The sequence below is a fragment of the Sphaerodactylus townsendi genome, linkage group LG12 (assembly GCF_021028975.2).
Source record: "Sphaerodactylus townsendi isolate TG3544 linkage group LG12, MPM_Stown_v2.3, whole genome shotgun sequence".
NCBI lineage: Eukaryota > Metazoa > Chordata > Lepidosauria > Squamata > Sphaerodactylidae > Sphaerodactylus > Sphaerodactylus townsendi.
Window position 1 is genome coordinate 13,164,631 of NC_059436.1, and position 121,896 is coordinate 13,286,526.

General features: G+C 44.8%; 1 protein-coding gene across 3 annotated transcripts; it reads right to left on the bottom strand.

The window, feature by feature from the left end:
* Nucleotides 1–17,061: 17,061 nt before the first annotated feature.
* ETS1 (ETS proto-oncogene 1, transcription factor) lies at nt 17,062–120,965 on the bottom strand. Of its 3 annotated transcripts, none has more exons than XM_048512726.1 (10): nt 120,841–120,965; nt 111,701–111,780; nt 103,272–103,416; nt 42,700–42,819; nt 41,245–41,445; nt 37,586–37,663; nt 35,849–36,058; nt 33,503–33,763; nt 22,293–22,411; nt 17,062–21,401 (listed from the first exon to the last, which is right to left on the bottom strand). In XM_048512726.1, the coding sequence occupies exons 2-10, from the start codon at nt 111,767–111,769 to the stop codon at nt 21,186–21,188; spliced, it is 1,419 nt and encodes a 472-aa protein (XP_048368683.1). In that variant the 5' UTR covers nt 111,770–111,780; nt 120,841–120,965; the 3' UTR covers nt 17,062–21,185. The 3 variants fall into 3 exon arrangements, with proteins under 3 accessions (XP_048368683.1, XP_048368682.1, XP_048368685.1); XM_048512725.1 differs by having other exon boundaries at nt 35,849–36,097; XM_048512728.1 differs by lacking the exons at nt 103,272–103,416; nt 111,701–111,780; nt 120,841–120,965 and adding an exon at nt 73,673–74,047 and having other exon boundaries at nt 35,849–36,097.
* Nucleotides 120,966–121,896: the final 931 nt, after the last annotated feature.

The window sequence follows — 121,896 nt, forward strand, 5'->3', positions numbered from 1 at the left end:
TTTGCTTCGCAGTGGGGTTTTCCAACAGTTTGTTGTTTACACAGGGATTCTCCTCCTGTGAAGTGCCTCTAGCTAAGCTGGGCTGAATGGAGCAGTCGCTATCCTCCGCCATTTTGCCCACCTGTCATTTCATTGTTGGGAAGCTTGCCTGCCACCTCCCCCCCCCCCACACACACACATACAAACACTCCCTCTTTGGTTTAGCATTACTTGGCTCGACCATGTCAGTTTCTCAAAAGTGAAAGACCTTCAGTGTTAATTTTTCTTAAAAAATTAAAAGCTTTGCTGATTGTTCTGAAATGGTGGCCCAAAGAGAGGGAGGAATTGTCATTGGATGGGTGAGGAAAGGCAGAGACCATTGAAGCAGACCATTGTTCCATGGAGGTCAGTGTTGTTTGTACAGACCAGCAGCATTGCAGGGTCTTGGATAATGTCTTTCACGTCGCCTTCTTCAACTGGATATGCCAGGAATTGAACCTGGGATGTTCTGCATACCAAGCAGTTTCTCTACCACTGAGCTGCAGCCCCGCCCCATTATGGATCACATTAAATTGCCATTTTATTTCTGTCTTTCCTGTTGAAATGTTGAACTGTGGATCACACCACACCTGGATTTCAACCCTGCTCCTTGGCCTTCCTCTCCCTGTGTGCCTTCCAGTTTATTTCACACACCTGTTAAACCACGATTCCATCCCACACATTCTCCTGAACTGCGTATTATACCAAAAACTCCGATCCAGCCTGTTATCCCAAGCTATAGACCCTATGATTGATTATGCTGAATCAGATAAAGTAGTTATGCTTTTAAATTGTCAGGATTTTCATTGTTGCCTTATAGTGGCAAAGTTTTTGTCAGAAGTTTGTAAACTGAATGTATGACAAACGCGAAGTTTTTTACTATTCACTTTTTAACTGGAACTGTATTTTTATACTATCGTGTATATGCCAATAAAGGCTTATTGAATTGAATTGCACCTGTTAAACCTGATCTCAATGTAAGCAAATGGTGGTTGTAGTTACCTGCCATCACATGTATAGGCGATGGTCAATAATGGAGCTCTGTTTATATCAGAAGTATTATTATTATTATTATTGAATTTATATACCGCCCACCCCCGGAGGGCTGTGGGCAGTGTACAATATAAAATAACATAACATAACAAGAAAAGCACAAACATAATCCCAAATATAAATATATTCCAACAGGTGTATTTAGGTTTACCTTTTACAGTGTATTCACGGTGTGTTTTATTAGGGTGACAATTTATTTAGACCAATGCACTCAAAAGAGGGACAAAGGGGATGAGCATTCGACCTAATCTGCATATGCTAATTTGTATTCACATATGTAAATGTTCACATAATTCTTATAATTTAAAAAATGCAACTCACCATAGTGCTAGCTGTGGCATTCATAAGCCAACTGTGGATAGGGAAATTTTAAGGCCCCTGCTCTGCCTTCTGGTGGCTCATCACCTTGAATTCCCCCCCCCCCCCCCCAAGCCATTAGCAGCCCCTCATCCAGCTTCAAGTCCCAACAGGTACTTTGTAGCTATGTTTGTCAGCTCAAGGTTTGGAAATATCTTGGAAAATCAAGGTTTAAATCAGTTTGACCTACTCTTTAGCTGAGCCAGTAAATGGACACCAGGCAACCCATTCAGTACAGTTGAGAAGATAATCCAACTTCCTCTTGTTTCTCCTAAATAACCTGCATTAAGTTTGCCTGAAGATGGGGCTACCTGTTAGGAGATGAGTTCCCAAATCTGTGCTTACTAGAGGAAGGCAGAGGAGAATATTCCTATAGAACCATTAACAGAACAAGTTGCATAATCATTCTCCCTTTCTGAGCCCCCCACCCCCAAATCTCTTCTTGGCCTTTCCCACAGTGGCTGAGGGTTTTTGTTTCTGGCTTATAACTCAGCTTTAAATGAACCAGTGAAAAATAGTCTAAGTTAGAGTTGAGAGAGACTTTCTAGAGAGAAGGTGAGGCATCTCCGCTCATCCACAGAATCCTCTTCTGTAAATCCAAGAGTCCTAGAGTTGGAAGGGACCTTACAGGCAGTGTAGTCCAAACCTCTTCTCGATGCAACAAATCTAGAGCTAGAGTATTCCTTACCACATAGGGTTGCTAACTTCCAGGTGGAGCCTAAAACTCTCCTGGAATTACAACTGATCTTCAGCTCTGTTCACCTAGAGGACACGGCAGCCATATGGAAAAGCAGCATCTGAAATGGTGTCCCCAGGCACCTGGATGCTCTGACCTGGATGGCCCAGCTAGGCCAGTCTTGTAAGTTCTTGGAAGCAGTGCAAGCTTTACTTACAGGCTTGGTGGGCTGAAGCCCAGGGCCTCAAAATCTAGGGGACTCTGGCTGTATAATATTTTGACCTGGATATTTTGGAGCTGGAGCCTGGGGAGGGTGGAGCTTGGGGAAGGAAGGAACTTCAGTTGGATGTAATACCATAGAGTCCACTTCCAAAGCTGCCAATTTCTCCAAGTGAACTGATCTCTGTTGCCTGAAGATGAGTTGCAAGAGTGGGAGATTTCTAGCTACCCCCTGAAGGCAGGCAACTCTGGTTGCCACACAGACTCAAACAATGGCAAACCCCCTCTGTTTGTCCCTTGCCTTGAAACTGTACGGAGTGGCTGTAAGTTGGCCATGACTTGACTGCCTTTTTCCACCACCAAACTACACATGAAAGACCTCTCACCTCTCTTGCACTTTCTCCTGCATAGGGATGCCAGCCTCTCGGTGAGACCTGGGGATCCAATTACAGCCCATCTCCAGACTACAGAGATCAATTTCCCTGGAGAAAATGGCTGCTCTGGAGGGTGGACTCCGTGGCTCCCTAGGCTCCACCCTCAAATCTTTAGCAGTTTCCCAACCCTACACCCCCTATCCCCTACCAGTGGTAAGGGGGGACCTGGCAACCCTACTCCCATCTCAAATTAGAGAAACAGTTGTTAGTGATTCCCATTTCCTTCCCTTTCTGTCCCCATTTCCTCCTATATTCACAAGTGAGCCTGCATTGCCCAGTATTTATTTTTGTCAGCAAGGATTGAATTTGAGATCAAAACAGGCATAACAAAGCCCCCGCCCCCACTCCTCAAGGGAAGCGATGGTGAGCTTGCAATGCCAACAGTATTTACTATGGCAAAAGAAAGCTTTGACCTCAGCAGAAACGGGCCATGCCAGGCTAGCTGACCTGGGCGCTTTCCCAGGGAGTGGGGGCAGCTGTGCTTATTGCTGAGAGCAGCAGTTTCTCCTCCTGCCCTCTGTTTGCTTTCGAAACCTTTGGATGAAAAATGAGCCTCAAGTGATGCAGGGCGCTGCAGCGTTCCCAGTGATTTACCAAGAACTTTGCTCTGACAAAGTCTTTCCACTTATCCAGACCAGGAGGAGGGGGAGGCGCGAGAACTGTAAACTGGCAGGAGGATTGGAACCATATGTTCCCAACGTTCGCTCAGAGGGCCAAGCTGAGCTATTCTGCCAACGTCTGCACAACGGTTGTGCAGGGGAGGGCTCGCTTTGGCCAGCTTCAGATTGGCTACCTGCGAGACACGGAGGTTTTCCACTTGCATGATCCACTCTCTCATGCAGGAGCAGACTGGCCTTTAAATGTCCAGGGACAGCTCCTAGAGAGGCTCTGCCCTTCGGAACTGCCGGTCACCAGGAACAAGCACAACCAAGCTCCGGTATCTCTGCCAGTTCCACGTGGGCCACTTGGCATGGGTCCTTCCCCAGGGTTGACGATTGGGGAGGAGCTGTGGCTTCACTGGTTAAATTTCTGCCTGTCATACAGGTCTTAAAGGCAGAGGAAGAAGGAAGGGAAGAGGTACCACTGGATTCAGGGGGAAGGCACTTCCTGGTCTGGACGCCGAGCATCTTTAATAGAAGGAAGTGACATCAGCACACCCAGGCTATGAACATTTTCCAATAGTTTCCTATCATAGCATGCTATAAAGTCACATATTGTAGGGGGTCCATGTTGTGCTAAGCTGCCTTAACTGTCAGCTAAATTTCTCCTCAAAAGCCTGTTCTTTGTAGCTGCCATGCTTGTCCTAGAAAGGCACTGATAAGGACAATCTGTTCTTGACAAAGGCTGCTTCTCAGTCCCTTCATTAGATCGCTGTGCTCTGGAACCAAAAGCTTGAGTTCCCCTCCCAAACGCCTGCTTGTTATCCTTTTTTAAAATAATAATATTTGCACTTCTGTCCTCAAGCTCCTGTTTTTGCCCAGCAGTTCAAAAACTTTTGTGTGTGAAAAGACAAGCCTGCTTCCACTAATTTCTCATTACCAGGAGAGATTGGAGCCAACTGGAAGAGCTTGAGAGATACATAAATAATTAGTTGGCTTGAAAGCTGCATAAATAATTAGTTGATTTAAATGGAGCTGTTGGTCCAGAGTTCAGAGATGATTAAAGAAGGGCCTGGGAAGGCCTCGTGCATATTCTCTAGAGCAAAAATACTCTGGAAATTCAGGGTAAGGGAGCAATTTAACGTGATGGGTGGCTTTATAAGGTTCCTTCATCCAAGTTAGGAAGGTTTTAGTAGACTAGTTGGTGGGGGATGGGTCTGCCAACAGCTGTTAGCCCTGACAAGGAACCTCCATATGCAAAGGCAGTGTACCTTTAAATGACCAGCAGCTGGAATCTACCACAGAGATGGATTGCCAAGCTTGATGCATTTAGAAGCTTCCCAGAGACAGGCTGTTAGGGGAAAGTCTGCATATTAACATTGCAAAGATTCGCTGGGAGATCTGACCCAGCTGGGATTGGAAAGGGGCATAGCCCTGCAAACCCCCAGCATACTCTGCATCTGCTCAGCGAGGATCCTGTGTGCTTTCCAGAGGCCTTTCTTGGGCTCTAGTTGACAATTTCTCTCATTTTCACTTGCTGTTTATTAGCTGTGTTCTCATGGTGAATGCTGTCACATTTGAATAGGATTCCCTTCTGGTGTGCTTACAAGGAGATCTCTGTGCATTCAAATAAACTGCTTAACCATCCTCAAGGGCATAACTGAAATAATGTTAAATTAGCTGCATTTACTCATATCCTGAAAGTGGGCAGATCAAAGCAAAGGGCAAAGGACAGGAGGAATAGCATGAGCTTTAAGAATTGTGAGACTGGAATGCATAACAAAGGGTAGGAAGGTGGGAATTGTTTTATACATGTCTATTGTCAACCAGCAAGGATACAGATGGTGGGCTTATACAACCAACACCTTTGATTGTTGGGAGATACAGGTTGCGTATGTTTTTACTTTTCAAGGCAAGGCTGGCTAACACATGGTTGATCATTCATACAGAACAGGGGTTCCAAACTATGGCTTTCCAGATGTTGGTGGGCTACAATTCCCATCAGCCCCTGCCAGTATGGCCAATTGGCAGAGCTGATGGGAATTGTAGTCCATGAACATCTGGAGGACTATAGTGAATGGCCCAGGCTAGCTTGATCTCGTCAGATCTTGGAAGCTAAATAGGGTTTGCCCTGGTTAGTATTTAGATGGGAGACCACCAAGGAGGTCCGGGGCTTCTATACAGAGGTTGGCAATGTTGAACCACCTCTAAAAACCCAAAGTGGTCACCATAAGTCAGCTGTGACTTACCAGCATTTCCACCACCTCCAATAGGGACAACCATTCCTTAGCACACCAGTACAACGGTCCATGCATAGTTGCCTGTGCCACCAGCACACCCTTTCCCAAACTGCAGTGACCACTGGAATGCTGCTGTCATTGCCCCCAGGATGGCCAACATGGTTCAAAACTCATATGCCTTTCTTTAATTTTCCTTGGCCAGCTGGGAGCATAGGTACAGACAGGTAGCAGGGAGATATGAGGGTGAGTGTCAGTGGAAGTGGATCCTACACGAAGTCTTAGGCCCTGTAAACTGCTCCACCTCAAGGTATACTCACTCCAGCCATGCCTTATGTATCTAGCCATGGCACCATCCACTCTGTAGAAGAGACATGAAACCTTCTTCCTCACACTCTTCCCACATCTGTTATCTTTCGGTTTGTCGTGTCATTTTTTCCTTTACAACATTGTGCAAGCAGACCTTTCTTTCCCACACTTTCAGGAAAACTCTGGTGTCCGGTCATCACCCTGGACTGACTGCCAGAACATCTTCATCTCTGGTTTTCCATTGTCACGCCTTGACCACCCATCTTTATCCAGCTCTATCCAGAACTTTATCCATCTTTATCCAGAACTATTCACCTCTGTTTGTCAGTTTGGCTCAGTAATTCTCCTTGTTAATTCCCTACACTGACTTCTTGCCTATTCCCAGTACCTAATCAAACTCATCATCCTTGGCCTGACACCCCTTTGTTTTCTGTACAAATACCTGTCTGCGACCTTTCCTTCACCAACCCCATCACTCTTACTCATCCAAAGGTTTCATGAAAGGAATCTATCCTGTCTTCCTACTTCCCCCTTATCCTTAGAACTGTCTCCCAGATGTGACCTCTTCCAGGCCTGAATTCAGGTCTGAATAATCCCAGGCCTAATTATATTGGTATCATAGTATTAATCTGTGTGGCAGATTCTATGCATTGTAGAATAAAAGAGGTCCCCACCTTGAGCATCTTACAATCTAAAATCTGAAGGTTAGCAAGAAAAAAAGGTGGGATAATGGAAGATCAAGTCAATGGCTTCCTGGAAATGGTGGGTTTTGAGGAGAGAATTGAAGGAAGCAGGGTAGCCAACTCCCATGTGGAAATTCCTGGACATTTGGGGGTGGTGCCTGGGGAGGGCTGAGTTTCAGGAAGAAAAGGGCACTTATTGGGGTTGTACCACTTTAAGTCTTCAATTTATCTTACAAATTTGTAAGATTGCCAGCTCCATGTTGGGAAAATGCTGGAAATTTGGGGTTAAAGCCAGGGTTTGGGGAGCAGGCAGGCATCAATGGGGAATAATGCTGCAGAGTTCACTTTCCAATACAGTTGTTTCCTTCAATGGAACTAATCTCTGAGGTCTGGAATGTTGGCCTAGTGCACAGCGGAAGGACTAGGTGCCAACTCACCCTTGCTAGAACAGGAGGTAACTGCTTGCAGTATAAGAAAAAGAAACACTCAGACAGTAGATTTAGTTCCAACAGGAATACTTTATCTCTTGTTTCTCAAAGGAACAAAAATAACAATAACTATCCACTCTCTACTCTGACAACAATCTGAGCCCGAACCTGAAGATGAAGGAGAGGTACTGAATTGGGTATGCAGTCTTCTTATATAGTTTTGTCCAGCAAATCATTAGCTAGATGATCTAATCATCCTGGCCTGTGACCTTTTCACTTCTGCTGACTGTTACATGCCAATCACTGCAGACCCAGACAGAGAGGCTCCGACCTTTACAATTCTGCTGACTGTTACATGCCAATCACTGCAGACCCAGACAGAGAGGCTCCGACCTTTACAATTCTGCTGACTGTTACATTCCAGTCATTCTAGACCAGCATATGACCACCTTGCAATTTTCAATATCCTGACATGGAAATCAACTGCAATGCTGCAAGATCTCCAGGCCCTACCTGGAAGGTGGGTGGACTATGGTATACCACTGAATTTTCTGTCTGAAGCTGCCATTTCCTCCAAGGAAAGTGATCTCTGTGGTCTAGCAAACAATTGTAATTGCTGGTGAAGGCCAGGCCTTACTCTGAGGATGAGAATCCTACAGACTCTAGATTCTAGAAGGAAATGACAGGTCAGCATGGTATAATACTTAAGAGCAGGTGGATTCTAATCTAAAGAAGTGGGTTTAATTCCCTGCTCCTCAACATTAGCAGCAGACTCTTATCTGGTGAACTGGATTTGTTTCTCCATTCCTCCACATGAAGCCTGATGGGTGACCTTGGGCCAGTCGCAGTCCTCTCAGAACTCTCTCAGTTCCATCTACCTCACATGGTGCCTGTTGTGGGGAGAGGAAGGGAAGGAGTTTGGAAGCTGCTTTGAGACTCCTTACAGGAGAAGAAGGCAGGGTATGAATCCAAACTGTTTTCCCATTCTTCTTCTTCCAGTTAAGCATGTCACCGAATTAAATTCTGCAATTTTCTTTTGCTCCACACATGATTCCTTCCTTCCAGCCTTTTCAGTATCCACCGCAGAGATTCCTCAAGAAGGTAATACTTTAATACTTCAAGGTCTTTTACACCTTGAAATAATGGGCACTGGTTTCCTCCCGGCTCTTGAATCCACTCATTTCCATTTTTCCTTACTCATTTTACACAGTTCTTCCGTGAGACGCACCAACTTTTAAATAAGTGGTTCATTCTCCAAGCGTGCTTTTTTTCTGCATTCCAGTTTATGAATGAAAATATTCCCTGGCCTGCGCCTTAGCAATGGGAGGAGTGGAGAGTAAATCTGAAAACACCACAATCCAAGCCATGTGGCTCTATTTGTCAGCCAGGGAAAGAGAAGGTCTGGAAGACTGTGGAGAGGATGAGCAAAATCAGATGCCAATCCCACATGTATCAGCATCCCATCATCTCCCGTGCATCCTGGGAATCAAGGCCTGAATCCAGCAGGTCTTACTCATGAGTAAGTGCATTTAGGGTCACTGCCTTGACCATGTGGTTCGGTAGTTCCCGGTGGCCAATACAACTACAAGAGATGGGGGCTCAGCCACATGGTCACATGAATCATGGTTTCCGTGACGTTTTTCAATTTGTGTACTCAAGTTTGTTCCGCTCAGCTGCCCTCGGGGGCATGAAGCAGCTGTCCCGGGATGCCCTTGTGTGTGACTCTTTCTCATCACCTGCCCGGGATTTATCAGGAAAATATTTGTGGCTGAAAAATTGGGAGGGATGGCCCCATTCCAAGTCCTGCGGTCTGGTCCAGAGGATGACAAGAGCTTGTATTAAGAATTTAAACACACTGGAATTGGCTTGGTGCCTGAAGAAAAACTTTTCAGCCAGAATATTTTGCGCCTCTCTGGCCAATTGTACAACTTATCACAAACTTGTCACTGTGTGAAAATGCAAGAAGATCAATGACTGAATAGCCTTGATCCTCTAACTGTGCAACTCTGTTATTTGAAGTTTTTTAAAAATAGACTCTCTCAACCCCACCTACCTCACAAGGCGTATGTTGTGGGGAGAAGAATGGAAAGGAGTTTGTAAGCCGCCTCAATTCTTCTTACAGGAGAGAATAGGGGGTGGGGTATAAAACCAAACCCCTCTTCTTCTTTTCTTGCCTCCCAGCACTGGTATTTAAAGGAGGCGCCCTTTTGTCATCTGAGCTAGTAGAATGAAACCTGTCTAATCCCCTCGTAAAGCTATCAATGCTACCGGCCCTACAGCTTATGCAAGGGATGGATAACTAGTAGACTATTTTTGTGCCATTATCTAGACTCCCTTAGTTTTTATTTCACAAGTTCCCAGGCTTAGCCCTGGCACTGAAAACTGCTTCCAGGGACAGGTTGAGTTATTGGGGACATGGACCCTGTGACCTCCGGTTCAAACGAAGCCTTGACCAAATGCCTGGGAGACACCGTAGTACCCAATTAAAGCACCCAATTAAAGCCCTGACTTGCATGAGCCCAGAACAGCCTTTGCAAACGTACTGTTTAGAGGGCTCCTAGTATGAAGTCATTTCTTATCTTTCAATAGTGGTACAAAATAATGATTGTTTAACATTGGGGCAGTAACTATATCAGAGGTTAGAACTTTGTTGGGTTAGACTGTCTTTCCAGCAATTTGAAGGAACATTCAGCTTTCTTAAGGGAGGAATGAGCGGGTTGGGGAGAAGGAGGGGGACTTTGGGTAGCAACAGTGACATTACCAATTAATTTAAGTTACAATTAAAGTTGCCATCAAAGTTTGCCAAGAAATGTGGAGGTTCTTGTTGTAGCAAAACATCTAAAAAATGTTGAGAGAACATAGAAGAGTTTTCATAAAGACGAAAAGTGATTTGGCTTGTTGAACTAAACTAAATAATGCAGAATTCTATTCTCAACAGTAGCCTTAAGATGGTGGCACTATTGTATATTCCCAGCATCCAGTATTCAGAGCCACTGACTGTACAGGTTCTCTTTAGCTATCATGGATAATAGCTACCCTGTTTCCCCTAATATAAGACATCCCCGAAAAATAAGACATAGTAGAGGTTTTGCTGAAGTGCGAAATATAAGGCATCCCCCGAAAGTAAGACATAGCAAAGTTTTTGTTTGGAAGCATGCCCGACAAACAGAACACAGGAAAAATAAGACAACCCCTGAAAATAAGACATAGCACATCTTTGGGAGCAAAAATTAATATAAGACACTGTCTTATATTCCGGGAAACACGGTATTGATAGACTTGTCTGCCATAAATTTATATAAACCACCCTCTATTCCAGACCTGGGCATTATACGGCCCGCGGGCCACATCCGGCCCGCCGGATGACCTTGACGGGCCCCCCCTGCCGTGCTGGGGAGCAAGGCGTCTTTGAAAGCCCCGCAGAAGCCCGTTGCCTTGGCTGCCGGCTTCTGTGGGGCTTTCAAAAGCGCCTCGCCCCCCTGCCTTTTGGCCCGGCCCTCCACAATATTTTCTGTTTCTTATGCGGCCCCATGGAAAAAATAATTGCCCACCCCTGCTCTATTCTCTCCTGTAAGAAGAATCGAGGTGGCTTACAAACTCCTTTCCATTCCTGTCCCTACAACTTACACCTTGTGAGGTAGGTGGGGCTGAGAGAGTTCTGAAGAACTTAGACTAGCCCAAGGTTCCCCAGCAAACTCCTTGTGATTTTTGTTACTCTTACCAAGCTTTGTGCATGTGGTAGGCTATCAGTCTGGCTTTCAGAGGCACAGGCTTAGCATGTTCCCTGGACTTCACCCACTACCTCGTGAAAAGCATTCTGTGGGCTTCCAAGCAATACATGGTCCCTCTCTCGAGTCACATCCTCACAAGTAGTTGCCCTGTCTCTTCCCTCAGTCTTCTGCGAGAAACTGCTCTTCTTTGTGGCTATCCATTGGAGTACAGTCCTGAAGAAGAGCTTGGCTTGAAGGCTTCTGTCAGTCCCAGGACAGAAATCCTCATTGAACTAAGCAGCTAAAAAAACCCCTTCTTTGTTCATTCCAAAAGATGCTTGGCACAATAACCCATTGTGCGGGAGGCTTTAATGGAGGGCCAGCTTCTTTGCAAAGTGTAGGCCGGAGCGAAGAAGATGAAGGCGAAAAGGGGGCTGGAAAGTTTCTGTTGGATGCTGTTCAGAAGGCTTCGCCCAGCAGGAGAAAACCCAGCATGGAAAGAAAACAGTGCGAGGACTGGAAAGTGCTGACTCCGAAAGCCAACATTGGCATGAGCAGGGAGGCAGTCACTGGAGCCACCTTGCAGCTGTAACAGCAAGTGGGTTCCTCTCCACGGGCCCGGCCCTGGGCAGGCCGCTCCCTCCTCACAGCTGACGCACGAAGCACAGCACAATTTTGGCCTTGGTGAGAAAGTTTCCATAGTGACAGGGATCAGGGAAGGCTCTGCATTATTTCCCCCGGGATTATTCCAAGAACATTGTGGAGACCTGAGGAGGACACCCTTTCCACTAATTGCCGAATGTATTGAGTGAAGCAAAATGAGTACTTGTGATTCTCTTTATTTTATTTAGATATTTATATCCCGTTTTTTTATCCATGGTGGAGACCTGGAGCAGCTTAAAATCTCAGCACTGGTAAACAGCAGGGGGGAGCAGGGACATGTAAATTGGCATTGCTCTGGTGTTATGACATCACTAGCACAAACCCAGAAGTGTCAATGGTTCAGGATTACACTCTAGGATTCTCTGAAACACTGTGGTTCTACCATAGGGTACCATAGCTCCTAGAGCGTCATCTGAATGCAGTGATGTCACCTTTAGGTTTGCACTGAAAGTGATGGTGTAGCATCAGAGCAAGACTGATTTCCCCCTCCCCATTTTTTTACCCTGTTGCCCTGCTCAGCGGCAGTGGGGAACAGAGACTGCTGTGTGAGGAGGTCTCTGGTGAAAGAAGGAGGCTTGGTGGCACTACTTACAACATTGTTCTCTCCATCCTCCATTAAATTCTCACATCAACTAAATAAAGTAAGCACATAAAAAATGTAAGAGCCTGCTTGTTCAAACCAATAGTCTATCTAGCCCAGCATTCTCTTTCACACAGCTGCCAACCAGTTGCCTAGAGGCCCTGACAGAAAAGTTGGATTTCTAGAAGTACCAGCAGGAGTTTCATAGAGGTAGGGTTGGGAGCGGTGACCTGCATGCCTTGTGCGATGATGTCACTTCTGGATTAATGCTGGTGGGCCAGGGCAGCCGTGGCATTGCAGCCAGGCACCCAGCCATTTGGATGGGGCTGATAGTCTTTATACACCTGAAGGTGCTGTGCTCTTGTTGAAGTGATGACGTGTAGGCAGCGCATTGGATCGCAGACAGGACTTATTCCCACACACCTGCATGCAAATACATCATGTATGAAGTACAACTACATGACTGATTTAGGCTGTGGATTTCTCAGGATAGTGACCCCCTGCCCTTGTATCACAGCCCCAATCAAAACCAAGGTCCTACTGTGTTCTTATGGGATGAGAGTAGGCTATAAATAAAGGGAATTAGTGCCAACCAGATTTTCTGAACTTGAATATCAAGCGGGAAACTTTAAAGAGAAGTATTTGTGCCTCATCAGGATATCTGTGGGATGCACTTCATTCACTCTTGACTGGGCATATTCAATGGAGCTAAGCTTAGCTCCAATTGCCAGAGAGCCATGGAATGAAACCTCCTGCTGTTGATCTTCAAATAAGTCTAACTCACATTTGGCCCCACTCCCTCCCTGTCACTGAGTAGGAGCCGGGTATCACTACAGTGCCTCATGGCAAGAAGCAAACATAAGCCAGATCTTGATGTCTCTCCTTTGACTGAGGTCATTGAGTAGCCGCTGAAAGACCTCTGACCCCTAACTATCTTATCAGATGAAGTTTCCCTGTTTGAACTCCTTCAGGAGAACTCTGGCTGTGTTAGAAATTTGTTAACATGCTCAAAGGAGAGATAAAGACATGACTGACATCACGATAATGATTCAAGATAGGAACTCTGGAATGGTAAACCTTCTTTATTGTTGTTGTTGTTGTGCCACTAAGTCACAGCTGAGTTATGGCGGCCCAGTGGGGTTTTCAACAGAAAAGACATTCAGAGGTGGTTTGCCATTGCCTGTCTCTGTGTCATGACCCAGGTGTTCCTTGGTGGTCTTCCATCAAAGTATTCAATGGGGCTAACCATGCTTAGCTTCAGAGATTTGGTGTGATCAGGATGGAGTTGTGTGTGCGTGTGTGTTTATCTGGAGCTCCACGAAGGAGCTTTTAGTGCTCAAATCCAATTCCATTATGCTGGGAACAGAATTCTGGAGTAAGAGAGCAATCTTAAACAGGTCTACTCAGAGATTATTCAATGGGGCTTACTACCAGGAAAGTATCTTTAAGAGTGTAGCCAAAATGGGTCTTAGCCTGTGATTTATCAAGTCAATTTTTTAAAAAAATCATGTCAATTATCATTCAAACAATGTGTCACTCTTTGAAACAATAGAAGTGGAGGAGACAACACACATGAACTCATGGAGCTGCCTTAAGTTAAATTAGATTCTTGGCCCATCAAAGTCAGTACAGTTATACCTTCCATGTTGCTGGCACCCCCCGCGATCTGGAAAACCACATAAATTGTTTTGGCCTTCCCTTCATACCAGAGAAAAAGTCTGATTTTTTTTCTTTTTCTTCTATTTTAAAGTTTAAAAAGAAATTATGTATGGTATTAAAAGATACAATATGATGATGTTATATTATTATTATTTATTAAATTTAATAGACTGCCCACCCTCGAAGGGCTCTGTATACAGTATACATATACAATATACATATTGTATACGTATACAATAGCATACATATACTTTATGCCTTTCTGAGTTTCTAAACTGGCCTTCCTGTGTCATCTGCAGCTTCTGCAAACTCCCCCCCCCCCCCAAATCCCACATAGTGGGTTGAATCAAAATGACTTTTCTGTTGGTCAAAAAGAAAGGAAAGGTTCTCTGTTGATCACCAAAAAGGGTCCCTTGAGGATCATCTGATCAACATAAACAAGAGCCATATGAGACAGCTGAAGTAAGAAAGAAAAGTGTGTGTGATTGGATGAAACAGTTGGCTGGATTCAACCCATAATACCTGTAAAAATGTCTGCATGCTCTTCAGGGCACAAAGAAATGAAATAAGTTCATTAGGTTCAAGAATCCATAGCTTTCTGCTAAGCAACTCAGCTATTCCAAGAAGACACATCACCATGGAGTGTGATATATTTCCAATGTAGTCTTTAGGCAATGTGTTAAGTACCAATAATGAAGATGGTGTGGTTGTTTAGCTGGGCACCGGTAACTCAACCTAATGATTTCCATGGCTGAGTAAACATGAAAGAGCTGAGCTTGAGAAGCTGAAATCTCTGATTTGAGTCAGGGAGGTATGCCAGGGTTTTACAGGAGCTGGCCTATAAAATTTCGCAACCGATTTTGTTTACAAGGCCCCGTTCCCATTTTTGGAGAAGCCGGTCCTTTTGCAAACTCCTCCGCACTGACAACAAACAAAACAACGCTTGTAAAAGGATGAGAGGAGAAGGCTGCCTAGTTCCCACAATCGGATCATGGAACTTAGCAAGTGATTTAAAAATATATATATTAATGAACATAATAAAGGCAGAAGAAACGTATATTTAAAAAGGCAAAGATGGGGTTCCTAACTACATAGCTGCCATATAAAGCTAATAAGGGTTGTCAGCTCCAGGTTGGGGAATTCTTGGAGAATTAGAGCAGAGTCCGGGGAACAGAATTTGGATAGCAGAGGAAGCTCGTCAAGGATGTGGTGCCACTGAATCCATCCTTCGAAGGTGCCGTTTCCGTCACTGGAATCGATCTCTCTAGTTTGTAGATTAGGTTGGCAACCCTAAATGCTAAAACGGGTAGGGATAGTTGCAAAGGAAGAAGAAGAGTTTGGATTTATATTCCATCTTTCTCTCCTGTAAGGAGACTCAAGGTTGCTTACAAGCTCCTTTCCCTTCCTCTCCCCACAACATATACCTTGTGAAGTAGGTGGGGTTGAGAGAGTTCCGAAGAATTGTGACTAGCTCAAGGTCACCCAGCAGGAATGTAGGAATGCAGAAACACATCTGGTTCACCAGATAAGCCTCCGCCACTCAGGTGGAGGAGTGGGGAATCAAGCCCAGTTCTCCAGATTAGAATCCACCTGCTCTTAATGACTACACCGCACTGGCAAAGGAGAAGCAATGAATGAAAGCTGTGTTTAACCCTCTCCCCATTTGCAATTATTCTTTCTTGAATCTTCTTCTCCAGGCCAGTTATTTCCCTGAGCCCAAACTGGACATTACAGCAAGTATGTGGCCTTTACCAGCACGTGTTCCTTCCTCTCCTCTCTCCCTACAATACAAAACATGCAACAGTACGTCTTCATCCTCTGTGGTGCTTACTCTGTTTCACTGGCTTATGGAATCCGATAGTACGATGACATCATGTGACATGTTTTCTATTATGTTACTGAAAAGAGGGCTGGACTGACACACTTAGTAGTCAGTTTCTTGGGCAGACTGACTTGTGTCCAGACATCTGGTTCTTGCTTAATATGGTCTAGTTCCTGTCTTCCATACAACCGAGGGCCAAGAAAAACAGACATGACATGTCTTTGTGAATTTTTTTTAATTTCAAATGGTTTAAAATACAATATGAATAAGGCTACAGTATATAAAAAACTCTCCAGAAGAATGATGTGCCAGCATCAGCAATTAAGAGGAACCCAAATCCACTCCCTAATAAGTCTTCAGTGTGGGAGGGACTGTTTTGAAGGTTTCTCTCTTTTTAAAAACACACAGACAAAGGCATCGCTACATCTCTAAGCTACCTCAGTTGAGTTTGGTTTTTCTCTTTTTTTTCCTAAAAAGCACCTGCTTTTTTCATCTTTTTTAAAAAAAATCTTGCTTTTTAAGTTTTTTTTCAACTTCTATAAAATATAAATTATATGAAAATACAAGTTGGAAAATATTTCAACAGCATAATATAACAATCTTTTTCTTCTAAAATTATCAGCTTAAAAAAACAGGTAAAAAAACAAAGTTAAAAAAAAGAAATGGCAACATTTTTGTTTTTTAAAGGAAAAAAAACTTGTTTCACTGAGGCAGTTAATTCCTGGAGATATTTCGGTAGTAACATATATGTATACATCAGTTTATCTATTCAAACGTCTTTGGAATGTAGACAAGTCTAATGGATCTGTGTAGACCCCATCAGAAACAACCCGGAGGGGATAGATTGGCAGGTTCTATAGCACTTTGACTGTATTGAAAAGTACATTATCCCTATTCTTGAACAGACTCACACACTGCATTTTTAAATATAGACACAATGTTTCTGAAGAGTACTTCTAAAAATGTTATGCGCAAATGTGGTAACATGTATTGTACAGTACACTCATCAGAGATTCAGCATTGACTGCAATTCTGTGGGAAGCATTGCCTCAGTTGCAAAATTGGGCCTGTCGCTACATAAGTTGTAGAAGTTTCCGTACATACCTCTTCAATAACAGTGTCATTCAAAAGAGGCAAAAATGTAGGAAGGTGTCTTTTTATTTCAGACAAAGATTAGAAATAATCCTTTACAAAGATATCTCTAGCACAATTTCACCCCCCCCCCCATTTTTATTGTTGACCCAAGTGATGGAGGATTCCAATATAACAGGAATCTGCAACCTGCGGCTCTCCAGATGTTCATGGACTACAAATCCCATCAGCCCCTGCCAGCATGGCCAATTTGTAGTCCACGAACATCTGGAGAGCCGCAGGTTGCAGACCCCTGCAATATAATAATAGTCCTATACTAACTAAATCTAATGTTAAGAATTGCCTGATTTTTTTAAAAAAGAGTATATCACCACATGGCTGTTAGATTTATTTTTGATGCATTCCTAATTATCCTTGATGCTGGAGTAAAACACTCACTTTCAATCTCTAAATCTCAAAGTTTTACAATGGCTAAGTAAATCTTAGAAAAACTAAGAATGAAGTGTTTTCCTTTCCCCCCTCCCCCCCAAGTACAGTGAAACGCACTGGGTATAGCCGAGCGGAAACTTTTTCAGCATGGACCCTATTGGAATGAATGGCACAAGTTATAGTCACAAGAATACAAAGAGAGGTTTCCTGTAAATCTTTGTCATAAAAGCCTGCGGACGCGAATGGCAATTATCTTTACACTTCCCTTCATAAATTCCATTTAAAACAAACAAACAAAAGAAAGTGTTCACTTTGCAGATCTCCAGTTTATGAAGTGCTCCCATGAATCTGCGTCTATTTCTAATCTGAGAAGGTGGGAAAAACAGGCCAAGCAGAACACATGGCTAAGGCAATATGCCTGCATTTAAAGACATAAACACTGATAATGGATTAATGCCACAGATGCTGCCTTGCATACTTACGGCATTTAGTTGCCCTGTAGGATCCCTGAGAATGCATCTCCCAATCGTGAATGCTAAATGACCTGGATATCAGTTTTTAATCATAAAGTTAAAAGGAGACTGTTCGGGTCGCTAGCTCCCTATCTTAAGGGACAAGAACTTGCCCAACAAAAACACACGGCTACAGCCACATGATCTGGACCACGGCATGCTACAAGGAGACAGCAAATGATCACGGAAAAGAAAGCTGATAGCTCTAGATAACTGGAACAAAATAAGCCTGTTCGCAAAATCAACTTTGAAAACGCCCATACAAATAGGCAGTCCACAAAACAGTTACCCACTTATGAATTATAAATTTGTTTATAATTATAAATTCTAATTATTCTAATTATAAATTATAATTATAAATTCATTCTTATTATTAAAAAGCATCCTTGCTTGGCCATCATCAATGGTGAGGAAACTACTCTGGGGAAAATAGCCAAAGTGGAAACAGATTGAAATTTGCTTCTCATTCTAGCTTGTTAAAAATTGAAACTAAAACTACTGGTGGACTAGAAACACATGTATATTCTACACTTCACTAGCAAAATGTTATGGTTTTTAAGGAAGGCACCCAAATGAGAAGGCTTGGACTAATCACAGTTCTCTCAGAACTCTCTCAGCCCCACTGACCTCACAAGGTTTTTTTTATGGGAGGAAGGGAAGGGCTTTGTAAGCTGCTTTGAGACTCCTTGCAGCAGAGAAAGGTGGGGTATAAATCCAAACTCTTCTTCTTTTCCTTCTACTTCCTCTATGTTTATGGCTAAAATCACCAAATGCTACAGATGCTACACAAGAAACCCTTTGGCTTTAGGGATACATTCTCTTCTACCTCCACTAACCTTTCTTTCTTTCTTTCTTTCTTTCTTTCTTCCCCATCCTTCCCACCCACACTCTTTGTCTCCAGTGAAATCAAATCTAGCTGAGCCCTAGATACTGGTATCTTAACATCCATTCCAAGACAATCCACCACTGAACGTTCTTGGCTCAAAAATCTTCCTTCTGCAACATCCCAGAAATACTGAGCTTGTCCCCATTCAGCAAAGCCAAGATCTCCAGCAAGCCTTGCCTAAAACAATGGCAGGGATTTACTGTCCACAGCCAGATGGTCTGATAGGTTAGCTACCAAACACCCATATTAAAACCTCTGAGGACATATATCTTTTCTGCCAAGAGGAAGAAGAAAGAGCAAGTGTAAAGCCATACATTTTCTTCTTTGTCACTTTGTTACTTAGAGAAGAATAGACACAAAACCTTGCTGGCCCACTGCGATTCAGCAAAACTGCAGAAACTCACTTTGCCACAAAGTCATGCCTTCTGATAAACTCACTTAGGCCCTTTCTGCACGAGCCAATTAAACCAGGATAACAACAATTAAAAAAACCAGGTTGGCGGGGAACTTTCTACAGATCCCAATCCTAATGTGGATTCATTCCACGTCCCGTCCCCGCCGCCCCAGGTTATTAAAGAATCACGATATGTGTGATTCTTTTGTTTTAACATGCCTTGCAGCTGTGGCTGAACAAATGGCCATGGCTGTGAGGCGCGTTAGGCAGCTGTGATCCAACAAGAGAACTGCAGTCCCTGGCTCCCATCTGCGGAGCCACACAGGGACAAAGGACTGCTCCGTGGCCCTGGGGGTCAGTCGTGCCTGTTTCTGAAGCTGTGCTTTGGAGGGAGGCAGGGAATCCCCCCCAAAAGCACCTCCATGCAAAGGTGCATGCTCCATTCGCATAGTTGGCTATCCATGGGATAGCCAGCCATGCAAACGGGCCAGGGCGAAGACGGATTCATGTGACCCACCTTTCACCCTCTTTTATTTTGCTGTGTGGAAGGGACCTTAGAGTTGCAACTTCAGATTGCCTCATCAGTTGTGACAGACAGCAGTGTCACACAGCCACACAGGTAAAAACAGGCGAGTCTTTTAAGTACTTCTATCCTCAGAACTAAACCTGGCTGGATTGTAATGTGCGAATTGGCATTCAGGATGAGAGGATTAATATTCTTCCCCCTCTCTCCCTCCATTCTAAAAACAGCTTTAGTAGGAAATGGCACTGGAAGCTGACTAAAGTTGGGTCCGCTCCCAGGAAAGCCCCCAGAACACTCTTCCCTCCACACCTGCACAGGCTCCAGTATTGGAGAAGCACCAGTGTTGAGCCTTCCAGGACACCTGGCTGCTGAGCTGCAGCACGGCCCCCTGTGCTGATTTAAGGCCCCTGAGTCAGCGATGGTGCTCATTTGGATGAGCCAAGGTGCATGGACGCTAGGAAAGGGGTCACACCACTTCCAGTGTGGCTTTGCCCACCCCCACCCCCCTTGGATTGAATAGTCATTATTACACTATACTGGCTCTCAGCAAACAAGTCTTCCTGTGAGTTGGTTCCAGTGAGGACCAATAATATGCAATCACGAAAAATATGCAGTCGACACTGTAGTCTTATGCAACGTTATATCCTTCTAATTAAAGCAAAGGGGCTTAAAAGGGTGTAACTCTGTTTAGGACTGCACTGTGCATTAGCTCAAAACTTTGAATTTCAATATTAGGATCAAAAAAGAAAGAAACCTTTGTTCTAAATTATCTTGGGAAGGACTGAGACATGTGCAGAAAATTCAATGAAGTCCCGCTGCAGTCAACTAAAACGGATGGACAAAGAAAGCGGCTTTATCCTTTGGCAGTCAATAGGGTCTCCTTGCTCGATATAACCCGTGCAGACAGGCAGTGGCTTGCCAGTATCTCAGGCAATGGTCTTTCCCAAACCATCATCCTGAGACCCTCTTTTAAAACCAAAGGGTCAAATCCAGGACTGCATGCAAGAAGGTTTGTGCTTTACCACTGAACTATGGATCCTTTCTACTAATCTAGATCCACTAGCTCTAGAGACGGAGAAACACAGTAAAGTGCAGGAGGCTCCAACGTTAAAGTGAAACACCCACATTATCCCCCGGTTTGATCTTGATTTTTTATCACAGCCGTTAACCTCTATCTGTTTCTGGTGGGGTCTACATCAACTCTGTTCTCTTTTCCTCAATGCAGATAAAATTTGCAGCTGTCGTAACAAAAACAAACAACACACAATATTGCAATATGGAGACCATCTTAGAGCTTAAGGCTATTTTTTAAAAAATACTGGCACAAAAATTAATAAAATAACTTTTTTTACAAAAAAAAAAAGATTTGGTCCCTCCTGATGAAAATCTGCCCTTTTGAAATGCAAAGTTAGTTAGGACCACAGTTATTAGCTATTCCAATGTGTTCTCCTTGCAATGTAGAACATTCAGTGCTCTTAGACTATCTCCTTCACTCTCCTGAAAATGTTGCCTTGGGAGACTTTCAACCTTGTGAATTGTCAACTTATGATCCCAGGTCACAGATGGTCAATAAATGCACAAATTAATTGCAACAGGGTGGTTTTAAAAACAAACAAAACTTTTAAGCTTTTTTTCCCCCCTGATTTTTAAAAATGTCAGCCTCCGATAAAACTCTTCCTGAACATTCTCATGTAAAAGCTGTTTCTGTCTCCTCCCAACTGAAACGATATCACAGTTTTGTCCAAACGCTTCATCTGTCCCATCCCACCCCTATGCCATACAATGTAAATGCTGAGTTTCTTTTCAAAGTAAAATCATGGCAGTGAAAAAAGAAGAAGCAGAAAGTCCCATGGGATTTCTGGATGGAGGCACGGAATCGTCTGCAAGGTCTCAGTCTTCCATTCATTCATCGGCATCGGGTTTGACATCCAACATGGCATGGAGTTCTTCAGGCGTGTATCCCAGCAAGCTCTGCAGATCGCACACAAAACGGTAAACGTACCGTTTTCCCGCAGTCTTGTGGATTATGTTCTTGTCGTAGTAATAGCGCAACCCACGGCTCAGCTTCTCATAGTTCATTTTTGGCTTGTTTTTCCTCTTGCCCCATCTTCTCGCAACCTGGAAACAGGAAGCCCACCACCCCCAAAACAGTATAAGTTATTTTCATAAGGGAGAAGTGTGGTGTGTTATGTACCATCAAGTTGCTTCCAATTTATGGTGACCATACGAATTATGTCCAATTGTTTACAGCCTTGCTCAGGTTCTTGCAAACTGAAGGCTTCCTTTATTGAGTTAAACCATATGAGGTGATCACATTGAAAATTCTGTGTTTTCTTAGATGGGTGTAGGATCGAGGGTTTGGGAGAAAACATGGACATTTTTTAGACAAAACACTGCTAATTTATGTAGCAGCATTAATATTTAGGTAGCAGAATTAATATTTATGGCAGCATGACATCACCAAAGAAAAAAAACCATGGCCCTAAGGAACACACAAAATCCACTTAAAGGTAAAAGGCAACAGAAGAAATAGCAAACGAAGGTAAGCAGAGGGGATGAAAATGTACAAATCCAATGACGTGTACTTAGGTGTCATTTTAGCTGGGGTGGGACTAAGGGGTCCAGCTACAGGAAAATATCAGACTTGGTATCAGGAAGCGGGACCCTCAGCAATTGGGGGGGGGGGTGCTGTAGGAGGAGACAAAAGTTAAATTGTTAACTGGAAATTTAGCCTGGATCCAACCCCATATGAGGATAGCAGGATTGGAGGTTGGAGGGTCATGGTCACAGACATGCCATGCAAGAAGGATAAAAAGACAGGGAAGATAATGTCTGTGGAGAGCTTCAAAAGTACAGGCAACAAATTTGTGCTGATGAAGAAGGAAGCCAATGAGAAGCATAGCAAGACATAACTTAGATTCTTTTTTTAAGGGGAGTTATTTCAGTTTTTCATTAATCCACTAATACAGAACACATACAAGCTCATACTACCCACACGAGCACCCATACCTCATCGGGATCGGAGAGCTTGAATTCCCAACCGTCCCCTGTCCAGCTGATAAAGGACTGGCAGGACTTGTCCGTGAGGAGCTCCAGCAAGAATTGCCACAGTTGAATGGGTCCGCTACCTGGGATAAGGAAAGGAACATGGGTAAACAAGAGAAATGCTAGGAAGGGGGATCTGTGAGGAGGCAAACTGACTTCAAGGACTGATAAAACACAACTTGTTAGGTAACTCAGAATTATCTACAGAAGCAAGCCTGTCCGCCTTCCAAGGAGGTTAAGGTGGCATATATTGTTCTCCTCGATTCCACTTTCTCCTCACAACAATGCTATGAGTTAGGTTAGACTAAGAGAGTGTCTGGGCCAGGATATTACATGGCTAAAGGAAATTTCAGCCCAAGCACCCCCATACCTATTTAGTCATGGTAACTACTACTATATGACATTGGCTTTCCATAGATAAAGTTTACTTCACTTACCATTCCTAGAGTCTGCAGGACTTCAAATTACCATTTTAAAGTCTACTTGGAAAGGGAGGTACTGATTAAAATTAGGGAGTAAATATCATTTGGGAAAGATAGGTACCTGTGAGTGAGTCTAGGATTTAAACCAGCAACTTCATGGGCTACACAGTTTAGATGAGCCCAAATGCCACAGTGCATTTGGGCTATAAATGGGCCTCACCCTCTCAAGGCTCCACCTCCAAAATCTCTAGGTATTTCTCAACCCAGAACTGACAACCCCATAAATTGACCCATGATGCGATGACACTGCACTGTAGACGTGATATGAGGCAGTGTGTGGCAATGTGCAGGGACATCATATCACGTCTCACACGGTGTGTAGACCAGGCCAGGTGAGACAGCGAGCACGGAGTCTAGCAAGAATGCTGTCATTAGTAGAAGCCAATGGGATGTTTCACTAGCAATTTTTCACCTCTAGTCCTTGTTTACATAAACAGGACTCTGGTTTTGGCACTCCTGCAAAGAAGCCTCATGCTCCAGACGTGAGAGCACCGTTCCCTCCCACCTGCCAGAAAGCTCTTGGCCACAGCCTGACCTCAAGCACCCTCCTGCCCCCATGTCTTGCTGGCTGCCTCCCCTGACCTTGACTTTTTGTTCCCTGGCTGTTTACGGAGACGTGATAAAGAGCTAGGTAGGTATGAAAATCATTTGGCCTCTTTCCAGGGGCGTGTTGCTGCAGGAACAAGCTACCGCCAAGAATGAAACCCCACAGCCAGTGAGTCAGCTCAGTGGCTATTAATGTATGTGGAGGCCGAGCTCAGGTTAGTGTGGGAGGGTGAACAAGACTTGCTGGTCCCCTTCTCAGGTTAATGTCTTCAGTGTGTATCATCACACCCTGATTTCGGGTCAGCGCGGCCCACCTTTCCCTGTCCTTCCTTTATTTCCATAATCAGGCCAATAGCCTGCAATTTCAAAAATCATCTTCAGGTACTCTAGTTGTCTGTGCTGGGGTGATACCTTTGCTTCTCTCCTCTCCCCCCCCCCCCACACTTCCGTCAACCCTTCAAATAGACTTGTGAGGCCTTTTGACATTTTAGAACTTCTTAAAAATCCAAAGTGGTTTCCTCTTCGAGTTGTTAGATAGTGTGTTTGTCATTCTTCTCTACTATACCGGCACCCACCCACCCGCCCCAACACACACACACACACATGCATGCACGCACACAGCGTGCGCGCGCACACACACACGTGCTTACTGTACATAAATCTCTAGGCCAATAGAATTTTAATCTAACTTGTCCTAGTTAGTTATTGTAATTTTCAATCCGCGTTGATTATTTTTCACCAAAGAGTTTGTTTTGCAGTTTGTAAGTCTTATGCATTTTGTGTTGGTCCAAGACAGCAATAAAACTACATCTGAATTGGTAAACCTCACAAGGAGACCTTGCCATTGTTCATTTCCTTCTCCAGATTAAAGTCTGCCGCTCTCAACGACTACACCATGCTGGTTCTCAAGGCAAATTTTGGTACCTACATAATTTTTATTTCCAGACCAAACAATTCCACTTCTGAGGCAGAATGTTACACTTCATGAATTAATTTATTAGGAGGATATTCGATACTTGGCACAATAATACCTTCTTATGGTCTCAGCCTTTGTGAGATTATGACTGGGTTTTCGTTCAATTTTAGAAGGGCTTTTGAGGAATCTAAGGCCCCTTCCGCACACACAAAATAATGCATTTTCAAACCACTTTCACAACTGTTTGCAAGTGGATTTTGCCATTCCGCACAGCTTCAAAGAGCACTGAAAACAGTTTGAAAGTGCATTATTCTGCATGTGCGGAATGAGCCTAAGATATTTTTTAGTATGTGAAGTGTAGATGACTGTGGAAGGCAATGGCAAACCACCCCAAAAACTGAGTCTGCCTAATAAACATTGTGACATTAGCCCATGGGTCAGTAATGACCTGACACTTGCATAGGGGAACTAGTGGTGGAAGGCGCTGTCAAGTCACAGCTGACATATGGTGACCCACACATTTTTCAAGGCAAGGATAATTCAGAAGTGATTTGCCATTCCCTTCCTCCTGAACTTCCTTGGAGGTCTTCTACCCAAACACTAGCCACGGCTGACCCTGCTTATTTTCCAAGATTGGGTAAGATGGAGCAAGCCTGGGCCATTTTGCTTGAACTCGGTTTCGAATGTTGTTTTAATGGCTACTTTTTGCTGCTTATAAAATGTATTGGAATGTTTCTGTAACACCCAACCCTGGGCAATGGAAAAGGCAGATTCTGTAAATGTTTTGGATAAGTCATAAACTCTGTGCTACAAAACCTCAAATTCACGATCTGCCCGCCAACCTCGAGTGAGTTAAAATTTGCAGAAGGCAATTGGCAGATCGAAATAAATTAATAGGGCTAATATGACATTGGCAACAGCAGCAATAAGTAACTCTAACTTGCCAGCAAATGTTGCCTCAAAGGGAATTCAAAGAAGATTGTGCGGAAATGCAACGAGTGTTCATATTTTGTGGGAGGGAGGCAAAAAACCGGCAAAATGCTTTGTATTCTGCAATCTAACTGAAACTTAGCACACAGTTTTCAACTGAAGCCTCGAGAGACCTTTGCTGAAAAGGTCACACGCTTAGGAGTTTAGCTGTCCAGCAAGTTTGAAGACACAGTGTGGTTAACATTGTCTCCTCTGCATCTTTCAGACTAAAGAAAACCTACATGCTACACAGCACAGCAGTCCAGTGTTTTTATCAAAAGATTGTGGATTTCCCTATAATGCAGTCCAGGTTGGAGGAGAGGCACATACTAAGCATTTTCTCTCATTTTGTTCACCTTTTGTGCCAAACTATGCTGTAACAGGAGCCAAAAATCTGCCAATTAAATGAGTCTGAACAGGACCACACCTGTCTTCTGCTTGGAGCAATTAAAATAGCATAAGATAAAACCATATAAAAAGGGGGGTTGGAGTTCATTACTGTACACACCGGGACATACAAGATTGGGCTCTCTTTCATCATTACTGTACACGCTGGGACATACAAGATTGGGCTCTCTTTCATCATCATTGTACATACTGGGACATACAAGATTGGGCTTTCTTTCAAAAGCACTTTGTTAACCTAATATTGGACCTCAGCTGAGTCACAGATTAAAAACAAACACTAGGATGCATTTAATAATGGCTGCAATTTAAATTTTACAAGAATGGAGATTATTATTTTACAAGACTGGGATGCAACCATTACAAGACTGGGATGCAACCATCTGGGGGCTCTAATGATTCCAACATTCATTCCTGTAGAGACCTACTAACCTGTTGACTTCTTGTTTATACATTTCTGTAATGCTTTTGAAAAGAGGTTGTATATACTGCAAGAGAAGTAAAGAAGGGAACTCTCTTATTGGGCCCAGGTAACAAATTGCTTTTTTTTTTATGTGACCCATGGAGCCAAAAGTCCTTCCAAACAAATCTGCAGACTTTCAGTCTTTGGAGAACCCATGAAACCAGCTCCGTTTCGGACAGAGCAGAATCTCCACCCACCAGGGAAATAAAGCAAGTTCCGGGCTCCCTTTGAGCACAGTCTGCTGACCTTTGTCCCTGGGAGGGGGGAGGTACTAAGAATAGAGCCAGTCAGAGGGGACTCACATGCTAAATGTGATTCACAATGGATACCCTTGTCTCGCCTTCCTAGTAGTGAAGTGAGCCCTTCAGGAAAAGCCGTTGCAGAGCGTCACACGTTAGGAATCCTCAAGCATTTCTAGGAAAATATGACTTACACAAACTGCATTGTGATTACAGTGGGAACCCTGTTCTAGGAAAGCCCCTTTTAGAGTGTGTGCAGAGAACACCACATAAGGCACACTTCCACTGTTATATTGCCCATCTCATAAGCTGCTTCCAACCCCCTACTGCAGTGGTCTGACCCATAAAAACACAGATGTTCCTTCTTCCAGATACAGATTCTATTTTCCGTCACCTATCCCTGGTGAACTGTGCTATTCTTTCTAGAGGGTTTCCTTTCTAACATTTTGGTAGTATGAGCTAGTAGTTTGGATCATTTTCCAAAGTTCAGCCCTCTCCCCCATGTCTCTCTGTGTTGAGAGTGCTGTCAAGTCCCCTTCATCTCTCAGCAATCCAAAGAATCAATGACTTCCAAAATGTCTTCTCATGAACAGCCTGGATCAGGTCTTGTAAACTGAAGCCTGAGGCTTCCTTTATAGAGTCAATCTTTCTCATGCTGCCTCTTCCTCTTTCCTTGACGCCTTCCACTTTTCCTAACATTATTGTCTTGTCCAGTAAATCCTGTTTTCTCACAATATGACCTAATTGCAATGGCCTCAATTCAGTCATTTCAGCTTTTAGGGACAGTTCAGGCTAGAACCAGCTTATTTGTCTTTCTGGTGGTCGAAGGCATCCATAAAACTCTCCCCCAACACATCATTTCAAAAGAATCCACTTTCTTCCCATCAGCTTTCTTCATTGTCCAGCTTTGACACCCATAAAAAGTCATAGAGAATACTATGGAATGAATTAACTTGATCCTCGCTGCCCGTGACACATTCTTATACTTAAGAACCTTTTCATGTCTCTACAAGTTAAATATCTGAGTCAATCAGTAGGTCAGCGTTTGTTGTTCTTAATAGATGGCTGGAAGAATGTCAGAACCCTAAGAAGAGCCCTGCTGGAGCAGACCAGTGTTCCATCCAGGCCAGCATCTTGTCGCACACAATGGTGAACCAGTGGTTTTGGAGGGTGCACAATGCAGCCATTTTGCTTAAGCTAAGTACTCTGGGTCTAATCAGGACTTGGATGGAAGGCTTCCTGAGAGCTCACTGCATGCTACCTTGAGCTTATGATGAAAGACAGGTGGGATAAACATCACAACATTCCAACAGGTCTTTCCTCTAGCATGCGTCCGTGTTCATGCATGACCACAGATGAAGTACCATGTGGAGCACAGACTGCTCTTTCATGCCCAACAATTCTCATGCTTCTTTCCCACAAACTTCTCTGTGCTTTTTAAGGCAGTACAGAACAGAGCTCAACCACTACAGAATAAATGGACAATGCAGGTGAACAACAGTCCTCCAGAATGAGTACTGAGCAGGGAGGGATTAGCCCTGGTATAAGGAAGCGGCTCTTACAACCGTCTCTCTGCTTTCAGCCATGAAATATTTGAGGGTAAAAAAGCTGGATTCTTTTAAGCAACCAATATGGTGGACTGACAAAGGCAGTCAATTCCGGATTCTCCCAGGTCCCACTCTTGAGCCAAGAGATTCTGGCCTGGTTCCACCCCTGATTCAGAAGATTCCTCTAGGTTCTGTCCCTGACCTGCCAGATTCAGGCCTTGGCCTCTCTTGTTTCCAATCAAACACTGCCCACCCAAGTCCTACATCAAAGTCAACACAAGACACATCAGGACAATCTCAAAAATACCACACAAATGGTTTCCAACCACTGATGTTATTCCCTGCCTAGCATGCCCCTATTTTCTACATTTGGTTTGGCTCTGGTCTGCTTTTCACACACTCAATGATAATTATTTTGCAAAGTGCATGCTGTAAAGGTGACAGCAGCAGCAGCCAACTTCTTTGCACACTATGGTTTGTGGTTCCAATGTGACAAAACATCAGGATGTCGATAGCAAAGGCACTGCCACATGTTAAACTGCCTGCATGAGGGGTGTAGCCAAAAGAGGTGAAGGTATTACACCATAGAAATATTTATTGCCCTACCAACCTTGGCAAACCTGGGTTAGTCATTTTCATGCACATAAGTGGTCTGAAAGTGTCCATTCCTCACCAAAAAAACCCCCTTCTTTATCTGGTCACCTAGAAGTGATTCTTATTCATGACTTGTGGTTTTGTATACTATTGAAATAAACACTTGCCTACCTATTTTCACCTGTTCCTTTTCTTTTCCTGTGTCTTTTCTTTCACTTTTTCCCCTTGCATCTTTTTTTTACTTGCAACAACTTGTTCCTAATGCACATCATCCTTCTGGGATATGATTTTTGCATACTCACATGAACACATAAAGCTAATATAGCCCCATCCGGGGGGGGGGAGTGAAAATCCACCAGTGGAAGTGGCACAGGGCCATGCCAGTAGATTTGCCCTCCCCAGGGCACTTGCCACAGTAGAGGGGCAAATTTGCCGGTGTGTGGCTGCCACTGCCCTCTTCAGCAGTGGGATGTGGCTTGGGACGCTGCTCTGGGGGGCATACATCTATTCAGCCCAATAGGGGCTTCCTGGCAGTGGGGAGGCATTTTGTCATTTTAAGCCTCCCCACGTTGCTGGAAAGCCTCTTTGGGGGTGGGGGTGGCCTGGCATGACCCTGGCACCTTGGATGGAGCTTTAGCATGCCAAACTTCACAGAGCAGTGGTCTGACCCAGTATGCCTTTGCTGGCCAGCCTTTGCTGGTCTACTCGGATTGGCAGCAGTTTTCCAGGTTCTCAGGTTCTTAGTCATGCTAAGTAGCATATTGAGCAACAACTGCTTTCCAGAATTTCCAGTCTTGGATGAGTGTTTCAGCCTCTTCCCATGCAATATTCAATGCCTTCTGGCCTTGCTTGAACCTTCTCCTCCAGGTGTTTCAGGGGCATCCTCATTTGGCATCAGGAGGAATCCACCTCATTTCTGTTTTAGGAATCTGACCGTTCTCCAAGCGAAGGATGCGGCCAGCCAGTTCAAGTCTTGTGCATGCAATGATAGCATGGAGTTTGCACATGCTGCTCCTTCGGAACACCTCTTAGGGATCTGGTCATAATATTAGATCTTCAGGATCGGCATAGGCAGTTCTGTTGGAAGACAAGTTGCCTCCTATCTGAGCCCTTTAACTGGCGAGGCTGGGGACTGAACCAGATACCTTCTGCATTTAAGGTTGATGTTCTACACCTAATCCATGGTCCCTCCCACTCAACCAGAAGCATGAAGGGGGAAAAAGACATGCAAAGTCCCCCTTAGCAAAGAGTTTTCCCTGCTTTCAAAATGGGAAGGTGGGCATTTGACTACAAATCCTTACCTCTTCAATCTACCTAGTGACTGGTGATAACTACCAGGAACCCGAGGACAACAGTGGCATCTCCAGCTGTACATGGCTGACTCCTGTTTACATTCACAGCCATGCAACATTTGGGAAGCAATTTCAACAAAATGTCTGAAGACTCCCAAAACAGCTATCTTACTCTTGGAAGGGAAAGCAAGACAGTCACCCACGAACCTGCCTAGTATGCTTTTTGGTGGTCAGCATGCGTGAAATGTATTGCTGCAATTGGTGGACCTCACCTTTCCTGATGACTGCAGGCAAACCCTGGTATCAGCCAAACGAGAGCCATATAGAAAGGGCACAAAAGGTCTGTTCTTGGAGGGTGCGTTTGGCAATGCGACAATGTTTACAGCTTTCTCAGATAAACCAAGTCCATTTTTTGAAAAGCCCCCAATAAATATGCAACACTGGCCAACCATGAATGCAAAGAGCTAATTCTGTTCTAATTTGCAAGCGTCTAGCAGGTGGCTGAAGTCACTGATGCAGCTCGGAGCATCCTGGCTGTCTCTGCCACTTAAAAGAGTTCAGTGAGAACTGGTTTATAATGCACTTGGGTTCCAGTGCCAAATTCTTGTAAGGGAAATGGTGATCCTGGGTTAAGCTGCAAGGATTGTCTTGCACTGTGTAAATATAAAAAAAAAACATACTGGGACAAATCACAGAGATGGTAACTGCAGCTCATGTACGTGTTAACTGCGTTCAAGTTGCTTCCAACTTATAGCGACCCTATGAATGAATGTTCTCCAAAACATCCTTTCATTAACAGCCTTGTCCAGGTCTTGCAAACAGAGGGCGGGGCTAGTCAATGTGCCTCATGTTGAGTCTTCCTCTTTTCCTGCTGCCTTCAACTTTTCCTAGCATTATTTCCAATGACTCTTGTCTTCTCATAATGCGACCAAAGTTCAATAGCCTCAGTTTGGTCATTTTAGCCTCTAGGAACAGGGTCACCAAAAGTCAGCTGCAACTTTGATAGGACTTTCCATCGTTGCTTCTTCTGAATGTGCAATAAGTGTGTTTATAAAGTCATGTTGAAACTATTAAGGAGAGTTGGTCCTAGGGATCTAACTTGGATGGTCCAGGTTGGCCTGATCTTGTCAAATCTTGGAAGCTAAGCAGGATCAGCCCTGGTTAGGACTTGGGACCACCAAGGAAGTCAAGGGCTACTACGCAGAGGCAGGCAATGGCAAACCACCTTTCTTGCCATGAAAACCTCAGGGCATTGCTTGACTATGACTAGATGGCAAGGAGGGGAAAAGTGAATAAAGCAAATCTGTCACCCTCCTTTATCTCTCTATCCCCGCCCACCCCCATTGAATAAGACAATCAAACTGTGCTTTTCAGCTGTTTGAGCTGTTAAGACTACCCAGACTGTGGAAATCAGTTCAAAGATGTGAAATCTTAGGCAATGAACATTCTTGCTCTGCAGATAAGAACCCCCCCCCCCCCAAATGAAAAGGTTCCATCAACCTCTCTGAGCAACCATGGCAACTTGTTAAATTAGGTCAAGATGAGGGGGCAGATAAGGCAGCTTGAAAAGTGATGGAGACATCAAAAGGTGAAATGCATCACCTTTTTCAGCTAGTTGCTAGATACCATCAGAGTGCTGGGCCTGGCTGGGGCTTAGAAAAACACCCCATCTGCCAGCGAAAGTCATCAGCCAGAGCAAAACAGTGTTGTTTTCTCCCAATTTAGTGCCTCGAAATCAACACAGTGCATGTTTCAGGCATCCTGACTCAGAGGCTCTTTAAATAAGAAGCACAAGCGAGCCAAGCCATACACGGTGGGAGACAATTGCTGTCTCCAAGCAGCATTTAAAAACCTTTCCCCATTCCAAAGGTTTGGAGAGATGGAAGGGAAATCCAATCACATCACATTATATTTCACTGCCAGTTTTTCCATTGCCTATTTCACCATGTTCCAAGCTTGGCAGAGGTGGAGCTTCCACGAGGACATATGGGGTCATATGCCCCAGGTGGGCCACAGTTCAGTCATGTAGGGGTGGTGGAAAATCACCTCCCACACCCCTCCTTTTGCCCCCCATCGCCCAGCCTGGCCTGGCCCTGCCACTGTCTATGATAAGTGGGGTACTGGGGGGGGCAGTGCGGGGGGAGGGGAGGGGCGCCTAAAGCAGGTGTTGCCCCGGGCGCCATTTTCCTTCGCTACACCTCTGCAGGTTGGTATCAAGGCACGTTCAGCAGAATGTCCTCAGATGGATGGCTCATCATGACAGAAAATGGGAGAGTTTTCCAGAGACTCTTGCAATGTTGAAAACATTCATTTCCCCGATAGGAAGGGCTGCACCCAGAAAGGCATTTCAGCACTGCTCTGCCAAGTTAGAATTATGCCCTGCTCCCTCCGGGCAGATAGACCTGGGAGGTGACCTTTTCCCTATCCTTGGGACAAGGTAAAACCCAGACCCAGTGTGGGTAGACCTGGGCTCTGCTGTGAGGAAATGGCAGAAAACAGCTCTCTCCCATGAGAAGCTGCCACTAGGACAATCTAGTCCAAGAGAGACTGAAGGAATTTAATTAAACTTTTAACCTGCCTTTCTCTGCTGGTGAAACCTGTGTTTGTGTCTGCATGGACCGGGAGGGGTTGGGGTGCAGGAAGCTTTTTGGGGAGGATTGGGCATGCCTGAATACAGCCAAAGCCAAGGGGAGCAATTAGAGTACTCTTCCTCTGGGCACCCTAATTTTTCTCTTCGCCCCTGCCACACTGTGTCAGCACCTTGTGATACAGGTGCTTACCTTGTGATAAGCTCAGAGAGAACAACTGACCCATGGGGGTCATGTGTACAGGGGCATAACTACATAAAATGGTGCCTGGGGCAAGCTCTGAAACTGTGCCCCCCCCCAAATCTCTTGCATCCCCCAATCTCTTCCTGGCCACAGAGCTGCTCACCTAGAAGTAAATTAAGTTTAATTTTAAACCAATCACTTGGGGGGGGGGGTAGTTGCAGCCAGGGGGGCAGCCAGGGCATCCCCAGGCAACTAGCACTCGAGTAAAGTGCCCTCCCTTGCCCCACCATCATTACACCCCTGCGTGCGTGTACAGCCCCTCCCCTCAACATCATTTCTCTAGACCCAGTGTAAACTAGTCACATATTTTCCCACCCCATCTAATCTCCTGAGAGCCAACCCAGACAATAGGGTTGAGTCCTTCATGACTCAGGATCAAACTAGACATTCGCTAGTAAAAAGTTGGGTTGCACAGAGCTGTACAGCAGCTGTGGACCATGGCTAGTAAGAAATAAAGCAGAGCCTGTTTGCACTCACAACAGTGCTGGGGGAGAGAAACGGGTGCAAGATTTCAAATTCTCTAGAACTCTTCACAAGGCTGGATATTAAATAATTAAAAGGTGGGAAAGAAAAAAAAATATTTCAGGCTCTCCCTCCCCCAATACTTTTTTTTTTTGCCCTTTGACATACAGTGTGATGAAGAGCTCTGCAAAATTCAACAGCTAAAACCAGAACTAAAATACATACAAAACATAAAAGCGGCAATGAAAGACACTGGGCAGGCAGAAAAAAATGCCAAATGCAAAAACACATCAACAAACCCAGAGCCTTGCGATTCTCAGATAACATTCATACACGCGCAAACAATCTCACTGGTATTATTAATGATAAATGTTCACCAAATTCAAATAAACTTGATTTCCATTGCCCAGTTTCTCCCAGCAATTTACCTGTGTAGCCAGCCAGGGCGGCAGCAGGGATGACAGGTTTGTCCTTATTCATGTCTGCTCGGTCTCGCACATAGTCCTTAAAGGTGCCTTTGGGCTTGTGGTTGGGCAAGGCAACTGGGTAGTCCTCCGAATCAAAGCTGTCATAAGAGGGGACACGTTGGAGACTTTGGAAGGATGACTGACTGCTCCAGGATTGCGTCAGACGATCACAGCTGTCATAGCTCTCTATGCTCTCAAAGGAATCCTGGCCACCGAGTTTACCTGCAAGAACAGAAGGACAGAGTTGGCATCTGTGGTTTCCATGGAAACAGTCGGGGGCATTTTAGTCTGAACTGTCCTGTTTGGCTTAACAAAGATGATGCTTCTAGTCCCTGTTGTTTATGTCAATTTGAGTTATTGGCTGGATAGCAAATGTAAATGCCTTTGTTGGCCTCGAGGACTGTCCTAAATGTAGAATTGACTTCACTCCCTCACTGACTGATATTTATTTATTTATTTATTTATTTGTTCCACTTTTATACCACCCTCCCCCAAAGGGCTCAGGGACAGTTGGGACAGCTTCATAGCAATTTACAGGTTTCTTACCAGCTAAAGATTGGTAGGGAGCTAGTGTGGTTTAGTGGTTTTAAGAGTTGTGGGCTCTAATCTGAAGAACTGGATTCGATTCCCTGGTCCCCACATGAAACCTGCTGGGTAATCAGAGCCCTCCGGGGATGGGGCGGTATAAAAGTTTAAAAAATAAATAAATAAATAAATAAATAATCTTGTGCCAGTCAAAGTTCTCTCAGGACTCTTTCAGCCAGTGGTGCATCTGCCAGAGGAATATGGGTGGTCACATGTCCCTGAGCACCATGAGAGGTGGGGGTGGGGGCGCACGCTAAATCCCTCCCCCACTGCCAGCCTCTCCATAGCAGTAGGAAAAAGTGTCTCCTCTCCTTAATTATCTTGAGTCCTCCAGACTCTCCAGCCCACAGCTCTATGGTTTCATGGGGGGGGGGGGATTAGCACTTCAACATTCTGAACGCGAAGAGCCAGAGGCTGAGGAAAGACGAGTCTTCCCTGAAGAGGTATGCCGCCACTGGCCGGCAACCAGCTGTACAGGGTAAGTTAGCTGGTGAGGGGCACGGGGGGCGGGAGGGGGAATATGTTGCCCCAGTGCCATTTTCTCCCGGTACGCCTCTGCTTCCAGCCCAGGCAGAGGCAGACAATGGCAAACTACCTCTGAATGTCTCTTGTCTTGAAAATACTTCAGGTTTACCATAAGTCAGCTGTGACTGGATGGCACTTTACACACATGCATAATGGGAGGGGCGTGGCTCAGTGGTAGAACATCTGCTTGGCAGGCAGAAAGTCCCAGGTTCAATCCCTGGTATTGCCAGTTAAAAAGGCTCAGGTGATGTGAAAGACCTCTGCTTGGGGCCCTGAGTAGCCACTGCCAGTCTGAATAGAAAATACTGACATTAATGGACCAAGGATCTGGTTCAGTTTGTGTTCATATGGACTCCCTCTTTAAGCACAGAGTTTCAAATAGGATTTTAAAAAAATACTTGCACTGCACTCTCCAAAATTCCTCAGTCAGACTATTGCTCAATGACTTGCCTCTTTACTGACAACTTAAGAGCGTAATAGGATCATTCAAGTTCACTAATTTCCCAAGCTGGGCTGTAAACAGCTGCTGGGATTGTGCAAGACCTCCTAGAGAAATTTCCACTGGCAAAGATGCTGGCAGCCAAACACAGAGAGCTCATCTCCAAAAGGGAAGGGAATTCAACGTGCTCAAATTTAACTACTTCCTTGAGAATACAGGTGGGGGCGGGACAGGCTAAAGAGTTGGATTTTTAAGTCTTGCTCCTTCAAGACAACACTGCCCAGGGAATGCGAAGGGGCGGGCCCACGTTACTGTGGTGAAACACACGTTTTGCATAAGGGAAGTCCATGCTTCAATCCATGGCAGCTCCTATAAAAGGATCTCACATTATACAGATTTGGAAAAGGAATCATTTTGCCTAAGACCTGGAAAGACATCAGATGACTCGATGATGGGTTCAACCAGCCGATGGTGTAACCATGTTCTGGAAGAAAGTGTCTGAACACTTTGATCCCTTAACTGACTGATATCCTAAGAGACCTTTTTTCCCCCCAAAGCCTTCTATGTTCTTTGAGCCTCTCCCTAAAAACAAATAGTCACTTTCCCAGGGCTTAATGGCTTTAAAAGGAGATGATCCCAAGCCGGCTTTGCAGTACAGTTCATTTTCCTAAAAGACCTGCCTCCTAATTTCAAGGATAAAGGATAAATGTTTATTAGGAGCTACATTTAGGATAAGAAAGAAGGAAAGATAGCATTACCTCGGCTGGTGCGCCCCATGCACATGTTGTCCGGTGTCACAACTTCCTGCTTTATTGTGAAGTAGTCTGTCTGCAAGGCATCCATCTGCACTGGGTCACGGAGTAGGACGGATGGGTAATCATTCTCGTATTTGAGGGACAGGAGCTCTTCTGAGCTGATTGGATGGAGGGTCTGGTAAGACTCTGTGATGAAACTGGGCTCTGAGAACTCTGAGGGAGGAACACACTGAGCATGCTCAATACCATAACCTGCAAGCAGAATGAACGGCACAAATTAAAGAACCAACCAAAAAAGGCCCAAAATGTGGGGAGAAGAAAGCAGTTACTGCAGAGGAGGCTCATCTGAGTAGGTACTCATAAAGGACAAGGCAACTAACTGCATGCTATCCTTTCTGAGGAAAGATTATGATAAGGAAATATTATTATGAGTAACAATTCATTCATCAATGTGCCTAGGCTCAAAACCCGTCATGTCATTATAGAATTTTGATGATGATGATGATGTTGATGAAGAAGAAAAAGAAGATGAAGAAGATAATAAAGAAGAAAATGACAGACAGTCAGTCAGACAGACAGACAGACACCCCAGATACCCTACTGGGTCCCTGATGTCTGACCACTGTATAAGAACTTCAGCTTCGACAGACATCTTCCTATTCTTTATTTATTGGTCCATGTTAAGCATCCTAAAGTAATACCATGAGGAAAATGGCTTGATCCACCTTCTTTAATAAAAACATTTTGTTCAACTGCTGTGGTGCCTTCTAATTAACTGGGCAACACATTTATTTAATAGGTATTCATATCCTACATATTTCCCCTGCCCATTCAAGGAAGTTCAAGTTAACCATTTTAATGCCCCTATTTTGAAAGAACTATCAACAACAGCAGGGTGTGGTGGCTGCAGTGTTGGATGGGGCTCCTGGGAGACTTGGGTTCAAAACTTCACTTCCACCATGGGAGCTTGCTGGATCACCTTGGGACAACCATCAACTCTCACTCTGGCAGACCTCATAGAGTTGTTGTGAGAAAATGGAAGAGGGGGAGGACAATGTCCTAAGCCACTTCAAGTCGCAGTTGGGAGAAAAACAGGATATAAATAAACAAAAGCACTGAAAGCACCTTGGAAGTAGCATTTCCATTCTTTAATAGGAAATTAATGCCCATTCCAAGATGGTGCCTAATTCAACATATGAATGCATCATCTAAGGCTATGGCTTTCTCTTCAAAACAACTGTTTTATTAAATCTGCAAAAAATTGTACAGAAATCAAGTGATCAACGGGAACACATACAAGATGATCCTTTAGCTGGGTGGATGACAGCTCTGGAAATGGTTTGTTCTCTTTGTACCAGAGGGTGAGAGCTTGCAGAAGATATTCAAGAATTAATGGCTGATGGCCAGCTCCCAAGTTATGCCTGAGCCCCTGTGGGTCACGTAGCCACTTACAGATTTCAAGTGCAAGGCCTGCTATTAATGGGGCAACTCTACAAGGCTGCTACAAATCCTTCCTGACCGTGACTATGTTTTCCCTTAATGGGAGTAAAGATTTCTGATAGCACTTGGAGCCAAGCTTTAGAAGCCCCAAGTTCACATTCCAACATTTGGTCCCAGTGGACAGACCACATAGTTCTCTGCTTCCAACATTCTGTCCAGCATGCAAAACAAATCTCGTCTTCAAACGGCTGGGCGTTAAACACTGATTACAGGTCCAAAAGAAAACAATTGTGAACTTACTAATGAAGTAATCTGATGTGTAGCGGGATTCTGGATAAGTGGGGTTCATGTTGTTTGCTGGGTATGGCTTTGCCTCCTCTGCACCAAGGGAAGAAAAAGTTAAAGGCCCCATTAAGTGATAACATAGTAATTTTTAGATCAAGAAGTATATCACCATTTTCCTCCTTTATCCTTAGAACAATTCCCAGAGGCTGGTAGGCTGACTGATGGTTACATACAAGTAAGTCAGGTAACCTAACTTGCATGGTTGAGGATCAATTCGAAACATGAACGCACATCCGACCCCCACAGAATTAAGGATCAAACTAAACAATTCAGTATCCCTAGGGTTGCACAGGGAATACTATATTGGCTAGTTTGACCCTCAGAAATAAAAGGAAAGCTACATATGCTGGTGGTGGAAAGCTGTGCAGACCATTTATGGTGACCCCGTGGAGTTTTAAGGCAAAAGACAAACAGAGATGGTTTGTCTGTCTCTGTACGTCAATTCCAGATTTCTGTGATGGTCCCCCATCTAATTACAAAACAGGGTGATCCTGCTTAGCTTCCAAGATGTGACTAAACTGGGTTAGCCTGGGCTATCCAGGTCAGGACAAATCCCATATAGAAGCATATAAAATTGCTTTATATAAAGTCCATTAATTGATCAATTTAGCTCAGTATTGACTGATCTGGACTACCATCCCCTTTCCAGAGACTCAGGTAGAGAAAATTATTTCATAGCCTCTCCTATTTGAGACTGTTTTCAGTACAGATGCCAGGAGTTGAATCTGGGACTTTCTCCTCAAACTTGGTATCTTTGCACATGTTCATATTGCACTGGCAAGTCGCACAACTTGTAGATTCTTAGCATAAGTATGTTTTGAAAAATTCACATGGATTACCAGTCGATCTGCACTGTATTTCCTGTACTGAACAGCTTTCAACACAGGAAAATGTGTTGTGATTAAAGATCAACCTCAGATGAGAAATTCAGCAGAATCCTTAGTCTAAAATCATTTGAATTGAGATTTCTCACCTGGAACTCCCTCTCACTGTTTATGGGATCCATGCTGCAAATGCAGGGACCCCAGAAATATGATTGGTCGAATTCCACAGGAAGGATCTTTTCTGTAGAGTAGGTGCCATTTTGTACAGAAACCAAAAGCCCATCAATGCACTGTTTCATTCCCGTCTCTTAGCTATTGCAAAACATTTTAGTCAGAAGTGACTCAACCTACCACAGGCTACATAAAAGGGTAAAAAATGGCCGCAAATGGGCCATTTCACATATCTGGCTATTTTCAACTTTTCTTCTTAAAATTTCTTCCTAAAATAAACCCTGCTTCTCGGCTGTCAGCAATGCCCTCCATATGACTGCAAACCTTAGTGGATAGCTGCTGACTGTAACCTAATTCCACCCCTTCCCTGTGGTCATCCACTCTGCACTTTGGCAGACCTCATGTTGAAGGAGGGATAAGCCACCAAGGTTCCAGCCCTCTCAGGTCACAGACAATTTGGCTTTATGCATATGAATGTGTGTGTTTATTTTTTCTTTCTGTAGTCCTGGGGTCCTGTAGTCCTGGAAACCAAAATTTAGATACTTTGAACAACCTGACTTCAGCAGAAATAAAAGTTATAGCCATTTTGCTTCCAACTGACCTCTACCTGAAGAAGTACAGGAAAGAAAGCCACAGAAGAAAGGAGCTTCAACTGAAACCAGGAAGTAGAATCTCCATTAAAAATTCCCAAGAGCACCCAGTGGCTCAATAGATAGGGTCTACTTTTCATCTGACAACTCTGCCAGGTACATTGACCACAAACTCCCAGGCAGGCAGCAAAAGTAGCTGGTTCATTGAGTTCCTCATGGCTGGTGAGATTCATTTGGTTTGAGGAAATCATACATGATGCAGGCTGGGTCTGGACCTTGGCATTTGTTTCCTGCACAAAATGATACCCAGCCTACAGATTAAGGATTCAAGAATACACACTGAACTTCCATGAGGAAGCCTTCAAAGAGGCTTAACTAAAGCCAAAGGTGCATGCTAAAGTCACCATGGAGATGCCTTTAGAAGAAGATTTCCCCATATCAAGTGATCTCAGTCACAGATGAACATCTCAGGTGGACTTCATGGCACTGAATGTTCAGGGGCTCAAGAAAGCACAATCCCCATGTTTCCTCTTTACTAAAAACATAATAATTCACCAACACCAATGAGAAACATCTGAAACACCCAAAACACACCATGGCCATCTGAGCAGAAGGAAAAGACAGCTGCTATTCCCACAGTTGAACATGTTTACCTTCAGAAAGCCACAGGTGGTGATAAAAAATGTATGCCTGTCAGTGGCTTTCTGGGAAGAAACAAAATGACTCCTTCCCTTTCCTGCCCTCAAAACATCATAATAAGGTTCTGTCTTCACATACTACAGTATCTACAAAATGGTTGGCAAACACCTTGGCGGACTCACTCTGTTTACAGTTGGTTTGGCTTGTCCTAATTTTATTATACAGGAAAGAGTTTGGCTCTGTTTCTCAAAACTTGTCAGTGTCATCTAGGAATAGCTGAAGTTCTTCCATCCTTTTTTCCCTTTTATGTAGAAACTTAAGTAATATCCACATTTCTTACACACAAAATTGTTTCAACTTCACCCACACAAAATGTGTGTAATGTGCCGTCAAGTCACAGCTGTCTTGTGTCAACTTGGTAGGGTTCTCAAGGTAAGAGACTAGCAGAGGAGGTTCATCATTGCCTTCAATCTGCATATCGACCCTGGACTTCCTTGGTGGTCTCCCATCCAAGTATTAACCTGACTTGGCACTGCTTAGCTTCTGAGATCTGACAAAATCAAGCTAGCATGAGCCATCCAGAACAGGGCCCACACAAAATGGCAGTTTCTAAAACTGGTACCATAAATCCTCCATCAACCCTCCATAAGACCCACTGTATTGTCATATTTATGTCTTTTGATTGATGCTGCTTAGTATTCATTGTGACCTACTTTTAACTCAGATAATCTCAGGGAGAAAAGTTATGCACACCCTTCCCCACTGCCATGATTATGATCCATATTGCTTTTTTTTGCAACTAAATAAAAGACTGAAGAATCAACTATGAATCCCTAAGATTCCACAGCTTTTTGATTAATTGCCAAGAAATTTTCAAGGGATCTGAGTGGAGCTAAATTTCAACTACCTAAAATTCAAACCACTGTCAGTTCACAAAGTACAGAAACTTCTTATCAAGGCATGAATAATGTCAGGAAAAGTACAAACTGTGCCACGACTCCTTCCAATATTTCTTATTTAGGCCAGGTACCTACATTCCAAAACATATCAGTTCTATACATAAATTGTCCCACTCTGTGTTGACTGTTGATACTAGAAATCCACTGTATTTTCTTATAGGCTTTTGAATTCGTAATATTCCATTTGAAGAACCTTTGACGAATCCTGCTGGCCAGTGGGATTTTGTTGTGCATCTCTCCTGAGATGAGAAGTGACATGAACACTGCCAGGCAAAACTAGTACTTTATAGAAGCCAGAACATTTAGCTTTGGATTTGGGGACTCCAGGTTATATCAACCGTATTGCACAGGACTTTGCCACGGCCCCAACCAGGAGTTACAGATCTTTGCCTGGGATATTTTTTTCTGTAGCCTAAAACTTCATGAATTACCTTTTTGTAGGATCTCCAGATGTTCCCAGAGAATATCTCCTACGAAATCTGGTGCCAGTTCAATGAAGCAGTCCTTGCCCAGACCGCACAGGGCAGCTCCATTCATACAGAACTTCTGGAAGTCCACACCCTTCAGGCTGAACTCATTCACGGCCCACATCACCCAGTCCCGTACGTGGGTCTCTGTCCATTGCTGAGGGTCTGCACCAAGGAATCACAGAACACAAAATTTAAAGGCAGTCATTGCCTCTCTCACAGTATTCCACAACTTCCTACTTGACATGGCTGGACTAAATGACAATGCTACTGTCTTGTGTACATTTTAAAAAGCAGAACACCTCCCCATACCCAATAAGGGTTACACTATAAAATCTGAAACAAAGGAGACATCAAAGGGTGGGGGAGGAGATGGAGGCAGTGACAAACAGAGGAAGAATAGTCATTCCTTCCAACAGCCATGTGCTGAATCTAAGATGTACTAAAACAGGAGGATTAAGAAGAAAGTGGGTTTTGAGGAGAGATCTGAAGGAAGTAGAAGAGGCACAGTTGTGCATGCTGTTTTAGGAACAAGGAGGCAGAAAAGGAGAAAGGGTAGGGTCATTTGAGGGGGCAGGAGACCTTTAGATGGCCAAGGGTAGTGGAAATGTGAAGGTCCCAGGTGGAGCAGTTTAAGGTCACAATACAAGGGGATAAAGTCATGAAAGGTTCTGAAGGGAAAGTCAAGGAGCTGTGTTGGAAGGAAGGCAGTGTCAGGATTTCACAGGATGAGGAAAGGATTGCTTTGGAAACAGTGAAGGATGGATAAGGTGGGGCAATGGAAGGAGGCTGCATTATCCAAGGTGAAAAGTGACTAGAGCGTGACCCATATTCTTTGTTGAGAGGGGTGGAAAGGAAATGCTTTCTTTTTCCAATAATGCACTGAGAGACAAATAGATTTTGTGATAGGAGGAGCCGAAGAGAGTGAAGTGCAAATGAGAAAGCCAAGGCTTTGTGACCATCCTACAGGTGGGTGATGACCTTGTTCCTGGACACAGAAAACATACAAGAAGAACACTTCAGAAGATACGACTAAAGGCATGCCCGGGGGTAGAGCTGATGTTAGTCAGCTTCCACCTGGTTTGCAGCCAGTTACACTGAGGCCTGCACTTTGGACTTACACCACCCATTTGAGTGATGGAAGCCCCTTAAGCTCTGTGGAGGGCTTTTTGGCGGTGAGGTTTTAGAGCATTTGACTAGCCACTCTTGGAGACTGAATTATGGGTTAATGAGGCCTTTTGCCCAATGCTGTGATACCTGCACTCTTACCCACACTTAGCAACACCTCCTTAACAATATAAGCCATGCTGCACACAACATTATTGAAGAAAAATGTTGAGATTTCTCACACAGTCAATCAAATATCCAATTTGTAGCTTCTTTGCATAAATCTTTATACCACACTGATGTGTAAGTTACCTTTGGGTATTCCCAGACGTTGCTGTTCTTTCGTGAAGCCACTGAAAGTGGCTTTTAATGCCTGTGACATCATTTCTTTGCTGCTTGGAGTTAACAAAGGCACATCTGCACACTCCATATCTGAAAAAAAAAGTAAAAACAGACATGCATATAGGGAATATTGAGCCAAATGGTGAACAGATCAAAGAGTTTAGAAAACCAGAATGATGGCAGGGCTGGTGAGGATCATGGTCCAGATGCCAAACTCTTGGATAACTATTTTGACTTGTTTACTTGAAGTCCCTGCACTTTTCTTCCTCCAACTAAATGTGAACCTATGGGCAATTTAAAATTTGTATTTATTTAAACAATTCAGCAAAAATGCCAAGCCTTTCTTTTTTTTTAATAATATTTTTATTAATTTCCTTCTTTAAAAAACACATTGAACATAAAACATTCAAGAAACAATTGAAACACATAAGACATCAACAAATATTAACATGTAACAAATGACCCACATTTACAATTACCCAAACATAATCTTCCTACCCCAACTACCCATAACAATAACACATAATTCAATACATCTAAATCAATTCAGTTACTTCACTATTCTTTGGTAATTTATTCTTTAGCTTTAATAAACTTAAATATCTATAGTATATTACCTTGTTTTTCATTCCATATTTTTAATAATTAACCTACAAATATACCTTATATTTCATAATGCTTTTGTTGTGGTAACTGTCCAATACTTATTGCTTTGGACTTCCCCTGTTAAGTAACTGAATCCATGTTTATTTTTCTCTTAATAAAGGTATATAATTTAATTTGTAATACAACTTTTTTGCAGATTAACTTATTGCAATATAAATGCCAAGCCTTTCAACTGGTAAAAGGTGGCCAGGTGAGTTATGGAAATAATATTAATTATTCCGTTAATAATTTCCATAATAAGGTTATGGGCCCAGAACTGAATTATTAAAATTGCTAATGGCACATTGCTTCTGTTCGTTGCACTCTTTACTTTGTTGAATATGAATTATGAATAGTATTATTTCCAGCCCTCAGCCCTCAACTTGGGAGGGAGTTGATGAACATCAGCACTGCCCCAGGCACACCCCGCCTCCCCCCCACACACACTGACATCCAAGTGGGACACCAGCACAACCCCACTACACCCTGGAACTTCAGATTCTGCAGTAATGGGGCTCTGGGATGAGCAGCCGCCAGTGTGTCTGCCCCCTCCAGGATAAGTTCCATGGGGAGGGCAAACACATCAGTGCAAGGCTGTGCCACTCCTAAAGCCCTTCCCCCCTTTTTGGATGGGGTGTAAATTTCATAACCAATTGTGAAAAGTACAGTCTGGTTCTCACACATAGAGACACTCATGTATACATATATAGCTTTTGCATTGACCTTCGCTAGGACTGTTATACTCCAGTTAGGGCTTGGAGATCTCCCAGAATTACAATTGATCTTCAGGCTACAGAGATCACTTCTCCTGGAGAAAAGGCTTCTTTGGGGGTGGGGGGTAAATTCTATTGCACTGAACCCTCCTAAATTCTCTCCCTTCTCCAGGCTTCCCAGGCTTCACCATCAAATCTCCAGGAATTTCCCAAGCAAGAATTGGCAACCTTAACCTCCCTCCACAAAGGTGTTTGAATCTAGCCTTGACAAGCACCATGGGACTCTGCTGTAAGCCACTATGGGCTCTGCTTCCAGGTACCAGAATGTTTTATTTCAAGAACTCTATCTCTGGTACCACACACTGGTCTACTGCAGGGATCCATCGGTGTTTTTAAATGTGCTCATTCTGGCCCTAAATCTGTTCATCCAAGAGTACTCCACAGAGGTAAATGAAGAATAATTTGTCCACAGCTGCATGTGACTGGATATGAGTGGCAGCAAATAGAGTGTAAGTGGATGGCTGGGGCTATTTAAATTCTAACACCTGGACCATCATGACTGTCCATACTTCACTAGAAACTCCAGTTAAGCAGAATACATATCACATATCAAGAATATTACTCACATATTGTTGTACACAGATTTCAGAAACTGCACAAAAATGCAACACTAATGTATCTTGGATTGATAACATGCCTGGTACAGAGTGAAGTCAAACCATGTCTTCTTGGGCTATAATTCTCAGCATAATTACTGCGCAGGAATCCCATTGAATTTAATGGGTATTCCTTAGAAATATAATAGAAGAACCATTGTTTCAAGTTTCTGTTGCAAATGAGATGAAAAAAATGTGTAGGGGTTCAATGCTAAACATGTCTATATTAAAACGGCAAAAAGTGCATTTGTTACTATTTTTTCCCTATTATTATAACTATAAATTAGGGTATGGTGAGAGAGGGCAGGCAACTTCTCTGCTGCCTCCCTAAATGATAAGTCTCAACTTGGCCTCACCAAGATCCCCATTTTGGTGTGCCATTTAACCCTAATTTAGTTAAATGCTAATTAAATAAGTACCCCACTATTCTGCATAGGTACTGAGAGAATCTAGGCTTTCTGAATGAATAATCCAACAAACCACTTGGGTGTGTGTGCACTATCTAGTTCATTACAGAGGGTGGCAGGATACATTCTTAATCTGAATATTCAGTATTACCGATATTGAGGTATTTGTTATAACAAGCTACATTAAAATAAATAGGAATCTTGTGGTACTTTAAAGAAGAACAAGATTATATTCCAGCATAAACTTTCAAAGTGGATTCTGGGCCAAGAAAATCTATGCTAGAATAAAATTTGATAAATCTTTAAAGTGCCACAAAACTCTGCTTTATCTATATTCAGTAAAATGCTAAAGAGCTTGGTTGTCTTCTCTTTTCCCAGAGAGAATTAGGATGAGTTTGGTTGCTTATAAAAACTGTGTAGGGAGAATAAGTAACAGCTTCCAAACATAATTTAAAGAACAGTCATTTGGATAGTTAGAAGGTTTTATTTGCAGGGCTTTGGAGAAATAAACACACCCTGCCTGAGCTATCTCTGCAATCCATCATCCCCTTTTGAGATAACACCCAGAGAAAGTGGGCTGCTATAGCTTTCCCTTACCTTAAGCGGCTTGCTGTGTTTTGATGATTGGCTGAGTGAGCTTGAAAGCTACAAGAGACCATCCAGAAATTTCTCAATCACTTTGGCAATCTGGTTGGAGGGCAATTAGGTGGGTGGCTCGCTGGTTTTGGGTGAGAGATTCGAGTGATCTGGATGTAGCCTGGGGGGAAATCTAACCACTTTCCCTACTTAGCTATTGTTAAACACAGAAGTACAGGTGCTAAGCAAATCTTCAGCAATGCACACTTTCACTATTTATTTGAGTCTATGATAAGGATGCCAGCCTCCAGGTGGGACCTGGGGATCCCCATGAATTACATCTCATCTCCAGAGTACAGAGTACATGGCTGACTTGGAGGTTGAACTCTATGGCACTGTACTCCACTGAGGTCCCTGTCCTCCCTAGGCTCCGCCCCCAAATTTCCAGGAGTTTAATGACCTGGATGTGGCACCCCCACCTCCATTTCCCCTGCCAATGGCCAAGAGGAATTTGGCAACCCTAGTCTATGGATATTTACTCAGGAGTACATCCCACTGAGTTCACCAGGGCTCCCCAGCAATTGCATATGAGGGATTACAATCTGAGAAGCAGGGCTGTCACCGCAAGAGTCAACACTAAAATCTTCACTGGCTGCTTTTGCCTGGAGTGCCATTGTTAACTGGCTAAAGCTTTATCTATCTGCGTGCAGCATGTGAATCTTCTCCGCCTGGGTGTGTTTTTGCTTCCTGATCTGTTTCATCCCCAATGCTACCAGCACGTATATACTTTTCTGATTTGGCAACCAATAAAGGAGATGCAAGACTGCATGGAAAAAAGTTCTGTTTAGACCAGGGGTCTTCAGACTATGGCCCTCCAGATGTTCAGGAACTACAATTCCCATCAGCCCTGCCACTTGGCCATGCTGGCAGAGGCTGATGGGAATTTTAGTCCATGAACATCTGGAGGGCCATAGTTTGAAGACCTCTGGTTTAGACCAAATAACCTAACAAATCTGTGGAAATGAAAACCTACACATTGCACAGAAGTAGATGGGTAGGTGTCACACGGCACAATCCTATGCATGTCTAATTAGGTTTACCAGTTAAACAAGCAGATTGGGGCCCTTGGCCATCCACAGTCCAGAGTCTTGCAACCTGATCCCAACCACATTTACTTTGAAATAAATCCTACCGCATTCAGTGGGATTTACTTCCGAGTTGGTAAATATAGGATTGTAGTGCTAAGTGGTGGGAGGTACAGCCTTTAAGGAGCATGGAGGAATTCAATCTGAAGCGACGCAATATTAAAAGGTCTCTGCTAGTTTTATAACACTGGGCAAATCAGCTTGGAACAGAGCAAATTCAGCTTTGTGCGAATAATCCTGCATTTTACAAAAATCCACTTGACTTTCCAGCAAATGCAGATTTTAAATATCAAGGAAACACTATCTCGAACTCAGGATGCATCTAAAGGTTTTCAGGATAGATATTCAAAGTATTCCAGTGATGGCAGATGTTAAATAGGAGATGATAATCTATGGGGTTAATCTGTTGTTCCCCTGAAAGCAGTGTGGGGTATGGACTAATTAATATCACCTGAGCAGAGGTTTCTACACCACTGTGAGTTAGAAGCTTGTAGTAAACAAGAACAATAAACTAATTGCACTTCCAATCATGAGCAAAATGGCTGAGTTACTATTGGTTTCCACTGGAAGCGAAGCCAGCATTCCAAGATAGTGCCTGCCCACCAGTTCTGCTTGCTCCAGGGCTTACTGGCGGTAGACTGGCAATCCTAGCCACACAACTTAGCCCCACAGTTATAGAGTTACAGGGCCAGAATGTTTGCTTGCAATGCCAGGGTTAAAACCCTAAGAACACTCTCCTGAGAGTAAATCCCACTGAATACGGAGTGCATTTCATAGTACACTACTGATTACAGCTCCCTAAGGTCTGTTTCACACATGATTAGGCTGACCAGACATCCCGCTTTTGGCGGGACAGTCCTGCCTTCAAACAATTTGTCCCGCGGGTTCTTTAAATTGTCCCAATTTTTGGGAGGCTGCCGCACTGCCTTCTGGGGCGCAAGGCAGTGCGGCAGCCTCCCGCGCGCACAGCCGCAGGAGCACGGCCTTCTGGGGCTTGCCGTTTCCCACCCTGTGACAGCAAGCCCCAGAAGGCAGAAACGGCAAGCCCCAGAAGGCAGTGCGGCAAGCCCCAGAAGGCAGTGCGCCTACCCCCCATCCTGGTTCACAAAGGTGACCATCTGGTCACCTTACACATGATAGCATTTCCAATTATAGCTTGCTTGTTCTATGTTCTACTGTCAGCAATGTTTGTAAGCCACTTTGAGACTATGGTTGAGAAAAGCAGGGTATAAATCCAAACTCTCTTCCTCCTCTTCTTCTTCAACAAGCAGGTCCCCTGGAGAAAAAGGATGCATTGGAAGACAGACTCCATGGCATCATAATCTGCTGCGGGCCTTTCCCTTCACTAACTCTGCTCTCCCCGGACTCTACCTGATAATCTACAGAATTTCCCCAACCCAGAGATGGCCATTCTACTTCTTTCCCATGTTTGCGACTTTTAGGTTATAAACTCCTTGAGACAAAGGTCTCTCTTCTTTTACTCTGCAAAATATCACACAGATTAGTAGTGTAATAAAGACAACCACTGGCAGATTTTTTTAAAAAAAATTGAATTTTTGAACTCTCATTTATGAGGATATTGGGTGTGGGGTGCACGAGAGGAAAATATAGTTGGCAGAGGGAAGCAAGTATGGATTGCCATACTATAGCAGCAAGCGGGAATATTTCCTTTGATGGGATTGTATATATAAACTGTTTAAGCAAATAAGAACCTTTACAAATACCAAGGAATTTGACCCTAAAAAATGATATTGGCCTTGGAAGGAACCATGGTTACAGATCTGTTTATTTAAGCAAATTAAATTATAATTAACACAAATAGAGATGTTAGAATGGAGAGAGGGGACGGAACTCTCATTCCCCCATCAATGTTTCCATAAAGATTCTGCGCCAATAATCATTTTTGCTGTTGGCAATAAAAGTTCCAAGCCACATTTACGTCAGCAGAAGTTCCACGGTGCCTTTTCTCATTCAGCCTCCAGTCTGCACAGTAGTGAGGCCAAACCTGATGTCCCGGCTGGTCATAACAGGAGGATACTGACCTGTCGACCCTGTCTGTTTCCCCTCCTGTCTTAGGATCTGATGGATGGACAGTAAGGTCAGGGACCAAAGGCACTATTGTCTGCAGCAGGAGAAATATCTCATCCTCTCCCCAACCACCCCTATAATTCCTGTCACCACCGCCGATGCTCCCAGTATCAGTATCATGGGGGGCTAGAAACAAAGGTCTCTGTTTTGGTGGTGAAAAGTGCAGTCAAGTCCCCATCTGGTTTACAGACCTTTAAAAGATGCAAGAAGGAGAGTAAGAACCTCAGCATCCCAACATTCCTCTACATAAGGATTGGCTAGCTGGAATTACCAGCAGGTACCCGAAGGTATGCTGCTATCATGGCTAACAAGCATAGGTAAATCTATCTTTCACATTTGTATCTAATCCTTTTAAAAAGCCATCTATAACTTGGTTGCATATTGAATGGGGTGGGTCGATGTTTGTTCAATTCTGTGCCAGCGGATGTTCAAATTAATAGCATGACCCTGAATTCTAATATTAGGAGAATGAAAATCCTCTGTCTGCTTCATTCACACCAGAATTGACAAACCTCTGATGGGGGTGAAGGATCCCCCACCTGTCATAGGGGCATCAGGGGAAAAAAATGAAAATGCCTCTCTAGGAAATGCCTGAAACTATATTGTTTACCATAGAGTTTTCAGCAATTCCAGGTTTTCTACCCTCCCCCATGCTCTGCCACTCTCCCACAAATTGCCAGGCTATGTCTTACAACCCTACTCTTTGTATTATATGCATGTGCTCACCTTTGTCGTGATAGCAAGCAGCAATGATAAATACATGTTTCAATATATTCAATTACTGAAAACATTAAATCATATAAATTCTATGCCAATAAAGGCTTGCTTCTATAAATCATATAAATGAATTTATTAAAATAACCAGTCACTGTATATTTATTATAAACATGAATTTCAAAACTTGCATTTATCATAATGTATAGCTAGAGTTACTAGTCTCCGGGTAATGGATAGAAATCTCCCAAATTGCAGCTGGTCTCCAGGTAACAAATCACTTACCGTGGAGGAAATGGCTGCTTTGGAAAATGGACTCTGTGGCATTATTTCCCAATGAAGTCCCTCCCCTCCCCAAATCCCACCATACCTGGGCTCCACTCCCAGAATCTCCAGGTATTTCCTAACCTGGACCTGGCAACCCCTCATGTTGCCCTCCGAGCCAGTCCCCTTCTTGTATCCACATCTAATGGTCTACCAGCCTAAACCTCTGGTTGACCCACTTCCCTATGACAGCCTCCAGGTGGGGCCTGGAGATCTTCCATAGCTGCTGATGATTTCCAGACTAGAGAGATCACATACACACCTGGAGAAAATGGCTGCTTTGGAGGGTGGATTCTATGACACGATACCAAGATGAAGTCCCACCCTAATCTAAACTTTGCTCCCCCAAGGCTGAGCTCTACCCCCACCCCCAAATCTCCAGGAATTTCCCTATCTGCAAATGGCATGGCTACTATGACCTGATAAACAGGGGGAAGGGACAGGGGAAGGAGTAGGTTGCCATGGGGGACAGGTAGATGATGTTTGGTCTGAATGATCTCGAGATGATCTTATCGGTTGCCGGACAAATGAGGGACATTTCATACCACAAATGAGAACTGGACAAGCCATGTGTTTCAGTTCAGCAGAAGCCTGCAAAGGAGGAATGCCAAGTGGATCCAAAGACGAAGAATTAATATCTGTGGAGACTTGTCGTCGGGATACAAAAGAAACAGCCTTGACCAAGCCCTCCTGGTGGGAACCAGTTGACTTATTGTCTTCTGCTTTTCCCCCGTGTGGGGGGATTTGCAATATTCATGGCCTCCAACCTGAGGCATCTTGGACAGCCCCAGAAACAGGCGTGAGAGGAAAGCTGAGTTTTCCAGGTGGCAGGCTGCGGGGGGTGGGAAGGGGGCAGGAGACTATTTGAGCAAATAAACCCAGCTGAGACCCCAATTTATTTAGGCAGGATTAGCTAAAATTTATCTGCACTGTTGAACTGTTTTCACAGAGGCCTGCCTCTCGCTCGCTCCCACGCAGGAAGCAGGAGCCAAGAGAGGCTTGTTCCAATTAGGACTCCCAGCATTTTGCACATTTGGATGGGGAGGGGGGGAAGGAATATCCAGATGTTAGTTCTTTTAAAAAGGTAAGGCTGCCCCTTATTTCACTGGTACAGAAGTGCTAACAGCTGCATTTTCACCAGCCTACAGTCTGGAAGTCTGGGTTTGCTGCATAAATTAGTGTCTTTATCAGCAAGTCTAATACATTCAAACACAAAAATAGCAGGCAACGATTTTCCTGAAAGGAAACAACAACTATGCCCTTTCCCACTGAAATATCTAAGTACAGACAGAAGTGCTGTGGCAGAAGAGAGATAATATTGTGCTTCCACAGGAGAAAATAGTCCCTTGGTGTTTGGGGTGGTGGGAGGTTTGGAAGGGGAGGAAGTGGCGGCGGATGAATTCAAAATTCTACTCACATCTTTTGGTAGGACAGAATATAGTAATACCATTTCTGCAGAGCCTGAGACTATTTAAAGCACTTTACATCCCTTGTTTCTGTTATCCTTCCTACAGTTCTGCAAGGTAAGCTATTATTTTTCCTGTACCCCAGAAGGGTTTTGAGACTGAAAAATGATAACTTGCATAAGAGATACCTCCTGAGTTTGTGACAGAGGGAAGGTCTGAACCAGGGGCCAATTCAGTTCACTGCTCTGACGCTACACTAGCCAAGTGGTAAGAAAAAAACTCCACTGGCTGCTAAGATCAGTTGGATCGTCAGGTACCCACAATGGGTGAAGGATACCTGCTTTGGGGACCTCCTCTGGTGTCAATCAGCTCGTCGATGAGGGACTTACTCTCAGCAAAAGAAGACCTAGGCCTGTGTCCCTGGCAATGCGGTGACATCACTTCCAGTGCACGTTGGAAATGACATAATCATTTTGCCAGCAATGGAGGGACACTCTAGTATAAAAACGGCACTCCCTTGGGCGGATTCATCCCCCACCCCCGCAGATGGGGCTCTAAGTCTTCTTTAATGCCCTGAGGTTTTTAAATGAGCTGTGGTCGAACTGTAGGGGGTGAAGCATTGGCACACAGTACCAACTTCCTGTGTCGCCGAAAGCTCTTCAGAAGCTACTGCACCACCTTGATCTACAGTACAGATAGAACGGGGCTGATAACAAGCTAAGAAGGTAAATGACTAAAACTAGGAGGAAATCAAGTCAAAAACAGGGTGTGTTTTCCGAATGTAAGATAGACACTTTAAAAACAATCAACATCATCCACAGATTAGGCACTCTCAGCCTTTCAGAATCCCGCAAAAATGATGTGAATAAAGCCACAGGATCAATGCCAAACTAACCAAATAAAGTTAATGGCTGATCGACTTGCCTGAAGAAAAAAAAAACCACACCAAGGGTGTACTCAAGAACTGCCTCTCATAATTTGACCTCTGTTGAGAAAGTCGGCAAAACAAGGCACTAGCAACTGGAAAAGTTGATTTGAAAAAAGTTTCACCCACCGCATTTCCACACACCACAAACAAACCAATGGCCTCATTCTCACAAACAGCAGAAAAGGCTGCAAACTTGTGTCTGCCGGGGTCTCGGGATGCTTCTGTCGAAAGGGCCTATGTCTACACAGGAACAGTGAAACTGAAGAAATGGAAAGCAGTGAATGTGAACATGAGGATTTTACTGTGCACAGAAGACACAAAAATCCTTCCTAGTCCTGATGATACCTACCCAGACTAAGCCTCGACTGCCTCTACTATCTTGAGCTAGACGTTTGAAGTATGCAGGCATCTGTTCTGTGAAACCCTTTGAAGTGGCTGCATGCACGAAATGTTCATTTTGACTGGCAGAACATGCTGCAGTGGGGTACCGAAGACAGAAAATCCTGAGTAGGAACTTATGGGCAGGAATGTATGCTTCAAGTACCCCAGTCCAAAGCCATGCGGAGCATTATGAGGAAGAAGGGTTTTAAAAGCTCTTCCCTCTTCAAGCCAGCTTTCCATTTCAAACTGCAGCTTTAGCTGTTTTCGCTATCTCCAGAAATGATTTTAGACATTCTTGGGAGCTTTGGGGTGGTGGGGTGACTGGGGACAGAAGAAGGTTGGAATGCCCAGGAAGCTAAGCAGGGATGTGATACAAAGAATTTGTCCTCCGATGCTGCCATTTTGTCAGCGGAACCAAGCTCTTTAGTCTCGAGATCAATTGCAATTCTGGGAGAACTCCAGACTCTGCCTGGAAGTTAGTAACCCAGCCAAAACAGGCTCAAACATGTAATCCTAACATGTCCTTGCAGAGCAGATTTGAAAAAAGCCATGATGTTCTACAAGGAAAGAGATGCCAGCGTGCTTGCTTTTAACACCAGTTGAGATTTCAGAGTGGAATGGAATTCCACACTTCTTGGTTTTTGGAGAGGTTTGCTCGGAATCCCTTGTAATGATGCATCAAGTTGTTTTCCTCTGCAAAAACTTAAAAGCCCTCTTCCTTTTACTTTTTTCAGCAGTCAGCCTCCCCTGGGATAATCTGCTCTAATCCCTACTAACCACTTTGCTAAATAGCTCTAATCCTTCCCCAAAGGATACACTAGAGAGGACAAGGGGGGGAAAGGGTCAACAAAGCTTGTAATTGATTCCAAGGCCAGGAATGAATAGAGGAGGTATGGTGGGGGTACTGATTGGCCACCAATTTTGCTACCTCCAGTGTGATCCTGAAGTTCTTTTCTGCTAACAGATAGTAATGCAAGACTGCTCTGGATTTGTCAATAGGGGGATAATTCTTTGTTGGTGCTCACGATGGTAAAAATCAGAGAATCCCAGCAGTTGACTTCTTGTATTAATAGTTTACTCATTTTACTAATTTACAAAACTCATGTATTTGTAATTTGCACCTGAGTCAGTTGACTGTAATAAACTAATTAACTATATTGATTGGAGTAGAGTGTGTGCGAGGGCCCACAGTCCTTGGAACGAAATAAGTACATCAGGGGTCCCCATCGTTTTTGTGCCTATGGGCACTTTTGGAATTCTGACAGAGTGTTGTGGGTGGAATCATAAAATGGCTGCCAAAGAAGGTAGAACCAGCTACACAATGGCTGCCACCACAGCTTATCTTCAATGAACATCCTTCTGTTGTGATGGCAGCTGCTGCCAAAGCAGGATCTTTAAAAATTAGCACAGCCAATCAGATCTCCAATGGCAAAAGCCCCACCTCCTTTCTAACAGAAAAGACCCACCTTTTTTCTTAGAAAGACCCACCACTTTCTAAGAACCTGTGACGGGCACCAAGAAAGCCATTGGTGTTCCCCAGGGATCAAGTTGGGGACCCCCGGACTACAGCACGCTGCCAGTTGGTATGGCTGCCTTAAACCTCTGAAGCAATTCAGTGATACGATTACTAGGACTCCTTAAAAAAACTGAACTGTTTCTTCAGGAACTGAACAGCTCACCACAGAAGTGGTACTTTCCAGTTGGCTAGACCAACAGGGAAGGCACCGAAGGCTGGGAAACCAGAGTTGTCCAACTCGGACTGCTGCATAATATGCTTGGGAATGCCAAGACTCTGGCTTCTCTGGCATCTGGGCCTCTGTGGTTTAGCAAAAAGAAGGAGACCAAGAACACCAATGTCCAATATACACAGCACTGAAAGCAGCCAAGCAGGAGAAGGAAGTAGCTGACAAGCAAAAAAATCTGGCAACAATTTGTACTCCTACCAAAGTGGGATTCTCTGCATTTTGCAACCTGAAATTCACGCCTATCATCTTTTGGTTCTTCTTAATGCAACTGCATGGGAAGAGTTTTGAACGTTTGAAAAGTACTTTGGAAATGCTATTCATTATTTTTTAATAGTTCATGCAACTGGTAAAGTAAATTTTCTCCTACCAAACTCTTACGCCACAACACAATTAGAATGAGAGAATCTACAGGCAGTTACAGTGTTCTGGGTGTTTTTAATTAAGTTACTGTGACTGAAAATTGTAGTTACCATGTCAGTCAATGGTAGAAGAGTAGAACAGTTAGATTGAAGTTCAACAGCACTTCAGGAATCGACATGAGTTTTAGAGTATAAGGTTTCGAGAGACAACGTCCCCTTCACCAGACACAAGTAGAAAACTGGATTGCATCATTGTTACTCAATTCCAGCCAGTGGCGTAGCTTCCATTAACTGGAAACAAATGCCCTGGGTGGGCCCCATTCAGTCACATGTGGGGGGCGGAAAATCATCCCCACACCCCTCCCCCCTTGGCCGGCCCCAACCCTGCCAGGCCACAGCAGAGCGCCCCTCCGCCCCATCAGGGCTGGTGGAGGCCACAGCTGGGCACCCCTTGGCCCTGCCCTCCCAGGCTAACTGGGATCGCTGCCAGCTCAGGTAAGTGGGGTGCAGGTGCCATTTTGCCCCGGGCGTCATTCCCCCCGCTACACCTCTGATTCCAGATCTGCATCTCTGGAAGTGAATAGAACACAAAACTACAAGCCTTAAAGGCAGCCATCCAAGGAAGGGATGAAAAAATTCCCAGTGGTTCCAGACAACCCAGCACCAAGTTGAGACCACAACAGCATAATAAGGCTGAATGCCAGGAATGTCCAATGCTAGGGTTGGCAACCCTATAAAAGGAGAGACACCGAAAGAGTTACCAACAAGAGCACTGAATCCCCATTACACAGTTCCCGGATCCAAACATTACTGAATATTGTTGGGGAAAGCCATGACAGAGCTGATAAGACAGGAACTGGCCTCAGAAATGATGTTTGGAGTCCTACAATATCCTTGTGAGACAGGGTAGGCTGGGTGGTGGCAACTAGCTCCAGTAAGTTTCCAGGGTAGTGGGGTTTTTAAGCTCAGTGTCCCAGTTGCTGTCTGACACTCTAGCTGCTGGACCCCACGGCCTCTCACTAATTCTGACTCATTCTTCCCCCAAAGCTAATCTCTGTCGCTTTTCCACCCATACACACGCAGCTACCAATTCATTCATTCACCCATCTGAGCGTGGAAATTCCCAGCATCGGGCTGAGTAAAAGCCAAGATATGTTTTTTATTGCACCCCTGATTGAAGCGAGTTCCCTCCAGCAAAGTCAGTTCTTGCGTAATGCTAGACACATGGAAACCGCATGGTGGGCACCGGACTGAGATGACATCAATCCCCGGCATTCTCTGGCATCCCTTTTGTCTGCGGAGGGCAGTTCGGAAGAACACAATCGTCATTCATTGGTGGTAGTCCCTTGGCTCAGGTTTCCGTCTAGAAACACGAGGCTTGTTGCAAGTGGGGGAAGCTCGGTTCAAACTGCCCCACCCCGTGCTGCTGCTTTGACACTAAGAACGAGAGCATTACAGAACTCTGCATGTCAAGTACGGCACAACAGAGTTCTCGACTCAGTGATTAAAAAAAATTTGTTGTTCGCGCCTAGTTTTAGTGGAAGGAAATCGTGGCCTGGTTTCCACTCACTGAAGGGGACAACCAGCAAGTTCTCTTCTTTATAAACTTCCTAGCTTCTGAGTTGGCAACCTGAGAGGCAGAGCTTGGGCAGAACTCACAGAACTGGACAGCGGTATGGGTGTGCTTGCCAACCTCCAGATGGAGCCTGGAGATCTCCCAGAATACTCTCTGATCTTCAGTCAATAAATATCAATTTTGGAGGGCAGGCTCAATGGCATTGTATCCTGCTGAAGTCCTTCCCCTCCCTAAATGTCACATTCTCCAGGCTTCATCTTCCAGATCTTCAAGAACTTCCCAATCGCAGTTGGTAATCCTAAACTGTGGGGCTGCCAGCCGCTGATCCCTATTTCAATTATACTAGAAGATGGTTGTGCATCTATACATATCTCTGATGCAGGATCTCACAGTCTGATAACAAATGCTTGGCAACTTGCATGGCCACTACAGTCTGTCTCAGAAAAAGATGTTAGTAGATTGTACATTCCTCTACCACAGAACTCAACATGCCAAACCTTCTTTGTGGTAGAATTCTCCACCTGATTCCTAGTGCCTACCTTGCCCTGCTTTCCCCCATTTGTTTGAAAGTTTGGTGATAGTTGTTCAATGAACTATCAATGCTCTTGTATCAAAGTACCATGTTCAACAATGCACAAAATAATGGTTTTGACAAAGGCAACATGTAAAAATGAATGATGATTTTCATATTCATTTGGGATTTGCAGGAAGCCAGCAGGGGGAGGGGGGCTTTCCAGTGTTTTGCACTGAGTGTCACATGTATGACTATCTGCCACTAGGGCAGAAGTCATGGGTGTGCCCTCGCTGCAATGAGCTCCTGGCACTCAAGGAACGTGTGCGTTCTCTTGAAGCCAAGGTGGCAGACCTGGCGAAGCTGAGAGAGGCAGAGAGGGCAACAAACGAGGCTTTCAGGGACCTAGCAGCCGGGTCCCACTCCCAAGGTGACATCTCTTCAGATGTCATGGAGAATGAGAGTCTGGGTGATGGAGGGTGCCAGTCTGAGGTGGTGGAAGATGCTCCCTTAGATGGGACCCCTTCCTTAGCTGGTGGTCAGATATCCTCTCGCACTGAGGATACCCCTCGGGGAGGTGGGGGGCTCCTTGTAGTGGGTGATTCGATTATTAGGAATATAGAGAGTTGGGTTTGTGACAGGCGTGATGACCGCATGGTGACTTGCCTGCCTGGTGCGAAGGTTGCGGATGTCACGCTTCGTCTAGATAGGCTGTTAGACAGTGCTGGGGTGGAGTCAGCAGTTGTGGTCCACATTGGTACCAATGACATTGGGAAATGTAGCCGGGAGGTTCTGGAAGCTAAATTTAGGCTGCTACGGAAAAGGTCCAACTCCAGGCCCCCCACGGTGGCATTCTCCGAAATGCTCCCTGTTCCATCGCCAAGCAGGGCGAAGCTAGGCAAGCAGAGATACAGGGACTCAATGCGTGTATGAGAAGGTGGTGTAAGGCAGAGGGTTTCAGCTTTGTCAAGAACTGGGGAACCTTTTGGGATAAGGCAGGCCTGTACAAAAGGGACGGGCTTCATCTTAATCAAAGAGGAACCAGGCTGCTGGCGCTCAACATTAAAAAGGTGGCAGAACAGCTTTTAAACTGATCCTTGGGAAAGCCAACAGGAGCTGAGGTGACTTCAGTTCGGAATACAGTGTCCATGGGGATGCAGACAGAGAGGGAGGTTTTTCTAAATCAACAACATACAAGCGAGGAGCATAGCAATGTGATAACTGATAATGTCTACAAAAGGCTAGAGGGCAAAACACATAAATCCCAGGTTAGGGACAGACACAGAGTATACAAGTGTCTCTATGCTAATAGTAGAAGCATTCGACCTAAACAGTATGGGAGCTGGAGTACAGAGTTTTGAGAAGGAGGACATTGATATAGTGCTGGTATCCACAGAGACATGGTGCTGAATCGAGGAGAACCAGTGGGAATGCTGTTATCCCCAGGTTTGCAGGAGCTCTTACAGGAAGCGAATAGGACAGGGCGTATTGGGGGTGGGGTGGCCCTCTACATCGTAAAGAGAGCATAGTGTCACATAAAATAGCACGGTAATGACAGGGGAGCTGATTCACTCTACAGAAGCTAATTCGTGGATATCAATACCAGGGGTGAAGCTATAGTTTAACAGAATAGAGGATATGATATTATCGCCCCCCTGACCAAAGTGCACAAGAGGATTTCTGGAGATGGAAAGAAATTAGAGAGGCCCTAGCAAAACTTAAAAGCAAAAATGTCGTGGTAATGGGCGCATTTTAACTATCCCCACATTAAATCCGGAAAAATGAAAATGTTCATGGAGTCATAGTAGGGTGAGAGAGAACATTTTCCTGGATATGCTTCTAAATGATGGCTGTGTGTTTAAGGAGCAGATGTGATTGTGGGAACCAATGACTTACCGGGGAGAGGTGATCTAGATCCTAATTCTGTAGCTGTGGGGACCCAGGACCTGGTGCGGGAAGTCAGTGTTGTTGAGCCTATATGGAGACAGCGACCACTAATGCTGTCAGATTCCGGTATATCTCTGCAAAATGCGTAACAAGTGACAAATCTACTAATGTAGTTACATTCACTCCAGAAAGCGAATTCATCTCAAAGATGAGGGGATAGTGCGAGGGAAGCTGAAAGTGGAAAAATTCAAGAGAGAAAAGTCAAAAATGTTCCAAGGTGCTTGGAGGTTATTTACGAAAACACAGTCTTTAAAAGCTTCAGCTGGAATGTGTTCCGCGAGGTTAGGAAAGGCAGCGCCTTGATCCAAAAGAAAGCCACCATGGTTAACAATAGGGAGGTTGAGGAAATTATTAGGAAAAAAAAGATGTCTTTTAGAAAATCGGAAGTCCAACCTTTAACTGGATGAAAGAATACCAGGAGAGGAACACAAAATGGTGGCATAAAGAGAAGCACAGTTAGCTGTAAGGGAGGTAAAAAAGCGATTGATGTGAGGAACGCACTTGTTAAGCTGCGTAACATCAAAATCCTAAGAACAACAAACAAAGTTTCTTCAAGCTACACATCAAAAGCAGGAAGCCAGCTGCAGGGAAGCGGTAGGCCCGTTAGATGATGAATGGAACAAAAAGAGGTCAGTGCTCAAAGATGACAGGGAGATTTGCAGAGAAGCTGAATGAATTTCCTTTGGCATCTGTTCTTCTACTCCAAAGAGGAGGTGAGGAAGAATTCCTGCACCTGAACCAAGCTTCTTAGGAGTGTGAAGATCCGGAGGAACTAGCAAAGATAGTGAGTGAGACATTTAAGGAAGAAATTCTGGCAGCCATTGATAAACTAAATGCTACCAAATCCTCTGGCCCAAGATTTCGTATTCATCCAAGAGTTCTCTTAAAGAGCCTTCGTTAAGCATGAAATTCCACTGATGTTCTCGAGCATTAATATGCAACTTATCCACAGAGAAATCAGGCTCCATCCCTGAGAGACTGGAAGATGGCCAATGTCACAACACAATCTTTACAGGAAAGGGTCTAGGGGGGGACCCAGGAAATTACTAGAGCCAGTCAGTTTCCGACATCTGTTCCTGGTAAATTAGCGGTAGAATCTATCATTAAAAGATAAAAATTATTAGAAAAGCATGTAGAAGAAAGCAAAGACCTGCTGAGGAAGAGTCAGCATGGCTTTTGCTAGAGGCAAGTGTCCTGTTATCTTTACAAACTTACTAGAGTTCTTTGAGGGTGTAAACAGACATGTGGATAAGGGGGAACCAGTGGACATTGCTCTACTTGGATTTCCAAAAGTTGCTTTTGACAAAAGTTCCTCACCAGAGACTGTTGGAGAAAATCTGAGCAATGAAGGGAATAAGAGGGGAAGTCCTCCCATGGATTAAAACTGGTTGAGGAACGAGGGAAACAAAGCGAGTGTAATTGCTAAATGGAAGTTCTCTACAATGGAGAGATGTAGGGAGTGGTGTTCCCCCAAGCGATCCGTTTTGGGGACCTCAGTGCTCTTTTAATCTTATTGTCCATAAATGATGACCTGGGAAGTAGGGCGTAGGTAGTGTAGTAATTTGGCTAAGTTTTGCAGATGATACCAAAATTATGTAGGGTGGTAAGAAACCACAAAGGATTGCGAAGAGCTCCAAGTGGCGACCTTGGATAGAATTAGGTGAGTGGAGCTACAAGAGAATGGCAAATGCCCACCGAGTTCAGTGTAGCTAAATGTAAAGTGATGCACATAGGGCAAAAAAATCCAAACTTCACATACACGCCACAGGGGTCCGAGGTGCTATCAGTCACAAGACCAGGAGAAGCGGGATTTGGGCCGCTCTTTCGAAGTTGATAGTTCCATGGGAATGTCAACTCAATGCATGGCAGCTGTGAAAAAAGGCAAACTCTATGGCTGCATGAGGGATTGAAATTGAGGAAAGGGAGTTGATAATAAAACTGCAAGGATTGGTCATGCCCTTATATAAAGCAGTAGTGCGACCGCGACTTGGAGTAACTGTGGTTCAGTTCATAGTCGCCAACATCTCTAAAAAAGGATATCGAGAAGAGACAGAAAAAAGGAGTGCAGAGAAGGGGCAGAACTTGAGGATGATTGAAGGATTGGAGCACCTTCCTTATGAGGAGAGGCTGCAGCGTTTGGGACTCTTTAGTTTGGAGAGGAGACGTCTGAGGGGGGATATGATTGAAGCCTATAAAATTATGCATGGGGTAGAAAATGTTGACAGAGAGAAATTTTTCTCTCTTTCTCACAATACTAGAACCAGGGGGCATACATTGAAAATGCTGGGGGGAAGAATTAGGACTAATAAAAGGAAACACTTCTTCACGCAACGAGTGATTGGTGTTTGGAATATGCTGCCACAGGAGGTGGTGATGGCCACTAACCTGGATAGCTTTAAAAAGGGCTTGGACAGATTTATGGAGGAGAAGTCAATCTATGGCTACCAATCTTGATCCTCCTTGATCTCAGATTGCAAATGCCTTAGCAGACCAGGTGCTCAGGAGCAGGAGCAGCAGCAGAAGGCCATTGCTTTCACCTCCTGCATGTGAGCTCCCAAAGGCACCTGGTGGGCCACTGCGAGTAGCAGAATGCTGGACTAGATGGACTCTGGTCTGATCCAGCAGGCTAGTTCTTATGTTCTTATGTTCTTATGATTATATTCTAGAATACAATTTTCTCAATTGCTGCACATCAACTGACTCCACTAACATCTTTTTCTGAGCCAGATTATAAGAGCTAAAACCTATTTTTCCTTTTTACAAGAGAAGGGAGATCAAGTATGACAGGAGAAACGGGGCCCAAAAGCAGGTTTTATAAAAGTATTTCAAGATGGTATTTCAAAGCCAAAAGCCATCACATCAGAAAGACAACAACTAGGATGAGCTGCCAGGGTTCTCCAATAGGGGTGGCATTTCACATGCTTGTGGGAAAAGAGATTTCAGTGAAAGGGGAGAAAATTTATCTTCAAGATTTAAATGAGCATTCCTAGATGGGCTATATCACAGTTTTGCTGTAAGGATAAAATTAAGGAAGGGACAGCTGCATGTAGAGGCATATCTAAGGAAAATATAGCCCGGTGCAAAATCTGAGTTTTCCGTCCCCCTCCCTATGGTTGGCTGCCCTCCCCCACCACAACCAAACAATTATTTTGCACCAGGTCTTGAAGTCAGTGTATGGACCCGGGGGGAAGAAGGAGGGGGGAGATTTTCTGCCACACGTGAGTAAATGGCTGCAGCCCAGGGACATTTGACCACATATGTGCCCCAGGGCGGTATGTCCTTGCCTGCATATGCCACCACTAATTCCTTGGAGAAGGGCAAGGTAAAATACAAATACATAATAATTAATAATACATAGTGAACAGATCAGAGGGAAAGGAATGTTCACAGGTGGTCTGAAGCTAGGGTTGCAAATCTCCAGGTGATAGCTAGAGATCTCCTGCTATCACAACTGATTTCCAAGCGGCAGTCGCAGAGATCAGTTCACTTGAACAAAGTGGCCACTGAAAGGTGGACTCTATGGCATTACATCCCACTGAAATCTCTCTCCTTCCTAAATCCTGCCCTCCTCAGACCTGGAGCTGGGAACCCTGGCTAAAGCACAGGATTGGAATCAAGGCTCCTTACTGAATACCAGCTCCTTAGCCCTGGAAAAGCACTTTTGTCTTCCAAAAGATAACAAAGGCCCTTTCCGCACATGCAGAATAATGCACTTTCAATCCGCTTTCAAAATTGTTTGCAACTGGATTTTGCTATTCTGCACAGTAAAATCCAGCTGCAAAGTGCACTGAACGTGGATGGAAAGTGGATTATTCTGCATGTGCGGAAGGGGCCAAAGAAGAATCCCCTCCTTGGCTCTGTCAATCTGGGCTGCAGGCCCTCAGCCATTCAATCCGCAGCTTCAATCCTGCCAAGCTGCGGAGGCTGCCAAGAATTTCTGCAGCAGCATCCATTGGCTTTGGTCTCCCAGCAGTTGAGAAATCCAGAGTCTCGTAAAGGCTTTGACGAAGACAAAAATGCAGTGTGTGTGCGTGTGTGGGCGGGGAGGGGGCTACTTCTTGACCACAAGGAAGACTTCTTTCAAACAAACTTTTCTCAAGACATGTTGTGAGAGTTCTCCAGCCCCACCCCCACCTTTCTGAGAGTTTGCTCAGTTTGGGCTCCTGCTGGCTGGTGTGAGATGATTCAAGCAAGGGCAACCAAGCTGTGAGTAACTAAACTGTGAGTAACTAAACTGACACAGGGAGTGGAGCTCAAGAAAGAAGTGGGCAGATGAAAGAGAAGGAGGAGAGAGTGCAGTGGAATGACTCCGCATGCCTTGCACATGGAGTCAGAAGAGGAGACAGCTCGGCTTTGGCAATGTCCGGGCTGTGGCTGTGTAACACGCCGCGTTAGTCACTGGATTAGGAAAATGCATTTTCACGCACGTTGGCTCGCAGTCACGCCTGTGCAATATGAAGACTCAACACTCCCATCTCTCCACCCCACAAGCAAAGGTAAATTCTAGTTTTGAAAGACGGGCTAGTGATTGGTAGCCCCATAAATGAAATTCTTTTTTAAAAAATGTTTTTGTTTTTCAACACATATTAAACAAAGAAAGAAAAAAAGCAAAAGAAGTCATAGAAAACAGACAAGACTGCATCAAATAAGAAGAAATCTACCCATCATTATATTAGGTACATATTACATGTTCTGGGGATAAATTGGAAGGGGCAAGAGCGACGTTGGAAGCTGCTTTTCTTCCCTCAGTGGGAAGAAAAACAGACCATAATATTTAAATAGATGAATGAATCAGGAGCTGAAAAGAACAAAAAGAATTCTTGGCACAAGCAAGCGATCTTCTCACCTCTCTACTTTTTGATTCTGGGAGAAGGGATTACAAAAAGAAAAGCAGAGCTGTTATTTCTGCTGAATAAGTCTCCACAGAGAAACACCAGGACCTAAGAAAAACCCCTCCCCCCCAAAAGATGTACAGTGCAATCCTATGCAAAGCTAGTCCAGTTTAAGACCACTGAAATTAATCATCCTAAACTGCATAGGACTGCATTGGCAATCTGCAAAGATGAGTTCCTGAAATGCTCTTAAATCCTTGATCATGTAGTAACATCTCTGAGGATAACATCCTCTGAATCACAACAGAAACACTTAGTTCTCCTAATTAAATCAGACTTGGCGGTGTCTGAAGTTCAGCCAGCTTTTGAGTGAGTTAATTACATTACACTGGTGTCAAAATTAAGTTTTTGTTGCATGCGCGTGTGGGCCGTCAAGTCACTTGACTTATGGCAATCCTGCAGGGTTTTTGAGGCAAGAGATATTCGGAGGTGCCACTGCCTGCCTTTGTGTGGGCTGACAGAGTTCTGAGAGAGCTGTGACTGACCCAAGGTCAACCAGCAGATTGGAAAAGTGGGGAATCGAACCTGGTTCTCCAGAGTCCACACTCTTAACCACTGCACCATGCTGACCACATGTGAAACTGGATTAGATCTAACAGCGTTCCTTTTGCATGTGAAAAAATGGGGCCACAACACCACTGAAGGAGGATTTTAGTTGTTAACTCCACAGGGTTTTCTTGAACTAAACCCCACAAATGCTGGGTTTTGTTCCCATGGGGGGAACAGTATGGATCTTTTTCCTAAAAGGGGACTAAAACATAAAGGGGGGCTATTTCCCCCTTTATGTGGGTTGGATCCACACTTAATGATTTCATGGGCACAAGGATTTCTGCTCACAGTATGATTTCCCCCTTCCGACTCAAATGCTACACAAAATCTTGTTCCCTCTACTCCAAGAACAGTATTTTGGGTGGCATTTTAGGTTGCAGTGGAAGGAAGAGAGGGAGAAAACTGCACTCGGAACAGAAATCCTGGGGCCTCTGGACATGCCTCGTTTGAATCCAAGCCACTGCGCGAAGAAGAGGCTTAAAAAATAAGCTTTCCAGTGCCATAGTCCCAAACCAGATCATGTACAGAAACCGGATTCCTAGTCTTTAGGGTTCGGAGACACACTGGGAGAAGCAGTCAAGTGTAGTTTGGATCTAAGGAACAGTTAATTCAAATAAGTCATGTTTGGTTTTCTAGAGGAGCTCTAGAAGCTCTAGTTGACCAATCAAAAGCAGCACAAAAACACAAGGGAATATGACAGGTTGGGGTTTAGGCAGGATTATTTGACATGCAAATCAGGGATAGCGCTGAGCATCAAAGACAGCATCCTTAGAGGCATTTGTTTGTCAATGTAACTGGAGAAGATTTTGTTGAGGGACTGCGGGGTTTTCGGTCCAATTTTCCCCTGACTCTGGCTGCATCCTTGTAAATTATTTATCACTAGGAAGCCCATGGGAAGGCCATAAAGGCAAAAGTCCACCCCTGTTTTTGCTGCCCGGCAATGGATGGTATTCTACCTCTGTACATGGATTATTCATATGCTGCAAAGCTTGTAGAAAAACTATCAGGGACAGCATTTTGTTTATATTTGTTGTGAAGGCGGAATGAAGCATCCACATTATCTTGTATCCATTCTGTTGTCCATTCAAAGAAAGTTTCAAGGAGGAATGGATTCAAAGGGGTCATGATGTATACTTTGCTCTGGTTTGCTCAATTTGTTTCATGGAAATATAGTTGTTTGTTATATCCACATAGAAAACAAATGGTAAGTTATGCGATTAGAACAGGGGTAGGGAACCTGCAGCTCTCCAGATGTTCAGGAACTACAATTCCCATCAGCCTCTGTCAGCATGGCCAATTGGCCATGCTGGTAGGGGCTGATGGGAATTGTAGTTCCTGAACATCTGGAGAGCCGCAGGTTCCCTACCCCTGACCTAGGGCCTCCCTAGGCTGTAAAATCATTGTATAGAACTGCAGCTGTTTGCACAGAATTGTATTTATGCTGTTATTTGGGGTCAGGAGATGACCTGATCTGTTTTATAGGATCCAATGTCGGTCTCAGACTTTTGTCATCCAATTGCTGTCACTGGGCCTTAACAAGAGATCATAGATATGAAGTAAGGTTCATATCAAGGGCCAATGTGGTATGGAAGACTAGGGTGTGGGAAATCTCAGTTTGAATCCCCACCCTGCCATCAATGCTCACATGGGAGACCTTGGTCCAGTACCAATCTCTCAGCCCAACCAACTTCACAGGATTATTATTGTGAAGGCTGAGCAGAAGTAGTTCCCACTGGGGAGAAATATGGGATATAAATTCTTATTTTAAAATATCCTTCAGGGACCAAAGATTTGCCTGTGGCTTTTGCCCCTTTTGGGTATGCGGCTAGACCCAAAGAGTGATCACAGTGAATCTCGGCAAGATGCACAGTAGAAACTGTGAAACTATTAAAACATTCTTTCCAAAGTGAACTGGGGGAAGGGGATTTAAGCCCCATAATTGACAATATCAGCCTCTCTGTCTCGCCACATGACTTCATCCACCCAAAACAGAAGCCTCTGGGACCAAAGCCGATAGGAAATCATCTCATTTTTTCGGTTTTGAGAGCTCTTTCAGTCAGAGTTTGAACTTTCGGTCAACTTAAAAAATGCCCTAGGTCTTCCACAGCACAGGAAGAATTAGATTTAAACTTTAATGGCCTTGTTAACTTGCCGGAGAGAAAACAGATCTGAAGAAAACCAGGAGGAAAGGCCCTTTCTCACAACTGAAAAGCATGACAAACCCTAGGAGACTTTTTGATTCACACCCTCACTGAGTCCCTTGAACTGGAGTAAACAAAAAAGACTTTTGAGCGCCCTTTCTTCAAGCTTTGTGGAAGTCTCTGAAACTAAGGACCGCTTAGGGAAGTTAACATTTCTTAAGGAACTAAAAGCCAGTAATGAGCAACCGAAGATGTGAACGAAACAGCCAATGGATAGAATAAGTTTAGAAAAATGGCATTCTTAAATGGACAAATCAAACCACCAGAAGCTCAACCGCCCCATGCAAAAAAATCCACAAGCGAGCTCCTATTGTTCATTCCAGGTTCATCTGGAAGATAGCATCATCCTATCTAAGGAACGGGGATAACATTCCAGTTGAACTCTCGCTTGCTTGAAGCAATTGCTATTCAGCATAGCATTGTGATGCTTGAGACTCTTTTAAATACCCACTTGTCTCTTGCCCTGACTAAAAATACGTCCTGTAGAAAGTTACTCCTGTCGTTTCAGAGTTCTTACTGGAATAACACTGCATACAGATGTAATGTGAGAATCCTCAGCAGATGAGCACAGATAGGAACTTAACTGTGAATTTGAAGAGCTGCATTTTTTTTCCTTTGGGTCTATTTCACGCCATCTGTAACTCTTGTTTTTAAACTATGTTATTTATGATGTTTTTAAATGTTTTATATGTTTATTATATTTATTATGTACGCTTGTTGTGAGTCGCCTTGAGACTTTGGAGATATGGCGAGATACAAATGTAAACAATAAACAAACAAACAAATAATTATTAGAGTGCCAGCTCTGAGTTGGGAAATACTTGGAGATGTGGGGGGAGGGGAGGCTGAGGAGGGAAAGGACTTCAAAGGGGTATGAAGCCATATAGTCCATGTTCCAACGGGGCTGTTTTGGGGAGGGAAAGGGGCTGTTTTGGGGAGGGAAAGGACTTCAAAGGGGTATGAAGCCATAGAGTCCACGTTCCACCGGGCCTGTTTTCTCCAGATGAACTGATCTCTGTTACCTGGAGATCAGTTGTAAGACCAGAAGATCTCTAGCTGCCACCTGGAGGTAGGTCACCCAGCAAACATATTTGCCAGATTCTGATGTTGAAGCTGAGTCAGGGTTCTTTGTTTATGTGTTACTGTGAATGTACAAACATCTTGTCAAAGATGCTTTAGGCTGATCCTGTGTTGAGAAGGAGGTTGGACCAGATGACCTGTATGGCCCCTTGCAATTTCATGATTCAGTCTTTCTTGCACATGGGCACATCTGTTTGTAGGAAAGGGCACACAAGCGCATTTACTTTACAAGTAAAACTGGGGATCAGTACCTGGGAAAATGTGGGGGTTACACGGTGTATTTAGCTATACGCGTGTTGAATGTAACATTCGGAATTGCTCAGCCTGCATATAGAAATCAAATATAAACAGATTGTTCATGCGTTCACTGTAGCCAATAAACTGGGCTCTTATGGGAGCTCCTGGACGCAAATGACAGGAATCGTCAGAGGAATTACAAGAAAAGGCTCAGACATTCCCTTCAGGAATATCTTGTGCAGGCAGCAGGAAATCCCTGCCCTGCAGCCTGTTCCCCAAAAGTTATCTCTCTCAACCAAGTGTGAAATAGGCATGGCTGGAGCCCAGGATGCATGAACCCTGTGGGGATTGCATGCACTGCTGAGCATATCTTATCTCCCAATCAGTGCGTGTGCAGACGTGCCCCAAGTACATGGTTGGTTGTTGTTTTTTTTATTTATGAGACTCTCCCTTCCTTGTAGATTCCCAAAGTTGCCAGGGAAGAATGATTCCGATGCAAAAAGAGAGCCAAAGGACACAGGGGCATCACGAAGAACAATGGCAAGAAATAGTCCCGTTTAAAAGAGCCGAAGCTGTGCAAAAATGAAGGCGTCTGTCCACTGAAGGATGAAATGAAAGCTCGCCACATACAGACGTCTACCTGCTGCATGCCAGGTGACCCATCCCAATTAAAACGGTCTTGTATTGTGGCCTGCTTGGCCTCCGTTGCCCCATTTGCCCCATTTGTGCACCAGGAAATTCATTGTGATCCCAGGGGCCACAATCCCCAATGTGATAGCCATGGGCCCTCTTGCTTTTCCCCCAAAGCAAAGAGCTAATCTTGGCTTTTCTTCACTTGGGCAGACTAGAAGATGGTTCAAAAGAGCCCAGGAGGTACCATTTTGGGGTCCGAAGGAAGAAGGACCCATTCAGGATGAGAAGAAGAAGGTGCTTAGCTTTGTGTCTGCCAATGTTTTGTGTCTGGCCTCATTCCCCACAGCAGCTGTTCTGTGGTTGCAAATAATGCCTTTCCTCAAAATCCCAAAGAGCCCATCAGTTCAACCAGTTTGGAGACTAAAAGAGGCGCTGTAGTTCAGTCAGTGGCAGAGCAGCTTCCTGGCATACAGCAAGCCCCAAGTTCAATCCCTGATAGCTCTGAGAGCCAGCATGGCGTAGTAGTTAAGGGCGGCAGAGTCTGCCCGGAGAACTAGGTTTGATTCCCCACTCCTACACATGAAGCCTGCTGGATGACCTTGGGACAGTCACAGTTCTCTCCAAACCTTCTCAGTCCCACCTACCTCACAAAGTATCTGTTTGGGGGGAGGAGGGTGATTGTAAGCCCCTTTGAGATTCTTTATGGCAGAAAAAAAAGGAATGTATAAAAATAACTCTTATTTTTTCTTCAGTTTAAGAATTTGGATCAGGTGATTTGAAAGACCCCTCTGCTTGAGGTCCTGGACAGTTGACAAACCGAATTTGATCACCAAGAATCTGCTTCTATGTAAGGCAGCTTCATGAAATCCCTCCTTTAAGGATCTACATATAAGCCTGATCATTTGCATTTATCCTGATATGTCACAAAGTTTTCAGGTCTTCTCTTCCCAGGTTCTCTTCCCACCTTTATACCAGAATTACAACCAACAGGGCCTGTGAAGTACACCAGTAGATTTTTTTAAATTCACTTCCTTGTTTTTATGACTTTACCTTACTTTTCTGTTGCTCCTGTCCTGTTGGTGGTTTTGTAATGGCTGCTAGATTAAGCCCTTTTAAAAAAAACTGAACGGGTCATCTACATTGGATTTAATTTGGTTTTTTAATGGCTGTACTTGCCTTGCGCTGTAATTCACTTTAATCAGTTTCTCTGGAGAGGCAGCATATACATTTCCTAAAAAAATTAATGAGCTATATCCAGAGGGCAGGGTCTGGCTGGAGAATCTCCAAGGACAAACAGAACCAGAACCATTGTCCCCAGCCACCTAAGCTTTCAAGGAAAGCAATGGCATCTCCAAGAAAGTGGAGATGTTTGCTGGAAGTCAATACGTCTGAACCAAGGTCAGTGGAACAGTCAAGTGAGGCAACATTCGAATCAGAAGCCTACAATCCTACAAAACTCACATATCTCTTCCTCAGGTCCAAATTCAGAATGTTCCACAAGGGCAGCAAATCAAATGAGACAGAGAACATCTGTAACATTTAGATAACCAAGGCTCTGATTTACACAGATCTGCATACTGGCACAAATTCTTCACATGTGGAACATACAGATGACTGATCATGACTAAATTTAGGATTTGGGTCTCTCTCGCTAAACTTCTTTGTCTTGCAAATGCCTCTAGCATGATGTACTCTGGGCATGTAAAAGCCTTTTATTCAGTCTGGCATGTTAAAAACTGTCTTTATGAACAAGAATTATTTTTCTGTTCCTGCACCTCCTTCCATGCTGTAAACGACAAGTCCTTTTTGTGACTGTTGTGGATTTATTTACAAGGCACATTATTGTCTTGACTTAGCTTTTCTATAGCAGTTTTTGGTGCTCAGTGCTCTCCACATACATAAGACAGCTTTACAACAATCCTGTAAAGTATGTTCAGAAAGGGGGGGATGAAGGAAAGATCAACAGCTTGCCCATTGGCCACCTAGCAAGTAACAGCTTGCCCATTGGCCACCTAGCAAGTATCTAGCAACATGTGAACTGAGCTTTTCCTCTGTCAGTTGCTCAGCTCATTGTTTGTAATCCTTTTGTATGTTGGATAGTCTAGTCTAGATGATGCAGGTATCTCTGAGAAGCCTGGAACAGGCCCTGCCTTGGCATTTGCTTCAAGTCCAGCGTTACACTCCTGGCTCACGACTTCTTTAAAAAAAACCTGTACAGAGCTCGGTGGAGCTACACACTCTTAATACAGTCTTTGTTGGGTGTGTGTATCTTTCCTGAAAGGTCTTGGTGTCCTTTAGGAGCCCGAAAGGCAGGAATTTACTTTTAGTCATTGCTTTTTGAGTTGTGATTTTCCCTTCCCCTGTAGTGCCCCCAATAGCCCAGGTCAGCCCAATCTCATCAGAACTCGGAAGCCAACCAATGTTGATCACAGTCGGTACTTGGATGGAAGAAGACCAAGGAAACTGGGAACAGCTAAGCAGAGGAAGCCAATGGCAAACCACCTCTGCCCACCTCTTGCCATGAAAACTCTACAAGCTGGAATTTCATGAGAGTGCCATGAGTTGGCTGCAGGCTTGGCAGCACACTTCACCTTTCCCTACCAGCCACTTAAAATCACATCAACCATCACGAGCAGGAGCCCAGGGGTCAATTTCCTAGATGCTTGACAGCCAACTCAGAAACATGAAAAGCCACGCCACATCCAAAAGCAGACTGCATCATTATTATTTATTTCCTGCATTTATACTCCTCCTTTTTCCCCAACAGCCATCCAAAGCAGTTTATGTAGTTCCCCTCTCCTCTTTTTCATTCTCACAACAGCCCTGTGGGGTAGTTCTAACAAGTCCAGGGGCACCTTAAGAGATTTTCATGGCATGAGCTTTCGAAGCTCTGACTCTTGGAAGTTTATACCCTGAAGCTCTTATCGGTCTCTAAGACACTACTGGAGTGAAATCTCACTGTCCCACTGCAGAGCAGCACGGCTGACCACTGAAGCTACCTGCAAGATAGGTTAGGCCAGCAGTGGCGAACCTATGGCACGGGTGCCAGAGGTGGCACTCAGAGCCCTTTCTGTGGGCACACGCAAAGAGAGTTCATCATGTGGGGGGGATCACCCCCCCACACACACACACACATCTAGGCTAGCCTGGGCACGATCCTTTACCTGAGAGTAAGCATGGTTGCTGGCAATGGGGCTTGCTTCTGAGTAAACCCTCCTAGGGTTGTGATTCACCCATTTGAAGCGTTACACTGCTGTTATTCACCACCCAAAGCTGTATAAGTATCCTGCAAGTAACTGCGGCGCCTACTGAGCCAACTGGTTTTCTTAAACTAAAACCTTCTCAGGTTAAATTCTGCTATGTTGGTACACTTTTTTTTTAAGTATAAATAAGTGGGTTTTGGGTTGCAATTTGGGCACTCGGTCTCGAAAAGGTTCGCCATCACTGGGTTAGGTTTACGCTGTGGAACCAGCAAGCTTCCATGGCTGAGCAGGGATTCAAAGGTGGATGTCCCATCAGCAGCCCAACAGTAACCACTACATCACGCTGGCTCTCCATAAGATCATAAACTAGAATAAAATGTGTTCAAGGCACCACAAGGTCTCCTGTTTATTGAATCACCCAAGAAAACAGACGGACTAGGACGCTGGGTGGGGAAGAGTACGGAAGTGCTGATTTTAACCCAATCCACCACCACTCGTAAATGTTGCTACATTCTTTTGCAAAACCAAGAGCATCACGCTCCCCCCCCCCCAAAAAAAGCCAACCCCTTCCCCAGAAGGCTGAAGGGTTTGTCTTCGAGGGCCAGTTCTTGAGTCATCTGAGGTTAGAGAGTGTGCAGCATTGGACTGGGCTTCCTGTTAACCACAGACCAGAACAGCTAGAAGTTAATGATGGTAACTGTAACATGTTACTGAAACCATCTCTGGAGATAACATCAGGCACCCGCCTCCCCCTCCCCTCCGTCATACAATTTTCTCAGCCCTTGGGTAGGTGGGTGGGGGGGGGGGAGAGAACAGTTTAGCAACAGCGCTGCAGCACACTGATAAAAATCTTTGATGAGATATTTAAAACTTTACACACAGTCTCAGGGGATGCAGATCTGATGGTAGCACATTCTTAAAGGGGAAAACCACCCCCAAAAAAGGATATCATTTTTATTGCTCAAACACATAGGCACTTGACAGGAGAAAACAAGTCCAAGAGTTGTCTCTGGGTGTGTTTTAAAAGTATCTTTTTAAAAGGAGGGATGAATTTGCACTTGGGCAATGAAACTAAGAATTTTATCCCCCTCCCATCTCTTAAATGCTCGCATGTGGATTCGCTCCCAGCGTTTATTCTCTCCGTGTTCTCCCACCCCAGCTTCCGGGAGCTTCGCATAGTGCGCGGGGGGGGGGTATCTTTAGCCTCGCAACAACCCTGCGAGGTAGGCTGGCGGTAAGATTGAGTGACGGGCTGCAGGGGTTTACAAGTCCGCAGGGTACCACAAAAGCAAACCCGAGACTGAAGGGTTAAGTAAAGGGCGCCCATTTGAGTTTCCAAATGAAGCAACATACAGAAAAATTAGGAGAAGCTCAAACGAAGCGGTCTTGGATGCAGGGGTTGACACCCCCCCCCCCCGGTCAATTTCCTCGAAATTTGCTCCTTGGCATCACCAGAATGTGCTGCATTCAGCAAATCCCAACCGCCATTAAAAAAAAAAAAACACGCATGCAAGTTGGAAGCAGGGGAGAGAGGTATGTTCAGCTCCGGCCCACACAACCTCCCTGCTTCGCGCTCCCACACTCCACAGCTGTGCGGTGCGCACAAGCAAATGGAGCGGCAGACCCAAAGGAGAAGGGGGGGGGCGGGCAGAGACTTTTCTAGGGCGGGGGATTCTATATTGAGGGTCCCCCAAAGTCCTGAGATCTCCCCAGGTTCGTCCCACAAAGCGCATCTTGGGAGGATGGGAACCAGGGAGAAGGCGCAGGGCGCACGGGACCCCCTCCGGGTCTTTGCGCCCTTCCCCCGAGCCTCCCTCCGCAAGGGTGACCCCTCGTGGTTTTGGGGCCCCGTGACTGCTGGGTGATCCCCCCCGCCCCGCCGCCGCCTCGCCCAGGGGTCAGCCAGCAGTCACTGGGCGCCCAACACAGGAAGGCGCTTCCGAAAACGGGGCCGCTCCCCCGGCAGGGAACCCGACCAGCCGCGATCCCTCGCCAAACGCCCCCCCTCGCCAAAGCGAGCGCCTTACCGGGCGACGGGAAGGGGTCCGCCTCGACCTTCTCCGTCTTGATCAGGGTCAGGGTCGGCTTCAGGTCCACCGCCGCCTTCATGGTGGGCAAGGGACGGAACGGCTCCGGGGGGCTCCCTCGGCTAGGCAAGCGCGCCCGCGCCGCGCGTAAAGTTGCCGGGAGCGCGACGGCCAAACCCCCACCCGGCTCGGCTGGAGCTCTCGCTTCGCCCCGCCGCTTCTTCCTCCTCCTCCTCCTCCTCCTGCGGCGCGGCCCGACGGGCTCCGAAGCGCTCCCTTCCGCGTTCCCTGCTGGCTACCGGGGCGGTTCTGGCGCCGATCGGTGGGCGCGCAGGTCCTGCCACCCACCCCCGTCTTTCCCCAGCCCAGTAACGAGCCGGGCTGGGCTGCGAGCGGCGAGGGGAGGAGGGAGGCAAGGGGCCGGCCCCAGCTCGGTGACAGCGGCCCGCCCCCTCCACCGGCGGCCGGCTTCAAACGGCCAAGCTGCCCCCCCCCCCTCCCATGGGGAAAAGGCGACCAGGGAGCAGCCACGGGCCCTTTTCGAATCGGATCTGCCCCCGCCCTTCCTATGGGGCAGGCTGTCCCATCCGGACTACAGGCAAAAAAATCTTTTACTCTGCATTACTTAATCCGGAGCAAAACCCACGGAGTTGGCACACCCAGATCAAACAGCTTTGGGGGGAGGGCGGAATGGGAGGCCAGAGGGAGAAGCTGTCCTTTAGCTATTCTGATTTGAGATCTGAAACACTGTATTAATCTCACCATGAATTATGCCCCTCTTGATGATTATTAGTATTAATTAGTCCCTCTCAATTATTATTTCTGGCGCCCCCAGTCCTTGTGGTTGAACGTAGGTAGGAAGGCAGAGAAATCTGAATGCCTACCCTCAGCCCTTTGCATTCATGGAACCCACCACAATCGCCCACTGCTTCTTTGCTGTGCAGTCCTGAACACAGGAGGATTATAATCCCAGCCAATTGCACATGACGTTAGAGATAAAAGACCAGATTCCCTGACATGTAATTGAGCTTCTAAAAATTACAGGGCAGGGAGAGAGATTTGAAGGGCCACAGCTGGACTAGAGAGCAAACATTGTATAGATGGCTAGTATGGTGTAGGTGTCGGATTCGCTGGGTGACCTTCTCCCCTCCTCTCTCATAATATTAACATTTCCAGTCACCCAACAAAGTTGAGGGGAAGTTAAGTCAAAACAAAGAAGAAGGACCTCTTTGATCTGTGGAACTCACTGCCACAAGGTACAGCAGCAATCATTTGCTTAGATGACTTGAAACGGGTATGACACAGATTCAAGGAGGATACGTCTTTGTTAACAGCTATTATCCATGATGGCCAGAGGATGGCTGCCATGTTCAGAGGAAGGACCTCTTTGACATGTGGAACTCACTGCCACAAGGTACAGCAGCAATCATTTGCTTAGATGACTTGAAATGGGCATTACACAGATTCATGGAGGATAAGTCTTTGTTAACAGATACTATCCACAATGGCCCAATGGATGGCTGTCATGTTCAGAGGCAGAATAGCTTCAAGTGGCAGTCACTGGGGAACAGTAATAAGGAATGGCCTTGGACTAGATGCTTGCAGGCCTTCTGGGGACATCAGACTAGCTGCTGAGGAAAGTCAGACCCTACATTAAATGGGGCATTGATCTATCCCAGAAAGCTCTTCTTAGTTCCTGCCCTCTTGTTGGTTGTGCCTTTGTTGTGGATATCCCAGGCATGGTATTATTTATTCTGTATTTGCCATTTTGGTGGAGGAAGAAGAACAACAACCAAAAGCCCTTTGAATAACAACCAAAACATTAATGGCACTAAAGAGATAAGGCCTGAAAGTATTACAGACGTCATAATCTAGAGAAGAGTGCGGGGTGCATATCCCAAATCAATCAAATGGTAGCAACTGGGGGATTTTTTACTTCAGAAGCAGTGGTGGGATTCAGCAGGTTCGCACCAGCAGAACTGATTGTTAAAATGGTGCTTGTAAACAACCGGTTGTTACATTATTTGAATCCCACCACTGTTCAGAAGGGTTAACTTTCCCCTACAGATACAGTGCAAAGTACACAGTGCCAAACCCAACCCCCAGTTTGTGAGTCTGTCACAAAATAAGTGATCTGATCACACCTGCGCTTTACGAATGTCATTGCAGGAGGAAAGTCTTGGGTTGCACATCAAATATTTTATTGTTACCAAGACCACAAACGGCAAAACACAGATAGGAACATCTGACTCACAAAAGCATCAATTACTGGCATCATTGTAAAAAAAAAAATTAACAACCTGTAATTTTTTTCCCCTGTGGTTCTCACACAGAGAGTGTCTTACCTTCTCACATCACATGAGCAGGCTGGTTTTTGCTTAGTTTATAAACAACCTTTAGGTACAGAACTGATTTTTGCTATCATATTTTTAAATATTATAAAATCCCATTCTGCAGGCTTGAACTGAATTTATTTTTATGCACACAGATGCCTCTCTCTCTCTCTCTCTTTCTGTGGCCCCTATCTAGAGAAGTCTAGGGGGCTCTCTGAATGTGTGCAAGTCTTTTAATTAAGTTTCCAAAATGTATACACTTGGAAGAGACTGCGTGGCCACAGGTTTTTAAAAATCCATCACTATTCATTGCACAGGAGGAAGAATAGGCAAAGCCACTGTTTCAAGAAAACCTTCTACTATGTTGAACAAGCTACTCTGTGTGTATGCAGAAGCAAGGCTTTCTGGACTGAAGGACATTCAATTTAACTGGTTGTGGTGGATTTTCTGGGCTGTGTGGCCGTGGTCTGGTAGATCTTGTTCCTTCGCCTGCATCTGTGGCTGGCATCTTCAGAGGTGTATCACAGAGAGAAGTCTGTTACACACTGTCTAGTGACACACAGATGCAGGCAAAATGTTAGGAACAAGATCCACCAGACCACGGCCACACAGCCTGGAAAACCCACCTCAACCAGTTGAATCTGGCTGTAAAAGCCTTCGACAATACATTACATTTTAAAGTCTTACTAACAAATACCTGCAACTTGTGTACTGTGTACAGTTGATTTGGTTACTGCTCTCCTAAATACCTTGACCTGGATGGTCCGGGCTAGCCTGATCTTGTCAGATTTTGGAAGCTGAGCAGGGTTGGTCCCAGTTAGTACTTGAATGGGAAACCTCCACGGAAATCTAGAGCTGCTACAAAGAGTCAGGCAATGGCAAACTATTCCTTGTTCATCTCTTGAATTAAAAACCCTACAAAGTTGCCATAAGTTGTTCACAAATTTGACAGGACTTTCTACCACGCTCTGTCAAGTTCTGGACAAGCCATCCTTTTCCTTGAAGTGAAAGGTGTTGACTTGTGAAGAATGCAAATAGGTGTGACGGAGCAGGTATGGATGGGTCTAAGGGTTAGAAATATATAGACACTGAGAATTCCACATAACAGGAAAACAGCAGTGTTCCTGTTCTAATGCAGCTAAAGAGAACTAAAGCATTAGAGTTTACTCAACCATACATTCCCTCCCACTCAGTCTTCTGACAGTTCAGTTCATACCAGCAAAGGATGAATAGGTTATCCAAAAGACAGACTCGTCTGTAAAAGGTAAATTTGCAAGCACCAGGTCATTACTGACTCATGGTGTGACATAACATCACAACGTTTACTAGACAGACTATGTTTATGGGGTGATTTGCCATTGCCTTTCCCAGCCGTCTACACTTTACCCCCAGCAGACTGGGTACTCATTTTACAGACCTTGGCTGGATGGAAGACTGAGTCAACCTTGAGTTGGCTACCTGAAATTGACTTCTGTCGGGATCGAACTCAGGTCGTGAGCAGAGCTTTGACCACACTACTGCAGTATGCCACTCTTTTAGAAGAAGATGACTACAGGTAGGGTTATGACTAGAGTTGCAGCCCCCTTGCAGCCACAGAAACTTAGCAGATGATTCCAGAGGTGGGATGCAGCCTATTCTAAATTTTTCTCAGTTCGGAGAACCAGTTACTAATGATTAACTCCACTAGGGGCAAGGGGGTAATCTCTGTCCCTGGGTACAACAAATCTCGTCAAGTGGGGGATGCAAAATCATGGCATCCCCCCACACGTGTGTATGAACTGTATGAAATAATACAATATATAGTAATGCTGGGTTTTTTTGTTCATTGGTATAAAGGTTGGGAAAGTATTATAGGTAAAGATTTTTCATTTTCTTTTTCCCCTTGAAATTTATATTGGAAAGAGAGGAGTTTAAACTACTCTTTTAGATTAAGGATTTTGGATCTCTGTACAGGTCAAGTTTCCTCAAGACGGTTTGCCTTATGCTCCCCACCGCCAAGAGTGCTGGCGGCGTGGGGGCGAGCCCGGTCGCGACGCAAGCGTGCGAAAGCAGGCTGCCGGCTGGAGGCCGCCGTGAGAGGCGGCCCTGCATCGAACTCCGCCTCTTCACCCTCCTCCTTTCTACCTAATGACGAAACCCTGTCCTCGTTATCGCCTAAGCTGGTCGTCGGAGCCACGCCCACGCTTTCGCCCCTCCCACCCCTGGAGGTCGGAGGACAGTGTGGGCGGGGTCTGGACGGCCAGCAGGCGCACCTAACGCAGGGACATCGTGAGTAGAACAGAGGAGGGCGACGGCGTCTTCCCGGCGGTGCGGTTCGCACCACGCCGCAGGGAAGACGCTTCCTCCCCAACAACAACCCTTTAAAGGGTTGCTGTTAGGCCTCCCTGGGGGGAGGGAAGCGCATTCAGGTCGCCGCTGCTGCATTGCAGCAGCGGCGCCTGTGCGAACGGCGGCCTGGGGGCGGCATTTTTACCGCCCCCAGGCCGTCGTTTATGGGCCGTGCGGAAATGGCCTTTGTTTTCTTTCAAGTGGAATAGATAAAGTAGTTATAGGAATCTGAAGGGGAAGTAGAAAGTAGGGAGGGAGGGAAATATGGGAAGGAGGGAGGCAATATAGGATGTTTTAGTTGGGGGGTTGAGAGAGACAATTAGATATGTTTGTAGTATGTTAACAATTGTAAACAGTTTTTGGTTTCTCTCCTTATGTTATTATTTAAAATCAACCAATATAATTATATAAAAAAAGAAATAATACACTACCTTTCGGTATATTGCTTTTTTAATACTTTAAACAGTCATTATTTGAATCTAGAGGCGGGGCGAAGGGGAACTGCACCTGGGGTGTGCACGCCCTGTCTGATTGCCACAGCCCCGCCCAGGAATGCCCCACCCTTGGAATGCCTGGCCACGCCCCTGTCGTGCCCTGCCCAGCCCCATTGGCACTATGCCACTGTTTGAATCCCACCACCATCAGAACCTGTTACTAAAATTTTTGAATCCCACCACTGGATGATTCCCCCCTCCCCACTGCCCCAAGCATGTGAGAAAAAAAAAATCTTTGTACACTTTTGAGTGTCAGAATGCCTCTTTCAAGGTAGTTTGCCAAACTATCTTGAGTATGTCACATAATCTATTTCCAGGCTGCCAATTCCCTGCAGAAAATGCTTATGAGATGCCTTGAGGCTGGCAGCGAAAGGAAGACATGATTCTGTTTTATCAAAACGGAAATCTGGAATGGCAAAAAGAATAACTCCAATGAGGTCAGCCACTAAGAGTCCGTGACAATATATGGGATTCATTCCTATCTCTTTCATGTTCATTCACTGGATGTTTTTGGTTGTAAATAATGTTGTTCCACTGCCTTTCCTTTCCACCTGTCAGGTTGTAAGGAAGTTGGCGGATGGAAGGGATACTGGCATGGAAGCCAAGAGACCACAAAGAAAAGGATGGGTCCAGGGCAGCCGATTTTTTATTTGCATGGGCTTCTGTGCCTCTAACAACAGCCGGACCTACTGGCCTTACTTGAGCATCCTGTTCCTCTCCATGCCCTGAACACACTTTGTTGGTTTGTGCAAATCAAGAAATTGTTTAGAAACCTCAGGCCAGGCCAGTTCTCTTTCCTTCGAGTCTCTTGGCAGCCTTACGTGTGTGTGTGCGTGCGTGTGCGTGCGCTCGTGCAGAGGAAATTCTTCCCCAATGAAAGTCAACGAAACAGCTGACTTTGAGGATGGAATTTGGGAGGAGAAAGCTGTGATGCAATTTCCACAAGCCAATTGTCTTCTCCTTTTAAAAACATTGCATTGGAATGTTGTAACTTCCTGGGCCATGAATGAGCACTTACGCAAACACGCTCATGAGGTGTCCTTCCCCACTCAGTGGGGAGTGGTCTATTGCGATGACCAAAGAGGAGGGAAGAAGAGGTGGGTCTGGTTACGCAGCCACCTGTGGCCTGTATATGAGAAGGATGTTGCCGTCCAAGTGCATCTGTGGTCCCAGGGGCCGGAACAAAGCGCCTGGCCGTGCCTCGTGTTCAGTGGTGTTCAGCATCTCAGAATGAGCCCCACAGTAAGCAACAATGCTTGGAGCAGAAGACAAAGGCAGGGCCTTGGAGCCTTGCCTGTTGAAGAGCTGAGTGGTTGGCCTGGGCTGTCAGCAGCACCCCCCTGGAGAAGGTTCTCACGGAAACAACTGCCAGCAAGCACAGACGGAGAGTCCAATGGGACAGCGCAAGAAGCCGGAGTGGCAGGAAGAAGCAAAGATCAGTGCTGGAGAGCTGGAATTCCACATCTTTCTGTGACACTCCAGCGAGAAAGTGTGGAGTTTGCAGAAAAATGATCTCTGGCTCCTGAGCTTGAACACAAATCCAGGTGTCTATCTTCTTAGCTGCCCTGTGGGTTCTCTTGAGACCCTAGAAGGCTGCAGTGTAACACCAGAAACTTTTCCTACCACTTAGCTTCAGGAAGGGGGGGGGGACCTTGCTAAATTGTTGCATGCCAAGTTGTAAAGGTGCAGGAGCAAGAAAGAAAGAAAAAGAAAGAAAGAAAGAAAGAAAGAAAGAAAGAAAGAAAGAAAGAAAGAAAGAAAGAAAGAAAGAAAGAAAGAAAGAAAGAAAGAAAGAAAGAAAGAAAGAAAGAAAAGGCATCACAATCACAAAACACACATCTACCTCCAAGCAAGAAATATATAAGAAGTAATTTGCAAATGGAATGGATTAAAATAAACTTGGAATTATTCCCAACATGGCAGTTGTCATGCACAAAAGTTTACTGGTGATCCCCGGTCCCAAGGATATGCATGTGGCCTCAGCCAGAGCCAGGGCCTTCTCAGCCTTGACTCCAGCCTTGTGGAATTCTTTGTCAGTAGACACCAGGGTTCAACAGAGCCTGCAAGAGATGTTTTACCAGGCCTTTGGTTGAGGCCAAGTGTTTATTCCTGTTCCATCTGCCAGTCTCCCAACAACCACCAACCAATTACCAACATGCTGTGTCATCTGGTGTCCCCTCCCCACCCCCCACCCCCATGGACAAATCCTGCCTCATGCTCAGACAATGAGGTCTGGGTCAAAACAAACCGGTTAGTTATCATAGGTCTAAGCCATTGCTTTGCCATCTGAAATTTAATTAGGGCACTGGTGGTTGGGCCTACCACAGCATTGAAAGCCAAAAGTGGGTGTCACTGTGGAGCAATCCTGGTGTCTGATCAGATGCCATAGTAAGGGCGTGTTCCCAGAGTTCTTCTCAGTAGATCCTGTTCGAGATCTATTTATAGTTTTAATATCTTTTACCCTTTTAATTATATCTTATCTACTTTATGCTGGTCTATGACGGCAATAAAGGTTGATTCATTGCTCTGCTGGATCAGGCCAAGGGTTCATCCAGCCCAGCATCCTGTTTCATGCAGGGATGTAAAAGGTGTCCCCGGAAGGCTACAAACAGAGCCCAGAGGCCAGAGGTCATTGCTCGGCTACCAGTTACTAGAGGGCTAACTGTGCCAGCCTACAGTGCTAGTCATGTAACCACAGCCCCACAGCATTTGCAACCCTTCTCTCTGCTCATTCTGTCTCCTTCCCTTCCCTTTCTTGCCCCACTGTGTTACTCCCTTCATTTGGCTCAATATCTTCTCAAGATCATATTCCTACTTCCATGACATGCTGCTTCTTTCTCTTGTCCTTTCCTTTCAACTGCCCTGATCTTCTCTAGGATCAAAGCAGCTCACTGGGAGACCTTCTGTGACATAGCAGCAGCTCAGCCAATCACCATCACCAAATCCCTCAAACTGCAGCCAATCCATGGTGACCCCATAGGGTTTTCAAGGCCTGAAACGAACAGAAGGGGTTGACCACTGCCTCTGTTTAGCAGCTCTGGACTTCTTTAGTGGTTTCCCATCCAAGTACAAACCACAGCCAACTCTGTTTAATTTCTAAGATCTGATAAGATCAGGCTAGCCTGGGCTGTCCAGGTCAGGTCTCCAAATCCCAGATACCTGACGAAGGGAGCTTTGATTCTCAAAAGCTTAAACCCCGAATATCATGTTGGTCTCTAAGGTGCAACTGGACTCGAATCGAGCTCTTCCACTCAATAGATCTTTGCAGTGTGTGTTCCATTTTGCTTCCATTCACCCTTGGAGGGGGTGAGGGAGAAAAAAGGCAGCCTTTTCCGACTGCCTCCGCTTGGCAGTTCTGCTTTTCAAGTCTAAGCCAGACTCGCCTCGACATGCGTTTGGATTTCTTGGGGTGGTTTTCTTGGACGGCAATCCTGGCTGCTCAACAATGCCACCGCTGTTCAACTTGTTACGCCGCAGAGCCGCCCTGAATAGAATCCATCTAAAATTATAAGCAGGGGCAGCCCCCTAGGCTCAGCGAGATCACAGACCCCATGCCGGGCCTGAACAAAGACCCTGCTATTTCCTAACAATTAGCCCTGGCTAAAAGGACTATCGGACGTCTATCTCCTTCCATTAGAAGCACCGCGTGCCTCTAAGCCAGAGCATTGTACGGCTAATTAAATAACACGCCTCTCTCCCCACGTTGGTCTCCTGATTAGCTTTTCTCCATCCTGATTCTTTGTCACAGCAAATGGGAGGGAGCCAACCAGCCCGTCAGCTGCAGTTTTCGAAGCCCAGCTGAAACATTACCAATGGATCCTCTGTTTTGGTTGCCAGGTATTTTCACATCTCTAATTGCCATGTTTTATAATGTGTTAAATGACCTTTATAATGTGTCTATGTCCTTGAAACACACCCACACATGCATGCACACACATAGTGCCAAAAGGGTCTTCGACTATTTCATCATACCTCAATCAAAAATAAACAAAGATCAGGGAAAAGAAAAGAGATAAAGGAAAGGATCCAACTCCCAGAGATGGTCCTGTTGGAAATTATGAGCACTGACAATGATACATTTGGCGGCTGTGTAGCCCTGGTGTGATGTGCATCTATGCAGGCAAAACGTTAGGAGCAAAAGCTACCACACCAGGGCAATACAGCCCGGAAAACCCACAACAGCCAGTTGATTCCAGATGTGAAAACATTTGACAATAGAATGAAAAATTTCTCAAGCAACAGAACTTAAGAGGACTCTAGTCTTCACAAATAAACAGAGGATCAGTTACAAATGTTAGAGAAGAAACAAATATGCCTAAATTTAGGATATAATGTAATTTCCCAGCTCAGCACTTCTGTGGGGATGAATACTGTAGCTGAGCCTAATGAAACCAAAGGTTTGGCCTGGTCGAAGGTCAGAGGCCATCAGCTGCTGACCATGTTGACCATTTAATCTGCTCTCCCCCCCCCCGCAAAGCTTCAGCTGTGACCTATGGCCCCTGTGGCCTTTATTATTGTTTCTCTTGTGTCCCTGCCTTGCCCAAGAGCTCAGATGGTACATTCACCTCCAAGAGTGTACAGTCTAGGAAGCCAAATATAAGATTATGTAGACACTAAGGAATATGCTGAGGAAGAAACAAACAAAAGAATCCAAGGTCTAACGGAGTTCATAGCAGACAGTGGCACCGCCGCACACACGCACCTCCAGTCCCTTTTGGGCAGGGAGGTTGCTTTAGTAACCCCTTCTCGGCACTCAGAAAAAATTAGTAACCACTTCTAGAGAAGTGGTGAGAACTGGTTGGATCCCACCTCTGTAACTACCTCCCCCCAACTTAAAAAAAATATGAGACAAGCCTAAAACCATGAGTAAGATCACAAATGCTAAACTGGTATGATACAATAGTGACAGCACTGGACTAAGATTAGAAGACTTGAGTTCAAATCTCTACTCAGAAAGACATCTAGAACATTTGGTGACCTTGGCGACTTTGGACTAGACATTTAAAATTAATCTATCCCACAAGGTTGCTGTGAGGATAAAATGCAGGTAAATAAAACTATGTTCAGACAGAATTCTCTAAAAGGCCTTATGGGGCAGCTTGAATGGCTTACTTCTGTTAATAACCTGTTTTAATTATATCTTTAATTACCTGCTTTTATCTACATGTTTTAATCAGTTCAGCATCAATGTGTCTGTATTTTATTTTTATTGTTTGCCTACCTTGGGTCTTGACTGTTGTATGAGAAAAAACATGTCCTTAATAAGGAAATATTAATGCTTTCCTGAGCTTGTTAGAAGAGGAATGTGATAAAAGTGTGAAGACCTGATAGATGTTATTGATTTTAAACAAATTAAAATAAATAAAACATTTGATAAATCTTAATGGGATTACAGTTGCTGGAACAAACAAATTCCCAATCTATTACTAAATCACACTGCCTCTAGTGGTCAAAGCTTGGGATTTTTATTTTGTTACAGAGACAGGTTGAACTGATGTGTCCTCAGATCTACAGCAAATGAGGGTTGAAGGGTTTTGGGTCCTCAAATCTTCAGATAGAAAGCCCTTCCTGCTGGTTCCTGCAGTTCATACAGAATTACAGCAGATCTCCAGAGAGATTTAAAAAATGGCAACTTCAGAGAGAGGGCTACATAGCATCACCTTCCTGCTGAGCCCTTTCCCCTACCCAAGCTCTATGCCCAGATCTCCAGGAATTGTCCAGTCCAGAGTTTGCGGTCATAGCCCTTCCCTATTTTTAAAGCATTTCTTTCATTTGCAGAGTTATAAGGGCATGCACATTGGCAGTTTTCCACTCCCCGTGTAACTAAATGGCCACAGCCCAGGGACATTTGACCCCATATGTCCTCCTGGCTAGTACGCCCTGCAAGATGCATCACATCCTCACTGGGGAGAAAATCAGGGTCAAAATAAACATAAACATAAACAATGACCAAACACCATATCCATGACTTCTTGTGCCTCATGAAGTCATTTCATACTGTCAAAGACCCCAACTCAATATACCAATGACAGGACAATGCAGATCCAAACAAGAGCTCTTCTTATTCAAGTATGTTTTCACCCTAAATGTAAAGTAATGAAAACACAACTCAGGGGGGCCCCAGGATCCTGTTCAGAATTCCTCCTTACCAAATCAACATACTTTATCCTGGGACAGTTATGGGAGCCAGTTGGATAACAGAAGTGCAAAAAGCAGGGGAAACTCCAACGTTTATATAGGTCTCCTTTTTTTCTAAACTTCCTAAGTGCTTTTTAGAGTGGCTGCCTTGGAGACTCAAACTGGAAACTAACCAGGTTGCCTCTTTCATTTACAAACAGCTGAAACATTAATGGCCCAAAAAGCCGAGTCAGGACCCGGCTGTAAAACTTCTGTTGTGAGTCTTTCTAAATATGGCATCTGTTTTCAAATTTTCTACCTTGAGGGGCCGGTTCCCACATTGACTCACCTGTTGAAGTACACCTAAGCATCTGACTCAGGATTTCGTGTACTTTAGAGAGGATTCTGAGGACATATCTGATGCCCTCAGTTAAAATTGGACCCAGAGGCCCTGTTACATGTGTGCCCACATTCTGAGGTAAACAGAGAAGAGGATTTCTCAGAAGTGTTGCATCAGCTGAGCAATACCCTCCTAACAGAAATTTAGACACCAAGTGGGAATTTCTATATGTGCACAGATATTTTATTAACCTGGATGGCCCAGACTAGCCTGAGTTAAGAAGGATTGGTCCTAGTTAATATTTGAATGGGAGACCACCAAAGAAGTCTACACAGAGGGAGGCAATAGTAAACCACCTCTGTTCATCTCTTGCATTGAAAACCCTATGGGGATCCCATAGGTTGGTTGTGACTTGAGGGCACTTTACGCATTTGGTCAATTAAGGCTCCTTCTGCACATGCAGAATAATGCACTTTCAATCCACTTCCACAATGGTCCCCTGGGGCTATTTCAGATGGGGGGGGGGGAGCATAGAGAAAAGATCTGACCCTCCTCTCCACATGATCTTGACAAACCATGACCTGTGTACAACTGACAAATGCAGAACTTCAGCATATGTCCTTCCACCTGACCTCCATAGGAAAAATAACACACAGTTAGGTCCCCAGGAATCATGTAGAAAGATATCCTGCTCATAGGTCCCGCTAGAATAGGGGTGGCCAACCTATGGTGCTCCAGATATTCATGGACTACAATTCCCACCAGCCCCTGCCAGCATGACCAATTGACCATGCTGGCAGGAGCTGATGGAAATTGTAGTCCATGAACATCTGGCACACCATAGGTTGACCACCCCTGCTCTAGAATGTGAAGCTGGCACTGTTTCCCAGGAAGTTTTTGCCACCATAGTTCTTCTCACTGAAGATCACCTGGCAAACATTTAGAGAACCATGGGGGGCTCCAGAAACAGAATAGTTTGAAACCCAGTGGTATCTACTGAGAACCTGTAGTAAACCTCAGTTCTTTTGCAATTGCAGCTTCCAAACCATTCCCAATGAGTGGTTCTTGTAACAAACAGATTCATTGGTCACCAATGAATGGTTCCTGTAACAAACAGAGCCCATGGCTCCCCTGTGCCCCGCAAATAAGGGTCTTCCCAAGGGTTCAGACACAATCTCAGTTTCTCAGCCTACTGGAGAAGGATGCGCTCTTCACTTCCATCCTCATAAACAGCTGCAAGGTCAGAAAGGTTTGCTGACTAACACATCACGATTGCTCCAGTTGGGAGGAAAAAGATTTATATATATATATATATGTTTAAGGCCCAAAGGAAGTAGATCATTCTGAAACGCTGAAAGGCAATGAGTTATTCTACTGAAGAGTCCTGCTATTCTGCATACATTTTTGCATGTGTTCTGGACTTGGTAGAGCCAAGTTCAAAGAGCACCTAATCTTTTAGAAATGTTTGAGACTCTGAGTGAAGCTCCAGGCAGGCCACGGTAGAAAAGCAGCAGTTTGATGATGAGCCCTTCATTGTAACTCAAAGGAAACAGATGCAGGATGAAACCAAAAGCTAGTAAAATACACACTGACCCCAGAACATGTGCTTGACAATGGAGACAAAAAGACTATCACGGCTGTGTGGCGTTTTACTGCTGCACACCTCTATAAGCTCTCATTCTTTTTCTTCTTTTATTATTATTATTGTTTAATATTACAGCTGCCAGTTCTTTAGCTGGTTGTCGGCCTTTCGTTACAATTTGAGCCTCACCCAGAGGCCAGGACGTTGTAATGTATCGGCATTGTATTTGTGCAGATCTCAGCAGGACTGCCTTCTGAATCTGACAGATGTTGATTTTGCCGATTTGAAGATGTTTCAAGTGCCGTCCTAGTGTTTTCAGAATGGCGTTCAGGGTGCCGACTACCACTGGGACAACCTCAGCTGGTTTGTGCCATAATTGCTGAATCTCAATTTTCAAACCGAGGTACATGGTGTCCTTCTCATGTTCTTTTGCAATGACCCTGATGTCACCCGGTATTACTATGTTGACAATGGTCACTTTCTTCTTCTTTTTCCTTCTTATTATTTTCACCATTCATTTCCAGTCCTGTTGAGCATGGGAGGTTTGAACCCAGTGGTGGGATTCAAAATTTTAGTAACAGTTTCTGACGGTAGTGGGATTCAAACAGTGACGTAGCGCCAATGGGGCGGGGCGGGGCACGATGGGGGCGGGGCCAGGTATTATGGGGTGGGGCATCCCTGGGCGGGGCTGTGGCAAGGACACAGGGCACGCACACCCCAGGTGCAGTTCCCCTTCGCCCCGCCTCTAGATTCAAATAATGACTGTTTAAAGTATTAAAAAACCAATATACCAAAAGGCAGTGTGTTATTTCTTTTTTATATAATTATATTGATTGATTTTAAATAATGACATAAGTAAGGAGAGAAACCAAAAACTGTTTACAATTGTTAACATACTACAATCATATCTAATTGTCGATCTCTCTCAACCCCCCCAACTAAAACATCCTATATTGCCTCCCCATATTTCCCTCCCTCCCTACTTTCTACTTCCCCTTCAGATTCCTATAACTACTTTATCTATTCCAAACTTCCTGAAAAAGGAAAAAACTAACAGAGGGAGAGATCTGCAAAATCCTTAATCTAAAAAACACAGTAGTTTAAACTCCTCTCTCTCTTTCCAATATAAATTTCAAGGGGAAAAAAGAAAATGAAAAATCTTTACCTATAATACTTTCCCAACCTTTACACCAATGAACAAAAAAAAGTAGAATTACTATATATTGTATTATTTCATTCAGTTCATACACACGTAGAGGGGTGCCATGGGGGGCCGCAGGGGGCCCTAGGGGGTGATTTAGCATCTCCCACTTGACGAGATTTGTTGTACCCAGGGACAGAGATTACTCCCTTGTCCCTTGTGGAGTTAATCATTAATAACCGGTTCTCCGAACTGAGAAAATTTTAGTAACCGTTTCTACCGAATAGGTGCAAATAGGCTAAATCCCACCTCTGTTTGAACCCATTTTTAGTGGGAGATGTGTTTGGTTTCTGGTCATGCAAATAGGCTTGAGATGAGGGCAGAGATTGGTATATTGCTAATGTCACGTAGCATGGATGGCTCCTTAAAGCAGGATGAAGCCCGTACACTTCCTATGGGGAAGCAGCATGTAGGACAATATGAAATCCTGTTTACATTTCCTTCTCAAGTTGTTTTAACAGCAATATATGTAAGTCTTATTGCATTCAATGTTGCCTATTTGAGATTAAGGGTACACAGGATTACAGCCCTATTCAAAGCCTTTAGCCTCTCATCCTCAACATAAATCTGCTATAAAAATACTGACCTAACTTTCAGGTTTCTTGTAATGCCTAATTAATTTGAATACACCCCTTTCGAAATGTGACTCTAAATAATACCATTGATCAGCCATACTGTAGAGTTACATGAAGCCTTGTTCTCTTTAGTTGCCCAGGCCCAAATAATTCAAATAGTTCAGATAAGTTTTTAGATAAAGGTCCAATTTGCTATCTGATTGGGAAAGCAACTGCAAACCTTTCTCCTCTACCCCATGCATGTACTTGTGCTCACCACGCAATCAGCATTTAGGTTGCAACACTCTGTTTCTCCCGAAACAACAGTTAGTTAACAAAGGTTCACTCAAGCTGCATACTTGAGGCATCCAAGTGGGGGAAGGGCTCAAGCATGGCGCAACATTAGAAGGGGCTGACTTGTAGGACACACCAATTCTTTCCGTCCATAGAAGTCATTGGAAAAAGTCAGCCTGCATTAGATTCCAGCCATGTCAGCACTTAGGAGGCCATTCATAAGAAGCCACCTGTATTTTGCCAACATTTGCAGTGCCATAAGAACATAAGAAAGAGCCTGCTGAAACAGACCAGAGTCCATCTAGTCCAGCACTCTGCTATTCACAGTGGCCCACCAGGTGCCTTTGGGAGCTCACATGCAGGATGTGAAAGCAATGGCCTTCTGTGGCTGTTGCTCCCGAGCACCTGGCCTGCTAAGGCATTTGCAATCTCAGATCAAAGAGGATCAAGATTGGGAGCCATAGATCGACTTCTCCTCCATACCTCACTTTTCTCTAACGCAAGGAGTCTCAAAGCAGCTTGCAAACTTCTTTCCCTTCCCACAACAGATACCTTGTGAGGTAGGTGGAGCTGAGAGAGTTCTGAAGAACTGTGACGAGCCTAAGGTCATCCAGCAGGCTTCATGTGTAGGAAAGGGGAAACAAACCTGGTTCACCAGATTAGAGTCCACTGCTCTTAACCACCACATCATGCTGGCAGAGGTGATCTGGAGGTTATGAGGCATATTTAATTATGCTGATGTTCAGCGTACAGAAATAAATTGTCTTAAAGACAGTATTTTGGAGAGGGGGGCAGTGCAGTCTTGAGGTCCTTCAAGACTATGCCCCCTTCCACACATGCAGAATAATGCACTTTTAATCACTTTACAGTTGTCCGGAACAGCAAAATCCACTTGCAAACAATTGTGAAAGTGGACTGAAAGTGCATTATTCTGCATATGCGGAAGGGGCCTATGTTTTGACCCAGACTCTTGGGGCGTTTCCCCACTCACCATGATCCCCCCTATGCTGCGCGCTGCTCTCAGTGCACGGCATCCCTGGCGCGCGCCCGGGCGTCCCCACGACCCCACGCTCTGCGCAGGGTCATCAAAAGGGATGCCGCGCGCTGAGGCGGTGCGACAGCGGCAGCGTCGGGGCGGCTGCGCTGTCGCCGCCCCTGTTGTGGGGAGTGCTGGGGGACCTTGCGCTACTCTCCTCAAGTAGCGCGGGGCTTAAGGTAAGTGGGGAAAGGCCCTCCATTACTTCTCTATAGCCCCACAGGCCAGCCAGTTTTTATAATAATGGCTTATATGGCTGGATATCTGCACCACTGTCTGACTTCTTCCTGAAGAAGCCGATGTTTGCGACAATAGTTTTTGTAACAGCTCAACAAAGGAGCGAGAGCCAGTGTAAGACAGAATTAACAAAGATGTGGGCAAAATGGATTTTCTTACAAATTCTCTGGTCTTTCACTTGCTGCAAGAGAGTCAGGTTGGAATGACTGCAGCAGAATTTACAGAGTTCCTTTGAGAGGAGGTGTTTGCAGCTGCAAACAAATAGCCAGCCAACTGGAGAAACTGTCTGTATCACTGGGCCAGAATTTGCTGCCTGTTACCACAGACGTTGAACACACACACACACACAGAGAAAGAGAGCTTCTGCCCATACAAAGTAGGCAAGATTTTTCTGGAGTGGGTGAGACCCCGAGGATGTTCATGTACGAAGAAATGAATGGCCCTTCATTGCTGGCATCCCCAGGGTTAACTGTGGAGGAGTCCAGTAAAGCAATGATTTCTGGTTTATTTCAGGAAGGGAAGTGTGTGCCTGCCCGATTAGGCTGATGATTTCCTCTTTTCCCATAACCTCCAGACCCCCACTGCCCGAATGTTTACTTTTTGAAATAAAAAATCAGCTTGTGTTTTCTCCCCCACAACCTTCTCTCTCTGCTGTGCGTGTATTTTTGGAGAGCTTCGTAGGGGGGAGCGGGTGTGGTGGAGAGATTGGCTGAATGAAACTGAGGGGGAGGTTACACACACCTCTCCTCTACACCCCCCCCCCCCGGCCTGGCTCCCACACACCCCCACCAGCCCTTTTCCAGCTGCAGTCTCTGAGCAAAGATCTCTAGCTTCAGGTTAAGAAAGAGAGAGATTAATGAGAAAGTTTGGTCTCCTGCTCCAGCAGCTATAAACACAATGAACATCTGGCGAGAGAAATGTTCCGTGCTGCCAAAAAAGAAGGGGAGAGTAAACCAGGCTATACTCAGCCCCCCCGCCCAACCTCACCCCCAGATTTCGCACTCTACCCCCTCTTTTATTGCTAGATCGGCACATAACAGATTGATCAAATTATTTTCACTTAAGGGTAAACCAAAGAGGAAGCCTACAAAAAACCTAGGATAAACAAGACACCATTACTGAAGCTACTATTATGGACGTCTCTTACAAACACAGGACAACAGCTTTTTACACTGACTCCTGCTGATATACGGGGAGCCGTCATGTGCAGGTCACTGGTGTGTGCAAAGTTCAGTAAGCACCGATGTGCAGTGTGCACCTGGAAAGTAACTAGAAAACATGGCAGCATGCAAAGAGTCAGCGGGGCACCTGAAGATCCATTTGCACCCAACTGCAGCCATGCACACTCATAAGAGCTGAAACCAAGCAAGCAGCAGAAGTGAGCCTCTCATTGTAGTTCCTTCTTGGTCTTAACATCTATAGAGGATCCTTTCAAGTCTGAAAGTTTGCAACTTCCATACACCAGGTTGGCACAGGAAACCATGCTGTTGCCATTTATGTTGATTTTCTCACTGGAGTCTGCTGTTGAACAGCTTCCTGCAGTGCACAGCAACTGACTTTCTCGATCATGGGAGGACAGGCTTAAGATGCAGAAGGCTAGGAGCAGACATCATGAAGTCAGAACTCAACAAAGCCCCCCTATCATTCATGCTGAGGAAGAAGGGAGTCAAGAGCCCTTTGCCCATTGAGTGATTTGCACAATAAGCAGTAAGTGTAGTCTGCACAGCTGAAAACATGGCCCTTACGGAAATACTGAAGGGATGAATGAAAGTTCTCAATTGAGTTTAATTGGACACCCGTTTCCACTAGCCGACTGATAAACCAACTGCTTTCATTTAATCCCAACCTTCTTCTAAGAATCTCAGGGTTCTCCCCTCCTTCATTGTTCCTCACAACAACCTTGTAATGCAGATTCAGCTGAGAATAGTTGATTGGCCCAAGATCACCCAGAAAGGATTTGAACACAACTGTCTTCTCAGTATTCTATGCTTTTTGCCATTGATTCTGAACACTGTGTTGGTTTTGATGACCTGTTGGTCTTGTGTGATTTTTATACACATAAGACGCTGTGCAAATATGATGCTGGTTATGTATATAATACATACAATATTAACTTATTGGTGCACTGTACACAAAAATTCATACATTGTGGAAAAGATGCAGTGCAAGGTAATTAATGAAAGCTTTCAATTTGAACAAGGAGAGGAATGTCAAGACTATTGGAGGTCCAAACAACAAAAGAGAGACGTTTGAAATTCACCTGCACCATGAAACAATTGTCTGGGAACTGCACTGTAATCGGGAACGGGGTTGTGCGAACCATCACCAAGATTTCCATCCTGGAGAAGAGACAGGGAACCAAAGAAGGAGACTCCACAGTTGTCAGACTCAGCACCAAACCAGACTTCTCAACGGTGGCTTTTGTGAGGGGCCGCATTGATTCACAGCCAAAAGATGATGCGTGGGGCCAAAGCAGAATGGAAGCATTCATTCGTTCATCTGCTCCAGGGCATCGGCCTGACAGGCTCCTGTCAAGGAGCCCGGGCCGGTGGGCACAGCATGGTCGAAAGGAAAAAAGCAACAGGAGAGGACCGGAAGGGATGAGCCCGAAATTCGGTGAAAGAGCAGCTGCACTGTGGATGTTATGCAAATGCGCTTCCGCTATTACCCTGCCAGTTGGCCGCCATGTTGAAATTCACGCTTGTTCGTTTGTTTTCCCTCTCACCGTTTTCCTTTATTCCACTTCAGCCTTTTCCAACTTCCAAGTTTCTCTTCCCTCCCCCTGCCGCTGCTCCATCTCATCGCTACGCTTCCCTTTACATCAGTCCACAGCTTTTCTCATACTCTCTTCCCCATATTTCACATGTTTCTGGAATAGTTCTGGAAATATTTCACAGGGGGAACACGAATGCCCTAAGCGTGCCCACAACAACCTCTCGCCAGCCCACACGCCCCCTCCCCAACCTCTTGGGTCCCCCGGCGTCCCAAGCAGATGTGTTTTCTGTGAGAAAAGAAGCCCCATTCATCTCCTCTGAAGCCGTGCGGGGGAGGCTGTGCTCAAGGGGGGGTGCGGAGGATGTCAGAAGGGGCTGAGAAAGGAAAAGAGGCTGCAGTTAAAAATAGGATAAAAGAATGCGGGGGGAAAATGCCGAGCATTCTCTTTTTAAGCGTGGCTCTGAAAATCTGCCGCAGCTGGAGAAGCCATTGGTCTGAGCCACGCTGGCTGTCTCATATACAAACACGCACAGTTTTTCCTCCAAGAAAGGATCTGGAATTGGGCCCAGGAACTGAACACAAAAGGGAATTTTCCTCCAGGAAACCCCATCAGGGATCAAGCAAGCATGAATGGGGAAATACAGTCGATTAAAGACCAGCCCCAGGACAAGGGGGGGGGGAGGAGAATTGGGATTACAGACATGGAAAGGAGGCTCTGGTTTACTCCGTCCCTGCCTGCGAGCCAAAACCAGATGAATGCATCGTTGGACCTGCCTGTCAGAACCAGGAAACCCATATGAACAAGAGAGAGTTCTGAGAGAACTGTGACTGGCCCACGGTCACCCAGCAGGCTTCACACGCAGGAGTCAGGAATCCAACCTGGTTCTCCATCAGGATGTAGCCAATTTACAGGGATTCTACAGGGTTTCGAAGGCAAGAGATAGTCAGAGGTAGTTTGCCATTGCCTACCTCTATGCAGCAACCCTGGTAGACTTTGGTGGTCTACCATCCAAGTACTAACCAGGGCTGTCCCTGCTCAGCTTCCAAGGATTATTTATGATGCTAATACTTTATATATCTACATATGCTACTCTTAAAAAAAAAGCAATCTTTCTAAGAAAACTCCATATGCTAAATTCTCATCCCTGCCTATTCATAATCTGACAATTCCAGATCAGAGCTCTATAATAGTGATGGCGAACCTTTTCAAGATAGAGTGCCCAAATGGCAACCCACGTATTTATTGCAAAGTGCCAACATGGCAATTTAACCTGAATACTGAGGTTTTAGTTTAGAAAAAACGGTTGGCTCTGAGGCATGCATTACTCAGGAGTAAGCTTGGTGGTAGTCAGCGGCTTTGTTTCTGAAGCGCAAAATCCGTGGGTAAACTCTTTTAATCGGCGTGAATCATGACCCTAGAGAGGGAGTTTATCTTCAGAAGCAAAGCTCCATTGCCAGCAACTGAGCTTACTCCCAGGTAAAGGATCGTGCTTTAGTTCTTTGCATGAAAATCAGCGGGGTTTAACAGCACTTAACAGGGTTACCTACACTGCTTCCCTCAAACTAGGTCTTAGGTTTAATGTTAATAATCGAGCCCAGCGGCCCAGGCCAGCCTAGATATGTCGGGGGGGGGAGGGGGGGACTCTGCACTTGCCCACAGAGAGGACTCTGAGTGCCACCTCTGGCACCCGTGCCATAGGTTCGCCATCACTGCTCTATAAGCAGAAGTTCAGTAGAAAAATGAAGCTTTTACTGGTAAGCAGAGGTTTGGCCACAGGTTGCAAAACATACTATGTTGTCAGCTGCAGTGTTTTTGCAATGTGCCTCTTCTCTCCCCGCCTCCCCCCCTTTTCCCTCACCTCGCTCTGGGCTGCTTTCAGGTAGTTTGGTATCAGAAAAAAAAAAAGGTTTTCGATTGCTTCAGGCATCACAGAGAGATAGGAAACCCCAAAAGTACAATTTGTACGCCAAAGAGATTATGGGTGAGGTCTTGAGGTCTGAAGCTCCTTTTATACAAGGTGAACTCAGCCAGGGTCACAGAAATCTGGTCTGCAACCTGGCGTGCAAAATCCTCAGAGGGCGGTTCACGGTGACTTCAAAGGACATGTTGCTGTCTGTGTTGGCACATTGTTTACTGTGCTGTCCTGAGCAACCAAACTCAGAGCATGTCCAGAATTGTTTTCCGGGGAACTGTGTTTTCAAACAGAACATCTCTGTTTTTTCTAGCACTATCGGATTTTTTAAAAACGGGGCAAAGGGAGAATGTGGTTAGCCTGTAAAAAAGTGCTGCTGGATCAAGTGAACAGAGGGCTTCTGAGGCTGTGTGGAACGCAAGATCACCTTGCAATGAAAAGGGGAGCTGGGGTCATGCAATCTGGGATGCTTACGAATACTCAAATACTCCAAGGGTTCTTGCAGCCAAAACAAGAATCTATTTTGCAAAATGTTGCAAATGGACTGGATTCTTGTATGCTAGTGCCTGTTTTGTCGAGTGTGAAACAGAGTTACAGGCAGAAAGGAGACCACAGAACTTGCAGGAGCCAGAAGGGGATCTACTAGTTCCCAGAAAGTTTCAAAAAGACCTAACACATGTGGATACAGAAACTATAAAGCCAAATCCACAGGGCAGCCTCTGTCCATTATTCAGCATGCTGCCCCATTCCCACATATATATTTACGTGGGCACAGAGCATCCAGGTGTACAAACAGTACACAAGGAGCTTCCATTCCATGATGCATGAGGCCCTATGGACCTGTCCATAGTAGGACATCAACTGGGACTGCCCTCCTCTGCATGCATACCCTATGCAAGCTAAGATTGGCAAGCATGAGACAGAGATGCAGGAACTTTGCCCCAAGACTGTTGGCTTTCTAGAGGATGGTGATCACAAGAAGTTTTGTGGGAACCTGAATTCAGTTCCATGAGTTTTAGGGCTGTGTTTGAAAGGCTGTGTTTTGATTTATCATCTCGCTGGTTTCTGGTTTTTATGGTGGCTGTCATGTTATGGTATCCAGAAGTGGCGTAGCGCCAAGGGGATGGGGGGCATGATGCACCAGGTGGCTCCGGTGTGGGGGCATGGCAGGGGCACTCTGGGGTGGAGGGCGACAGGTGGGGGCGTGGCAGGGGCACAGGGCACACGCGTGCCCCGGGCGCAGTTCACCCTCGCTCTGGCCTTAGTGTACTGATATGATGGGATTTTCTGTGTAGGTTTTTTTTGTTGCTTCTGCTTTTTTATGTGGAGTTGATGATTTGTATAGTTTTAGGCTGCTGCTGTGTTTTCAATGAATGCTGCTTTTAAAAAAATCTATTTCGAGGGTTTAATTTAAGCACGGACAGGGTCGCGGTTCAGTAGGAGAGGACCTGCTTTGCATGCAGAAGGTCCCAGGTTCAATTCCAGGAAATGTCAATGAAAAAAGATTGGGTAATAGGTGTCTAGGAGGAAAGGCGTTGTGGTATAGCCCAATCTCATTAGATCATGGAAGCTAAGCAGAGTCAGCACTAACAAGAGCAGCCCTGTAAAGAAGGCACTAGGAAACCACCTCTCCTTAAGAACATAAGAACACAAGAACAAGCCAGCTGGATCAGACCAAAGTCCATCTAGTCCAGCTCTCTGCTACTCGCAGTGGCAGAGAGCTGGACTAGATGGACTTTGGTCTGATCCTTCTCCCTTGCCTTGAAAGACCCCTTGCTGGGGTCACCATAAGTCAGTTGCAACTGGAGTGCACTTTACACACACACAGAGTAGGTGTCTACCTGAGTCCCTGGAGAGCCACTGCCAATCAGAGTAGGAAAGACTGCAGACCAGTGGGCTGAGTCAGAAGAAGGGAGCTTCATGTGTTCAAGTATACGGGGGAAATTGGGAAAGCCTCAATTATGGCTGTCGAGTTTACATGTGCAAATTTGTATGTGCATAAACACTATTCTCGTGTGAAGCAAACAAAACTAGGCTGGGTGTTGCGCCAGATAGTTAAGTCCAGACACACACACACACACCCGTATCAGCAAATGTGATACACGTAGGACTTGTGTGTTTTTGTGATTGCAAAGGAAGAGACAGGAATGGTTTTACTGTAGCCTGAGGCCCCCAGATGTGATTCCACAGAGATCCCATTTTGGTCTTTGAAATACTTTTCTGATTTTTCAAAAGTTTTCAATATACTGCTGAGTTGCTTGAGCTATAAGGAAGACAAAGGAGAGTTGTTTGTGGCACCTCCATTTTACAAAATGATCCAAACTGTTTAAATGCACATGTGATTAGGAAGAGAACAAATTAGCAACTGATGCAGTTCTATAACTGTAAAAAAGAGACACTATCAATAAGAACAGAAGAATGAGCCAGCTGGATCAGACCAGAGTCCATTCAGTCCAGCATTCTGCTACTCGCAGTGGCCCACCAGGTGCCTTTGGGAGCTCACATGCAGGATGTGAAAGCAAGGGCCTTCTGCAGCTGCTGTTCCTGAGCATCTGGTCTGCTAAGGCATTTGCAATCTCAGATCAAGGAGGATCAAGATTGGTAGCCATAGATCGACTCCTCCTCCATAAATCTGTCCAAGCCCTTTTTAAAGCTATCCAGGTTAGTGGCCATCACCACCTCCAGCATATTCCAAACACCAATCACACGCTGCGTGAAGAAGTGTTTCCTTTTATTAGTCCTAATTCTTCCCCCCAGCATTTTCAATGGATGCCCCCTGGTTCTAGTATTGTGAGAAAGAGAGAAAAATTTCTCTCTGTCAACATTTTCTACCCCATGCATAATTTTATAGACTTCAATCATATCCCCCCTCAGACGTCTCCTCTCCAAACTAAAGAGTTCCAAATATAGAGACCTCTCCTTTTTTAGACCCAAGATTGTTCCGAAGACATTTCAGGAACATCTGGCTAACTAAAGTCCTTCATCCCTACTAACTTTTGTGCTTTGGACAGTTGCTTAAATTAACCAGAGGAGGACATAACAGTATGATGGAATATGGTTGATACTTACAGTAACATCCTATTTTGAAGTTCTTTCCAAAAATGTGAGCACAGCTAGGTCAATACAACAAGAAAAGAGTCAAGAAACAAAACTTGTTTGAAGGCAGAGAGCTCTTTAGAGATGGTTCTAATAATACTGCCAATCAAGTTAGCATTGCTTCCAGAGAGCACAAGGAAGGAAGGGGGGAAGAAGTCTGAGGTTGGCTGGGACAGGAATTTAGCCCTGATCTCAACATCACTTGCATTGGCTGATGGAACCATGAAACCGATGCCCACTGGGGTGGGGGTGGGGGGGTCAAGAAAGCCATACTGAGAAACAAGGTATTTGGGTTGCATCACAGTTCACCAGAAAACAGCAAAGCAACTCAGAAAACAAATGTAGATGTTTTCAAGACGGTTGACTGTAAACCCAAAGATGCTTCAGCGAGATTAGAAAACGAGATCACACCGGTTTGGCCGTGTTCTTTGAGAGCACACCCACTCAGTCACAAACTGCCCTGCGTCCTTCTAAACTCAGAACACATTTGTGTGCAGGGCAGTCTGTGACAGTTACAAAACTTATCCAGCCCAATGCAACATCCCAGGCTGAATACACAAACTTTGAGATATGTGAGGCCACTGTAGAAACGGCCTCCCCGTGTTCAGTTCAAACACAGGCATTTCTCACCACAGTCGAGCACTGAAAATATAAACAATTCATCCAGCAGAAAACAGCTGCACAAAGTGCTGACTGGCTGGTTGCCATAATTACAAGAAACTCTTCAATCTTTCAGCCAGTTTTCAACTTTAAAAAGTTTTCCTTTGGGAAATTAAGACAGCGCTGAACAAATGTATAAAGGCAAATGTATCATGCGGCGCTTTAAAAAGTGGAAAAGGTATTGACTGCCCATTTGACACCCTGTAGAAGAGGGAAACTCGTGGCTGTGACAATGTAGTATACGGATTATACTGTCAGATTAGGATATGAGAGACTCGGGTTCAAATCCTCACTCTGCCTTGGAAGCTTGCTGGACACTCAGCCTAACCTACTTCTCACAGTTGTTGTGAGAATAAAAAGGAGAGGAAAACAATATAAGCCGCTTTGGGTTCCCACTGGTGAGCAAAGTGAGGTAGAAATGCAGCAAACTGTTCAATTGGTTGAATATTCACATTTACCATTTAATTACAAATGAGGAAGGAAACTGTGTTTACACCAAATCGTGAAAATTCACCATGAACTGTTTCCATACACAGTGGCATAGCACCAATGGGATGGGGGGCATGATGCCCTGGGTGCACGTCAGTGCAGGGGCGTGGTCAGGGTGTGGTCAGGCATGTCAGGGGCACAGGGCACATGCATGCCACGGGTGCAGTTCCCCCTCACTCCGCCCCCATTCATACAATATTCATCTTGTCTGTCTTCAGGGGTGTAGCTTTCTAAAACGGCACCCAGGGCTAATCCTGGGCATCGTGCCCCCCTCCATAGCTGTATCCCCCCAACTCCATGTGGAGATTGGGGGCAGAGCGGACCCATTTGATGTTGGCCTCAGATCATTCAGGTCCAGTTTTAAAGATCAGACTGACCACCAGAGGGGACTGACTGACTCTAGCTTCATACTATTGGCTCCACCCTGCCTAAACTCCAGCACACACCCCCAGCACCCCTCTCACTATGCCACTGTCTGTCTTTCAAGTTTCTAGTCCTTATGGTTGTAGAAATAATTTACAAAACTGTGAAATGCTGAAAGCCAGAAGTTGAATGTGCTGGATTTCCAGAGGAAGGGGTGGATTCCATTTTGACCCATCCCCCAGACCTGGGGCAAGCAGAATAAATTGTGCAGAATGAAAAAAAAAGCAAATATATTTGATTTGTATCGTTCACAATTTGAGTCATTTGGCATAGACCTGTTTTATTTTGTTTTCCTTTTTGTGCGAAATACACGGTCCTTCAGACATACAGTTTCCACTACCAGCCTTTAACTTCCCAGCTGCGTCAGCTGTTCTTAATTTCGCGTCTCCTGAAAAGATCAAAGCAGTGGCGATAAACTGCAATACCTCAGTCATGTGTACAAATTCCTATTCCTCGGCTTTTCAGGACAGGCCTTTCTGTTTAAGTTTTGCGGTCATAAATTATACACCGTTCTGTGGTGCCATTGAAGTTCGGCATTCTCTAGCAGCAGCAAAGTAACACCTTTTCTGAAGTATCTTTGGAACTCCAGGACAGATAATATTCTAATGCAAATGGTTGTGTTTAAACCATCTGTCTTCCAAAAAAAGGGTCTGATACCAGTGTTTTACAGCCCTCGGAAAGTCTACGACATCTTTTCCTCTGTTCATATCACTGCAAAATCTTATCTGACATGAAAATAATCTCTCTTTCAGCATCAAAGGCCAAGACGGTTCTGGAAATGTAAGCACTGCCCCCAAAAGTCAAGTAACATTTTGATTTTCAGTTACTGAATTTTTTTTTTTTAAAGCCCTCTGAAACTACCCTTTGTGGCTAATGGTTATGATGGTCACGGCCAAATGCTGGCTTTGTAAAAAGGAAAATTAGGCAGGGGCTTCGTGAGCAATGCACATGTGCGCAGCTAGAGCAGAACTGAAAGCTGGTACCTAGAGGCATATACAAATGTGGGGTTTCTCTCCTTCATTTAAAATAGAATGTGAGTGAAATCAAAGAAGAATGAAAAGACTCAAACTGTGTTTGAAAAAGAGAGAGAGAATGTTGAGAGAAAATTCCTTGCAAGCCACCCAAGATCTGGCCACTGAAATCAGTTTAAGAACATAAGAACATAACACACTTTCAATCTACTTTCAAGGCACTTTGAAGCTGAATTTTACTGTGCAGAATAGCAAAATCCACTTTCAAACAATTGTGAAAGTGGATTGAATGTGCGTTATTCTGCATGTGCGGAAGGGGCTTAAGATTGACATGGGTGCAATATCTCCCCCTCACACACACACCTTTTGCTGTTGGACTAGGAAGAAAAATGAGACAATTCCACTATGAAGAAATTGTCATAATAAAATGTTTTTGCTCATATCCTTCTCTCCCTACCCCACCCCCCCAGAACTGGTAGCTGCTAAGGCCAACACAAAGCAACTGGTAGAGAATATAGCAATTAGTGTGCCTAATATGCATAACTGATTTGCATACTTTGGAAATCAGGTAGCCTGGTTGCAGAAAACTGCAATAGGGCAACCAACCCTATGCCAGCGTGACTAGTGGTTTCTATCAGACTACATGCTTAGCGAGTGATCTAGGTTGACTTCAGTCTCAAGGTACATTAAATTTCTTATTCTACAAGATAATTCTCTTGTTTCCTGATTTACGTTTTGGTTCCCCAACATCCACATCCAGAAGCAATGTTGACAAAGCAGCTATGAACTGAGGAAGTTTTGTACAGCAAACTTTAGTTATTGTATATTACAGGACAGGCACTATGGAAGATGACTTTTTACCTATTGAATTTACCTATTAAATAAAAGGACTGCCTCTCCTGGTGCTTCAAAGATGCTTCAAAGATTGCTCCGTTCAGCAAATACAGCCTACTGGTGGTCCCTAGTCTCAAGGAGATCCAGCTTCCCAGCCCTGCGAGACCTGGCTTATGCAATTCTGCAAGGCCAGAGAGGCAGAGCTGTTCCGGCAGGCATCTGGGTGAGGAAACTACAGTTACCATGTAGCCTCCCCTAATCTCTGATCTCTAATTTCATCATCTAGTTATCGGGGCCCCTCAGAGTTACAGTTGATACTTCTGTTTAAATCTTATAGATTAGAAGTTTATTGCCTCTTAGATTTAGTTTTATTGATGTTTAAGCCTATATATTTGTGTGTGTGGTGTGAGCCGCCCCAAGCCTGGAAGGGAAGGGGCAGCACATTAAATCAAATAAACAAACAAATTAATAAATGTTAACAAAGGAACATGAGAAAGAGCAGTGGTGGGATTCAGCTGGTTCACACCACTTCAGCAGAACCAGTTGTTAAAATGGTGCTTGTAAACAACCAGTTGTTAAATTGTTTAAATCCCACCACCGGAACCAGTTGTTAAATTATTTGAATCCCACCACTGAGAAAGAGCCCTGCAAAGGTCACATGGTAGGTCCATCCAGTGAGCAGCAGTGGTGTAGGAGGTTAAGAGCTTGTGTATCTAATCTGGAGGAACCGGGTTTGATTCCCCACTCTGCCGCCTGAGCTGTGGAGGTTTATCTGGAGATAAGCCTGTACACTCCCACACATGCCAGCTGGGTGACCTTGGGCTAGTCACAGCTTCTCGGAGCTCTCTCAGCCCCACCCAGGGTGTTTGTTGTGAGGGGGGAAGGGCAAGGAGATTGTAAGCCCCTTTGAGTCTCCTGCAGGAGAGAAATAGGGGGATATAAATCCAAACTCTTCTTCTTCTTCTAATATCCTGCTCCTTCCAATGGCCAGGAAAATTCTTCTGGGAAGACCCCGACCCACAGTTTCTCTCTGTTGTTTTTTTCTCACCTCTCTTACTCAGAAATCATCTATGATTGAACTAACATAGAAGGGTGCCACTTAGACTAGTAGGCATCACTGTATCTTGTGGCAGTGAGTTCCAAAAGGCATGTGTGCATTTAGAACATTGCTATGCTGCCTCTCTCCAGAACCTGCTCGAGGTGGCCTGCCAGTAAAACATGATTAAAAACAACAGACGCAGTTAGATATTGAAAAGTGAACAGAAGATTAGAACCCCGCATTAGAAATAACATACTGTAAAAAAAGAGACTCAAAATAGGCTAAAGCAGATTCTAAAGAGGTTGTAAAGGATCAACCCCGGGGTCAAAAGAAATGTTTTAGCCTGGTGCCTAAAAGAGAGATCAGGTAATGCTGGATGAACTTTAGGTGGAAGGGCATTCCGTAGATGAGAGGCCACCACTGAAAAAGACCCCGCATATACACACTGTTTACTAAGAACTTCTTTTTGCCCATTTTTAATTGAGTGCTTCTAGCATTGTGGGAGAGAGACAGAAAATACCCCTCACTTCTGCCTGTACCATTCCTGAGTTTATTGACAACAATCATGCCTCTCTTTTGTGGTGCACACTATTACCAGGAATGTAGGACTTGTGAATCTGACAGAGTGGACTCATGAAAGCTTATGCCCTTATACAGCTATCAGTTTTTATAAGGAGCCAAAGAACTGCAAAAATATACCCCCATTTCTGCATAGTGCTGTAGAATGTACGTATAACAGCTTAGAACACTCATACAGAACAGGACAGCATTAATGAGAGTAAACACCTAATGAATTAATGACAGAGATGGAAATCAAACAGGGAAGGTTTCTTTCCTCCAAACTCAGTCTGTTAGTCACTATGCAATGCCAGCTAAAGTATTTTTCTAAGGGAAACAAGAAATACTTTCCCCGTTTACAAAAGCAAGGGTGAAAACACCCTACCTGTGTTGTGATATTCTAGCCCTGTGGGCACTTCTTGAATGGCGGTCTCATCCCAGAGTGGGTAGAATGCCCTCTGCTGGTAGCAGGTAGACTGGAAACCACAGGTCATCCAAGGATCTTCACAGGGAACGGCATCTCCCTGCCTCTGTGTGCAAAAGAGAAATGCCAGATTACAAAGACAAGATCTGCTGTATTTGCCAAAAACGAGAATTTAAAATCAAACACAGGAAGGTTCCACTGGCAATGTCAAAGGACAGTGTGCCTTTCCTAACAAGCTGAGGAAACAGGAGTCATTGCTTAGCTACATCCAGTTTACACAAGCCACTGGCACACTTGACCCTACTGATAGGAACAATTGTTGACAGCATTGGCTGTGATATCCATACAATCTTATGAAACCTCCAGTGGAGAACAGTGTAAAGTGATGATACATATACCTTTTATCCTGCCCAGAACTAACTGCAGTCTGAGGTTATTTGTTTTTAAATCTGTGGCAGAATGACCAAACCTCTGTGTGTGTGTGTGTGTGTGTGTGTGTGTAAATGTCATTAAATCACAGCCAACTTATGGTGAGGTGACCCAAGCCAGGGGTTTTGTAGGCAAGTGGGAAGCGGAGGAGGTTCGCCACGGCTTTCCTCTGCAGATTTGTCTTCAGTGGTCTCCCAAGTGCCAGCCCTGCCTAGCTTCTGAGATCTGATGAGATGCTGCCTTCCCGCCAACCAAACCTTTATACTATGTATAAATTCTGAAAATTTAGTTAATCACTGGGAGGTTTTCTGCCCCACTCAATACTGTGTGCCTTCCAGTCACACAGAGGCAAATAGCATCCATGACTTCCTTTGCTATGGGATTTTTCTTTCTGTATGGGGACTCCTTGTTCTCAGGTCTCTTGCTGCCCACTAGGTTACCATCATACAAATTCTAGGGATCACTGCCCTGGAACCATTGCTAAGTGTCCACAATATTATTTATTATTATTATTATTTTATTAGATTTTTATACCGCCCCATCCCCGGAGGGGATGGTACTTATGAAGTACCATAAGCTGGTACTTCAAAACTTTATTTTTTTAAAAAAGAAAGATAAGCTCTGGTCATAGCCTGGCTTATTGCTTCAAAGCTCCTGTTTTCAAAATGGAGGGCAACTTTCTACAGCGCTTTCTCAGCCACACCCACATCCTTCCTCAACAATAGAGACACTGTCCCGCATACTCGGTCTTTCATACTCAACAGAGCGAAGAAAGACTTGCTTACAGACAATAGGAAGTGACAGGAAGGAAAACACAGGTTTAGGTGAGCACACAGACAACACCCGAAACAATAGTTTTTAAACCAATGATGCTGGTTTAAATATAGAAATGTCTTTTTCTACCCTATGAGCCAAGTTCTGGAAAAGTTATCTCTGTTCTGGATCACAAAACAGTTTTGTTTGTCAGAGGTGATGACTCTCCCAGTTGTTAAATGATGTTTTAGAAACTGACAAACCCAGACTGAGGCCCCTTCTTCACATGCAGAATAATGCACTTTCAATCCACTTTCAATGTACTTTGAAGCTGTGCGGAATAGCAAAATCCACTTGCAAACAATTGTGAAAGTGGATTGAAAACGTATTATTCTGCATGTGCGGAAAGGGCCTGAGACTGGCATCCAGCAGGAGGGTTGGGAGGCAGGGACATGGGAGGGAGTGTGATGTCAGCAACGTCCCCATGTCACTTCCAGGTAAAACCCTAGAGTTTGCAGGGATTCCTAGAGCTACCTACTGTCACTTCTGGGTTGGGTATCTGGCTTTCCTTCATCTCATTGGAGCAGGGACCGCTTCTGATGAGTCTGGAAGTATCTATTCAGAATAGGGCTTCCAGGTCTTCTGCTATGACAGGAAGCTTCCTGCCAAATGCTGCTCAGATCCCCATTCCTTCCCACTCATCCTCATGCCTACAACCTGGCCGTATATTCTTCCCATGCCTGCCTGCAAGACTTCCCACCACCCATGCTCACAGCTGCCTCCAATGACTGGGACTCCTTCCCTGGTGACACTGGGAAGAGCATGTGTGGTAGAGCAAGTGAAAAAGAAGGACGCTGGCAGTAATGGTCCCTCAATTCCTGCTTCACCTTGGGGTATGCTTGTACCGGCCCTGATCTCAGATCTTCTCTATACAATTGGCCCTAATTTACACAAAATCTCAATGGGAAGGAAGGAAGGTTGCCAACCTCCAGGTAGAGCTTGGGGATCTCCTGGAAATAAAACTCATCTCCCTGTAAAAGATTATTCTGATTATTGGGTTATTTATAGACCATCTTTCTCACTGAGACTCAGGGCAGATTACATAACATAAGTCAAGTGTATGGTGACCAGACGTCCCGCTTTTGGCGGGACAGTCCCGCCTTAAAACAATTTGTCCCGCGTCCCGCGGGTTTTTTGAACCGTCCCGATTTTTGCACTGCCTTCTGGGGCGTGCCCCAGAAGGCAGTGCGGAAGCCTCCCACGCACACAGCCGCAGGAGCGCACTGCCTTCTGGGGCGCTCCCCGGTTTCCTGCCCCGTCACAGGGCGGGAAACCGGGAGCGCCCCAGAAGGCAGTGCGCTCCTGCGGCTGCGTGCACGCGGCTGGTCGGGTCCCGGTTTACAAAGGTGACTATCTGGTCACCTTCATCAAGTACAATCAGCCGGCCAGGACATTGATTGGCCAATGCAACCGGGTTTGGATCACAGAAATCTCAAAAACAGAAATCTCAAAAAGAGCTGAAATAAAGCACGAGTACATTAAGTGGGACAGAAGCTATCTAGACTAAAGCATACTTACAGTGATAGGTAGCAATACAGTAGTATAAGACACATTTCCTATCCTGCTTATCTATGCAAAAAGCCTTCTTGAGTAATTCCACTTTGAATGGTTAGACCAGTTTCCCTGGAGAAAATGGCAGCTTCAGAGGGTGCGGGCATTATTACCTGCCCAAGTCCCTCCTCTTCCAAACCCTGCCCTCTCCAGATTTCACCTGCGAATATCCAGGAATTTCCTGATCTGGAGTTGGCAGTCCTAGAAAGAAGGAGTGATGTGCTTTTTGAAGGCCTATTGTGCTTAAGCTAGAAGGCAAAAAGAGCAATCCCTCCCTGTTAGTGGGAGATGCGTCAAGGGGGGTAGCAGTGTTGGCTGGCCCACCACACATTCATTTTATCCCACTGTCAGATATGTGGATACTCTATAATCCTTTGATATATGTATGGCTTGGTTCATATATATTTCAGTGTGAGGAACTTTAAATGCGAGCAATTTATATCAGCCTTATGTCAACAGAAACACCCAGAATGTTCTCTGGGCACAGAGTGCCAAGAATTATTAATTTACCTCTGACTAATGCTTACAGAAGAGTTTCCATCCGGGCTCAGCTTCCATTGATTTCAGAAGCTATTAGGATCAAGTGTTTTAAATACAATATGTGAAACGCCAGCTCTATCGAATTGACCACAATATTCCACAGGGAGAAATAATGGTGAGTGCCTACACCTCATCAAACAGTCAGAATCCTCAACAAAATTGCCAAAAGTGGTATTAAGTTTGGAAATAGTTATCCCCCATGAAATGCAATGACTTGTCTGTATGTTATCATGAGCTTACTGCACTGAGGCCTTCTTGAATATCTTGTAGAAAGGATGCAAGTAAAATTGGAAAATTTATGGATACACGTAAATCTATGACTTCATCAGGAACGGGGCTTCCCCTTTGATGAAGTGTCCCAAGTTGGCCAGCTTGGGTATTAGATCTGACACTTGTTGGAAAAGTGGGATAGAACTAGGAGAAATAATGGGCAATAAAGAAACCATTTTCCACAGCTGGATAAAAAAAAGTTTCCCAAAAGTTTGCAAGAAAAAATAAGGTTTATTTTTTTTTAAAAAAAGAAAGAAAGGCAAAAGTTTTTACATGTTTCACTTTAAAGCTGCCTTGTTTGGCTTATCTCATTTTTAAAAGTGAGAAACCCATGCCTAACTGGATTTTCCATTCTCCGTGGTATGAAAAAAAAATACACCAGTGAATTTTAATAGAAACAACGGGGGCTTCAGGGAAGGCTAGAGAGAGAGGCCGCAGAGCAGAAACAATAAGCCCAAGCCCAACTTTAAAACCCAGCCCCTATTAAACTGCCATTATGAAAGATAAGAATTAAGAAAGCCAGACCTGTTTACACAATTAGTTTTTAATCTGCCTGCAAGTGGGTGGGCTGTCGTGAAACCATGTTACTGGGGAACTTTGATCTCCTGACATGGAATTTTATGTCTCTTTGTTGTGCGGAAGGTGCTTGAACAAACTCGCTGTTCCCTTTCCAATTACATCAGGGCTCATGTTACAACAAATCACCTTTCAAAGCAGAGCGCTCCTTCTAAGATCTGGTTGCTACCTACATCTCCAGCAGGCTACCAATGCTGAATGTCCCAGATGTGTGAATTTGGCTCCACTGATGGGAATAAGCCTGCCTTGCTTTAAACCCAGGGTTTGGCACTCTCAGTCTAACTTACCTTAAAGAGTTCTCAGGGGGGTAAAATGAGGCAAAAATCATAAATGCTGTTCTGAGTGAGTGGGGTACAAATGGAATAGTCAGCTAACCTTTTGTATGACTTCTTCTCCAAGCTCAAGTGTCTGGACAGAAACGTTCAATATATTGTCGATGGCTTTCACGGCTGGAATCACTAGGGTGTTGTGGGTTTTCCGGGTTGTATGGGATCTTCAGAGGATCCAGCCAGAGATGCAGCCACAGATGCAGGGGAAATGTCAGGAGAAAATGCTCCTGGGACACAGCCATACAACCTGGAAAACCTGCAACACTCTACTGTCTACATAGAACTTAGCATTTATTGATCAATAGCATCAGAAAGGTACACACTGAATCAAACCGGTTGTTTAAGTTCAGAGGTGTTTGACTAGCTGCAACTAGGCTTGCCAACCTCCAGATGGGGCCTGGAGATCCCCCAGAATTGCAACTGATCTCCACATAAATCAATTCCCCTGGACAAAATGGGTGCTTTTTAGGATGGACACTGGGTCATTATGTACAGCTGAGATCCCTCCTCTCCTTAGGCTCTACCTCTGAAACCTCCAGAGGTATTTTATGACCTGGAGTCGGAAACCCTAAGGGGCCCTTTTCTTTGATTAATAACTTCAAGCTGGTCCCTGCCTCCTAACAGCATTGCAGTGTGCTCACAATCGTAAAAGAGAGATCCCTGCCACCGCCGATGATTTAAACATTATAATCCATCTAGACCGCAGAAGGACGGTTTGATTTCCTCGAATCACCATGGCAACCACAGCAGACTCCTCCACCCACAGCAAGGACAGGCCTCGGTCTTCTATCGCCCAACTGTGAGGAAATATTTGTAGGCCATGTGTGAATGTTCTCCTGCCAAAAGGAATACGGGAGCCTGAATGAACAGTGAGAGAACAGAAAGCCAGACCATTGGCAGAAGGTCTGCTGAGCCTGCAATACGTTTAGGATAACAGGAAAAAGGGGCTTCCTTCCCTTGAACTCTGCTGCTTCCAGGCTTGGCCGCAGCCGTGCAATTGTAGTGCATCAGCTCCCCCTCAACCCTGGCTGTATCTCGTCCCATCCCAAGCTGTTTCCTTCTTGCTGCCAATCCAGAGATGGCCAACAACTCCTTTCCAGTTGTCCCATATTATTTCTAAAAGCAGGGGAAAGCTTTCAGGGTGAGGCTGGCTTTGGACGGTTGAGCAGTTAAGAATTTAGTTTTAATTCCATTCCACTGCCTCCCAGTGAACTGGATATTATGGTTGTTTTCTTATGGTGTTTTCTTTTCTCAGGGTTGTATGTGCTTAAGTGCTGTCACTGAAGAAAGAGAAATGATAAACTTTGAGCTGGAACTCAGATGGGGTCTGTAGAAAGAGGTAGGGATGCCAGGCTCCAGGTGGGACCTGGGATCTCCTGGATTGACAGCTTATCTCTGGACTACAGAGATCAGTTCCCTCAGAGAAAATGGCTGCTTTGAAGGGTGGACTCTATGGCATTGAGTCCCACTGAGGCCCTGTTCTTTCCAGGCTCCATCCCCAAACCTCTAAGTGTTTCCCAACCTGGATTTGGCAAGGCTACATCCCATCCCCTGCCAGTGGCCTGGGGAGGACCCAGCAACCAAAGGGCAAAGCTAGGCTTGACAGCTCCCAGCTGGGAAATTCCTGGGTATTTAGGGGTGGAGAAGGTGTGGTTTGGGAGGGAAAGGACCTCAGAGGGGATCACTGCTATAGAGTCCACCCTCCAAAGCAGCCACTGTTTCCAGAGGAACGGAAGCTTGTCATCTAGAAGTCAGTTGTGATTCACAGGAAATCTCCAGGCCCCACCTGGAAGCTGGCAACCTTAGCACATCCAAGATGGAGGTCTGAGTTTGGGGTGCATCAGAGCACAACAGGCCAGGATTTGGGGAGGACTGGAGGCAGAGCACAGATGCCTGGGATCTAGCCCTAATAGCTTTGGGGGTGGGTGTCTGTGGGGCAGAGGCAGCAGTTTGGGACTGGACTCTGGGACACAGCCAGCAGATTCCAGTGGGCCTGCAGACAGAGCCAGTCACTTGGGGTGGGTGGGTGGATGAGGCAAAGCCAGATGTTTCCAGTGGGTATGAGGTCCTGAAGGTCGATCGAGCTGTATTCACTGGGCCTGGGGCCAAATCCAGCAATCTGGAGTAAGACTAGGGGAGCAGTCTGCATTACACAACAGACCAGGGAGCAAAGTCTAGAACAGGGATCTGCAACCTGCGGCTCTCCAGATGTTCATGGACTACAATTCCCATCAGCCCCTGCCACCATGGCCAATTGGCCATGGTGGCAGGGGCTGATGGGAATTGTAGTCCATGAACATCTGGAGAGCCGCAGGTTGCAGATCCCTGGTCTAGAACAAAGGCAATCTATTCAGGTAAGGTACAACTTTTATTTTTTTGTTTACAAGAAAGGGTTAAGCTTTGCCCCTTCCTTTACCCAAAAGCAAGGAAACCAGTCAAACTGGTTTCTTTTTCTTATTCATAGGAAACCCGTGGCATGAAACTACCACCACGGGTCAAATGCCACAAAAATGTCCCATTACTCAAAATCACACTTCAGTGTAGACAATTTATACTTTCAGTTGTGAGTCATCAGACAAGGTAGCTGTGCTGGGAACTGGGAGACAGCTTTGGACTCACCTGTTCTCCCCCACAACACACATGACCTTGAGTGTAAAGGAGACCCACATATGTGAATCTTTACTGCATACGTTTGTATGGGGATGATATTACGTGTGGAACAATTGTGAATTGGCAGCCTTAAGGGAAGTACCAAAAGCCAAAAAGGTGGGTGGTGGAGGAGGGTTTGATGAAATTCATGTACTGATTTGGACAAGCTAGAGTTTTGGCAGAAGGCTTTTCGTACAATCTAGATTTCTCTAACCCCGGCTTCCCCCCTAACATTTAGACTCTCTAAAAGACTTCCTTTTGCTTCGCCGTCTTCTGGCTTTTTTCTCTGATGCTTGTCCAAATCAAAGCACTCTCAGCACCCGTGTTGATTTCATTTTGGCAAAACATTTAAGAAAGAAGTCAGTAATAAAGACATCAAGTTTAAAAATAAAAAAGAATGTGCAGCCTCCACATAAAAGCGTTTACTGAAAAGGTTTCAGAGGGTAGCCGTGTTGGTCTGCAGTGAAATAGTTAGATTCTTTACGAGCATGGTGTAGTGGTTAAAGTGTTGGACTGGGAAATCCAGGTTTGAATCCCCACTCTGCCATGAAATATAAATGGGTGAACTTGGGCCAATCATACCCTCTCAGCCTAACCTAACTCACAGAATTGTGAGGCTGAAGCAGAGGAAAGGAGGAGGATGTAAGCAGCTTTGAATCCCCAAAGGGGTGAAAGGCAGAATACAAAGTAAGCAAATATAATAAAATACCCACCCCACCTTCTGACCGAGATAAAAAAGACTCTGAGAGCTCCATTCCTACTCATACATAATAAAGGGAGTGTTGATTCTTGTACCCTGAAAACTTGGGCTGGTTTCTAAGATGCTACTGGACTCGATCTAGTTAGTTCAAGGGGACGAATTCCCTAAGTGTAGATAGACTATAACCTACATTAAAAATAAAGGCACCCAAAGGCACCTGGTGGGCCACTGCGAGTAGCAGAATGCTGGACTAGATGGACTCTGGTCTGATCCAGCAGGCTAGTTCTTATGTTCTTATGTTCTTATGTTCTTAAAGCCCTGTTGGGAAGGGCAGGGTATAAATGTATGTATGAATGAATGAATGAATGAATGAATGAATGAATGAATGAATGAATGAATGAATGAATGAATGAATGAATGAATGAATGAATGAATACATGTACTATAAATCGATCTGAGATCAGCTGAGATATCATGCTATGGTTGGCTGATGAGTATCAGAGCTAAATAATGTCAGGTTTAGCTTTTCTTACCATAACTACAGGACGGAAAAGAGGGTAGGGAGCTAGATTTTCAACAGCTGTGTCCACGTAGTAACTCATCGCTGAGGGGCCTGCAGAAATGAGGGGACAAAAGAGTCGTAAGTACCTTCCCAACACTACAGAGGACATATTCAATCCTGAGTACACTAGTGCTGCACCTTTATGCAAGTTTCTATCTTGGACAAGACAGTGCAGCCCAACACGCTTCAGAAACAGAAGGCCTCAATCTTCAGTCTTTCAGAGGTTCTTGTAGCAGACTTCTGGAAAGTCCTGAGACCACGGAAGTTGCTGTGAGTCAGAGTAGACAACAACACTGGGCTAGATTGACCAGCAGTCTGACACTGGAAGAGATAGCTTAATGGGATTTGCATGTGTGTTTATGATCCAAACCACATTGCTCATAATCCCTTAATCAAAGTAATAATAGCTGCACGTGTGGTTACTCTGTGGTGTGCCTCAGTATCAGACATACAAGCATAAGAATAGACCAGTGGTTCAGCATCTGCTCACACAGTGGCAAGTAAGATGTCGTAGGGAAGCCCACAAGCAAGTCCACTGGCAGTGGCAACAGCCCTGCCCTGCTGGGCCACAACACAATGTTTGTTTGTTTTTTCAAATTAAATTTGATGACTAGCTGGACTCTTCTCGTCATTTCTACCCCCTCGTTCATCCTGCCTCCTTCTGTAATATTTAAGACCTTTTGCTTAGAAGGCAACTGGGGAATTGTTTCCATGGAAAGAGCTCAAGGGTGGAATGGATTGCCATTTATTATTATTATGAATTTTTAAACAAATCCTTCTGGCTGATTGCAACATAAAACAGCTGGCAGCACCAAAGGCAGAAATGCCCCTTCTAAGGAACTGGCAGTTTTCTTCCTCTCTCTGGGAACAAAACAAGCCAGAAAAAAAGACCGGCTCAGTTAAGTGTCCAGGACTCCTCTGTGATTGATTTGGTTTGATTCTTTTGGTTTAAAAAGCAATAATGCTATAATGTGCCATGACGTGAAGCCAGCCGCACTTTGTAAGGGAGGCATATTTGAAGTGGGGTGTTTATTGAAGTATCCAAATCCCGGATTGAGTTGAAAAGCACATGGCCAAAGCAGTATTCCCTCCAAAATACAGTTGGTTTCTCCTTGCCCAACTAACTAATCCTCAATTAAACAGAACCAACACCGTGTTCAAGTTCACTGTGCCTGGGAGATATATATCTTAATTAATGATAGGCAAACATTCAGCCTTAATCTGCAAACATTTTTTTTCCAAGCATCCCTGCAGAACACTTGAACATGCCTGATGGGATTTGTTAGTGTTCGCCGGGATTCTTGCAAAACATATCCATGTATGCATTCCACTCTGTCCCCTTCCCATCAGATCTTCCCTTAGAGGATCTACTCCCACTAAAACTATTCTTCCTGCAAATCATTCTTCCCCAGCATAATCTGATGCCAAATTGAATCAGAAGGCCAAGAAAACTACAATTCCCATCAACCTCTGCAAATTGTTAAGATCGGAATATGCACCAATTAACAGTGGCTGCGCTGTATGATGGTGAATTCCACCAACAGAAGCAGATGTACTTTCAAAATACTCCTCATTTTAAACAGTGAACAAATCCACAATTCAAAAGTGTTCTGCTTAAGAGACAACAGGCAATGGGAGCCATTCAGTTTTCAAGCAAGCTGACTGAAAGAACAGTGGTATCACGGACGTTAAATGATTATATTTAGAAATCTCATTTTATTTTACACCCCAACAATCCTAAGTCTCAGGGCAAAGCTTAGCACCATTAGTTGTCTAGTCCAGATAGCAGCCACTGTATATAAAGGTTCACTAGTTTTTGCCTGCAGATTCCCCAACAACCAGAAGAATTAACATACAGAAGAGTGCACAGCAATACAATCTCCCACAAATAAACTACTGACAGTTCATTTTAAGTGTTTTATTAGTCCTGAAAAATGCTCCGCCTTGGACCTTGGTAGATCTTCAGTCACAGGGAATTCCACAGTTGTGGAGCCATCATCAAGGAAGTCTTCTGCTTGCCAGCGAGGTGTAGTGGTTAAGAGCAGGTGGATTCTAATCTGGAGAACTGGAGAATCCCCACTCGTCCACCTGAGTGGCAGAGACTTATCTGGTGAACCAGATGTGTTTCCCCACCCCTACATTCCTGCTGGGTGACCCTGGGCTAGTCACAGTTCTTTGGAACTCTCTCAGCCCCACCTACCCCACAAGGCATCTGTTGTAGGGAGAGAAAGGGAAAGGAGCCTGTAAGCCACCTTGAGTCTTTCTACAGGAGAGAAAGGTGGGATATAAATCACTTCTTCTCACCAGGCCCCTTCTGGACATGCAGATTATTCCACTTTCAATCCACTTTCAATGCATTTTGCAGCTGGATTTTACTGTGCTGAATAGCAAAATCTACTTGCAAACAATTGAGAAAGTATATTGAAAGTGGATTATTCTGCATGCATGCGTGGATGGGGCCCAGTATGCAGCTCGAAGTCAGGCAACTGGTATTGCCCACTAAAGCTGGCAGTTGCTTTCCAAGGTCTCAGGCGGAGAAAGGGTGTTTTTCTTTGTTTACATCCTGCGTTGCTTCCAAATAGAGCTCTGGGCTGAATCCTGAAAACAAACCTGTGGAATAGGCTATTTAACAGAAAGTGTAACAGATTCAGGTTTATCTTGTCTGTTCTGTGGCCTGCCATGTACTTGGTTTCCCCAGTTTCAATCAAGCGTCCTAACCACTGCACTAGACTATCCCAACAATTTTTGAAACAGATATGCCAGGAACCAGGGATTTTCTGTGCTCCAAAGGCGTAGCTAGAGAAAATGGAGCCCAGTGCAAAATCTGAGTTTCGGGGGCACCCCCCCCTCCCATGCTTTGTGTTCTTTTGTATTTGTTAGTGTTTTTTTCAGTTTGTGGCCTGCATGGGGTGCAGTTTTTAGGCTAGCAGCACCAACGTTTCAGGTTATCTTTAGGAGACTTTGGTAAAGTTTGGTTCAGGGAGTCCAAAGTTATGGACCCTCAAAGGTGTAGCCCCATCTCCTATTAGCTCCCATTGGAATCAATGGGGGATAGAGGCATCCCCTTTGGGAGTCCATAACTTTGGACCCCCTGAACCAAACCTTACCAAACCTGGGTGGTATCATCAGGAGAGTCTCCTAAAGATACACTGAAATGTTGGTGCTGCTAGCCTACAAATTGTGCTCCCTGCAGGCCCAAAACTGAAAAAAAATACTAAAAAATAAAAAACACAAACCTGAATTTTTGTGCACCCCCCAGGTACGTGCCCGGTACAATGCGCACCCCCTTTGTAGCTTTGCCTCTGCTGTGCTCTGACATGGCTAGCCACAAGATATGTATTTTAGAAATTCACCGATTTACATAAAATACTTAAATAAATTGAAAGAGCTCTCTCACTGAAATTAATGTGGCATGGCAGCTAAACTGTGGCTGGATCAATGCCCTGCCTTTTAAACGAAGGTAAAATGATTCGAAAGAGAGCATTATATAATCTATTCCCATGTTCCTAACAGGCAAGTCACGTATTAGCAGAAACAGCAAATGTCAAACGGAAGGGGATGGTTTTTGAATGAGGTGCTTCAAAAACTCTCATTTTCTCTTGAAGTGTTTGCTTTCTTCTTTTTCTGAAAATCATTTTCACTTCTCGCACTGCCTTTGAACTTCTTGGCAGTGCAAAAAATATCTGTTGATCGCAGCAGCACAAAGTGACTCGTTCACTAGCTCTTTGTGTGTGTGTTTGTGTGTGTTGAACCAATTCTTGATGCACAAGGGAAGAAACAGTATGGGCAATAAGAGACATCACAAAATGAGGCATCAATTATTGTACATATCATATTGGCATCTGATGGCTTACGATACATTTAAAGCACAAAGGGAAAATGCCATTTCAAAGGAGGCATATTTTGAAATCAAATATTCTGCCACACAAAATGGTTTGTACATTTGACAAATGTCGCATTCAGAGCAAGTGTGCTGAAGTTTGATAGCCTTTGTGACGATTTGGAAGGCTGAAAGTCTTTGGCCGCTCCTCACCAGCCTGTCTGCCTGGACTCCATTATTTTTCAGTATCACAGTGTAAAGAGAGTGAATATTTACAAATGTGTAATGGGGCAATTAATCTTCCAGTAGCGGAAATAGCGGAAAATTTCACTCTTAAAACTTTCAGGGTAGCCACCGTGGTGCAGAGGTCAGAAGATCAATACAAGACTGGTGCCATAGAAGTTTAAGTCTTCATTCAAGCAGGGGCGTTGCTGGGTGACCTTGGGTCACTTGCTCTGTCTCTAAACCTAGGCCACCTCACAGAGTCGTTGTGAGGATAAAATGGAAGAACAGAGGGGCACATATATACCTTCAGAAGCTTGGAAGGTGAACAAGGTTTTAAAAACGTAATTAAATGAGAAGTAAAACTGTCATAACTGGACAAAGAGATCACACTGTTTACTTATTTACTTTATTTACAGCCTGCCTTTCTCTATGAGACTCAGTGCAGCCAACAATGCACAACAAAAACAGTAAACATGCAAAAAAGCTAGGCTCAGAAAGGAGAAAACAGAAAATGACAACAAAAGCTGACACACATAACGTGCAAAAAATAGAAACACAGCATTAGAAGACAATGCAACAAAAGCAAGATAATACATATAACAAATAATAGAACAGGCTTCATTGAAGTATTTATGTAAAATATTCAGTTTTCCCTCCATTAACTGAATCTCAGCTGCTCTCAGAATTCTGTATTTTACAGAAATACAGAATATTTCTGTAAAGTATTCTCAGTCTTCCACCCTGGGGGAAAAGGAACCATTCTGTTTAGGCTAATTTACAAAATCATTTTTCGGCTGTAGAAATCTATAATATATTTACTGATAAAATGGATAGCCCATGCCAATGATGGAGACAGCAATACCCAGTCACCCATCTAGGGAATTCCCCAAATGGGGAACTGGATATTGCTGTCTCCATGATTGGCATGGGCTATTCATTTTATCAGTAAATATATTACAGATTTCTACAGGATCGGAGGGGCAGACAGTAGGATTACCAAGCACCAGGTGACACTGATTTCCAGACCACAGAGATCAGTTCCCCTACAGACAATGGCTGCTTTGGAGGGTAGACTCAATGGCATTGTACCTTGCTGAGACCCCTCCCCTCCCAAACCTCATCTTCCTTCAGTTCTACTCCCAAATCTCTATAAATGTCCCAAAACAGTTGGCAACCATAACAGAGAGATTTGCCATAGCTACCCTGTGGAGATGCTGGAAAATGAGAGATTTGAACCAAAGGTTTCCTGGTTCCCTGGCCAATCCTGCAGGGTATTTACTACTAGATTGTACGCCCCCTACCCAGGGGGTGCCTCTAGAATCCTACGCAGTACCACCAGCTACCAAAAATAAAAAAATTGGCACTGCTCTCTTCATTCAGCCTCTCTAACAACCAACCCATCATTCTGTCCGGCTGTAATTTCAGTGTGAATTCCAGATACGTTCCACCTCCAGCCATGCTCACCAAATTCTGATTTTTTTTTCCCAGCTCAGAAGGGGGCAAAGCCTTCCTGCCCACGAAATCTCATATCCTGCTTTCATTAGCTTTTGATAGCATTATAGGCAGGGTGCATGCATGCATAATTAGACATGGCTAGTATCACAATCGAAGGCATGGAAGAGCCTGTTGGTAAATTGACAGGCGGGAGGTCAGACAAAGGGCGTTTTAGCACTAACCTCCGAGAATGCCGGTTTGGAAAGGCGCATTAAGGCCAGAGCGGGCTGTTCTGCTTCACATCTCAGAGTGTAGCCCCGATTTATAATTAAACAAAGATGTGAGAGGAAGGGAAAGAGGTAAGAGGTAGAGGGCTCCCCGGCCACTAAGGATTTTTTTAACCAATTCATCATCTTCCTTGGATCAGATAGCTTAAACAAACGTGTGCATACTGCCAAACACTCGCCATAGGTGCCTTTCTGAGATATTCAAGAAAGCATCATTATTTAAAGAACAGTTTGTGTCATGTAGTCGCTAAGAGAATGAGCTGAGATTGAAGAACCTGCTGGTTCAGATATCATCTCAGGCATAAAAAGGCTAGGTAGCTTAAGTGAAACTGTTCATTCTCAGTTCACTTATCCACAATATGGGGAATGACAAAATCTTACAAGGTTCTTGTGAGTGCTGCTGCGATTACATGTAAAAAAAATTCCAAAAATGGATGCATGATACGAATGCTAAGCATTCAGAGTAATATTTATTTACATTCCTTTACATTGCTTTGTTTAAATTCTGCTTTTTCCTGCAATGGAGTTCCAAAGTGGCTTACATTGTTCTCCTGTTATCCATTTTATCACTACAACAACCTTGTGAAGTAGGATAGGTTGAGAGTGTGTGACTGGCCCAAAGTCACCCATAGCAGAGTGGAGATTTGAACTTGGGGTCTCCCAGATCCTGACCTAATCCAACACTTTTACCTTTACACCATGCTGGGTCTTCACTTGTTGCTAGAAGAAACCTCCAAAATACACAGGATCCTAAGAGCGACTCAAACATACCCTCAATACACTCACCAATTAATCAATTAAGCTGGTTCGCTAATCCACTTAATTGATTAATCTATCAGTTAAAAAGATTCAGGACTGCAGCCCAGATTAGATAGAGAAGGAAAAAACAGAGCTAAAGCTAAGAACCGAATTAAACAGGACGTCAAACACAGGATTTGCGTCCAAAATGACAACCCTTGGGCAAGTCCATTTCTTCGTTGCTATAGAACACAGGTTGTGACGTCATCATGCCATACATTTCCCTGTCTCTGTTCTTCTCTACTGGCTGCCACTGAAAGGAAGAATACACTTAATGATGATGTCATATCCTACGTTTCCTTAGCAACATTATTCACAGAAGAGGGGAAACTTAGTCCAGGGTTGATGTTTCTTGTAAAATCCCTGGGCTTGGGATGACATTTAGTTTAGTTGGTATTAGAGTCAGTGTAGTGCAAAAGTCTGATCCAGGTCCTGTGAGATCCAAATTCAAATCACCACTTGGCCATGAAGTTCATCGGGTGGCCCTAGGTCAGCCATTTTCTCTCATACCTCATAGGTAGGAGTGCCAACTCTCAGGGTAAGCCTGATGTTTTCCTGGAAGTATAACTGATCTCCAGCAAACAGGAATCAACTCCCGAGAGGAAATGGCAAATGCTATGGTATACCACAGATTCTAGAGAAATCCCTTCCCAGATTCCCTCTTCCCCCAGGCACCGCCTCGGTTCTCCAGGAATTATCCAGGCCAGAGCTTGAAATTCTAATTTTATGTTGAGAAAATGAAGGATGGGAGAAAACCATGCATGGCAACCCAAGCCCCTTCAAGAAACAATATTTTTTTTAAAAAAGTGTATTTAATTCTGCTCTGCTGAAAATTAACGATGGATTCTATATCCTGAGGAGGCATGAGTCAGCACAAATCTCTGCTTGAGCCAAAGTAGCTGGGCCATCAGGCATCTGCAGAGGGATCAGATTCACTCACACACCACGCTGATGATCTGATCCGCTATGATGCCTGCCTGTTTCCTTGGCTTAATTATCCACAAGCAATCTGTCTGCAGACACCTACAAGATGAAAGTGGCAGAGTTCAGATGCATCAGTAGCTAACAAACCTCTAAGTATGAACAGACCCATTCCGTTCTAGTATGGGCCTCTGGTTTTATCTTTGCTTGCTAATGCTTGCAGTGGAAACAAAGGGAACGCAGGTAACCTCAACCCCTATCGAAACCTTCAACCCGGGCATCAAAAAGGCTGACTAGGAATCACAACAACACCAACGTAGCCTTCCTAAGTCCTTCTGTGCACTGAGAATCAAGTTGCACCCTCTGTTGACACAGCTATCATCCACCTTTGGAAGGAAATACAAATACTTTGGTAGGAAATACAAAAATGAATACTTTTACAAAAAAAAATATTAAACTGTAAACCACCCAAGGAGGCAGTGCTGACTGTGAACACACATGGCTTTAAAAGGGGGGTTAGCCAGATTCAGGGCACAGAGATCCATTAATGGCTATTATAATAGCCATGGTGACTAAAGAGAATCTTCATATTCAGAGGCAAAAACCTCTGCATTCCAGCGCTGGAAGGCAGCAGGGGTGGCCTCAACCTCTCTGACCTGATTGTTTGGCCCGCCTGGAAAACCAGTTAGCCACTGTATGACACAGTGTGCGGCTGAACTGGATGACCACTGGTCTGATCCAACTGGCTCCAGTTATATTTTTATGCTCATCTCTCATTGGACTTGGATAATGAAACACAGCCTTATCCTCAGTGCACAGCACTAGCAAGAAGCTGTGCCAAAGGAAATACTGAGGACTAGCCACACGACAGCCATCCGATGCAACTACGAGAAGTGGAAACTGATTTGAACGTGTGTCTCAAACCCTTACAGAAGTACCAAGGCTTTTCTTACTTGGGTGGACGTTAAGATGGGGTGAGACTGCAATTCCAGAAAGCTCACAAAAATGAAAGGCTGAGACAGGGTTCCAGTTCTGCGACATATAATGAAGTCAAATATGCTTTTGGTTCTTCATTCCAGTTTCAGTTTCCCAATACAGAGGTTCTGGCTTTTTCAAATCAACTTTGATGGGGTGGGTGGGTGGGGTCTACACAGGGGCTTTCTGTAAAAAAGCATTTTTGCAAGAGTCTAGAACATCCTAACAATCCCATTAATGATAACTCCCATTAACTATCGCTTCACCCAAGAAGATCCGGTGCCTATTTTGCCCTACCATGACTATCCACTGAGCTACTCAGTAAAGGTTAGAAACCCATCCCATCTGATTGTGCACTATGGCACAGAAAGACCAACAGCAAACATTATATCCCTTGAACTAGAAGCCTCCCTCCAAAAATACCCACCCGCTCAATACCTGCGTTAAATACAGGCCTTCAAAGAGTTGTTTTTCTCCAAATGACAATTCAACAATGTGATCTGCAACCCTGCAGCCAAATCTTGGACAGTTCAGAGGCAAAAGTTCGTCCCTGCGTTTATCACCCTAGGTCCCCAGCCAAGGGAGACGCGGCAGCCCTGACCTCCCATCCCGTTTTAATCCCAAAAGAAACTGGCTGTGCGTCTGACTTGCCTGGAAAGAGGAGAGAAAGGGCCGGGTGCGCGTCTCTAGCAGCTCTGCCTTCCCACGCCTGGCTCTTCCCAACTACCTGGTGGATTCCTCTTGGCTGGAGCTAAAGAGGATGCAAGTACCATAATGCTAAGAGAAGAGGCGCCCCTGCAAATGGGAAGAGGGGTGTGGTCAAGCCGGCAGTCCAGGGGCGGCCGGAAAGAAAAAAACACGCAGACGCTTATTCGAGCTGTTGGTCCGCAAGCTACACTGCCGAGAGCCGAGGCAAGTCGCGACGCTCATTCATAGCAAAGGCGGGGTGGGTGGGCGGGGAGGGTGGTAATCGATCTTGGCCTTTTTCATTGTTCTTTGTCCAAGCCTCAAAATGCAACGCAAAACTCACCCCGAAGTGCGTCCCCCGGTCGAGAGTGGAGAGGCTCGGTTTGCAAGCTGCGAGGCCAGCGGTGCGTCCTGCGAAATCCCGATTGGAGCATCAGCCCTCTGGCCTGGCGCAACCGAGTCCCGCGCACGACTCCATCCCACATATGTAGTTGTCGGGGGTGAAGGAATCAACAACACCGTTTGTAAATTGAAATGTAGGCCATTATTAGAGTTCAGAGGTTGCAGCCTAGGCTGGCCAGCCCTCCCCTCTCTCCTAACTAAAGTGCACCCCCTCCCCACTCACATTGGCAAAGGCACTGAGAACATCAGATGTTTTAGGTTAGCTTGCCAACTCTGGGTTGGCAGATTCCTGGAGATTTTAGGGATGGATACTAGGGGTGGCTGGGGCTTGGGGGAGAGATGTTATACCATAGGGGCCATCTTCCAAAGAAGCTGCCATTTTCTCCACGGGAACTGATCTTTATCACCTGGAGAGCAGCTGTAATTCCAGCATTTTCTACAGGGAGACTGATGACAGAGATCAGTTTTCCAGGACAAAATGGCTGTTTGGGGAGATGGAGGCTTTGTACCCTGCTAAGGTCTCTCTCCTCCCCGGATTCCATGCTCCCCAAGCGCCACCCACAAAACATCCAGGAATTTCCCAACCTGGATTTGGCCACCCTACATCCACCTCCAAAT

Bases quoted from the DNA above. Each gene is read 5' to 3' on its own strand.
- ETS1 (XM_048512725.1), bottom strand. From the start codon at position 111,769: ATGAGTTACTACGTGGACACAGCTGTTGAAAATCTAGCTCCCTACCCT. The intron at 103,417-111,700 runs GTAAGAAAAGCT...TTTTGCACACAG, and splicing joins TTTTCCGTCCTGTAGTTATG to AGGCAGGGAGATGCCGTTCC. The intron at 22,412-33,502 runs GTAAATTGCTGG...TCCTTATCCCAG, and splicing joins CGCCCTGGCTGGCTACACAG to GTAGCGGACCCATTCAACTG.